At 47.7% G+C, this 142,689-nt stretch overlaps 5 protein-coding genes across 11 annotated transcripts; 4 read left to right on the forward strand and 1 right to left on the reverse strand.

Annotated features, from left to right (window-relative positions):
• Positions 1–12,318: 12,318 nt before the first annotated feature.
• On the reverse strand, positions 12,319–13,392 carry CX3CR1 (C-X3-C motif chemokine receptor 1; the record flags this gene model as incomplete). The annotated part of the gene is made up of 1 exon (XM_080934554.1): positions 12,319–13,392. The coding sequence occupies exon 1, from the start codon at positions 13,384–13,386 to the stop codon at positions 12,319–12,321; it is 1,068 nt and encodes a 355-aa protein (XP_080790680.1). The 5' UTR covers positions 13,387–13,392.
• A 37,751-nt stretch (positions 13,393–51,143) lies between these two features.
• CCR8 (C-C motif chemokine receptor 8) lies at positions 51,144–52,208 on the forward strand (the record flags this gene model as incomplete). Its single annotated transcript, XM_080934858.1, has 1 exon — positions 51,144–52,208. Exon 1 carries the CDS (start codon positions 51,147–51,149, stop codon positions 52,206–52,208), a length of 1,062 nt encoding a protein of 353 aa, XP_080790984.1. The 5' UTR covers positions 51,144–51,146.
• A 6,647-nt stretch (positions 52,209–58,855) lies between these two features.
• On the forward strand, positions 58,856–73,087 carry SLC25A38 (solute carrier family 25 member 38). 5 transcript variants are annotated; one of them, XM_080934902.1, is made up of 8 exons: positions 58,943–59,039; positions 62,508–62,575; positions 63,799–63,920; positions 64,737–64,821; positions 67,113–67,292; positions 67,528–67,702; positions 69,786–69,952; positions 71,007–73,087. In XM_080934902.1, the coding sequence occupies exons 2-8, from the start codon at positions 62,519–62,521 to the stop codon at positions 71,127–71,129; spliced, it is 909 nt and encodes a 302-aa protein (XP_080791028.1). In that variant the 5' UTR covers positions 58,943–59,039; positions 62,508–62,518; the 3' UTR covers positions 71,130–73,087. The 5 variants fall into 5 exon arrangements, 4 of the variants coding, with proteins under 4 accessions (XP_080791027.1, XP_080791028.1, XP_080791029.1 ...); XM_080934903.1 differs by lacking the exon at positions 58,943–59,039 and adding an exon at positions 62,236–62,279; XR_013975485.1 differs by lacking the exon at positions 62,508–62,575 and having other exon boundaries at positions 58,856–59,039; positions 69,826–69,952; positions 71,007–71,135.
• A 499-nt stretch (positions 73,088–73,586) lies between these two features.
• On the forward strand, positions 73,587–77,179 carry RPSA (ribosomal protein SA). The gene is made up of 7 exons (XM_080934231.1): positions 73,587–73,626; positions 74,230–74,396; positions 74,906–75,024; positions 75,836–76,081; positions 76,490–76,618; positions 76,719–76,884; positions 77,027–77,179. The coding sequence occupies exons 2-7, from the start codon at positions 74,264–74,266 to the stop codon at positions 77,119–77,121; spliced, it is 888 nt and encodes a 295-aa protein (XP_080790357.1). The 5' UTR covers positions 73,587–73,626; positions 74,230–74,263; the 3' UTR covers positions 77,122–77,179.
• Positions 77,180–108,023: 30,844 nt separating this feature from the next.
• Positions 108,024–113,127, forward strand: MOBP (myelin associated oligodendrocyte basic protein; the record flags this gene model as incomplete). 3 transcript variants are annotated; one of them, XM_080934115.1, is made up of 3 exons in its annotated part: positions 108,024–108,229; positions 108,441–108,737; positions 113,088–113,127. In XM_080934115.1, 3 exons carry the CDS (start codon positions 108,024–108,026, stop codon positions 113,125–113,127), a joined length of 543 nt encoding a protein of 180 aa, XP_080790241.1. The 3 variants fall into 3 exon arrangements, with proteins under 3 accessions (XP_080790241.1, XP_080790242.1, XP_080790240.1); XM_080934116.1 differs by lacking the exon at positions 108,441–108,737; XM_080934114.1 differs by lacking the exon at positions 113,088–113,127 and having other exon boundaries at positions 108,363–108,747.
• Positions 113,128–142,689: the final 29,562 nt, after the last annotated feature.

Raw genomic sequence — 142,689 nt, forward strand, 5'->3', positions numbered from 1 at the left:
TTACTGGTTGTAGTCTGGATAAGGACAGAGGTCAAGCACATAAGGGTGTGTTCATGCTTCTTGTTGTCCCCAGTGTGGGAAAACCAGGAACTGAGGGCACTCTCCGACCTCTCAAGAACTTTCAAGTAATTGTTCAGTTTGTGTGGGACACAGAACTCGGACTCCTCCTACATTAACAAGATTTTCTGTCCATCGCTGTGAGCTGTGGTTCCTCTGCAAGGCCCACATGGCGGTAGGAGTCATCTGCTTCACGAAGACTACAGACTGGATCGTCCTGGGGCTGGACGATCCTTCTCCTCAGGTCACTTCTAGCCACGAAAGGGAGTGAAGGTACGGAACCTCTCTGGAGTAGAGTGGGTGAGTTCAAATAGTTTTTATAATTTTATGTGCATGATGGTTTCACCTGCATGTGTGTATAGCAGTGTGTGCATGCCTGGTGTCCATGGAGGTCAGAGAGGATGCGGCTCCCCTGGAACGGGACTTACAGTTGTGAGCTACCATATGGGTGCTGGGAATTGGACTCAGGTCTTCTGAAGGTCTAGGCGGAGCTCCTAACCACTGAACCATCTCTGCAGCCCCTGGCAGTGTCTTGATGAAGGTCACATGGGGGTCACTGAGCACATCCTCTGTCATTTCTCCCTTCAGTCATGTGGGTTCCAGGGATTGAACTCTCTCCCTTCTTCCCTCCCCCTCCCTCCCCCCTCTTTCCCTCCTCCCTCCCTCCCTCCTTCCCTTCCCTTGGTTTTGTTTGAAGGAATAGTTACACCTGCGTACTTGCTTCTTCTCAGCCTGTTTCCAGTGAAGAACACACTCGGGTGACCACAGTCCAACTGGAACGAGGTAGCACACCCAGGCACTGGGTCTCAGCCCGAAACTCACATTCTTCTCCTGTCTCTGCCTCCCAGTTGCTGGGGGCTATAGGCATACACTTCCGTGTCCAGGCAGGACTTGATTTCCTCCATGAATAAACAGAGGCTCAGAGAGGCCAAAGGACTCTTGTCTATCTGCAGGGCTTGTGAGTGGCAGAGCTGGGGTTAGACCCTGGGTTTTCAGTAGGGTGAGACAATAAAGACAGTAAAGACGACCACCTTCAGGAGACTCACTCTTGGCTCACACAGGCGCCCTCTGCAATTCTGTTGGCCCAGCCTGGAGAACACTCAAGGTTCCTTCTTACCAGGAGAGAGAGATGATTAAAGTGTGTAGGTTCTGGATAAGGAGGTCCTATGAGGACTTTTCCCATATGGCCGCCTTTGGGAGAAGCAAGGTCCAGGGGAAAGCTGGATGCTGCTTAGCCTGGAGTATCTGGAGTTACCCTCTGTCCCAAGCCCAGGCTCCTCACTTGGGTGCGGGGCCTCTCAACTGCTCATCTCCAGCTGGTTGCTGAGACTTGCAGCATTTCTGAGTCTTGGCAATGGATACTTCCCGATTCCCTCACATAAATAGGTCAGTCTGTCTAGCTAGTTCTGTACTTGCAGACACAGGACATGTGTGGTTCCTATTTTTCTAGCTCCCAGGCTTCTGTCTGCTTCCTTTGTGGAGAACTGCTTGCTAAGAATTTTAGTACAGGGGGAGCTGAAGAAACAGCAACAGCTTAAAAATAATTCTCTAAGATGGCCAGCAACACTGGACTCTCCACTGTCTGCATTCCAGCCAGCACGTGAGAGGCAGAGGCAAGAGGGCCAAGGAGGGAGAATGACTTAGTTAGGGTCACTGTTGCTGATGAAACACTATGACCAAAAGCAATGAGGAGCAGAAAGGGTTGATTTCACTCACAGTTCCATGGAGCAGTTCATGTCAAAAGCGGTGGGGACTGGAACTCAAGCAGGGCAGGAACCTGGAGGCAGGAGCTGATTCAGAGGCCGTGGAGGGGTGCTGCTTACTGGCTTGTTCCCCTGGCTTGCTCAGCCTGCTTTCTTATAGAACCCAGGTCTACCAGCCCAGGGATGGCTCCGCCCACAATGGGCTGTGCCCTCCCCCATCAATCACTAATTAAGAAAATGCTGGGGCTGGAGAGATGGCTCAGTTGTTAAGAGCACTGACTGCTCTTCCAGAGGTCCTGAGTTCAAATCCCAGCAACCACATGGGGGCTCACAACCATTTGTAATGGGATCTGGCGCCCTCTTCTGGTGTGTCTGAGGACAGCGACAGTGCACTCACATATAATAAACAAATCTTTAAAGAAATGCTTACAGGCTTGCCTACTGCCCAGTCTCTCTGTTCCAGCTGTGTCTCCTGCTCTCAGATGCCTCTAGCTTGTGTCAGGTTGACACAAAACTAGCCAGGACACAGAGGTCCAGGACAGCTTGACCTACATAAAAAGACAACGTTCCCTGCTCAGAGAGGGAGGGAAGGAGGGAAAGGACCGGAGACAGAGATGGAGGAATAGAAAGAGAGATAGGGATCTAGATAGACAGAGAATGCACACCGACACAGAGATGAAGAACAAAGCAAATCTTGTGTTTTTGGTGGTGTTTTCACATGGGCCCCATTATGTAGCCCAGGCTGCCCTGAGACTTGATGTGTGGACCAGGCTGGACTTGAGCTCATAACGGTTCACCTGCCTCTGCCTTCCAAGTGCTGGGATTAAATGTGTATGCCACTGAGCCTGGCCAACAGAGTGAGCCTTCAGTACAAAACACTTTTCAGGTCATCCAAACAGCTCAGAGCTGCAATCTGGCCGCTGTCCTCTGACATTCAGACCTGGTTGGCTTTTGGCATGACGGGCGACCTTCTGTTGGAACTTGGATATGGGGATCTCTGGTGTGAGGCTCTGATCTGACCTGGACCTTTTGTTTCAACTGTCATCAGCTGACAGCAGCCCAGAAGGGAGTGTGAGGGCAGAAGTCCAGGATCCCTCTTGGACTTGGTGATTCCTGGGACCAGAAGTTTCTGTTACTATTGTGTGACTGTGTGGTTGTGGCTTCCACTAGGTCTTAGATGGCTCCTCCTTGGCTGGAAGTAGTAGAAACCACTTCTTATGGCTCTAAAAGCCTTCTGTCTGGCTATGGTGCCCCTTTCTTGGTCTTATAACTAGAGGCAATATTTTTGGTCCATCCCTTTTTCTTTCCTTCCTTCCTCTCTGTCTAGATTAGAATAGTGACCCATGGCAGGTAGGTGATAGACCCCCCCAAAAAAAGGCAATGGGCAAACCAACCAACTAATTAACTAACTTAACAATCAACCAACCAACTTAACAACCAATCAACCAACCAACCAACTAACCAATCAACTTAACAACCAACCAACCAAACAACTAACCAACCAACCAACTAACCAACCAACCAACCAACCAACCAACCAGCCAACCAACTTAACAACCAACCAACAAAACAAACAAACAAAAACAACATAAAAAGGCTGGCCTTGGTCACATTTTTAAATCCCAGGACACGAGAAGCAGGGGCAGGCAGATCTCTGTGAGTTTGAGGCCAGCCTGGTCTACACAGCAAGTTCCAGATTAGCCAGGGCTACATGATGAGACCCTGTCTCAAAAACAAGCAAGCAAACAAACCAGTGGAAAAGCTTTGGAGGGCACTAAGTAACAGTGCAGCAAGCCTGAAGGGTAGGCCTGTGCCTTGACTTAGGAGGGTTTGCACATCTCTGAAAGAGAGCTAAGGCAGGGAGTGGCTCTATTTTTTGAGAAAGGCTACAAGCTTAAGTACATCTGAACAGCCATGGGTGTGAGGAGCTGCGGAGAGGTGAGAGGAACACACCCTGGGTGGGTGGGGCCGGTGGTGGGGTTCATGGGCTGTGTGGGGTGCTTCAGGGGGCCATTCATCCTTCAGTACCGGTGAGCTCTGTGGGGATTTGAAGACCCCCACCTGCAGGGTTTATCTGCTGCTCTGGTGTTGGGGGTCAGTCTTCCCAGTTGACCTTTCATGATTCAGGGAAAACAAAGTATCAATAGTGACTGATGGCCTAGGGCAGACCTAAGGGCTGAAGGCATCTCAGCTCTCCTAGGGCTTCTGGGAGATGTCTTAGTCAGTAAAGTTCTTGCCTTGTAAGAGTGAGGACATGAGCTTGATACCAGTACCAACATAAACAAGCCAGTGATTCAGAGCACTGGCTGCTCTTCCGGAGGTCCTGAGTTCAATTCTCAGCAACCACATGGTGGCTCACAACCATCTGTAATGTGATCTGATGCCCTCTTCTGGTGTCTGAAGATAGCTACAGTGTACTCACATACATAAAAATAAAAATTATGGTGGAAAGAGGCTGAAGAAGATACAGCTTTTGACATGCACACGTGAATATACACTTAAACATACATACCCACATACACATATACACACATACCTATGCATGCACATATATACATATACTCACATACATACCTATACACACATACGTACACACACATACATACACGCATATACATATACATACATGCACATGCATACACACATATATACATATATACATACATACATGCATATACACATATATACATATACATACACTCACATACATTCCTATACACACATATATACATACATACATACGTATATACATATAAACACACATACATACATGTATATATACACACATACACATGTATACACAAACATATACACATACATATCCCCCCCACACACACACACATGTTGGAGTGGGTAGCTGGAGAGGTGGCTCAGCAGTTAAGAGCACTTACTTGCTGCTCTTACAGAGTTTGATTCCCAGAACTCATATGAGCAGCTCACAGCTGTTGGAATTCCAGCTCTAATTCTGGCCTCTGAAGGTATCACTTTTGCACACACACACATACACACACACACTCACATGGGCACCCACCCACACCTACACATAAAATAATAAATAAAAACTTTGTTTTTACAGTGAAAGAAATGAGTGTGAACCTGGAAGGCAAAGGCCTCTGTGGGTACGAGGTGTGGATAAACAATTTGTTAACTGAGGAAGGATGGAGGGACCACTCCGGTGTCTGAAGAGGCTATCCGAGAGCAAGGGTACGTTTTCTAGGCCTCACTGATCAGTGCTTCAAACCGCAATGATAGAAACTCAAGCAAAACCAATGTAAATCAAGAGGGTGTTTTCTGGGTTACACAACGAAAAGGTCAGGAGCCTGGGTGTGATGGGTCTGTAAGCTGCACCCAGGCTCTCTGTGCCACACCATCTTTGGGTTCTGCTTTTCCCTGCACCCCTTTTATTCTCTAGAGCATCCCTCCTTAATTACAGCCAGACAGTGAGGAACTCCAGCAGGGGTCTCGAACTACTGGAAGATGGCTGTGAACTCCTGGTCTAACCTCCACCTCCGAGGTGTCTGCATCCCAGACATGCACTGCAGTGCCTGGTTTAGGAGGTGTTGGGGCAGGAACTCTGGCCCTTGTGTATTCTGGGAAGCTCTCTGACAACTGAGCTGTGACCCAGCTGTCCTTTGTAACTTTACAGTCCAGTTTTCTTTCTGTGGAACAGTCTCTACCACTCTTCACATTTGTCTTCATTTTGCATGTACACACACGCGCACGCATGTGTGTGTGTGTGTGTGTGTGTGTTGTGTGTGTATGCAGGTAAGTGAGATATATGAACACACAGATGTACAGTTTTCAGACAGGACTGCTTATTGGGTTAAATCACTGGCTTGTCAGTGATTTCGGGGGTATCAGCCTGCCTCAGTTTCCCCAGCAGGGATTTTATGTGGGCGCTGCGTATATGGGCTCAGGCCTTTGTTTTTGTGCAGTAATGTACTCAAGTACATGCTGCGTCCCCACTGAGTCACCTCTTCAAGCCTGCAGGAATCTTCCCCTTGTTTATGTGTGCTGGGGGTTGAACTTGGGGTCTGTGGACGTTAGGCAAAAATTCTACCAACTGAGCTACAGTCTTAGCTCCAAGGACAACTTTTGAAGAAAACATCCTCAATCCACAATCTCGAGATCTTTTATAAGAAATGAAACAAGTGATCTCATGATCTCACGTTGAGGTGTGAACAGAGGGTGAGCCCACTAGTGGGTTCTAGAGGGATGACCCTTTTTCTTTGAGGCTGGGTTTCTGGAACCCTCCCTCTTCTCTGATGCTTCCTCTCATTCCCACTCCTTCCTAGCCTCCTCCATCAATAGGAGGGGACCAGAGTAGACACCAGGGGAGCCCAGCCAACGACCCTCCCTGCTAGACAGCCTGTCGTGACATGCCACCACAGTAGTGTGTTCCTAACTCAGAAAGACTGACTGCTTCCTTAAAAACTGTAGGGCACTACTCAGACTAAAGGCCGTGGCTGAGGTTACTTTATTACAGTACAGGGTCTGCGTGACAGACACTCATGGCTATTCTCCTCCCTCCCTCCCTCTCTCTCTCTCTCTCTCTCTCTCTCTCTCTCTCTCTCTCTCTCTGTCTGTCTTTGAGACAGAGTATCACTATGTTATCTTGGCTGTCCTGGAACTTGCTATATAGTCAAGGCTGGCCTCAAACTCACAGAGATCACCCCTCACATGATTAAAGGCATGTGCTACGTACCACACATGGCTATTATTCCTTTAGTGTCTGTGTGTGCATAGGAATGTATGTGCACATGTAGTTGTCTGTTTGTAGGTCTGTGTGTACTGTGTGCATAGGGGGTCTATGTATGTATAAGGGTCTATGTATAGTTTATGTGTATAGGAGTCTATGTGTATGTGTGCCCATTACTGTGTGGAGGGCAGAGGTCGGTATTGAGAATCTTCCTTCCTTTATGGCTCTTTTTTTAACAATTATTTTTATGCGTAAGTGTGTTTTGCCTGCACATAAGTCTATGCATCACGTTCCTGCAGTGCCCACAGAGGCCGGAAGCGTATGTCCGATTCATCTGGCGTGCGTTACTGATAGTAGCGGACTGCCACGTACTAGCTGGACTCGAACCCAGCTCCTCTAACGGCTGAGCCATTTCTCCAGCCCCCATCACGGCCCTTCACTTTATTTTCTGAGACAGGGTCTCTCGCTGAATCTGGTGCTCGCCAGTTTGGCTAGCCTGGTTGGCTACCAAGCCCCCGGTGTCCATCTGTCCCTGCCCCTTCATCTCTGGGGCTGCAGATTCTTGCCACCACACCCAGCTTTTATGCGAATGCTGGAAAGCTGAATTTAGGTCATTAACATTCTTACACAGCAAGCCCTTTGCCCACCGAGTCATCTCCTCAGCCCTGGTCACTCTGTTCTTTGGCTCAGTCTGTGGGGTACTGACATCACCCCGCAGTACCAGTTCCCGGGTGTACATTTCCTAGGCTGCAGCACCCTGAGGCACGGTCCCCTCAGTTAGAAACACGGGAGGCTGGGGGATCAGCTGTCCCGAAGAGCAATGGTTCTTTGTAGTCCCAGCCTGCAGAGCAGAGCGCATGCGCACTGGGCCAGACCCCCCCACCCCCAGCCTCTCTCTGGCCATTTCGCGGGTGAGACATAGCTTCTTCAGTGGTCCATTTTTAGAAAGATGCAGATTGGGATTTGGAGTGTAGCCATGGGGGTAAAAACAGGACTCGATGCTCGGAGAGAGGGAGAGTTTTGCAACACAAACCCCAAAGAAGAAGTGTGAGCCTCCTCAGCTTCCTCCTGACAGGGAGGGTCGGTGTCACCACAGCTGCTGAATAGTGATGGAGGAGTTGCTTTTCCCTTTTGGGTGCAAGAGCGACTCCAGTACAGGTTCTGCTCTTCCAAGTACAGGGGTGGGGGTAGGGTGAGGGGGGCTGGGTTCTGAAGGAAACTCCTGCTTGGACCACATTGCTGAAGGTCCAGGGTAGGAAGGCAGGAGGTGTGGGAGCCAGAATGTGAAAAGTCATGTCTCTAGGATTGTCCAAGCCAGGGCACCATCCCTCTCCCATCCCCCACCATCCTACACAGCCCTTTCCCTCCCCTCCTTCAGCCTGTTGAGGGAGGGAGGCATGGCTTCTGGGCCGGTGTGGGGGAAGGACTAACAGAGAAGGAGAAAGGGGTCCAGGGAGAGTGGGATTGTACAGAGTTTTGTTATGAAAGCTCCTGTTTCTCCCAGCTGCCCAACTCCCTAAGAAGTGTGTTTCCTGACACTCACCCTCAGGAGCTCAGCCTCTTGTGTGGTGTTTTGGGGGAAGCCGGAGTGAAGGAGGGATATCAAGGAAGCACGGGAAACAGCAGGAAAACTGGAGGCCCCTTCAGTCCTGCTGTTCATACCCACTTTGTGCAGCCAACCCTCTGGGTTACCCTCTCCCTGTTCTTCACCCACACATGACCCTTCCCAACCCTCAGGCCACAAAACTGTCTCCAGCAGCCCCACTGTGAGCTTCAGGCTCCCAACACCACCTGACAAACTCCTGAAAGGTGCTGTTCCTGGGCTGGAGATGGCTCAGTCGAAGGCCAGGCTCACGAACAAAATAGAAGTTAGGTTTTCCTGCCCCGGCTTCTCCAGTCCTCACCTCAGGCCTTCTCCACCAAGTCTAAGAGAGGCAAGGTGGGCTCTTTTCTCTTTGTCCTTTTTTCAAAGGGCCTGTTGCGCCATGTATAGCAGATGGACACTCTGTTCTGGATGTTGTTCAGTCAGGGGCAGAGGAGTGCCTAGGTGTGTGCTTGTGTGTACCATCCATGTACATCACACGCACTCACACACATACACACACACACACACACACACACACACACACACACGAACATGCACACACAGATTATAAACTTGTGCCATCACATCTAGCTTTTCCTCCTCTTCTACATTATCTGTTTACTTACGGTACATACATGTGTGTACATGTGTGTACATGTAAGGTCAGAAGACAACTTGTGGGAGTCAGTTGTTTTCCTCCCTGCATATGGGTATCAGGGATCGAACTCGGATCATCAGGCTTGGCAGCAAGCACCTTGACTTGCTGTTCCTCTCCCCTGCCCTGAACCCAGCTCCTTTACACAGGATTTGAGAACTGAACTCAGGTCTTCCTGCTTTACCAGCAAGCACTTTACCAAGAGATGTGGAGACATGGTGCCTCCAGGCTCTAGAAAACAACCAGGGGGCCTCATTGGGTTTCAGAGGCTCCTGTATAGGGAAGTTCGCTATTTCTAAATGTGCTGAGACCACCTTCGGTACCCCAGTATTGGGATCACCCGGAATGAGGCTGCCTCTCCAGCCAGTTATACAAATGATATCTTCCAGTCAAGTTGTAGCCACAGTGGTCCCCATGGGGTGCAGTGGAAAAGAAAACCAGGTTCTGAGTCAGGAGAGACTCCCCTGGTGTTTGTGAGGGCGGGAGTGGAGTCTCATCTAGGGTTTGGTGTTCCCATGATGCACCTCTCAATCAAGCTGCTGTGCATATGTCCATGTGTCATTGTCATTTATGGGGCCAGGAGTAGACTCTCCATGGACACGCAGGATCATGCTCCAGAGATGACGGATGGAAAGTCAGGAAACCCTGTACAGGCCTCAACTGCAATGCACAATAGAACCAAAAGTTCCTCCCAGGGATGGAAAGTACACATGGACTGTCTTTCTCAGCTGCAAGGTCCTGGGGCGGGGCTGGGGAGTCAACCTGTAGAGCCTCCCTGAGGGAGGTTGGACTAAGGCAGAAGTGGGGAGACTTGGCATTGGGCAGTACCTGAGCATAGCTCTCCCCAACATCTACCGTGTCAGTGTGGGCCCTTCCCAAGGATGCTGATTGCGTTTGCCTCTGGGCATCCTGTTCCTTTGCTGACGACTCTTTTTGTGTATAGTGACGTCACAGAAGGCTACAGCATAACCTACACCTGTGGGCAAGACTTACTCCATTAACCTGTAGCTTAGGTCACGTGCCTCAGCCTCTCCGTGGCTGCACACCTGCACACCCACACACCTGTGCACCTGCACACCCGCACACCTGCAGCCCTTCTCCAGGTTTTTCTCTTAACCGCCTGTGGTCTCTGCTCCTAGATGCTGGACGATGTGTACTGTGATTAAGATGGAGGCAGGCAGGGCCTTCCTCATAGAGCTTTAGAGCTTTTGTTTGTTTTGTTTTTCTGGTTATTTTTTTTTTCACAGATTCACAGTATGACCAGGCTGGTCTTGAACTCGAAGAGACACCTCCCTTTGCCTTGTGAATGCTGTCACTAAGGATGTAGGCTAGCACACCTGGCTAGGCTCTGCTTTTTGATAAAACTGTAAATACATGGAGGATGAAGCTGAAACATTCCCCTGCCCTTTGACCCAGTTACCCCGGTGGCAAGGAGTTTATCTGAGCAGGGAGAAGAAACTTCCAAAGACTTCAGTGCTGTGAGACTGGAGGAAAACCTGATGTTTATTGACAGATTTACAGGTGAAGCAGACATACTGCAGGCGCCTTTAACCATGTGACACGGGACAGCGGTTAATACAGACCAACATCAAAGCATACACTTACTTAGAACATTATACTATACTCTTGAAAATAAGCTTAAGCCTGCTGTGGTGGCCACACCTTTCATCTCAGCACGCAGGAGGCTGAGGCAGGTCTTTGAGTTCTAGGCCAGCCTGATCTGGTTTCAGGACAGCCAAGGCTACATAGAGAGAACCAATCTTGAAAAGCCGTTTTTAAAAACTTATTCTATATGTATGGGTGTTTGTCTGCATATACATCTCTTTACAATGTACATGTCTGGGGACCTCGGAAATTAGAAGAGGGTGTTGGGCCATCTGGAACTGGCATTACAGACCACTGTGAGCCACCATGTGGTTGCTCGGAATCCAATCCCAGACCTCTGGAAGAGCAGGCCGTGTTCTTAACCACTGAGACATCTCTCCAGGACTCCACTTTGGTAACTCAATTTTGAGGTTCTCAGTTGTGCTAGACGATAACATCATGTCGCAATGACAAAAGGCAGGACATGCCTGTGGGGGGACATGACTCAGTCTGTCTGTCATCCTTGACACAAACATACAGACTGCCAAGCAGATATCAGACATGCTGCAATGAGCAACAGGCCACAGCTTCCTCAGTGGGGCCACCATCTGGGAGAGACTTCTGAAATGGTTTTTATGATCAACACAGGGAACGAGAGCTAATCAAACTCCAGTGCTTTAAAAAAAAAGCAGGCTAGAGAAGTGCCGCTCTCAGTGGAAGCCTATAAACAAGACCTGTGTCAGTGAATGTGTGAAAACATTCCAGTGGTTAGATCCTACGAGATGCTTTCAGGGTTGAGGGAGGAGGCAAGCTGCTCTTGTGGCCAGGGTCTTGCTCTGAGAGAGGGGAGATGGGAATGGCTGTGTAGAGCTGGACACATGTCTGGCTGTGTCCTGCGCAAAGCCTGCAGGTTCCTTCCACTTCACCTGCTCCATTTCTTAGAGGCAGGAACCTCCCAAGTCTGGGCTGATGTGCCACACTAGAATAGATGAAGGGACCATGGTCCCCTTTCTATACTGAGGGGACTGAAGTTCCTTTGGCTCCAGTCTCCCCGGTGTGCAAACAACAGGGTTGGGATAGACATCTGTCCCTTCACTCTGGGGCATGGCTCTTTCTATTTCTCCCCCGTGCTGAGAGAAGTGGAGGGATGTAGGTGAAGACAAATGGAAGGGAGCTGACGGACAGTGTGGGCGGAGTCCCTTGGGAATGAGGAGTCAGCTTGGAGTCTCTTCTTAGAACTGCATCCCACCTCCTACTCTTGGAGGCCAGGCCCTTAAGATTGCATTTGATGCCGAGGGATGTAACCCTTGGAGAGTTCAGGAAATTCTCAATGGAGGCTTAATGAAGAAGCTGGCAGGAGACACTGCTAGTCACTGAGGGAGACCCTGCGTGAGCTCCACGGTAAGGCAGATGAGCCGTTCTTGCTCTGTCTCATCAGAGCAGCTCCCACCCTCCGACTTCTTAGAGATATGTGTCACTCAACCTCTGACCTTGAGATTCCAACGACATCTTAGGCATCCATTTTGTTTCAATAACACCACCTAGTCAAGGGACAGGCACCAAGCACAGTTGACATCCTTAGGAAATCAGAGGGGTGGGGGAGATGTGAGGTCCTTCTCTGATGATAAAGTCTGGATAATCTGTCAGTATGAATGATCTGGAGTTCAGAGAGGGGACATTGGATCCAAACCTTGGTTCCCACTCAGTTTGAGGACTTAGTCACCCATTACCACAAGATCTTGCAAGCAGCAAGCACCAACCCCTTCATAATTTCACTAATCTGGTTAGAATTTTTTTTTTTATTATCACCGATAAGCTCCAATGTCTAACATTTGTAGTAAAAGATACTTGTGGTTTTCATACTTTGATCATAAATTTCTCAAAAACACTGTGGGGTTGGTTGATTTGCGGGCATCTGGTCCATATTTCTTGTACATTACCCGCAGGGGGACCAGTGGGGGGAATCTATTTTCACTACACAGAGTCAGATGCAAGAACTCTGGGTTCTTAGTGGAGTTAGGGTCGGGAAGACCCCTCAGAGCAGGAGAGACCCCTCTCCCTCACTTGTATAGTGAGTAAAGCTACTCAGAATGCTGTCCTGCCTGCTCCTCTGGGACTCGGGCGGCGGGAAGCTGACGTGGACAGAATGACCGCAGAGGACGGCCAGGCACTTCCTGTACAGGTGTCTCAGGTACCTTCTGAACTTTTCCCCAGCAAAGGCGTAGATAAAGGGGTTGAGGCAACAGTGGCTGAATGCCACTGTCTCCGTCACACTGAGGGCCAACCTCAGGTCCCTCCTCAGGTCACAACTAGGGAAGAAGTTGTAGAATTTGAGGGTCTCCAGGAAAATCATGATGTTGTAAGGAGTCCAGAAGAGGAAGAAGACAACGACCACCAGGAGGATGAGTTTGATTGCTCTGGCCTTCTTACGATTCTTGCAGGAAAACAGTGTCTGGATGATGCGGAAGTAGCAAAAGCTCATGATGAGCAGGGGCAGGGTGAAGCCCAGGATGTTGATTTCCGAGTTGCGGAGCACGGGCCAGATCTCCTGCAGGACCTCGGGGTAGTCACCCAGACATTCGTTGTCCTTTCTCTTTGTGAACATGAACTGGGGTGATGCCACTAAGATGGCCGCCGCCCAGACGCCCAGACTGATGGTGACGCCATGCTGCACGGTCCGGTTGTTCATGGAGTTGGCGGCCAGGACGATGGCGAGGTACCGGTCGATGCTGATGACGGTGATGAAGAATATGCCCCCGAAGAAGCCGATGAAGAAGAAAGCAGTGGTAAGCTTGCACATGGCATTGTGGAGGCCCTCGTGGCTGATGACGTAGTGAGTCCAGAAGGGCAAAGTGGCCACAAAGAGCAGGTCGCTCAAGGCCAGGTTCAGGAGGTAGATGTCAGTGATGCTCTTGGGCTTCCGGCTGTTGGTGAGGGCGAGGACCACCAACAGATTTCCCACCAGACCGAACGTGAAGACAAGGGAGTAGAAAATGGACAGGAAGATGGTCCCAAAGGCCACAATGTCGCCCAAATAACAGGCCTCAGCGGAATCATCGTACTCAAAGTTCTCTAGATCTAATTCGGGGGAGAAGGTGGGCATAGTGAGGTCCTGGAGCAGAAGGAGAAACGTGACTGTGTGAGCCTTAGAGGATCGAGGTTCTCCCTGGCTGTATGTAGCAAGCAGGAAAAAGCACTGAACAGATTAGCAACCTGAGCTAGAGTTTGTGTTCACTCATCCTATCTTTTAAAACATTTATTTGCTTATTTTTATATTTGCAACAGGGTCTCCCTATGCAACCCTGGCTTGCTTGGAGCTAAATAGGTAGACCCTGTTGACCTGCAACTCATGGGGAACTGTCTGTCTCTGCCTCCTGAATGCTGGGGTCGGGTCAAAGACGTGTGCCCACACTATGCTGGTTCCTTTTTTTAAAAACAATATAATTTTATTTAGCATTATGTGCATGTGTGCTTGTGTGTGGGAAGGCACATAAAGAACAGGTGTTTGTTGAGTCCTAAAAGGGACAATGGATCCCCTGGGGTTGGACTTATAGGTGGTTATGGGCCACCCTGACAAAGTCCTCTTCGAGAGTAGTGCTTGCGTCTCTGCAACTCTTTGATGGAATTTAGAGTCCCCACGAGAATGCATATCTCAGCACATCTTCGAGGGGTTTAATCCATAATTTTTTAAAAAAGATTTCTTTATTATGGATAAGTACACTGTAGCTGTCCTCAGACACAACAGACGAGGGCATCAGATCCCATTACAGATGGTTGGGAGCCACCATGTGGTTGCTGGGATTTGAACTCAGGACCTCTGGAAGAACAGTCAGTGCTCTAACCACTGAGCCATGTCTCCAGCCCTAATCTATAATTTCTTATAAGGATTTATATCTATATGTGTGCATGTCTTATATGCACCATGTGTGTGCCTGGTGCCCAGACCAGAAGAAGGTGTTGGAACCCCTGAAACAGATGGTTGAGAGCCACCATGTAGGTGCTGGGAATTGAACCCTTGACCTCTGGAAGAGCAGCAGCAAATGCTCTAAACTCCTGAGCCATCTTTCCAGCCTCATATGAGGGATTTTAAATACTGAGTTAATAAGGAATAGAGAGCCCCACTATCGTCAGGGGACTGGTGGTTCACGCCTTTCGTCTCAGCACTTGGGAGGCAAAGGCTGGCAGATTTCTGAGTCTGAGGCCAGCCTGGTCTACAGAACGAGGTCCAGGAAAGCGAGGGCTCCACAACAAAACCCTGCCTCGGAAAAACAAAAAGACAGAGACAAAAACAAAATATTCTAGATGTGGCTGAAGCCATGGCATAGGTTAGGGTCCCAACCCTGCTAGAAAAGGGGACAGTGAACTTTCCCACTTACAGGTGCCTCACACGCCCGCCAGGACTTCACACCACATCACACCGGCTACCAGAATGATCCCACTGGTCGGCAAGCCCCCTCCTTTTGGGGAGGAAGGACACACCAGCTGTGACCAGCTTATTGACCAGCTTGAGCACTACTAACAAACAGCAGAGATGCTCAGAGAAAAAGGCCCTGCGGCCTGAGGCGAAGACGGTCTGTGTTTGTCCTGCGGCCTGCACTCCATCACAGCCTGAGGTGGTCCAGAGCAGACAGCCTCAGCCCGGTCTATTATAGAAAAAGCTATAACCTCTTCCTCCCTTAGTTGCTTCTTGTTTGGTATTTGGTCACTGGTATGAAGACAATAACCAGCGTCCTTCCACACTCTTGTCTCATGGTACCCGGGGTTTTGCCAGGGTTAATTCTGTGTGGAAAACTTCGCCAACCCAATCGCGCTGGGTTGGTCATCTTGCAGCTCTAGGTGAAGAGGAATCATTGTTGTAACGTGGGCTCTGCATCCACAGAAGTGTCAGCTGAGGTCAGGCAGAGGATGGCCTCAGCCAGCCCGCTGCTCTTGGTTTGGGTGGCTCATCTAATGGAATATTTCCAACCCCAGCCTATCTCTTATCTCTCTCCTGTTTTCTTAGGGGCAAGAATTGGAAAAGAGGACATTTCTCCGCATGTTGGGTAATAACACCTGTCCCCTTCCCCTCACTTCCCAGCGAGGATGTGCTGGTCGGTCACTCTATACTGCTCCTCTGGACCTTCTCTGCCTCTTGAAACCACAGACAGACCCTTCAGAAATCTCAAGTTATCTCAGAGTGCACTTCCTGGCTGCCATTGCCTCCTTCCCCACTGAAACGGAAAGCAAAGCTCATGGTTTTTAACTGAGGGAGTTTCCACACCCAGTGCACCCTGCTCACAATTGTCTCACCACAGCCCACCCACCCAGTCATGGCTTCTTCCTGAATGGCCTGTCTGTGAATTCTCACGTTAACCAGCCAGCCCGCCTCTGTCCTGGTGGACCGGGCTGAGGCTGTGTCCTCTGGACCGCCTTGGGCTGTGATGGGGTCCAGGCTGCAGGAAGAGGCAGTCCTTTGCTTCAGGCTTTTTCTCTGAGGAGAACTTTATGCTACAGTCTTAGCAGCATTTAAGCTGATCAGTACCAGACTGCTGGACCACAGCACTCTCTGGACCCAACAGGTGTCACTTCGGGGCTGAGGGTGTAGCCATGGTGTGAGCACCTGTGTAGGGAGCACAAAGCCTTGGGGTCAGACCTCGGCATCCCATGAACTAGGCATGTTAGTATACGTGTGTAATCCCAGCCCTCGGGAACTGAAGACGGGAGAACCAGAGTTCGAGGTCACCTCATCCTTGGCTGCATAGCAAGCTTCAGTCCAATTTGGGATATTTGAGACTTGGTCTCACAAATAAATGAGTAAACAAATAAATACCCCCTAAAATGTGGTATTTCGTATACCACATATAGGTCACTATAGTTGACGGAGGAGCAAGCAAGAATTGTTGCTTACCTAAGAGGCCTGTTGTGTAGAGAGGGTTATTGTTCTAGGTATGGAAAGACGTCCCATGTGGTGATATGACCTGTGGAGGTCATAAGAGGGGGACCCCAGGACAGACACATTCTTCCTCCTTCTTTCAGTGTAAAAAGTTAGCAGTGCTGACCCCCCAAAAGGAGGTCAAAGCCAGCTAAAACTCTTTGACCTGGGATCTGCCTTCCAGTTCAACAGCTTCTGTGGACTCAGAGGATGGACCCCTCTGGCCAGAGGATGAGCTAAGAGCCTTTGGGCTGGCGGGGTCTCTCTGCAAGTCCCAAGTTCAGTCTCATGATTGAGCACAAGCTATTCTAAAGAGAGAGCCTGTTCCAGTGTGTTACAGCAGACACTCGCAGAGACCTTCTGACTGTCTGACAGCCGGAGGCACTCTTGTTTTACCGAACCTCGAGCATTGTGGAAATTTGGCATGGTAAAGATGGTATTTTTTTCCACTGATGTAAGAAATGTATCTTTTTCTGCTTATTTTGAAAGTGGGGGAGAGTATGATGCCCTTTATCGAGCTCTGAGCAGTCCTGACAGACCTGAATGACAGAACACTAGACGCTGCCCCAAGACAAAACCACGAGGACCATGTGAGGTCCCACGGACACAGAATGCTTCTATTTGGGTTGCATTTCCAAAAGGTTGTGGTGTGTGTGTGTGTGTGTGTGTGTGTGTGTGTGTGAATTCCTGGGAGCAACAGTTCCCGGAGGGCAATTCTGGAGACCAAAGGGTCTGGAAAAGATTTAGTTTTCACTATATTTGCTTGGGTTCTTTTCTTAACCATGTAATTATTCTCCATTTAGAAACTGTTTTAACTGATGGATTTTCCAATTTTAAAAATCAAGAAGAAAAAAAAGCCCATGAATTTTAATAAAATAAAGATCAATACAACCACAGTTCTGAGAAAGTGATATCCCCTCCCTGGAGAACTACATGGGGCACGCACGTTTCCTGTGACTACAGGCCCGGACAGCTCTATAACCATCTAGTATGCTGAATGAATGAGTGAGCAAATGTCAGACCTTACAGGGTCAGATAAATTTATGATGTGGGGTATCAGTAGGGGCTCACTGTGGCTTCACAGCCAGCAAAGATTCTTTGTAGTCTCAACACACACTCTCGCCTATCACACTGGCCAGAGCTACTGGTGGACAGACAGACACCTGTGCCAGCTGGTCATGGCTAATGGTGGATGGACAGACACCTGTGCCAGCTGGCCATGGCTAATGGTGGACAGACAGACACCTGTACCAGCTGGCCATGGCTAATGGTGGACAGACAGACACCTGTGCCAGCTGGCCATGGCTAATGGTGGATGGACAGACACCTGTGCCAGCTGGCCATGGCTAATGGTGGACAGACAGACACCTGTACCAGCTGGCCATGGCTAATGGTGGACAGACAGACACCTGTGCCAGCTGGCCATGGCTAATGGTGGACAGACAGACACCTGTGCCAGCTGGTCATGGCTAACGGTGGACAGACAGACACCTGTGCCAGCTGGCCATGGCTAATGGTAAATAGACAGACACCTGTGCCAGAAATTTCTGCTGAATCTTCTAGCCCAATGCTGAGAAACCACACTGCCTCAGCTTCGTGAGTCAGAGTGACACAGGGTATATGAATCTCATTTATCTACCCAGAAGGTTCTGTCATGCTGTGTCTGGTTGAACTCAGTGTCATCGATGAGCTCCAGAGTACTAGGAGTCCACTAGATTTGGAAACCTCAAGTCAGCAAAGAACGCTCCCTCTCAGTCATCTGATAAACCCGATAAACCCAGCAAACAAACTTTCTGGTCTAACCTGAGCAAGCCTTTATGTCTGGGTTCTCTGAGATATTTAGATTGGGGAATGAACCTATAGAAAGGGCTTCCTTCCTGGCAGTAGACAGAGGAGAGCCAGGACTCCAGGGTAATCTTTAGTTTGAGGCCAGCCTGGGCTACATAGCAAGGCGGTCTGAGATCAGACACATGGCCAATGCTGGCATTCCTTGGAAGCAGAGGATGCTAGAAAAGGGCGGGCAAAAATCTGACAAGGAATCTCTCAGCTGGCTTTCACTCCTAGGAGGGTTCTGGGAAGCATACCTGGGGGCGTGTTTGAATTAGCATCAATGAATATACCATCAGCCAACCTCTGGGGCTGGGCATTACATTACTCAGTTGAGTACACAAATGTCCTGGGGCCAGTCAGGGAAATGCCTGCTGTGAAAACATGAAGATATCCAGAACCACATGGGAGAAAAAGACAAGTGTGGCAGGTCATGCTTGCAACCCCAGCCTTGGGGAGACACATCCCTGAGGCTCACTGGCCGGGCAACTGAATCGTAAGCCACAGATGTCATTGAGAGACAGTCTAAAAACAAGGGGAGAACAGCTGAGGAGTGACATAAGGTTGACCTCTGATCTCCACATGCAAGCACATACATGTGTGCACAGATGTACCTGCACACACACATACATGCATGCAAAAATATGTGCATAAATACCCTCCCTACCCCCACCCAACCATATCCACTGAAAACTCCCACAAATCTCCATAAGCTGCCCTCAGGACTCCATTCTCCGGCATTAGCTTGTGGTTTCACTGAGACTCAGCTGGGGCATCTGAGTTAATCCAAGAAGCAGAGATTGGAATGTGCTACACCGGTGGTTCTCAACCTGTGGGTCACAACCCTTTCGCAGGGGTCATCTAAGACCATCAGAAAACACACACAGGTACATTATGATTTGTAACAGTCACAAGATTACAGTTATGAAGTAGTTTTATGGTTGGGGTCACCACGACAGGAGGAACTGTATTTAAGGGTTGCAGCATCAGGAAGGTTGAGAAACACTTGTTCTAAATCCAAACAGAAATGACTCCTGCGTGACCCACTTTATAAAACTCCCTCCTCTCTCACTGCCTATCCTGGTCCACTTCCTCTGGCCACTTCCTTTTATTGGGCTCGTTCCTTTACTTGTCTCGGTCCCTGTACGCGGGAAGGGGCACCCTTACCCACAACTTCCAGCCAGCTTCCTGTTTCTTTACTTCCCTTTTCCTAAGATGGCTATGTTCTTTTCTTGCTGGCATCCTTTCCATGATGTTTCCCCCTCTCTTTGGGCTCCAGATTCTGCTTACTGATTTCTAGACATAGTGTCTCCTGTAGGTTTTCCTTCTCCTGAGTCCCTAACGCAGCCTTTAGTTAGTTCTGAGGACTGAGCTCTGGTCCCCAAGCATTGCAAGCACTTTACTGACAGAGCTTTGTCTCCAGTCTCTCACAGTTCTATCTATTATCTATCTATCTATCTATCTATCTATCTATCTATCTATCTATCTATCAATCTATCTATCTATCTATCATCTATCTATCTATCATCTATCTATCTATCTATCTATCTATCATCTATCTATCTATCTATCTATCTATTATCTATCTACCTACCTATCATCTATTATATATCTATCTGTCTGTCTGTCTGTCTATCTATCTATCTATCATCTATCTATCATATATCTGTCTATCTATCTATCTACCTACCTATCATCTATCCATCTATCTTACAATTTCCACCTTGTTTCCTGTGCAAGTTAGCTGGCCTCTGTTCCTATAGCTACGAACTCACATAAAGCAGCATGACAGTTTTGCCCAGCAAGGTTTAGCCCAGACCAAAGGTGCATCACCAAGCCAAAAAACAATAAATGCTAAGGGAAGCCCAAACCCTCCCTGTGGGACCCTCCCTGTGGGTAAAGGCGTTGCCTCCTTTTTAAAGCACACCATCATTTGAGGTTTGACACCCTTCCTCCCTTTTCCTCTTTAAAGCACTTTGTGGTGTTTGTTTATTTCTATCCAAATATACTGTGAACAAGCAAATGTTTTATTATTATTATTTTAAGTAACAGAGAAACAGATGGACTTTTTAGCAATAGATTCTAATAGCTGTAGGAATTTTTGGAATTGAGAGGAGGTCTTCTCACACCATCACTCATCACTAACCCAGAATTTTTTATTTAGCCTAGGTTAGCCTCAAACTCACTGCAATCCCCCTCAGTCCTCCTGAGAACTGCGATTAAAGATATGAGTCACCAAGCCCACTCGTCTAAACAAGTCACGTAGAAGGAGGTCCTCCTCCTGACCGTAGATAGCACGAGGGAACCAGGGATGTGACGCCCACGTGTATCTCTTCAAAGGAACCGATGGGTACCCATTTCCACCCGGAAGGTTGGGAGTGGATGTCGTCAGTAGCCTGGTGACCTGGTGCTATCTGTACAGCCAGGCTTCACGCGAATCCTCCAGACTCTTCCTCCCTGACCTTTAGCTTTGTTTCTCAGCCAGTGGATCCCATTCTTATGTGAGGTGTCACATGGACTTTGTAGTGCCAGGTCCCAAGTCCTTGAGCTACAGAAGCCATCTTTATGGAAGAAGTCACATGTACTTTGTAAAAGAGTTTCGATGTCATGCTTTAAGATTTACTATACAAAGGGGTTGAAGTAATTGTTACCAGGGTTCCCCCCCAAATCATACTGTACTCAAATATGCTTACAATAAACTACTCAGGGTCAGACTCCTGATGCTTGCACCAGTATAGGATAACTAAGTCATGCTGAGCCATGTTTCCTTCTTGCCTCTCAAGAATTATTACTCTGCTGACTATGGTGGAGTTTGCAGGGACCCAGCAAAGCCAGCCATATGTTTAAGTACAATTAAAAATTAAGACCAAGAGGCTAAATTCAGCTTGTTGAAAACAAGAGAAGGCCCTTTCTCTCCAGTCCCCTTTACTCTTAAAACTGTTACTTCAGAAAGTTTGTAAGTAATTACTCTCTGAATTTGTGTGAGTCCTTTTGAAACCTGCTGGGCCTTTGGTCCACTGTGTCTTGTAGGCAATGACTTTCTCCAGGACCTGGGCACTGTGGCTTGGAAATGTGAGCACATCTTCCATCTCTGTAGGGATGCAGGAATTTTCAGAGCTCTGCTCCAAGTTACCTCCTGCCTCTAGGTACCTAGTGGAACACAACCGAGGCTCCCAACCAAAAATATCAGAAGTTAAGTGTGATGCATTTATAACCCCAGCAGTGGGGAAATAGTGACAGAAGGATCCTTGGCCAGTCGGCCTAACCAAATGGATGAGTTCTAGGTAAAAAGGAGACATCCTGTCTGAAGAGACAAGGTAGATATGACTGAGAAGGGCACTGGACATTGGCTTTACACAAACACACACAGACACACACACAATGACATGCACACACGCTCATGCACATGCACACATGTTCATACACACATGCACACATACATATATTCATGCACCTATGCACACATATACATGTGCACATATTTGGGAATGTGTTCCAGGAGGTCCCACACAGAGATCTCTGGTCAGGGAGGGGGAATGGCTTCCACTGCCTCAGCTGCTGGTCTGGCTAGGTATGTGGGTTCAGGTGAGGGGGAGGACTCTGTGGGGTACCGGTTCCCCCACCTCTGCTGCTGGTGCTGTCCCATCTCTGTTTTTACCGCTGCTGTGAGATGCCAGGCTTGGTGCCAGCGGGGGACTAGCTAAGTGGCAAGGGACACAGGAGAGCTTCCAGTGGTGATTTCAGGAGAGCAGATCTCTTCCCCCACATCCACATATGCTCACATGCACACACACGCATGCATGCATACACATATGTATGTATACACTGTCAGATCCTCTTGGTTCATGATCAGTTGACAATCACTTTAAGGACAGGGATGCATTTGAGTGTGTCTGTTGGGCCATGGGAAAGGAGGAAGGATCGCTGTCTCGAAGTTTCCTAGTAGACTGTCAAGGATAACGCACTCTGGTTTACTGAACTGGTAAAGGGAGGGCTTCCTTTCTCTTTGACCTCTGTGGGGGAAGATTCTGTGCTGCAAGAAGCATCTGATTGTCATCCTACTCCCAGAGTACAGTAGTAGACGAGAAAGAAACACAGAAGCAGCACTGTAAATGTTCACTACAGACTCTAGGGAAGGTTAAATGACTCCTCAGGCCTGGGCCTCGGTATCTGTCTTCTTTAGGACTGAAGGAGGGGCATAAATGGGTGTCATAAGAAGTCACTTTTAGGGTTGAAGAGATGGCTCAGCAATTAAGAACACTAAATGCTAACACTTCCAGAGGACCTGGGTTCAAGTCCCAGCACCCGTATGGAAGCTCACAACTGTCTATGACTCCAGTCTCAGGGAAACTGAAACCCTCACACAGACAGACATGCAGACAAAAAAAAAAAAAAAAAAAAAAAAAAAAATCAATGCATATAAAATAATAAATAAATATCTTAAAAGTCACTTTTAAAGGTGGGAGGAAGCTTGCAAACACAGGGAGGTGGCAGGGAATGAGGTGGGGTGGGCTTAGAGAGGCTGAGCTTGGGGTTCCCTGGTGTCAAGTAGAGAGGATGCAAAGGAATGTACCCAAAAGAACAGACAAGAGGGGTGGGGGGGCTGGGGAGGAGCCTCTCTGTTTGGGAGATTTTGGGACAGCTTAGTTTACGGAGAGCCAAGCCGACGGAGGAGCAGAAGAGGGGACAGGAGAGCCACAGAGCAGAAGAGGGGACAGGAGAGCCACAGACCTCACCCCAGAGAGCTGGAGGAAACCCAAATGCCCATTCTATATGTTTCATATGGTGCACTGATGTCAGATCTGATTGATTTTGACAGGAGAGTTTTAAAAGTTGTTTGCAAGGTCTTGTATAAGAAAAGCTTACTCAGCCACCAGAAACAATGACTTAACCAAATTCTTAAGAAAATGGCTGCATCTAGAGAATGTCATCCTGAGTGAGATAACCCAGTCACAAAAGAACAGACATAATATGCAGTCACTGATAGTGGGATGCTAACCCCAGAGGCTCGCACTGCCCCAGAAACAACTCACAGACTGTGTGAAGTCCAAGAAATAAAGAAAACAAAAAAATATATATATTTACAAAACAAGAAGACTTTGACTATTTCCATGTTGCGTTTTGTTTTGCATGTACTTTACGCTCATTCTAAGTATTAGGTTTTCAATGCATACTGTCAAGCCCTTGAAAAAATCAAGTACTGACTAAAAAATATATTCACAGAGTTTTATGTAAAAATTATTTTAATATCTGAAAAAAACAGTACTGACAAAAATGTATAATTTTAAGCAAAAAAATGTTTAAAATCTGTACATTTATCTTTGTTTTGTAAAATAAAGTCGTTTTTTTAAAAAAAAAAAATTGGCTAAAAAAAAAAAAGAAAAGCTTACTTTTTGTTGTTCTGTTTTTTTTTTTTTTTTTTTTTTTTTTTTTGAGACAGGTTCTATTTATGTTGTCCAGGCTGGTGTCTTGGAGCTTCCAAGACAGACCAAGATGGCCTCAAATTCACAGCAATCCTCCTGCTTCTGCCTGTCTCCAACACGTCTGGCCGTCAGCCCACACCTCAGATTCAAGCCCTAGTTAACCGGGGTGTGGGGGGGGTTGCGGGGGGTTGCGGGGGGGCAGGGAGATGCTCTTTCAGCTCTGTCAGTGAACTGTGCCACACAATCAGTAGGTTTAGCTTAGCAATGACCGTCGGGAAAAGCATTAGAGGAAAAGCAATACAGATTTGTTTTTTTTCTATTAAGACTTGTAACTCAAAACAATATAACCAAATGAGTTGGTTGAAGGGCAGCTCTCCATTCAGAGTTCAGGGAGAGTTCCTCCTGCAGGGCAGTTTGTAGATTCTGAGCCCCTGGGAGGAAAGGCAGATTCGGTCACAAGCCTCAGCCTTCCTTTGGTTTTCCTTGGCAGGCAAGGACTGAGTCATACAAGGTCCCAGCTTCTGAAAGCTCATGAGAGTCAGTGAGGGCCTGGGCCCCTTCTCCCCTTCCCCATCCCCATCCCTATCCCCTCACCCCCTGCTCTGCAACAGCTGAGACCCCCTTCCCGCAGCTCATTCAGTCCCCAGACCACCCCTGCACAGCTGGCTTGGGAGGGAAGGAACTAGAGCTGGTTTTGAACTGGACCGGCTCCAGCTTGCAGCCTTTGCTTGGGATCCTCAGTAACCTTTGAAAGTAGGCAGCAGTTTTCAATTTCTAAAGTCAGCTTTACTTTCCCTGAAGTAGTGGGCAGGCATTGTTTCTCAAATTACACTTATTTATATGTATGTGTGCACATATTTGGACTAGCTATAATGCGTGGCCAGAGTACATCTTGATCATTTGTGTGTGTGTGTGTGTGTGTGTGTGTGCGCGCGCGCGCGCGTGCGTGCACAAGCGTGTGTGTGCACACCTGCACATGCTACAACACATGGTCAGAGTACATCCTGAGGGAGTCAGTTCTCTCCTTCCCCTGTGCATATCCCAGGGATCAAACTCAGGTGGTCAAGCTTGGCAACAGACGCCTTGACCCACTTTCCTGGTCCGTATTGTTTTAAGCACCAAAGGTGACCAATCTGTGTTTGGGACTTTTCATACCACACTCTAACCCTCAGAGTGGCAGGAGTCTAGTCTTACTGCCACTGGAGAAGCAGGAAGCTGACTTGGAGTCAGGACGTGTCCCCAGGTTGAACAATATCTCCCACCATCCTCCGGCCCTCTCTGTACAATGGGGTCAGCTGAAGGAAAGGAGGGAGGATACATTTCAAAGAGATTGGCACTGGGTAGGTTCTTCTTCCCAGAAAGCAGGGGTGTATGAAGGGTCAGGCTAGTCAGACTGCATTTGGGCTGAGAGCATTTTCTGCTCCAGAACCCTTTGATAGAAACAAGGGTAAGCACAGGACAGAGAGTAAGAGGGGGCCCATGGCCTCCTGCTGTGGGTCTCAGCAATATTCCCTCAGGACCAAGGAGGGAGGCTCACAGGAGGCTCACAGAATTCAGATAACTTGTAAGAAGCCCTCCCAGGAGGCTTCTAAGGAGCTCCAGGGACACAGCTCTCACGAGTGGGCACCCCACTGAGATGAGCTATGACTAACTCCAGGGTCTTTCCTATAAGTAACCCCCAAAGACTTACTGGCTCTCCAAACTAGACTTGGGTGTGGGGTCCTTTCTGCCTGCCCCAGGAGTCCCAGCTTCAGTGGATAACTTGGTTTTCGTCTCTCCCGGAAAAGTCACCCAACATCTTCCTGGGGCCATTTCTCTTGTCCAGGAGAGCCCCACTTCAGTTCAGCCACTGCCCCCACCCTGCTGACCCTCAGAGGTGCCCAAGGCTCAACAGAGCAGGCCCCACCACAGGTTTGTTTCCTCTCAGCCGGCTCTGGGTCCCCTCTGATGGGCCTGAGCAGGGTGGTTTCTCATGGTCCGAGTGTCTCCACATTTGACTGAATTTTTCCTACCTCAATTTCAACCAGTTAGGACAAAAAAAATGGGGGAACTTGGAAGGACAGAGCTGGGAGGGGGCGGGGGGGGGGACAGAGAAGGCAGGAGAACCCTCAAATTCCCAGCTTTGCTCCACACTTGGTTATAAGCCCACAGGCACAGAATGAGGCTGCAGGGCTCTGAGAAGGGATCTGACTACCTACATCAGGCAGAGGTGTACCTCCCCCTGGCCTGTTCTTACAATTTCCTCTCAAAGACCACGATACCTAGTAGCTCAGATGTCTGTGCCCAAGTGTCTGGGACATGGTTCTGAGGATTTATGAAACTGAAGAATGAGCTTGTGCCACGTTTATTATAAATGTAATAAATGTTCATTATGACAACTGAAGATGGTACCAAAAAAGCATTTAAAAGGGGGGAAATCCTTAAAACTCTCTAACTTTGCAGATTCAGCCTAACACTCCTTTCTTTGTTTTTTTTGCCACCTAAATTTATATTTATAGTAAAAACACTAACACCATTTCAAACATTTATCATGGTTGTCATCATCATTATTGTTTTTAGAGACAGGATCTCATAAAGTCCAGGCTGGCCTCAAAATTCCTGTGTACTGAGAAAAACCTCGCACTTCTGACCCTCCTGCCTTTACTTCCCAGGTGCTGTGACCACAGACTTGAGCCACCAAGTCTAAATTTACTATAGATGCTGAGGCTTGTACCCCAGGCTCAGGGCCCCATGCATGCTAGGCAAGCAACCATATCTGCATGACACCCTTTTCTTTATATTCTCTTAACCACTGAGCCATCTCCCCAGCCCCTTCTCTTTATATTCTCAAGCCTGTATAAAACCAGGGGAGCCAGGCAATAGGGGAGCACACCTTTAATGGCCAGCACTCAGGAGGCAGAGGGAGGTGATCTTTGTGAGGTCAAGACAAGCTTGGTCTACAGAAGGAGTTCCAGGAGAGCCAGAGCTACACAGAAAAACCCTATCTCAAGAAAAAAAAAAAAAAAAAAAAAAAAAAAAAAAGCAATGGAAACATCAGGCACCTGCTGCTCAGTTCCAGAAATTATCAGCTCCCAGTTAATATTCCATCTATGTCCTATTTTCATTGCTGAATTAGATTATTCCATTTCTATAAACATTCATGTATAGATCTCGGAAGGCAAGTGTTCCTTTTAAAGAGAAATGAAAACCGTCATCACTAGTTTAATGATTGGTGGTGTTTGTTTAAGGTAGTCTCACACAGAAGCCCAAACTGGCCTAGAGCTCACTACATAGTCTAGGCTGGTAGTGAGTAATAATTGTAGTAATTGTAGTAATCCTCCTGCTTCAGCTTCCCAAGTGCTGGGATTAGAGGCATGAACTGAAAAGTCTAACTGTCAGCCTGAATTGTGATCTTTAAGAACATCAATATTTCCAATTACCCAGATGTGATTTTATATCAACCCCCCCTTTTGGTTACGTCTAACATAAACCTTTCTTCACATCCCTAAAATGTAATTACTAACACATCAAATTGTGAGCATGCCAAAGATCTTTTACTTACTTACTTACTTTCTTTTTTTTTAAAGATTTATTTATCTCATGTATATGAATACACTGCAGCTGTCTTCAGATAGTTGTGAGCCACCATGTGGTTGCTGGGAATTGAACTCAGGACCTCTGGAAGAGCAATCAGTGCTCTTAACCACTGAGCCATCTCTCCAGCCCCGATCCTTTACTTTCTTATCTGCAATATCTTCAGGAAAATAGACACAGAAGGCAGTCAGCGTCAGAAACCGAGTGGCTGTGCCTGATTCATCTCATGCCCAGGTATGTGAGGGAGGAGTTCTCGGTACCTACCTGAGCAGATGGGACAGGAACTTCTGCAGGAAGTGCCAGCCACTCACCCAGTCCCACGAAGACTCCACCAGAGGCAAGTGCTTCCCTCTCTATGAGGGCATCTTTATTTTCGAAGTTAGCCAATAGCATCTGGTTTCCTGTGTGGTACCCTATCTTTAGATGCTGTGACAAGCCAGCTCAAAGCTCCAGGCTGGGAACCAGCTGACCGCAAGAGAGCCTGCATTTCAAATTTAGGGGACTCAAGACCTGGGGGTTGCGGGGGACTGTGGGGTGGCAGACCTGGGATTGCCGGGAGGGAGGGGGGGCTGTGTTGTGGCAGACCTGGGAATGAACTGATATTATTTTTCCCCAGCGAGATGATAGTCTGTCGCCTCAGAATCCTGCAGCAAACAAGTCAGGTCTCATTAATAGGGGTCTCAGGCAAGCTGTGAGGGACCTTCGGCTTTCCTGTCATCTTAGAAAGCATCTGGTACCACTGTGCCGTGGGGGTGGGGTCCCAGGTTTGCTGACCTTATCGCAGCTCTGGGGAGTTCTCTGGAGTCTGCTTCCTCCACTGAAGTAGGAACTAGGCTCCACTCGCTCTCCAGCTGTTTACATTTGCAGAAGTCCACTCTTGGTTCCTTTTCTCCTTCCTTCTGGGCTCCCTGCCTGCTCACCTTCCCCTGCAGAAGCCGAGAGGTTCACAGAGAGCCAGCAGATCCTCACAGGCTCCCAGACACTGGCCCTTTCCCTTTGCCCCAGCAGCTAAGTCAGAGGCTACTCCGCATGCCCCCATCTCAGCTCCTCGTCTTGACTCTGCCCTACTTCAGCTCTTGATTTCTTGGCTGTTATTTTTATGAACTCCTTGGGAACGTCACACGTATTTCCATCACAATCCTCCTCCTACCTCTCTGCGCCCCATCCCAACCCCTCCTGAGTGCCTGTCCTTATTAATTTCTGATAAATGTTTTGCTTTTGAGCGTTCCTTTTGACTATGTACGTGTGCCCATGGAGGCCAGAGAACTCAGATCCCCTGTGGCTGGAGTTATAGGCAGTTGCGAGCTGTCCGTCATTATGGGTGCTGGGAATCGAACTTGTGTACTGTGCAAGAGCAGTGTGTGAGCCTTTTCTTCATCCCCTGGCTTTGTTTTCTGTTTGTTTGTTTGTTTTGCTGTTGAGACAGGTCCCACACATCCTGGACTGGATTTTAAATAACTATGGTTAACAAAACCACGAGCTTCTCATCCTCCTGCCTCCACTTCTCAAGTCTGGTTTATGAGGTGCTGGGGGTGGAACTCAGGGCTCCACACAGGCCAATGGAACATTCTGCCACCTGAGCTGCGTCCCCAGGGTATCCATCCAAGTTCTTCTTTGTGCTCCTGTCTGGAATCTGGTCAAGGGTCTCCCACTGTTCCCGTCAAACACTCTCATCAAGGTCCCTCTCTGACACGGCTCCATCTCCAGCTGGGAACCAAGGGCATCCTGTGCCCACCTCTCCCTTCCCATCTGCCCGTTCCACCTCACCACACGCCAGAGAGTAACCCCCAAGCCACAGCCCCACAGACTTACCACTCTTGGAGGTTCCTCCCCTCGGTCTTGTGGGCATGTTCTCAGCACCAGGGCTGCTTCTTACTTCCCACTGCATTCTAACCACTTCCCCCTCTTCCAGCACACACCTACCCTGGCCTGTGCATGCTTTTTCTCCCTGCCTCACCTGCTGTGGACTGACAAGTCAACCTGTCCTGCCCATCGGTACTGCCACAGATAGAACTCTGTGACCAGTGTTCCCAGTTGCCACAGGGTAAGGACACCAGCCCAGATGGACATCTGCACACACCAAGGGACATAGTATTGGAAAGGCATTGAGCTTGTGGGACATTCCATTTTAGGATGAGGAGGCGGCAAGCCTGCCCTATGGACCTGAAGGCAACAAAATCCATCTGTGTGTGTGTGTGTGTGTGTGTGTGTGTGTGTGTGAGCATGTGTGTATGTGCCATACATGTACAGTCTATACAGGATAAAGGAAGTCCAGAATAGGGCACTGATCCCTGGATCTGGAGCTATAAGGAGGTGTGGAGCCATCTGGCGTGGGTGCTAGGACCCACACTGTGACCTCTGGAAGGCAGTAAGCACTCCTAACCACTGGGCAATCCTTCCAGCCTCTTATTAAGTTATTTCTTTAAAAAACTATTCTTATGATCTTATGTATATAATTGTTTACCTGTATGGCCACCACCGCATACATGCTTGGACTCAAAGAGGCCAGAAGAGGGCAGTGGATCCCAGATCCCGTGAGACTAGAGTTACAGATGGTTGTGAGCCACAGAGTTGGGGTGGGGAATCAAATCCCGGTCCCCTGGAAGAGCAGCCGGTGAGTGCTCTTAACTACTGAGCCCCTGATCAAAGTAATTCTAAGCACATTCTCTTTCATTCCACAATAAGCCATCAGCTGTCACCTGACTATTCTCTTGCTGCATTGCTCAGACTATCCTAGCGCTAAGTTTCACCTCAGCCCCCAAAGCTAGGACGTCTAATCTCTTCTGTCACCCCAGGACAAGCGCTTGGGACAAATGGCACACACTCAATACTCAGCTAAACCGAAAGCAACGTACACAGGAGGATTTGATGAGCTTGTGGTTTCAGAGGGTTAGGGTCCCTAGTGGTGGAGGAAAGGCATGGAGGCCGAAACAGCTGAGAACCCACATCTTGATCCAAAAGAATGAAGCAGAGAGACACACTGGGCATGGTTTTAGAAGCTCCCAGTGACACACCCCCTTCAACAAGGCCACACCTACTAATTCTTTCCAAACGGTTAACCAACTGGGTCCAAGCATTCAGGCATATGAGTTGTGGGTGGGAGGGCATTTCCATTCACACTACCACAGCCCTTAACTATTTAATGTTACTATCACCACCATTAAGCATCGTCCTCTTGTGAGACAACATGGCTCATACCTGGGACCCCAGCACTTGGGATTGCTGTGACTGGGAGGCCAGCCTGAGCTACGGATCGAGGTCTTGTAACAGCAGCAACAACCCCAAGTAATTAAGGCCAGGTTAGTTAGTTTTAGCAACGGCATATGTAAACACCTGCTGGCCAGGCAGGACAAGTAAGAGATTTACAAGGCTGGGGGCTCACGGAGGAAGGGGCAGTGTCTGCTTAGGGATCCAGGCTTCAGTCTTGCAGGGACAGCTCCAGGAGAGGGACCAGGTGGCGCAGAGCTTGCTTCAGTCATCAGGGAGCTGTGTACAGCTGTCCCCTTCCCTGGGCTTTGCTGATATCCAGGTGTATCGGTAACTATTAAAAAAGAAATTAAGTCCAACCCTCGCTATCGCTGGCTACTCTCTGCTGAGAACTCTGCTCACACTCCCTGCATCCACCCCATGTGGTTATTGTCACAATTCTCACTAGCCCCACAAAATCAAAACTCTAGAAGCTTGTAATGTATCAATCAGATTTATATCAATAAATTCTCACTCCACAAACCATCCACACAATAAACTCAGAGCCAATTGATACAAACTGCCTACCTAGATAAGACAAATTGTCCTGTAATAATCTGTCCCTTATAAGATGTTCATAGCTGGGCTGGAGAGATGGTTCAGTGGTTAGAGCACTGGCTGCTCTTCCAGAGGTCCTGAGTTCAAATCCCAGCAACCACATGGTGGCTCACAACCATCTGTAATGGGATCTGATCCCTTCTTCTGGCGTGTCTGAAGACAGCTACGGTGTACTCACATAAAATGAATAAATAAATCTTAAAAAAATATTCATAGCTACCTGTGGCTATTTAAAGCCACCCAGAGGTAGATCATCTTCTTCCCATCTCTCTTCTCCCTCCTCCTCTATCTCACAGAGGGTGGTTGTTGGGAGTGTGAGCAGAGGTCACGGCAGGGACTCGCAGGAGGGCGGCCACTGCTGGGACCAGAGAGTAGCCAGTGATAGGGTTGGACTTAATTTCTTTTTTAAGACCCAGTGAGTCCCACCTTTCAATAATTTCCTAAGTGGAAACCTTGGCGCTCCCCCTTGAGGTGATGAGGTGAACTGCTGCCTGAGTTCTGGGCCCGTCCAGAGCTGAGAACTGGACATCTAAGTCCACCCTGTGCACCTGAGGGTCAGGTCTCATCCGAGCCCCACCCATCAACTTGTGAGCTGCACGTTCTCAGGTGTGCCACACATTAGAAAGCAGAAGTGAAGTCAAGGGCCCAGGAGACCACTGCACACCTCTAGATTTGCTTGTGGACAGAGGGAGGATTTCCCATGACTTCCTACAGAACAACCGTTTATGCATTTAAGAATTTAAAATGGGAGGTGATGGCACCCGCCTTAATCCCAGCACTTTGGAGGCAGAGACAAGTGGATCTCTGAGCTCCAGACCAGCCTGGTCTCCAGAGTGAGTTCCAGGACAGCCAAGACTACACAGAAACACAGAGAAACTGTGTCTCAAAAACAGAACAAAAGAACAACAATAAAAACAAAGGAAGGGAGGAGAGAAAGAAAGTATTTTAGGGGCTATCTCCCAGGTCGGAGGATTCTGTGCTGCCTCTAGAACTGGGTCATGGGACATTCGGTGCGCACTTCAGTCTCTTGGAGCTAGAGGTTTCGAGGAAGAACAAGGCCAAACCCTCTCCCCAAGTTGTGACGTGTTACATGAGTGTTGTAGTCAGCTCTTCACACAGTTATGGGCAGGTTGGAAGAATGACCAAAGAATATTTCCAAAAATAGTTGTTAGTTTCCACTCCCCGTCAACACTTCTTACTCTGTGTGAGATAAGATACCTACATACTGTCGTATATTTTCCTTAACAAAGAGACTCACCTGAGAAAGACATCATCTAGAAACTTCTGTCATTACCATCACAGGGTGCCCTTACACAAACTGAGAGGTACCCACGTCATCAGCAGATACGACCTCTGGGAACTACCATTGAAGACTTGATGCACCGTTGACTGAAACATTTTCATTATGAGACTATGCATACGCCCACACAGGAACTCAGAATAAAGCCACCCATTAAAACCAGCAGGGCCATGTAAAAGCCAATGGAGGCTGGGAAGCCAGCCATCAGGAAGAAGGGTTGGGAGTGTCTGGAGGCGTCATGCTGCCTCTCCGAGAAAGAAGGGAGCTTTGGAAGGTCATTCTCTAACTTAGCTGCCACCTGAATCAGTCTTTCTTTCTGTGGCTGGTCATTCACAGCCTACCTTGGGGGTGGGAACTCTGGGCAAAGCCTAGATGGAAGGAACCCTTGGGATGATGAGTTTCCTCACTGTCCTGGCTGCCTTCGTCTGTACATGACAGGCCCCATAGACAATAGACATTTCTAAGAACACTATCAAGTCTGTCTGATAGACATCATGGTCTTAGACTCTTTTCTCCACCAAAGTCCTCGGTCCTTTCTACTTCTTCTTCTTCTCCTCCTCCTGCTCCTCCTCCTCCTCCTTCTTTTTTTTTTTTTTTTTTCTTTCCAGCCTAAGAAAAACACTCTGCAGTCCGGGTCCTTTATTCCTTTTTGTACATTAGGTCATGAATTCATATGGCATGGGCTCCAGCAGCTCGGGCTCTTAACCTTTAGTCCTCACAAAGTAAGCTTCTCACTTTGTTAGTCCTCACAGAGGTGGCGCGGGCTGGCGCTTCAGCCGAACCCATGTGCCTTCTCCTTGGCTTCCTTTTTCTTCTGGTCTTTCTTCACCGCTTCAGGAAGCTGTCTCTGCCCTTCCAGTGCTTGCTGTGCTCAGTCTGCGCACTGATCCTCTTGGCCAGAATCTGCCCTTAACTTGCTTGTTTACAATGATGCCCACGGCATGCTGGGTGACACTGTAGACTTCCGGTTTTCCCGTGGTAACACTTACGCCGCATTCCTTCCTGAGCTGTGCCTATTCCCTTGATGTCTACAATATCACCTCCTTGTAGGTTAGCATGTATGTGGCCAAAGGAACAACTCCATGTTTCCTAAAAGGCCTGGAGAACATATACCGAGTGCCTCTCCTTTTTCCCTTTGTGTTCCTCATGTTAGCGAGTTAACAGGAAGATGGCCGCCACGGCTGAAAGGCTCCTTTCTACTTCTGTAGCTTCTGGACAAATCTCCCCCCCCCCCATGTGTGTATGTCTGAGGTGTGTGTGTAAGTTGTGGTGTGTGTATGTGTATATATTTGTGCATGAATGCTTATGTGTCTGTTGATGTGTGTTCTCATGTGCATGTATGCCAGAGACTTGAAGACGGGGTCCTGAGGAAGGAGTGTTTGGGAGCAGCAAAAGAAGCAACTTGAAGACAATCACAGGGTACAAGCTGACAACTTTGTATTCTGCCTGAGATAGCTCCCCAGACAGCTCTGTAGCTAGCTCTTAGTTCTGTAGTCTGTTCAAGACTCCCTGCTAGAGACAGTTCTCTCCCACTAGAAAAAAAAAAAATCTTAAAACCTCTCTGGATAGCTCATGGGTTTTCCGACCAAAGTCAGAAATCTGTTAGGAAAAATTCTTAAAGAATTGTATTTGTTCCCCGAGCAGTTCTCTCTGGTACTTCTCTCCTCCAAGACCAAGGTCCAGTCTTTTATTTACATATCAGCTCAGCAATTTACTCCAAGTTCTAGTCTAATCAGCATTCCATGACCTTAGCCCCTTGACTCTTAGAAAAAAGATAGCAAATATGTATACACACACACACACACACACACACACACACACACACACACACACACACATTAGCATTGCAAATGAATTCAGAGATTTGCCTGCCTTTGTAAGCATAGACAATAAACTTAGCTGGCTGAGATCATGCCCTGAGACAACACTTTAAAATCTCTTTATCTCTTTCCTTAACATCTTTCTAACTCATAGAGCAGCTCTGTTTTTATTGTTAAGGTCCATAAAGCCCCCTCATATAATTCATATTGCATCCTTATATTTTGCATAGTTGAGAAAATCTGTTTATATATTTTGAACTCATGTCTCCAAGAGTTCTTTCCCACAGCCTTAAGGGCTGTCCTGAAGGTCACAGCATTCACAATGTTGCTAAGGACATTAGACACACCCTCACCTCCTGTATTTATGCCGTCTCTGGTTAGCATGGAGTTGTTAACCTCCACAGAGAGGACATTCTCCCAAAGGAGGAACATAAAGTAAAATATACAAAAAGCCTTACACCTAGCAACCATCAACGCTCACGGAGGCCCATGCCCGGCTGGCTTTGTTCTAGGGTTGTGAAACGTGTCACATTGAGTCCCCTCCACATAAGTCTCCACTGCCATGCAGGACTCATGTGGAGGTCAGAGCTCAGCATGAGGAATCCTTGGTTGCCCACCACCTGTTTTTGGGAGGAGAAGGGTTAACTTAGGGACTGGAGACTGGACCAGTGCTTAAGAGTGCTTAACCCTTGAATCATAAGCCACAGTAAGTCCTTCCTCCCTTAAGATGCTTCTCGCCAGTTTTTGGTCATTGTGAGGACAAAACCAGCCAATGGGTCACCTTAAGCTTAAAGGGGCAAAGGGAGCTGGAGACTCAGAACTGAAAGCAGAGAGCAGAGAACCTTGCACTCCGGAGAGTGCCCTGGGGGAGGAAGCTAGCACTTGAGAGGCAGACGCAGGTGGATCAGTCCTGAGGAACACCACCTGAAGTTGACTCCTGACCTCCATTCACACATGTGTGGGCCCGACACAAACATGCACACACAAACATGGGGGAGAAAAGACAATGTGTCTGAAGACAAGCAGGATGAAGTGTTAAGCCAACAGAATTCAAGTGCACATGCCTGTCTGCTTTCTGGTATGGAAGTCTAGTTATAACAATGTAACAAGTGGGTACCACTCCTTTATTCAGTGGCAACTGTTAATGCCATTTTTTTTTCTTTCTTTTTTTTTTTTTTTTTTTGTTATTTTTTTTGTTAATGCCATTTTTGCAAAGTGCGATTGTAGGTGAAAACAAATCTTAAAAGCCCAAACTCTTATCTCAACTCAGGAAACATCTCCAAAACGGTAGCAGGGAAATAAAAATAGTGCTGTGATTAAATGCACAGTAAACCCGATGCCTGGTCCACTACGTACAACTCCCCCTGTGGCAGATGCCGGGATGGAACTCAGTCTCACGAATGCTTGGCAAGTACTCCTCCACCAGGTGGCTACAGTCCGGCTCTTAGGTTTTGTTTTCCTACTTTATTCTTTGGTAATTTCATGCATATATAATCCATTCTGTTCACAAACATCCCTCCAACTCTCTTACTTATTTCCACTGCAGACAACCCCCATTTCTCCCACCAAGTCCCCCAGCCCACCTCCATGTCTTTTTACATTGTTTCTATTTTTGTTCCTGAACCACTTAACCAGGGCTATTCATGTGGGCATAGACATAGACCCGAAGCTACCCACTAGGGCATGGTGAGCTCACAGTGGCTTCAGAAGACAATGACTTCTGTTCCTCAAGGTCTTTCCCAGGTGGGGTGGGAATCCATGAGCCCTTTGCCCATGTATGACGATGTTCATGGGCTCAGGCTTGTGCAGACTCTTGAAGGCACCAACAGCTCCTGTGAGCTCATGAGTACAAGGCCTATGCTGTACCATAACAGTATTTTGCCGCCATCTTCCATCTCTGGCCCTTACATTCTGTTTGTCTTGCTTATGTTTTTGTTTTTTGAGGCGGGGTTTGTCCATGCAGCTCTGACTGTCCTGGAACTAACTTGTTGTCCAGGCTGACCTCAAGCTCACAGTGATCCTCCTGCCTCAGGCCTCTTGAGTGCTAGGATTAAAGGCATGCACCACCATGCCCTACAACTCTTACTTGTATTCCCTTCTTCCATGTCTCCTGAGGGGGGATCTGAATGTCCTGTTTAAGATGAACAAGAGTCCCTTGTTCCCAGCATCCCGATCATCCTTGCATCTCTCTACATTACCCTGACCATCTGTGAATCTCTACCTCACCCTGATTGTCTGATTGTCTCTACATCACCCTGCCGAGTCTCTGCATTAACTTCCCTTTGCTGCAAAGAAATGTTTCCTTGATAAGGCTGGGAGCTGCACCAGTCTGTGGGTAGAAACATAGATATTAGGAAGGCAGTTTGACAATGTTTGTTTAGCAATACAAAAGTTGTGTGCCCTCTTCTGCTTTAGACCTCCAGGGTCGTGGGCCTTTGACCGGATGTACACACCACCAAGCATGAACGTTCTTCTGTAGGGTGGGCATCAGGTCCAAGTGTAAATCGACAGGTTACTCCTAGAGCCAATGTGCTGCTATTGTATAGGTAGGCACATCTTGTCTGGTAAGTTGCTCTTGCAGCATGTAAGGTCTGGGATCTGCCATGAAGGTATACAGAAGGGACAAAGCTTTCCAGTGTGGTTCCAAATGACCTCTCTGTATTCTGCAACCAAGGTGTGTTTGTCTTCAGCCATAGGGTCTTACAATCCTGTACTTGTGGGGCTCTTGGGGTTTTTGCTGTTGTGTTGTTTTTGTTTTGTTCTGTTGTTGTTTTGAGGCTGGGTCTCACACGACAGTGTAGGCTGACCTCACAGCACAGTAGGGCAAGTTACCCTGCACTGCACCGAACAGCTTGCTTTCTGGAAGGTTCTGCTACATCTTTTATGTTAGCCAGAAAGTCCTTTCTTCGATCTTTCCTTGTTCTTCTTACTAGCTGTGTTTGGACTCCCACAGGGAGTGGTTTTAGCTGGTGTGTCAAGTGACAGTGAAGTGTATTTTGTGCAAAATGAAAATACGATATTATGAGTTTTAAGGGATCTTGACACTATGGGCTGTTGGACTTATAATGTCATACTTGATCCTTACCTGATTACTCTAAAGTTAAAAATAGACAATTTGGGGCTGGAGAGATGACTCAGCAGCTAAGAACACCGGCTCTTCCAGAGGACCTGGATTTGGCTCCCAGCACCTGCACAGTGGCTCACATCCATCTATAACTCTAGTTCCAGGGGTCAGACCTCTACAGGCATTGCATTCACATGGTACACATACATACATGTAAACACTCACACATACACACCAGCTATCACCAGCTGGAGGATTGCCCCTTAAACACCAGAGAGTGGAGTTAGCAGTTTTTGTTGGGATAGAACTAGTCATAAAAGGCTATTTGAGTTGAGCGTGTTCACCTGCAGCAGACTGCCCAGTACACTTAAGACCAGAATTCTGTCACAGTAACACTGGTGCCAGGCGAGTGGTTTTAAGCATCAATGAATTTTGTCACTTGTTAGTTTTCTTGATCACAAACATCAGGAGGAAGGAGGGAGGAAGGGAGGAAGAAGGGAAGAGGAAGGGAGGAAGTAAACCCTTAAATCTGATAAAAACACTTTTAGCAACAAATCAGGTCCAAAATCAGCATGCAAAACCCCAGCAGCTTCTCTGTGTAGCAGGGACAGCAATGCTAAGAAAGAAGTCGGAAGACAGTCTCACAGTAGACTTGGTGCAAGCAAAGAGAAAGTAGTTGGGGCTGACATTTATTAAAGCGCAGTGTATATGTGTGTAAAATTGTAAAGAGAGAGTGAATGTGGGGGGGGGGAGCTGTTGTATCTTGGGAGCCTGACTTGCTGTTAGAGGATTGTTGTTGGTTGGTTATGGAAACAGCTCCTGTTTCAAAAAACAAAACCAAACCACCAAACCAAAAAAACCAGACACAGGTAGGAGGAACCAAGGAGAAGATACAGGCACCGTGCTTCTAACTAGACACCAGAAACAGGGTGACAGTGTTGAGAACCAACAGACAGAATTACCTCCTAGCCCAAAGCTTCTGGGTAGCAAAGGTGACCACCCATGGAAGTCCCCATTGCAGCTGGGGTGTCATCCTCAGAGCCTCATGCACTGGCTTCTCAGAGGCTCCCTGCAGAGCTGTGACCCTGTCCCACATTGGCAGGCACCACAGGCTTTCCTTAAGAATCTGGATGCCGTGGCTAGAGAAATGGCTCGTTCAGCAGTCAAGAACACTTACCGCTCTTCCAGAGGACTCAACTTTCAAACCTAGCACCCAGGAAACCGCTGGCTTACAGCCACTCTTAACTCCAGCTCCAGGGCGTCTGGCGCCCTGTTTTGGCCTCTTAGGGCACATACACAGGTGGCACAGAAACCCATAAAACAAAACAAACAAATTAAAAAGAAAAGTCTGGACGCAAGCCTTCACAACCCTGCGACTTATGTTTCCTGCATGGCTGTAAAAACGTGCCATGGCAGCAAAGCTGAACCCAAGCTGTGCCACGAGCTTGTGCAGTAGCCGGGCCCTTGGGCAGAGCTGCACCGGCGAGTAATGTCTGCATGGCAGGGTCTGAGAAAATGCTTCTCCAGGAAACCTTGCTCAAGCAGCACACCCCTTGTGGAAATCCTTTAAATGAAAAGTCCTCAAATGCACATGCATCTTTATGAGCCTGTGGTAGGTGGGTGGGGGGTCTATAAATTTCTTAATGCACCGAAGGCACATTTCCTGTTGTCCCAGTTTGCTTCACCGTTCTTTTTCAAGTTCTATTTTACCTATATAGTTTGCTTTGTCTGTGTGTATGTATATGTGCCATGTGTGGAGTGTCCGCAGAGGCCAGAAGAGGGCGCCAGATACCCCCCAGTGAAGTTGCAGATGGTTGTGAGCCGCTGTGTGGGTACTGGGAGCTGACCCATCTTCTACAGTCTGTGTTCCTAACTGCTGAACTATCTCTCCTGCCCACTTGGCTCTCAAAGTTTCTTCAGTTTTTCCAGGACACAGGCAAAACAGGATGTAACCTGTGGCTCAATAAAACAAAACACAAAATAAACAAGTAAACAGGCAAGACCCCACATAAGAGGAGTACCAGCATCCATCACTTTGTGCTCTCTAGCTGTGGACACCCTGTGGCCAGCATCCATTGCTCTGTGCTCCCTGGTTGTGGACACCTCCTGACCAGCATCCATTGCTCTGTGCTCCCTAGCTGTGGACACCCTGTGGCCAGCATCCATTGCTCTGTGCTCCCTAGCTGTGGACACTCTGTGGTCAGCTGCTCCATACTCCTGCCAACTTATCTTCTTTTCCTGTTGTTGTGATAGATATTCTGACAAATGCAAGGAGAAAGGGGTGGTCCTGGCTCGAGGCTCCTGGATGATCCACCTGAGTGTTCTGAGTGCGGTCCACTGTAGCAGGGAAGTTAAGGAGCCCTTGGTCTCATCATATGGGATCCTTATGGAACCGTAATCAATGGGCACATGCTGCTGCTCAGCTCCTTTTCTGTGCTCTAACACTGCAGAATCCCAACCGGGGAATGGTGTTGCCTACAGTGAGGCTGTCTTCTCATCTTCCCATCTCTCTCTCTCTCTCTCTCTCTCTCTCTCTCTCTCTCTCTCTCTCTCTCTCTCTCTCTTAAATTTTGTAATTATATTTATGTACAGAAAACTTAGTGTACATTTAACCCAGTTTAGTGAGTTCTTTAGCCTTTGCCTTTTCCAGCTTGGCAATGGGAGCCACAGACTTAGGACCCGGAACATTGCCTCCCCAGTGGCGGCGGATCTCGTTGTATCTGTCGGTATCATTGGTTCTAATAGCTTCCACCAGCTTAGTCAGAGCACCCTTGTTTTCTGAGTTAACCTGTGTGAAGGCAACAGTGGTGCATGTCTTCCTGGGGACCAGGCACTCCAGTGGCCTTTCCCTTGATGATGCAGTAGGGCACCCCGATCTTTCAACGCAAGGCAGGGCAGGAAAACCACCAGCTCAATGGGGTCTACATCATGGGGAATCACCACCAGCTGAGCCTTCTTGTTCTCCACCAAGGGGGTGACTATATTGACTCTGGCTCAGAGGACAGGTGGTTTCTTAACTTGGGAGGTCCCCTTTGCCGGCAGCTTTCTTCTCAGCACGGGCCTGTAGCCTTTGCTTCTTCTCTTGCTTTGTCTCTGGCCTGTATTTGTGGGCAGCTTAAGCAGCTGAGCTGTTTGCCTGTCCAGGGCCTGGGTGAGCTGGTTAATGGCAGAAGGTACTCTGAGTCTCTTATAGAATATGGCTCTTTGCCTCTGCAGCCTGATGTAGCGTGGCCATTTGACGAAGTGTGTTAGATCTCTTTTGGGGTGGGTTGTCCAGCCCAATGCTGAAGTTCTTGGGCCTTTTCTCAAACAAAGGACTGACCTTCTTTTTGACCTCCTGCTTCTTGATGATGGGGGGGGGCGCCTTCTCTCGTTTGGCTTTCTTTCCTTTGGGCATCTTGCTCGGCTGGAGGAGAGAGCTGTCTTCCCATTTCAATGAACACAATCAACGTTATTAATCCCTATAGTCATGTTTGGGGTTTATCTCCCAGAAGACACCAGGTCCTGTCAATCTGACTTCGGGGGTGGGGAGCAGCCCTGTTGGGGTCTTCTTTCTTGTGGGTTCTTCTTGAAGTGGCAGAGGGACAAGAGCAGAGGGTAAGACTTTGTTTAGGGCTGCTGTATAATAAAAAGTTTACTATCTAAGTCTAAGTTACTATGCTGCTGTAGCTGACCTGCCTTCTGTGGTCCTCTGAGGTCAGAAACTGCAGGCTCTGGCACTTAGCACCTCTTCCTAAAACAAAGGATTAAGTAAACAGACTCTGTACTAACTCAGCTGGAACTGCTGGGCTCTAATTTTTGGCCTGCAAGTCAGAAGTCACAGGAAGAAAAAGGGACACTTAGAAAAGTGATTATAATGTTTATCACTAAGTAGTAAAAGGTTTCCTATTAAAGCTACCTAAAGAAAAAGCAGAAAGATCCTAAGTGAATGAGGGGGAGGAAAAAATTCTTGTAAATGGGGAAAGGGAAAAAGATTTCTACTGTAAGCAGGGAAAGATAAAAAATTCTCCCAAGGGGAAAAATTCCCCCAGGAGGGAAAAAGGAAAAATAATCTTCTAAGGTAAAATTCTTCTCTCTTCTTTTTGTCCTCAGTACTTATACATCTTTCAGAATACACAATCACATGTTATAAAGTTCATCACATGTTCACACATAAAATCAAATCATAAACTGAAATAGAAGTTTACAGCAGAGAATGTTCACATGCAGATCCATTAGGAGTGATTATCTGGCTAAACATCCATCACCTGCCTCAGCTCCACAGGCTCACTGAAGGCTTACAACCATAACTAAGTTATTAGTGAAGTTCTGTATAGATAAACCCAGTCAATATGTTATCTTCTGTACTAGCACCTGTAATAAATCATAGGTTCCCCTTTTATGACCTTTGGTTAATTGTTTTACAACCTCTTGGAATGTGCTCTGAGTAGGAGAAACTCTGGTTACTATCTAAGAGCAATTAACTGGTGACACTTGGGAGACTGGCAGAGTTGTCACTGCGGTTTTGACTGTCAGAAATGAACTTACTAGCAGTCCCACTATAAAAGAGCTTAATAATCACTGGTATAATTTTAGAAATTCTTATAGGATCATCATTAAGACTTGAGTCATCTATTTGTCTGTATAGTATCACGACAAGACAGTACATCTTCATAGATCTGTAAGTGTAGGTCTGCTCCAAAGGGGTGGGCTATTACTTTGTGATATATATACTGTCTTCAGACACACTTGAAGAGGGCATCAGATCCCATTACAGATGGTTGTGAGCCACCATGTGGTTGCTGGGAATTGAACTCGGGACCTCTGGAAGACCAGTCAGTGCTCTTAACAGGAAAAACATATTGATAGCAGAAATCTTTCCTAAAATGAATTCCCTTACAGCCTTGCCCTATAAGGGCGAATCTACAGCAGATTTTATAATAATCTAAAGCTGACCATCTCAGGAAGATCATCTGCTGGTTATTAGCTTGTCTCGTTGTGGCTCCTGACCAATCACACTGAAAACCACTCCCACTGTGATGGATTATCCTCTTAAACTTGGAGCCAAAATGAGCCCTTCCTTCCTAGCTTGCTTTATCACAGGAGCTAATCTGGAGAACTGGCCCAGTGACATTAAGACTTGGGGGGAGGAAACACCAAGGTTGGGATGTAATGTGTGAGAGAATCCATTAGGTTTTAAAAAGGGTGCTATTGATGCATTTCAGCTACCAGCTGCTGCCTGGAGCAGATGCGAAGCAGACAGGTGTCAGGTACCCGCGGAGCACGTGAGATGGCAGGAAGTGTCCCTTCTCTGCCATCCCGGATCTGGGTGCTGTGGTGGATGGCTCTCACTGCAGCATGCCTTCTCTATTTCTTGGCTCTCCCCATCTCCCGTCTAACCCAGCTCATTGAGCCTCAGGGCCTCAGTCTCCCTCCTCCAGGTTATCATCTTGCCCACAAAAACAGAGCTAGTGCTGGAACTTTAAATGATGCTGTCTCTGTGCCTTTCTCTGTTTGCAGAGGATTCTGCCCGTGGGGTGAGGTTTGCCATGGCTTTCTTGAGATGCAGGCTCCTTGAAGTCATCAGCATCAAGTCCAACCATGAACACATGTGTTCCAAGCCTTACTGTTCCTTAGGGCAATGGTGGTAGCCGGAGCAGTTTCTGAGCCGTTCCTCCCGTTGTGCAGCAGAGGAGAGAGATGGACCCAGTTATAAATACAACGGTAACCATTTGAGCTATGCCCCGGAACCCCTCGGGCTGAAAAGGAGACTGTTCAGGCCTCTGTGTCATTGCCTTGACTGAACAAAGACACTTAGTCAAAGGTCAAGACCCCTCCTGAAGCTTCTTGTACCTGGTGGCAACCCAGCACATGTGTGTGTGTGTGTGTGTGTGTGTGTGTGTGTGTGTGTGTGTGAGCATCTGGTTTCCTCTTTCCATTCAGGAGATATCTCAGAGGCAGAGTTCCCTGGGATGAGAGCCGAGAACGGCACTGAGATAACACCACAGCGTGGCTCCTCTGTGCCCACAGATCTCCATTCCCTGCTGTCCCACAGGTGTCACACTGAAGGACACACGTTCCGGCTCAGGTACTGCTCTCACACCATCCTGACCGAGCAGGTCCTTGAGTGTTCCTTACCTTACCTGCTCTGAGAGACTCTAGAACTCACTTCACTCTCCCCCCACACAGCAAGAAGGATGCTGGACATCAAGTCACAGATGTCCCACAGGGACTGAGCAGAGTCTCTTGTTTCTTATTGTGGCTCTTCTAGACCTTAGGCCATGCTAGGAGAGAGAAGTTATGAGCCCCACAGAGACTGTCCACCATGGGTAAAGGGAAGTTCAGAGGATGAGCGCAGAAGGTGCCTGGCCTCAGCAGCACCTGCGATAGAGAAAGGAACAGATCTAGAAACTGAGTTTATTGAGGGTTATTATAAATTCTTCTTCTCTGTAGCTCTTCTACCTGCTGCCTATACTGGGTGTGATAATTCACAGTGCTACCCCAGCACTGGGAAGGTTGAGAGGGAAGGGGCTCTGGGCTCACTGATGGCTCTGGGATCAGTGAGACACTCTGTCTCAAAAATAAGGTAGAGTTTGAAGAAGACACAACATCAACCTCTGGACACACACACACACACACACACACATACACAGAAGAGTTCAGAAAAACTCAGAGATCCAGGTTCCACACAGGACCTCAGCACCAACATATTTAACATCCTCCATAATCCTAGCAATGGATAAAATTGAGAACCCTTGAGAATGCATATGAATCATAATTGTTATTTACATGTAGGATATATATATATATATAAGTCGTGAACAAAGCCATCGGAGCCTCTACCCATGCAGGGAAGATAAGTCAGCAGCTTACCATCACTTCCCATCTGCAGCCTGGTACCTCACACCATCGCACAAGATGCCTTTTGATAAAAAGCATCCTTCCGCCCTAACCAACCAGCTGTGTGGGAGACCACTGAGCTAACTTAAAGCCAGGGCAGGCCTTAGAGAATGACATGTGGCTGCTTTGAAGTTTCTGTGCAGACCAGGGGAAGGCTTGTGTGCAAGGTCCATGCACAGCAGTCAGCTGTGCACTGTGATGGAGAGACGGGTAGATACCACTTCCTGACACTCACAGACAATAATCCCCTTAAGTCTTGAAGCCTCTTCCCTTTGATACAATCAATAATTGTGAGAGCTTGAGACCAGTTCCAAATTATAATTATTAATGCATATTAATTGCACAAAATAACAGTCTCCCCAAGTCTCATTCCTGTTCCTTGGCAAGCCCCTCTTCTCCTTTTGGCTCTTTCTATTTTATCTGGCTTCATTTTTATTTTATTTATTTACTTACTTACTTAATTAATTAATTAATTTAGGTTGAGACAAGGCCTCACCCCTGGCTGTCCTGGAACTCACTTCATAGACCAGGCTGGTCTTCGATTCACAGAGATCCTCCTGCCTCTGCCTCCCAAGTGTGCCACCAGTTTTGGCCCTTTTTATTTTAAAGTTTCTGTATATGACAGAAAATACACACTATGTGTAGCTCTGTGTCTGGCTTAATTTTTGGACACTTGATACATCCCCATTGCATTCAGTTCCTCCAAACGAGATAATGCCATTCTGTTCGTCTGTGTAACATTCCTATTGTGACTTGGGCCAAACGAAGCAAGAGCATCATTTCTAGCCAAAGTCCAACAGAGGTATGTCACTCTATGCATGCAGTTAGTGGCCCCAAACTGAATGCCGAGAGGAAGAAAAACATGACTGAAACCATGGCTGAAGTCAGAATACGTACTTTCCTCACGATGGTGTTTATTGTGCTGGAATAAAGTTCAAAAACTTATTTTATCTCCTGTACATGGATGGGTATTTTGTCCGACCCGAGGAGGTCAGAAGAGGGCACACAATCTCCAGGAGCTGGAGTTACCCAGTTATGGTCACCATGAGGCCACCATGAGGGTGGGGGGGTGTGGGGGGGACACAAGTTCTCTAGAAAGGCAGTCAGTCTTTCTAAACACCTTGCCGCTTTGATGATGTCACACTCCTGGTTATATATATATGTATATATATATATATGGTGTTGATAATGGTACCACCACTTCAGAAGAGGAATGGATCCTTGTTTTTACAGAATTCATTCATTTAGGGAAGAAGGAACATGGAGAAACCCATTGTTTTTCTCAAATGATTCAGAAAAATCTACGTAGCACATAGAGAAAATGAGGAAGGTGGGTCATAAGAGTGCTCATACTTGGTCTCTCTGGAAAAAGAGATCACAGATTTTTCATATGCACAGTCCACTGTCCCTTTCTGTACCATTCTAGAAGCATAAGAAAGACATTTGCCTGTAGGGAGTGGAAGGGCGTCTAGGTAAGAGATAAGGGTCGCCTCGGAGGTAGGGTCTAAAGTCTCTTAACACATACTTGATTCTAGAGAGGAGATGTTCCATCTTCTAAACAATCCCTGAATGTGGAGATTATCATATCCACCATGACTCTTGCCCATCTTACTCTAGGATGTGTACATGGGACATCTTAATTTGATTTCGCTTGTTTCTTTGTTTAGAGAGAACCTAGCAACACAGCAGATACAAACCATCACAATGGCCTTTCTGGTGGAGGTGTTGGAAGAGCCCAGCAGGCTCTGAGGTTTCAAAAGTTCAGGACGATAACAGGCTAACCTTCTGAAGCTGTAAGCAAGCCTCCAGTTACCTCTGAGGTCCCAGTGTCTCACGACAGTCTCCTAGGATGCCTTCTGTCAGCTTGTTGTGTCATGCTGAGAGAAATAAAACAGTGTTAGAAAATAACTGTTGGTAATAAGTGTCAAAAGCTCCCTTCCTCAGTTTCTATCTAATCCTCCTGAAGTAGGGGCCCCGGGTACCCCAGGAAAGCTTATTCTGCTCCACCTCAAGGGTGAGAGAGGTAATCAGTTTTTCTTGTATGCTATGTGCTGTAAATCTCTCTCTCTCTCTCTCTCTCTCTCTCTCTCTCTCTCTCTCTAAAGCACCTAAATATCAATCATTAACTGTGGTTTCACACTCAGCCTTGTCCTCTTGTGGTTGTATATTCAGTGATATGTGGCAATACCCCTGTCAACAGCCATTTCCCCGGCTGTCAGTCAGATCTTCTGTAACTTATGAGGGAAATTAATTAGATGCCAAAGACTTTCCTGATAGGTTTGGTTTACTATTGATGACAAATGAGCCTCTAGTTAAATATTATTTATTTCCCGTGTGAGCTTTTGTTAAATACAGGTTCCTGTCTGAAACCCTTGTAAGCAAATGCTAACAGATAATGGCGGGGAAGGAGCGAGTTGCTGTAAATGACAGAGAGGCTTCCTCTGAAGAGGAGTGCTGGTTTGAAGAGAATGCAGAGTTACAGCGTGCAGCAAGAGTCACAGTGACCAGTGGTTTATACACCCAGGTTAAAGCACAGGAAATCCAGAAACACATAAATAAGATTGTGTCAGACACTTTGACACAGTATCCCAAGGATTACTATCAATGGAGCCAGTCTGAGGCTGAACCCGCGGTTGACTGACAGACATCGCGGTGGATGTTTTCTGTGTAAGGTTGTGGGGGCCATTGTGTGGAGTGTGGTTTGGGCAGTGGTTTGTTGGTAAGGTTTATTTTGTGTAAGGCTACAGAGGGCGATTAAGAAGGCTGCTGCTTTTGCAGAGGCCCCAAGTTCAGTTCCCAGGACTCACATGGTGGATTATGAGTCCTTACCCTTGCTCAGTGAGCACTTTACCCATCGGGCTGCGATACTGGAGCGATTCATTTCACCTGTGTGGAACTAAACATTCAGAATAAAAGAGTTTGAGTGTGAAAAGAGAAAGACAGACTGGGGACTGAGGTCATCGCGTTCCCTATACGCCACGAGACGCGCCCGAAATGACAGCCTTTCCATTCACACTTGGGGTTGAAGGCCACCTTTGGAGTCTCATCATTTGGGAGAGAAGAGGACAATGTACTCCCTTGTATCTGCTGGGGACTCTGGAAAAAAAACACAGTGACATGCGAGGCCAGCCATGGCAGAACCATTCCATCACTGCAGCTCAGCTGAGTCTCTGGGTGACAGTGTGCCATGGAGAGGCCATTGGAGTGGGAGCTAGCCATGACTTCGCTTTTACAATCGATTCCTTAAAAGTAAAGACATTTTTTAAAAGGGGGGAAGGCACTGGAGAGATGGCTTAGTGGTTGAGGCTGTGCCCTGCTCTCCTGAGGCTCACACCTGTCTGTGTCTGCAGCTCAGGGAGAGTCTGTTCCCCTCTGCCTGGATGCATGTGTGCATATACACAGACACGTGTAAGTAAAACTAAACAAATTGCCAGGTGTGATCATTTTAATCCCAGTATTCAGGAGGCAGAGTCAGGCGGATCTCTGAGTACTTGGCTAGCCTAGTCTACACAGGGAGCTCCAGGCTAGCCTAGTCTACACAGGGAGCTCCAGGCCAGCCTAGTCTACACAGGGAGCTCCAGGCCAGCCTAGTCTACACAGGGAGCTCCAGGTTAGCCTTGTCTACACAGGGAGCTCCAGGCCAGCCTAGTCTACACAGGGAGCTCCAGGCCAGCCTAGTCTACACAGGGAGCTCCAGGCCATCCAGGGCTACATAGTAAGAGCCTGTCACAAATACATCTTTATAATCACTGATGCTTCCAACAGATGTTCAAGGACCCCTCCTTTTCCCTTTTCTCTCCTCTCTTTTTCTTTTCTTTCCTTTCCTTCTTTCGAGACAAGGCTTCATGTAGCTCAGACTGGCCTTGATCTTACTATGTAACTGAAGGTGGTCTTGAACTCCCAATTTTCCTGCTGCCACTTCCCAAGTTCCGGGACTAGGTGTGTGTGCCACGAAGGCCTCTCCGTTAGGCTTCTGCCTGCCTGTGCAGACCAGAACGCCACAGACCTAATAACCTCTCATTCCAGATTCCCGACCTCTGGAACTGATACTTGCTACATTACTTGGGGAAAATGTCTTCTACGGTGTAATTCTGTCACTGGGCTTGAGGTGAGGGGTTACTGTACATTACCTGGGTGGTCCCCAATTGTAGTCACAGTGTTTACAGATGAGAAGCAGAAAGACTGGCCACAGACACACCGAGAAGGAGGTGAGGATGGAGACCAAGAAGGAGGGATGTAGCCAAAAGCCCAAGGTCACTGGGTATCACTTGCAAGAGACAAGAAAGGGTTATCCTTAGAGTGTGCCAGGGAAGGCCATACCGGGAAATGGCAGCCATCTTGTCTCCAAGTCTGTAGGAGAACAAGTATTGTTTTAAGCCACTAGCACTGTGTCACAGACTCTGGAGGGGACACATAGGGTGGCAGCAGATGTACAGCTGTCCCTGACCTGGCACCTCACTGATGGAGCTGAGCTCATACTTTCCAGTATCACCTCGAGTCTCAGCAGCACCGGAGAGTCCAGTGGTTCCAATCAGCTCAACACTGACATTTTCTTATCTCTCTACTGTCTTAAAGGCTGGGGCTTCCCCCAAGCTCGATTAAAACCTCTTGGTGAGGAGAATTATAGACATGAACTGAGGTGTCAGAGGTGCTTCTAAACGATAAAGCCACTAGTCAGAAGCAGTTAGATTCACAGGTCACAGAACAGAAACTGAGAGAAACACACTGCCACCTGGATGGTGTCCAAGTGCTGAGGCCAAAGAGAAAGACAGACAGAGAGAGAGAGAGAGAGAGAGAGAGAGAGAGAGAGAGAGAGAGAGAAGAAGAAGAAGAAGGAGGAGGAGGAGGAGGAGGAGGAGGAGGAGAAAGAGGCGACTCACCTTGCAAGTTTGAGGAGCTGCATTCATCCCCCAAACCCATGTTCAGAAACAAAACCCAGCAGGGTAGCACATGCTTGCAGGTCTAGTTCTCAGGGAGGCAGAGTTACATGGATCCCGGGGCTCTCTGGATAGGCAGCCTAGCTTAATGTGTGAGTTCCAGGCAAGAGAGGCACCAAATGGAAACAACAGAAGCAAATGGCAAGAGACATATTAAGAGCAAGGCTTGTGTCGATCAGCCGTGGCACATGCCTTTAATCCCAGCACTCCAGAGGCCCAGGCAAGTGGATCTGAGTTTGAGACCAGCCTGGTCTACAGAGTGAGTTCTTGGACATCGAGGGCTACACAGAGAAACCTTGTCTTGAGCAACAAAACAAACAAACAAACAAACAAACAAACAAGAACCAAGAGTAGATGGACAGATTCCCTCCCATACCACAGTCCTGAGGAAAAGGGATGACCCCTGCTTGTCTCTGCCCCAGATCTGAGGTGAAAAGGCAGGAAGAATGCACTGAAGCTCGAGAGCCAAGGAGCCCCCGTTGCACAGCAGACGGCTTCATTGTTCTGGAGGCAGGGTGGGACTGTCCCAAACACCAGAGGGGCCGGGACAGTAAGTCAGAGGTAGGTCTGACTGTCTCGTTTCCATCCTTTGGATTGGCTGAAGCACGGTACATATGTAGAGCTGAAGCGCCCAGGAAGAGGAGCTGGCACAGCAGCAGACATGCGGCTGAGGAGCGGGCAGCTCTGAAACCTCAGAAGAAGGGCTCGCTCAGGTACCTGGTAGAGAGTGTCCTCGGGGTTTGGGCTCAGAGGCAGTGGCAGGGGCCACTTTCATCCCCTTACAGAGAGATCAGGAGAAGGCTGATATTTTGGGACCATAAAAATTTTGAGTGTCTCTAAAGTCTGAGCCCACAAGTGTGTGTCTCTTGGTGGCTGACAGGAGTATGTCCCTTGCTCTCCGGGATACAGAAAGGGCTGAAAACTCTCACAAGAGTGGAGAAATTAGGCAAGACAGGATCTTCTGGGGGTCAACTTCTCTATACAAAAACCGTCCATTCAGTCACATTTGTTTGTATGCCTTTCAATGGAGTTTAGAATCTGCGTGTGGAGAGTGTTGGGAATGGAACCTAGGGCTCTGTTTGTGCAGGTTAAGCATGTGTTCTACCAGTGAACTGTGCCCCTAGGCCCTGTAATGTTTTATGTTAGTTTGTCGTGTGTCTAAACATGTGCATGTACGGGAGGTCAGAGGTCAACCTTGGTGCTGTCTTTCAGGAGCTCTCCCCTGGCCTCACTGAGCAGGCCAGGCTGGCCAGAGCCACGGAGATCTCTGCCTGCCTTTGCCTCCCCAGCATGGGGATTGCAAGTACCTACCGCCACATACGGGTCTGGGGGTTTGAACTGAGGTTTCTAGGCTGGCTCAGCCGGAAGCTCCCTTACTGAGGTATCTCCTCGGTCCCAGCTTTTGACATGACAGAATCTCAGCCTTTCCTAGGCACACTTCTGCTGAACCTGGTGCTTTTCATTTTGAGACTGATTGGGATCATGTTTTTCTCTATTGCATTTTAAATCATTTTTACAATGGTTATGGAGGTAATGAATGAATGAACTAAATTTATGAATATCATGGGATACATCTAAAGCAAAAATACAAAATGAGACATCATGTGTGTAGCTTAGGAATGAGTATACAAATATTGTCTATTATATCCATTTATACTTTGTTTGAGACAGGGTTTCTCTGTATGGCCTTGGCTGTCCAGGAACTCACTCCGTAGACCAAGCTAACCTTGAACTTGGAGATCCAGCCTCTTCTGCCTCCCAAGTGCTGGGACCAAAGACGTAGATCAACACACCTGGCCTTTTTGTTTGTGGATCTATAAAATGAAAGAGAAGCCAAGTACCCACTGTGTGTGCTTCTAATACCAGCACCTGAGAAGCAGAGGCAGGTGGATCTCTGTCATTTTGAGGTCAGCTTGGTCTACATAGTAAGTTCCAGGACAACTAGGGCCATATAGTGAGAAAAATACCAAAATTAACTAATGAGAGAGAGAGAGAGAGAGAGAGAGAGAGAGAGAGAGAGAGAGAGAGCCAAGTAAGGTGGTACAGATCTGTAATACCTCCACTTGGGAGGCTGAGGCAAGAAGATTGTGAGTTTACTACCAGCCTGGGCTATGGAGCAAGTTTCAGACCAGCCCAAACCACTTAGTGAGACCCTGTAGAAAAGAAGCAAGGTCTAGGGGAATAGCTGGGTGGTAGATCACTTGCCTCACACTAACACCCTGATATTGAGCCCCAGGGGAGAGGGGAGGTGTTTAAGGGCTTCAGTGTGTGAAAATGCTCCTCAGCACCTCTCACACGCCTGTTTGACCAGGTCTTCCGGCCTCAATGGATTACACGCTGGAGCCCAATGTCACCATGACCGACTACTACCCTGACTTCTTCACCAGCCCCTGCGAGTCAGAGCTCCTCCTCAGATGCAGCACGTTGCACCTGGCCATCTTGTACTGCATCTTGTTTGTGCTAGGCCTTCTGGGAAACAGCCTGGTCATCTTAGTCCTTGTGGCCTGCAAGAAACTGAGAAGTATCACGGACGTCTACCTCCTGAACCTGGCCGCCTCTGACCTGCTCTTTGTCCTCTCTATTCCCTTCCAGACCCACAACCTGCTGGACCAGTGGGTGTTTGGGACTGCGATGTGTAAGGTGGTCTCTGGCCTTTACTACATTGGCTTTTTCAGCAGTATGTTCTTTGTCACCCTCATGAGTGTGGACCGGTACCTGGCCATCGTCCACGCTGTCTACGCCATCAAAGTGAGGACGGCCAGAGTGGGCACAGCCCTGAGCCTGGCCGTGTGGCTGGCTGCCGTCACGGCCGCCATTCCGTCGATGGTTTTTTACCAAGTGTCCTCTGAAGACGGTATGCTACAATGCTTCCAGCTTTACGACCAGCAGTCGCTGAGGTGGAAGCTCTCCACCCACTTTGAAATCAACGCCTTGGGCCTGCTGTTTCCCTTCAGCATCCTCCTGTACTGCTACGTCAGGATCCTGCAGCAGCTGCGGGGCTGCCTGAACCACAACAGGGCCAGAGCCATCAAACTGGTGCTCACCGTAGTCATCGTGTCTTTACTCTTCTGGGTCCCGTTCAACGTGGCCCTCTTTCTCACGTCCCTGCATGACATGCGCATCTTGGACGGATGTGCCACGAGGCAGAGGCTGGCTCTGGCCACCCATGTCACAGAGGTCATCTCCTTTACGCATTGCTGCATGAACCCTGTCATCTACGCTTTCGTGGGAGAGAAGTTCAAGAGGCACCTCATGGAAGTGTTTCAGAAGAGCTGCAGCCACATCTTCCTCTATGTAGGGAGACAAATGCCGGTGGGGGCGTTGGAAAGGCAGCTGTCCTCGAACCAGAGATCTTCCCACTCTTCCACCCTGGACTACATCTTGTAAGGGGGTGTGTGTGCACGGCAGGCAGCCTCCACCGGCATCGCCCCCCAATCTTCTCCCCTCCCCCCACTCACTTCTCCTTTCCCCTCCTTCTTCCACTTCTGACTTAGAGAAACAGAGTCTCACTATATAGCTCAGTTTGGCTTTGAACTCGAAACCCTTCTGCCTCAGCTGGACCAGCACCACCCTTCTTTAAAAGAGATAATATACATTTTTTTTTCTTCCTTAAAAAAAGTGACCTCTTAGTTTTGGGATTTTCTTTTTTTTTTTTTTTTTGTCTACTACAGATAATGTCTTGCAGTTTTCGAGAAGAAAAAAAAAAAAACCCGATAGGTAAACGAGCTGGTTCGGGCAGCACTAGCTGGCTACCCCTGAGCCCACTTCTTAGATGCAGACCCTGACTTTGTGCACTCGGATGGTACCATAAGTCACCAGGACTTGTATGATTATCTACACCTGAGCCTCCCGGGGAACACACCTGTCTGCCGGGCCCTGAACTCATTCCTGCTTCGTCTCCTGGCCCAAGATCAGGGCCAAGGCATCCCTCTGCCAGAGACAGCACCCTAAGCATCTTTCTGTCCTTTCCTTGACATTAAATTCTCCTCCTCCATTTCCTGCTTTAGGGTTAGTCTTGTCTGAGTCCCACCACCAGCCAGATCCCCGACCCATCGTTACTGGAGGCATTTCTGTTTGCACCTACAGCAGACAACAGCAGACATTTTGAAGTCGGTTGAAAAAAAATGTCTTACAGTTTTTCTCACTTAAGTGATTGGGTGAGGCTTGGCTCCCTAAGATGCACTGACAAATACTCCCATCCGTAGGAGCTGAAAAGATGGCTCTGCAGCCAAGACCACTTGTTCCTACTCTGAGAACTGGTCCAGTTCTCAGTATCCACATGGTGGTTCAAACCATCTGTAACTCCAGTTTCAGGGGATCTGGTGTCCCTGTCTGGTTCTGTGGACACCAGGAACTCGTGTAGTGAGCATTCGTAACTGCAGGTAAAACGCTTATAAACATAGAACAGAATAAAACCAAGTCTGTCCTCTGAAGTGGTTTGTGTAAAAAAAAAAAAAAGGGCATTACTTTCTCTTTGAAGGTTTAACACAACTTATTAAGAAAGCAACCCAGGGTAGTTCTGTACAAAGACTTGCATTTAATTTACCAGACAGAAACGTTCAGGCTTTTTATCTGCTTGTGATCTGTAAGAAATTCTGCTATTCTCTTTAAGCTCACAAATACATGAGCATGAAATCTTGACAGTTAATTTTGTTGAACAATCTTGTTTTTCAGTGTGGAGATGTCCCTTACCGGTCCTGATACTGATCATTTGTAGCTGTCTGTCTGTCTGTCTCTGTCTGTCTCACTCCCTCTCCCCCTCCCCTCCTCACTCCTCTCTCTTAGATCAGTTTCGTGGGACTTATCTGTTGCTTAAATCTTTGCGGGAGCCAGCCTTAGGCCTCGCTGACTTCCTGCCTCCTCTGCTCTAATCTGTTTTTATTTTCATTTCACAGGTTTGCTTGGGGCTCCGTCTTCTATGGGGTCCTGAAACCTTCTATTATCTAATATCCACTCAATGCTACATAGTTCTGTCTGAGCACTTTGGTTTTAAGGTGCATTTTTCACATTTTTCAGTTTGCTTTTAGGCAGAAGTCTGGGAAGTAGGCTTCTACCCTTGTCTTAGCCACTGTGCTGTTGCTATGAAGAGACACCATGGCCAAAGCAACTTATAAAAGAAAGAACCTGGGGCTTGTTTAAAGTTTTAGAGGGTTGGTCCTTTATCATCATAGTGGGGAGCAGGGCGGTAGGCAGAGACATGGTGCTAGAGAAGCCGCTAAGAACTTTGCATCCTGATCCACAGGTAGCAGGCAGGCAGACAGACAGACAGAGAATGGGTTGGGCCTGGAGTGGGCTTTTGAAACCACAGAGCCCACCTCCAGTGACAGACCTTCTTCATGGAGGGAGGCATGGTCCAGCTCTTTGCTTAGAACAAGAAAGTTGTGCTCTATCGCCACCTGCTGTTCACTGACTAGCGGTAGCACCAGCTGCCCACAGTTGCAAAGAGCTGGACGCCTCATTTCCCAGAGTGCATCTGCGTGCCCATTTGCCATCCTGTTCCTGGGGTGCCAGAAAACTACGCTCAGTCACTCTTCCCAAACAATTAAACAAGGCAAGTCACAGAGCTGGAGAGACGGTTTAGTGGCTAAAAGCACGAACTGCTCCCGCACAGGGGCTAAGTTTGGCTCCCAGTACCCAAATCTGGCAGGTTGGTTCGACAGCTGGTAACTGTCTGTAACTCCGGCTGTAGTGGATCTGATGTCTGTGCACACACCCCATGCCTCCCTCCAGCCCCACTTTTATAAAACAAAGAAAGCCATAGTAAAGTTTATTCAACGTGACGTTGTTGGGAAGAGGAATAAATAAAGTGATCTAGAGACTCCCGCGTCCATCTTGAGGGCTGGGTTTGAATAGACGGCGAGCCGTATGCAGAGCTAAGCAGTCCTGGTCAGGTGCGGTCCCACGCGTCATCGCTGTCTGGGCTCCGTCTCTCCTGCAGGGTGGTCCAGTAAGTGGCACAACTGAGTGTGATCTCTTGCTGGATACGGGTTCAAGTCTGTCTTCTTGCTGTTGTCAGGGCTCAGCCTTTCCCTTCCCCAAGCATGAGATCCCCGAGGAAGCACAAGATCTCTCCCCCCAGAGTTGCTGGGATCATCTGCCTGTCCCCTCCATTGCCACAGCCCAGATCCCAGGCTCTGTTTATTTGCTGGATGAATTGAGAAGCTAGCCCTTGAAGATCGTTAAGAACCAGGGAGAGCTGTATGTGGAGAGGCGGCAGGGCAGTTAAGATGCTTAGCACACTTTCTGGAAGACCTGGGTTCAATTCCCAGCACCCACCTGTCAGCTCAGTCACCTGTGACTCCAGCTCCAAAGGTATCTGAGGGTCTCCCTTCTTCCCAGGGTCATTGGCCACCAGCCCACGAGGATGAAGGGAACAGAGTCACGCTGGGATCAGCTTTAGGAAGACAGATCAACTTTATTTGGGGGTGAATTGAGGGCTATATAGTTTTAGGGAAGGAGGTAGGTGTGATGGTTTGTATATGCTTAGCCCAGGGAATGGCACTATTAGAAGGTGTGGCCTTGTTGGAGTAGGTGTGTCACTGTGTGTGTGGGTTTAAGACCCTCACCCTAGCTGCCTGGGAGTCAGTCTTCCAGTAGCAGCCTTCAGATGAAAATGCAGAACCATGTCTGCCTGGACGCTGCCATGTTCCTGCCTTGATGACAATGGACTGAACCTCTGAACCTGTAAGCCAGCCCCAATTAAATGTTGTCCTGATAAGACTTACCTTGGTCACGGTGTCTGCTCACAGCAGTTAAACCCTGACTGAAACAGTAGGAATATCCAAGGTTAGCACAAGTCATGTCGGAAAGGTTATGGCAAGAAAATCAGTTTTCTGGAGATGGCCCGCCATTTTGCATGGGTGTGAGGGGTGCACTTTGAGAAGTATAGATCCCAGAGACTTGGTCCCAGGACTGCTTCTCACTGCTGGTAGGACTTTCCTGTCACTATTGCATTGCCTCCTGGACATTAGCTCACTCTACTGAGCAAATTTCCTGCAGATCAACATGAAGGTGAACTTTCCCGAATTAATGCTGTTTAGATGAATTAATGACTTTATAGAATTCCTGATTTAATTTAAATAATATTAAGAAGAAAGTTTAAGGAAATGGTTTTAGTTGTTTTGCCAGAAAGATGTAATAAAAGTTAGAATTAAGAATAGAAAGTGCCCACTTCTCATTTGAATTGTGAGTAAAGGCTGTATAAAAAGAAATACTATGAGCTTTTATAAATTACACTAAGAAGAGAAATAGGCTTGGGGCAGATTTGTGATCAAAGGAAAAAGTTTCATTCTAGGTCAGGTCCAAAGATGAGGCCACAGGTGTGCACTGTGTTAAAGCAAGGCCACGTGAAACTTGCTTTGAACTTATAATGAGCTTATAGAGTGAAACACTGCTTTGAACTTACTATCAACATCCTTCTCTGACTCCCCTTTTGTGTAATATTTTATCTATGAGGTAATTTTCTAAAGAACTTTTGTCTAAGGAGTTATAAAAGGGTTAAGAGAAACAGCAAAGTGTGGCTGTTGGGGCTCTGCTCCATCCACAATATGTGTGTGTGTGTGTGTGTGTATTTGTTTGTCTGTCCAATATGTATATCTGTCTGTCTATATGTATGTACCTACTTATATATGTAGGTTGGTATATGTGTATGTATATAAGTATGCATGTTCACTTGTAAAATTGGTGAAACAGGTGGTCAGGCCCAGCCAAGTGTGTGTGTGTGTGTGTGTGTGTGTGTGCATGACTTTTTCTTTATTCTTTTTCTTTGTCTCTGGTTCATTAAGAGTTAAGGAGTAAAAGTCCCAAGTAACTAAGTTTCTTTTCTTAATCCCCGGTGCTATCAGTAGGAGTTAATTGCCAGAGGTCAGCTTCTGGCCACCAGAACAGTAAGAGAGAATTAAAGGCCTGGGTCATCAGCCTTAGGTCTTCATCCTGTGCTGTGTCCCACCTCAGTACCCGACTGTTGGGGCCGGCCCCCAGCACAGGGTGGACAAAGGTCATTAGGTGAAGGCTAAGGTACTGAGATGCCTTATGAGCATGGGAGGCATTCCAGGAATCTCAGGTGCTTTGCAGATCAGGTTCTTACAGGGAGAAAGAATGCTGAAGCTGTAATCTAACCATGGCCACATTTCTCAGTCATGATTCCATACGACTCTAGCCTTGTGTCAAGCTGAAAGAAAACCAGCCAGGCCAACAGTACCAGCTACAGCAAGGCTCCCTGACTCCCAGGTAGGAAGCAAGGGAGAAGGTTGGAGGCAGGATGCCTGGCCATTGCTATCCCTTCGATGGAAACCAATGAAAGATCCTAGGGCTCAGAGTGTTTCAGTGGGATCCCGTGTCCCCTGTGAGGGGAAGGGGCTGCTTCAGGAGCTGTGGCCTCAGTAGCACCTGGATTCTACCACTGATTTCTTTTCTTGTTCTTTAAAGATTTATTTATTGAATGTATGTGAGTACACTGTAGCTGTCTTCAGACACACCACAAGAGGGCATCTCATTACAAATGGTTGTGAGCCACTATGTGGTTGCTGGGAATCGAACTCAGGACCTCTGGAAGAGCAGTCAGTGCTCTTAGCCTCTGAGCCATCTCTCCAGCCCTAACACTGGTTTCTTATAGCCACAGGACCTCCATGATTCTGAGCAACAGCAGAATATCCAAGAGGAGTCCATGTACAGTTGAGAAAGCAGAATATAGAAGCTTTCTGTGACAACCCCTACCTCCACCTCAACACCACTCCCCAAAAATGACAGCCTAGAGAGGAAGCCATCAAGAACTAAGAAAAAGTGACGGGGATGCTGGTGGAGACTCACCTTCCCTTGGGGGGCTGGCTACCAAGAGTTTGACCATGCTCCAGTTAGTATATAGACAACCTAAAACGAACTTGGCTTTTGTTTGCTCTTTTTTTTCTTTACTTTTGTCTGTTTGCAGAGGAAAGGTCACGGGGTGGGGCAGCCATGGGCAGAGTAGGAGGTAAGCATGATCAGGGTGCATGATGTAAGAATCCCAAATAACCAATAAGTATAATATGAAAAACCTGGGGTTTTTTAATGATTCAGGAGACAGAGGCAGGACGATTGAGCAATTTCATAAATTTATTTTTCCCTCTCAAAATATAAAGCAAAGATGTCTGGGGCTAAAAGCTTAATGCTAGAATGCTCACTTGGGGTTCGAAAATCCCAGGTTCAGTTTACCTGCTATTTAAAAAAAAAAAAAAAAAAAAAAAGCAGCCAGGTGTGGTGACACTTGCCTTTAATCCCAGCACTCGGGAGACAGAGGCAGGCAGATCTCTGAGCTCGAGGCCAGCCTGGTCTACAGAGTGAGTTCCAGGACAGCCAGGGCTACACAGAAAAGGCTTGTCTTGAAACACAAAACAAAATGAACAAAAAACATAAAGACGAGGCTAGACAGCTAGCGTTTAGAGCACTCGGTGCTTTGCAGAGGACCTGAGGTTGGTTTCCAGCGCCCAGGCAGGGCAGCTCAGGACTGCCTGTGAGCTTCTGGCTTCAGCAAGCACCACACTCACACCCACACATACAAGAGCCAGGCAAGGTGCACATGCCTTTAATTCCAACATTTCGGATTAAAGAGGCAGGTGGAGCTATATGAATTCAAGGTCAGCCTGGTCTACACACTGAGAGAGACACACAGACAGTCCAGGGCAGCCAGGGTTACACAGAGAAACCCTGTCTCGGAAAAAATAATGAACAAATAGGAGAAATGTGAATTGTATTTTTAAAAATTCGTGTCTAAGAAGAAGGCAGTCCACCCTGCTTCAGTTCTTAAATATAAGTTAAATACAATTAAAGCTCAGCCAGTCAGCTATCTCAAAATGTGTTTTAGCTACCAAAAGAAAAGCGCGGAGCAGGACGCAACCCTTTAACTCGGCAACTGAGAACCGCGGACCCTGCAGTTCTGGGTGAAGCCACCAGGTGGCGATGGGATCTGTTGCCGGATGCGCTACGTCACCGGAAACGGGAATCGCACCTTTTTTGACTGGTTCCTCTTGTTTCCCCTCCCCCGGAAACATAGAGAGGCCTGTCTCGGGTACTGAGGCCTGAGGCAAGGCGAAGGGGTGGACGGGCTCGGGAGGGATGGGCGTGAGCGCAGAGTCCCGAAGCCTCTCAGTCGCCGGGGCCGGGCTCGCGTCCCCAATGATCGAGAAGGCGCGCTCGGCGCTGCTGCCGTCGCAGGATGTAGAGGACACGGTGGAGACGCTCATGGTGAGCTAGTGGGAACAGGGGGACAGGGACGACTTTGTGGAGCGGGACAGTGCTTCTATAACATTCTAGTTCTAGAACACTCTAATGGTAACTGGTAAGGGCGCCTCGGGCCGCCCGCTTCAGGACACCTTCCCTGACCCGCTTCCCCGCAGGCTGTTGCCTTGGCACTTGGAGGCTCGTCAAGGCCACGCCCCTCCCGTCGGATTGGTTGGACTGCAGGGTTACCATTGGTGGAGACGGGCAGGGCGGAGTCTCGCAGCCAACCATTGACGGAGGTGGGGCTGCGTTGGTAGGGAGGGCGGGCCTGGGCGCGATGCGCTTCATAGGGGCGAGGATGCATGGCTTTGAAGATGCTTTTTAAAAATTCTTTTTTTGTTTTGTTTTGTTTTTGAGTCGGAGTCTCTCTGGAACTCGCTATTTAGACTAGGCTATTCGAACTTCAGAGTGCTAATACTGCAGGAGTGTCCTCCCCTATGTCTGGTTCTTTTTGGAAATCTTTAAAGATAACCACTGTGGTTCCAGGACCATGTCTTTCAAAACTGCATACCTTTTCTCCCCGGCCCGCCATCTTTTCCCCTGATGTGTGTTGGACGTAGAGACTTTGTTTTTCGTTTCGCTGCGGGATGGTAGAAAGCGTGGAATTATTTGACTGTTGAAATGCTGCTCACTCCCATCGTGTTTTGCACAGTTCTATCAGCTCATTGTGCTTTTGGTTTTTATTTTTATTTATGTGTGTGCTGCGGGTAGGTACACAAGAGTGTAGATGCCCAAGAAGGCCAAAAGAGCGTTGGTATCTGCTGGAGCTGGAGTTAGCGGTGGTTGTGAGCACCCCTTTCCGTATGGGTGCTGGGAACCTTACCGTCCTTCTGGAAGAATACTGTTCACTTTTGACTATTCTCCAGGCCTTTCAGATTGTTTCGATCTGTTCTCACACGTTAAAAATTGGAATATTTAGCTTTCTTTAAGCCGTGAGTAAGGTTGAGCTGCTAAAATAAGTCAAATCTGTCTAGAGGTCAGAGGTCAGGAAAGCACTTTCATCTCCATCACTGTAAGAAAACTAAGCCCAGGACCAGCATGGTGGCTCATGAAGAGGCAGGCTGTGTGAGCATTGACTGTCTCAAAACAAGTGCAATAGACTCACAAAATCTACTCTCAAAGGATATGCTGTAAGCATACAGAGGTCACGAGGCCGTTCAAGTTACCTGCTTTTTCTTTTTATCTTCTTTCCTTTTTGTAGTTTCTGGTTTAATCTGTTAGAATTGATGGTGAGAGGCAGTGGTGGTACACACCTTTAATTCCAGAATTCACAGACCAGTGAATCTCCAGTTCCAGGCCAGCCTAGTCTACGGAGCCAGAGATTTAAAAAAAAAAAAAAATCCTGTTTTGTTTTGTTTTTAAGCTGTTGGCTTTTTGTTTCAGTGAGTATCGGGCTAGTGATGTTCTCAGTGGCTGTGCTGTGAAGATAAGACATTTAAAAAGCAATTTCTGGAGATAAAAGATGGCAGCCTTAAAATAAAGTGGGTGCAGGGCTGGAAGTACAGCTCAGTAGTTGCAAGCTTGCCCAGCAGATATGAGGCCCTAGGTTCAGCTCCCAGAGCAGATGGATAAATGGGGTCCAGTGCCTAGAACTGTCCAGAAGCTGTAAACACCGTCTCTCTTGTAGCCTCGCTACACCAAACAGCTGGGGGGAGAGCTGGGGAGCTTTTAACCTTTGCTGCGATGGGACAGTTAGGGGCTGTCGGACCTTCCCTGTGAGTCTGCTCAAGTTGTGGTGCATGCCCTCTGCAGTCCAGTTCCGTGATCAATCTTTTGTTTTGTTTTGTTTGAGAGGGTCACTGTAGTTCTGGTTGTCCTGGCGCTCCATGTGTAGATGAGGCTAGCCCCGATTCCCAGAGATTCTCCTGTCTCTTCCTCTGGAATGCTGGGATAAAATGTGTGAGCCACCATGCCTTGCTTCAATGCCAGTTCCTGATAGGATCATGAAGGACACGGTTGTGTCTGTTCTTGTTCTGCGTCCTTAGTCATAAGGGTGATGGATGGCCACTGGGACTGCTCCAGTCCGGGGACGGTCACTGGACCCTGACACAGGACTTTGTGAGCAGCAGAGGAACTGAGCCAGAAGGATGATGACTGGTGTTTGAGGTGAGAAGAAGGCAGGGAGAGCGGCATTATGGTGGTAGAGGACAGTGAGTGTGGTCAGGGAGGTCAGGCAGGCTGTGCGCTGCCTCAGGGCCTCGCAGCACAGTTGACGCTCTGTCTTGGAGAGAGATGGAGCAGCCAAATCAGCTTTTATTTACACTAGATTAATACCAATGACTAATCTGTCATGTTTAGAAGTTTCTAATACACTTACCATTACTAACAACTTTTATTACATTCTGTTTTCTTGTTTGAGTTGGTAATTTATACGTGAACGGAGAACTGTCTTGTTGGAATTGAGGCTCCAGCTTGCAGTTTTAAAGCTGACCCTGGCTGTAGGATAGGAATAGATTGGAGGGGTCAAAGGTTGAGGTAAATAGGTTGTGGGGTCAGCCGAGAAGGAAAGTGTGGACCTTTGACCTGGGATTTCTCAAGGAGGTGGGTGAGAGCCAATTAAGCAGAATGGAGAGTTTGGAGAGGCCCAGCCCAGATGGGTGCTCCCTTGGGTGGGCGTGCTAACGAGCAGCAGATGAAGTGAAGGGGAGAGATGAGCTCAGGTTTGTAGATGTCACTGAGGTGCCTGTAGGACTTCTGAGCAAGGGCAGTGTGGGTTTGTCTGGAGCCCTCTAGCGTGGTTCTGTGTGGATGGAAGGACAGAAACTGAAGCTGGCTCAGGGAGTGAGAGGACGGGCCCATCGCTGGGGCTGGCCGGGGAGGGGGACCCACACCGCCACACTTGTAACCCCTTGCTCATCCTGAATAGACTGTCTTTAGAGTCTCCCTGCTGTTCGGCAGAGGGAGGGCCGTCATCCGGAGAGGTCAGGAAGCATCAGGCAGAGCGAGTCCCCTGAGACTGAGGAGGAAATAGCTGTGGAGGGCTGTTGTCCAAGTTTCCAGTTTGGACTGTTGACTTTGAGATCGCCATGGGCAGGAGGGGACACGGGGTGGCAGAGGGGACAGGAGGGAGGGTAGAATGGGAAAGCTGTGAAGTCTGGTCATGGGTGAGGCTGCTCTGAAAGGGCTGCAGACTGAGGAGATGACGTTGATGCAGCTCTGAGGAACAGGCAGAGGGAAGAGAGACCTGTAGCCAGCTGGGGTGGGGTAGGTGGGGTGTCGGTGGAAGAGACCAGTACTTAGAGAGGTAGTCAGTGATAGCAAGTGTACTTAAGAGTTGAAGTAAGTTAAGGACAGGGCAGAGGGTGGGGCCTAGGCTGAGTCTGTGGAAGCCTTACTGGAGGTTCTGACTAGATGGGTGGAGGGTGACTGACAGGGTAGGAATGGAGATAGCACAGCGTGGCACTGGAAACAGGCTCTGGGGCTGGTTTCCAGGCAAAGGAGAGATGTCTCGGGACCTGGCGTGTGAGGAGCTTGAACTCCCCAACACTGACAAGGCTCAGGTGAGGCTGAGGTGCAGTTTGGGGAGTGTTCATCAGGGGAGGGGGCATTGGCTGCCAGTACAGCAGATGTGTTGAAGTACACACTGCCTGCTGTCCTGAGAGTCCCTGCTGGCACCCCAGGGCTGTTGTCCGGTCCAGCATTCACCCCTCAGAACGTCCTTGCTCCATGCTCTTCACACTAACTCCACTTGTACTTGGAGGTGGCTTTTCCTCTCCGAAATGATGCTGTAGATGATGTAATAGAGACGTCATAGTCATTGTAGCCCTGAGGGCAGCAGTGTGTCAGTTATTTGAACAGTCTATGACCATATCACCTCGAATGCACCCAGTCTCTGATCTCAGGAGTGGGGTCGGGGGAGTGTGCAGATGCCACTCAATGAGGGAAGAGCTGGTCTCCAGATGGGCTTGTCAAGTGTCCTGTTTGGAGGAGAGGGAGTTTCCAAGTGCCCGTTGTCATTGGGATTCTGCCGTGTTCTGGAAAGGGGACACTGTTAAGGAAGCTCCAACACCCTGCACTGAGGCTGCTGGGGCATGCCTGAGGGCGATACTTCAGTATCTGAAGGAGGGCTGCCCATCTGTGTGGAGTGGGAAGATAAGCCAGTTTTGAAGGCTGAGGGAGGGTGGTTCATAAGCCAGAAGTAACTGCTGTGTAGGGTTGGTGGTGGTCTACCCGACCCAGCCGGAGGGTGAGTGCAGCAGGGGGCAGAGGGCTTTTGCTGTTTTCCCAGACAGAGTTCCCTGTGTAGCCCAGGCTGGCCTGGAGCTCAGAGATCCGTCTCCTCCACCTCCAACCCCCAGTGCTGGGGTTAAAACCCTCACTGACCGCCTCAAAGGCAGACTTTTAAGCACAAAAATACGTGGAGTGCTATACACAGTAGGCAAGCTTATGCATTCATGGTTTGACATGTTTCTGTGAATATCTCCAGATCCTCTAGCCGGCAGCTAGAACTGTATGCAGCATTAGGAGAGGGTCAGTAGTGGTTTGCTCATGCTGGGTAAGGAAGTGTGCTCAGAAAATGGACATGCTGGCCAGGGGACCAACATTGGTAGTAGTGAATACTGAGACCAGAGGGGCTCCTTTTGCTGTGCACATTTCAGAGATGGGGAGATAGAGCAGGGCTGTGGCAGTTGGTGCCTGAAGGGTTTCAGAGGAGAAGCATATGTAGAGAGAGGAGCTGGAGGTGGTGGGCAGGTCTGCTGACGCTGTGCTCCTTGTCTTACAGTTACACCCAGTGATTAAGGCTTTCCTCTGTGGCTCCATCAGTGGGACCTGCTCCACGCTCCTCTTCCAGCCTCTGGATCTCCTCAAAACCCGCCTACAGTCCCTGCAGCCCTCAGACCTGGGGTAGGCCATTGCCCTGCTTCGTGGAGGAGCCAGGAAGGAATTACTCCATAGAGAAACACGAGCTAGGCTCGAATTCAAGAGTTTTCTTCCTGTGTATCTCATGCTGACTTTAAACATGCAATCCTCCTGCCTCAGCTTCCTGAGTACTGGGGCATGTGCTTTGTGGATACTGTTTTCAAGAAAAAAGTTATGTAGTTTTACATACATACATATTATGGTTTAATCTTGTTGATTAGAAGGACCCCTCTGAGCAGCCCCAGAGGGCCTCCCTAGGTGACATTCGTTGTTTCCTCGTGCATTGTTATAACGGTGCTGCCTGGAACTGGGTTTTGTGGAAGTAACATCCATTTTAAATGTGAGTCGTGTCTCTCAGCAATAGGGGAAATACACAAACTGTCTGAAAGTGAAATTTATCCCATTGCGTGTGGTGTGAATAGACAGGTGAATATGTATGTGCCAGACCTTGAACTCATGGAAATCAAGATAATTCTAGGGCTGGAGAGATGGGCCAGCTGGTGAAAGTGCTTGTTGACAAACCTGACAACCTAAGTTTGATCCCAGGGACCCACGTGGTAGAAGAGAACTGACTCCTTGTCAGCTGTCCTCTGACCTCCACGTGTGTGTGTCTGTACACACACACACACACACACACACACACACACACACACACACACACACACTGTAATAAGATTTTAAGAGCAATTCTAAGATGCAGTATAGAGATTGCCATGTGTTCGGGTGGTCTGTGAGTGGGAAGTTCTATGATAAACATGTCTAACATTTCTTTTCTTGCCCTGTCCGGTTTGTCTCCTTCAGGCCCGGGCGTGTTGGGATGCTGGCTGTGTTCTTGAAGGTGGTTCGCACAGAAAGTCTTCTGGGCCTTTGGAAAGGGATGTCTCCTGTAAGCTGCCTTTTGGATCTGGGCTCTCTTGTGGTACTTTCCTATTCCTCCACCTCCTCACCAGGCGCTCAGGTTTCCTGTGGCGTGGGAGCATGGGGTCCCGTTTGTGTGGATCAGTTACTTTACTCTGCCGTGACCGCATCCTGGATGGAAGCAGGTTTAGGAGAGGACACACTGATCTGGGCTGTGTGAGGAGGTAGTCCATCTTGGTGTGAGAGGCACAACAGCAAGTAGCTCTCAGCAGCCTTGTGGAGGGGCGTGAGGCAACTGGTCACACCTCAGCAGACAGGAAGCAGAGCGCCTTGGCTAGCTGTAGGCAGGACTATGACATAGCTCAGAAGCCAACTCTGACCCTGCTAGCAACCATGCCTCCCACCGCTTATGTTCTGCAGCCTTTCAGAACGGTGCCACCCAGTGGGGACAGGGTGTGTAGACATGTGGCATGTGAGGGACAGTTCCCTTTCAAACTGTGTTCTGTGGCTTTGCTCCCCCGTTGGTCCTGGTCCAGTTCTCTAATGAACAGTTGCTAGGTTTTTAATGAAGCCCTGTTCTGAGTTCGTGAAGCTGGGCAGGACTTTCTAGGCAAAAGGATGGAAGATCTTAAGAAGAAAGCCCTCCCTTCAGCAGGAAGGAATACCGTGGCCATGACACTGTGGAGAAGAAGAACCCACACTGTTTTTGTCGTCATAGTTGAGATGGGTCACAGCCTCAGCGTGTGGACAGCACAGAGCACCTGCACTTGTGAGCAGAACAGACACAGAAAATATGGTCTGATGTTGGCAGCGTGTTTGTGAGCCTGTGCGAAGACTTCAGCAAGAGAACCCTCTTGAGTGACCACTGCCATTCAGCACAAGTGAGAGATAGTGTCCTGTGTTTGGAAGCAGGCTCGGGCAGGAGAAGGCCACATTTCCAGCACAGCTGACATACTGGAGAAGGGCGACTGCAGGCGGTCAGAGGTGAAGCTGCCCCGCCAGTGGAGCTGCAGCCACCGCACGCACCGCTCCTACAGAGGGCCCATGTCAGGCAGCTCACACCTGCCTGTGACTCTGGGTCCAGGAGATCAGATGCCTTTTCTGGACACTGTTCTATCATACACACATGCAAACCCATATACCGACACACCTGTATACACATAATTTTAAAAGTAACTGTTGGTCATAATTCTAGCACTCAGGAGGCAGAGGCAGAGGCAGGGGGGACCCATGAGTTAGCGGCCAGCCAAGGTTGTATAGTGAGACTCTGTCTGAAAGAAAGCAAGGGTGGGAAGAGTTTGTTGAGTCACACATCAGAAGATGGAGAAGAACGGATCAGATCCAGCAATGTGGATATTGTTGAATTTGCTAAGACGTTCCAGACTGTACAGTAGAGGACACGTAGTGGGATCAGATTGCCTGAGGCTGCGGCTCCTGCAGCAGCTTTGATGAAGGGAAGACACCTGACGGGTGGTGTACTGAGCAGTTTCATAAGTCAACTTTCATCTGTCAGCGTCACCTGCTCCTCAGCCCAGGCATGGGATCACATGGCTTGGTCCCCATGGCAGGTCAAGGTCCGTAGGAGCCCTTCCTTAGCTCCAGATGCCAAAGAGGGAGAAGAGGACAGTGGGACGTAAGGCGAGGAGGGCTGCAGTCACATACGGTTCATTAGTTACTATGCCTTGTTTGTAAATGAGCTTATGTGTGCTTGGACAGTGGAGACAGTAGTATGCATAGGGCTCAGTGTCATCCACTGGTCTGGCCACCCCAACAGTATGAGGAGACCGTTCATTCCTCTCAAAGTGTGACTGTCAGCACAGCACCAGCTCCAGAGCTGGGCCCACTGCCTGTCCCCGTAGCCTTGCCTTTGCCACCGCTGCAAAAGTGGGCTGGGACACCCACACCCTTATTTTTTGCCCAAAGGCTTTTTCTGGCCCTCAGGACCCACCTTGCTGGAAGTACCCAGGCATTGGTTTCTACCCCGCCCCCACAGCAGCCTCCAGCCTCTAGAAGATGGAAAGTGATGTTTAAATTCCACCCTTCCCCTCAGCAGAAAGATCACAGAGGGTGGGGTGTTCTGGTTGCCAGAGCTTGGGGGTGGGGCAGGGGGCAGGGACTAACTCACCCATAGCTGTGACTGCTTTAATACACTTTGCTGGCTGCAGCCTTCCCTGTCCCTGCCCTTCTCACTGGTGCTCCCTTCACATCATGAACACCTTGCATGTGGCTCACCCCGGGATCTCCAGAGACCACTCTCCAGAGGCATCTTGCAGTTTTGAGTCTTTGATTCCTTCCTTTCTCCTCTGCCTTTTGCTGCAGTCCATTGTGAGATGTGTCCCTGGCGTAGGAATCTACTTTGGCACCCTGTATTCTTTGAAGCAGTATTTCTTTCGAGGCCATCCTCCCACCGCCCTGGAGTCCGTCATTCTGGGCATGGGCTCTCGCTCTGTGGCAGGGGTCTGCATGTCACCCATCACGGTTGTCAAGACACGCTATGAGGTGAGTCTCGCAGTTCTAGAACCTTGGGGTTCTGGGTAGAGAGCACTGGTGCTGGCCCTGGGTGTGTAGTCTGACTTAGGGTCAGGTATGTTCAGATTACTCTCTTTTGTAGGCAGGGCAAGCCATATGTGCACCAAAGTCTTGGAGCCGTGGCTGGTATGTGACACGAAGTCTGCTTAGGCTGCCGCTCAGATGCTGGCCTGTGCCAGTCACTAACTCTGCCCATCCTTTGCAGAGTGGGGCTTACAGCTATGAGAGCATCTATGCAGCCCTGAGGAGCATCTACTGCAGCGAGGGCCACCGCGGCCTCTTCAGGGGCCTAACAGCAACTCTCCTTCGTGATGCCCCCTTCTCAGGGATCTACCTGATGTTTTACAGCCAGACCAGAACCGCACTGCTTCACGGCACAGGTGAGAGTGGTGGGCAGAGGACTGGCAGAGCCCCTGGGTTTTGCCTTTTTCTTTGGTATTCTTAGCAGCTTTAGGAATGGAGCCACTCTGGGGCTGGGGGCTGGGATGCAGAGGTAGGGGTCAGACTCTGTCCCAACACGAGCCTTGTGTCTTCTAAGGGAGGAGGGAAAGCTTGGTGAGAGACAGGTATGTTTTGCCAAAGTTCTGCAAACAGCACGCCACAGACATGATCTGAGGGACCCTAGGACAGAAGGGTGCAGCCTGCGAGTCTGTTTTTCTTTTTTTTAAAGATTTTTATTTATTTTATGGGAGTACACTGTAGCTGTTTTCAGACACACCAGAAGAGGGCATCTGATCCCATTACAGATGGTTGTGAGCCACCATGTGGTTGCTGGGAATTGAACTCAGGACCTTTGGAAGAGCAGCCAGCCCTCTTAACTTCTGAGCCCCCTCACCAGCCCCCATGAGTCTGTTTTTCAATTCATACTTGGTGTGATTCCCCATCAGACCAGTTTGGGAACACTGATAGTTGTGGGCTTGAGGAAAAATATTTTCACTTCCTCCTTTCTGTATTACCTGATCTTCTGAGCCCTTCATTTGGGTGGAGGTCGAACCGTAAACTTGAGGTGTTTGTTGCAGACTTTTCTCAGCAGTAAGCTTGTGGGCCAAACATGGGCCACATCTGTGGGTTGTAACTGCTCTCCAAACAGCAGAGTTGCCTGAAACACATTCTGCTAGATGACCTGAACTCAGTAAAGTGTGTGGACAACGGTGAACGTGGACATATTACCTGAGAGAGTGTCTGAGGAGATTGGCTCCTTTTCCCAGGGAGCAGGTGTGGGCCTGCAGGCTATAGCCTCATTTTGCAATAGAAATTTAAGGCAGTAAGGAAACATAGAGGTGGTATTTTGTTTTTGTTTCGAAACCTAGCCTTATTACGTCATCCTGGTTGGCCTAGAATTCAGTATTATTATAAATCAGGCTAACCTCAAACTTTTAGAGCTCAAACTGTCTCTACCTCCAGAGCACTAGAATTAATTGTATAATTAATACACATTAAGTAAAAAAACAAAAACTTTCCCACCCATTAATTATAAAAGTCTCTTAATATTGGAATTAATCAGTAATTTTTAAATATTGGAAATATATTTAATCTTCTTGATGAGTAAAAAAAACTCAAGTTTTTCTATCTAGACTCAGTTAAAGGTAAGAGTGTCTACACCTGCACTGTCCAGTCAGGGGGTGTCCACACCTGCACTTATCAGTCAGGGGGTGTCCACACCTGCACTGTTCAGTCAGGGGGTGTCCACACCTGCACTGTCCAGTCAGGGGGTGTCCACACCTGCACTGTCCAGTCAGGGGGTGTCCACACCTGCACTTATCAGTCAGAGGGTGTCCACACCTGCACTTATCAGTCAGGGGGTGTCCACACCTGCACTGTCCAGTCAGAGGGTGTCCACACCTGCACTGTCCAGTCAGAGGGTGTCCACACCTGCACTGTCCAGTCAGAGGGTGTCCACACCTGCACTGTCCAGTCAGAGAGTGTCCACACCTGCACTCACCAGTCAGAGGGTGTCCACACCTGCACTGTCCAGTCAGAGGGTGGCCACACCTGCACTTATCAGTCAGAGGGTGTCCACACCTGCACTTATCAGTCAGGGGGTGTCCACACCTGCACTGTCCAGTCAGAGGGTGTCCACACCTGCACTGTCCAGTCAGAGGGTGTCCACACCTGCACTGTCCAGTCAGAGGGTGGCCACACCTGCACTCACCAGTCAGAGGGTGTCCACACCTGCACTGTACAGTCAGAGGGTGGCCACACCTGCACTCACCAGTCAGAGGGTGTCCACACCTGCACTGTACAGTCAGAGGGTGGCCACACCTGCACTCACCAGTCAGAGGGTGTCCACACCTGCACTCACCAGTCAGGGACTGCACAGCTTTCAGCGACAGACACCATCATCCAGACACATCACAGACCTTCGTCAGGTCTGCTCTGAGAACACTGGATAACCCTGCCTCTTCACCATGTATCTGAAGAACCTGCATTTTGTAACCTCACCCGGCCCTTGTTCTGTTTCAGACCAGCTGGATGCTGCTCTGATGCCTGTTGTTAATTTCAGCTGTGGGATATTTGCTGGCATTCTGGCTTCACTGGTGACTCAGCCTGCAGACGTGATCAAGACTCATATGCAGCTCTCCCCAGTGAAGTTTCAGTGGATTGGCCAAGTGGCCACTCTCATTTTCAAGGTAAGGCTGCAAAGTATGTGTGGCTCTTGTGGTTGGGGATGTCTTGAGCAGCTGGACATACCCTCCCAGTGTGCTAGCCATGTCGGGGAGCATGAGCATTGTGCTTTCCAGGGGCTGCAGCGGTGGCTCAGCAAAGAGTAGCTCCTGCAGAGGATGTCATCTCCAACAGCCTGATCTAGAGCCCTGGTTTGGGATCAGCCCTTGTGTGTGTGTTGTATGCTGCTTGGTGTTTGTCTGCAGCCCTGGTTGTGTGCAGCGTATAAATAGTGCAGCGGCCTGAACAGTGGTGCACATCTCAGCTCAGATCTGTGGCAGGAGAGCCATCTCACAGCAAATGAACCACAGACACACGTACCAACCAAAGCTGTGCACACAACCCTGCATAAAGATTTTCAGCCAAGCGAGTTCCCAGTTCACAGAGCTTTTTAGCTGTCTGAGTCTGGTTTAATGTTCTTTTAAAAATTCCTTTAATTTCATTTAGGTGTGGTTGTATGCATGTATGTATGTATGTATGAATGTATGAGCAAGCGTGAATGTCTGTGGAGGCTAGAAGAGGAAATTGCATTGCCTGGGACTGGAATTAAAGACAATTGTGAGCTGCCTGTGGGTGCTGGGAAGAACACTCTGGAAGAGTAGCAAGTGCTCTCAGCTCCTGATATGTCTTTATGGTTCCTAAATGTCCTTTCTTGAGACAGGGCTTCTCTATTACATAGCTCTGGCTGTTCTGGAGCTTGTTATATAAACCAGGCTGGCCTTGAACTCAGAATTTGCCTTTGCCTCAGGATTTGCGCCAGGATTAAAGGTGTGTGTCACAACTTCCAGCTCTAAATATTCATTTTTAAACTAAGAAGTTTCTGTAGGTAGTGCAGATCTAAAGGGGTGGACCTCAACAGTTACAGTAAAAGTAGTTCATTGGTTATTTCCTTGGCCCCCATAATTCATAGGTTTGGCATGATATTTAAACAACAAGATTCTAAAATAGAGTAACATCCTGTCTGGTGCTGGTGGTATTGCTGCGTTGCTTCTAAAGGTTTCTCACCTGTTTCCATCACAGAACCATGGGCTGCGTGGCTTCTTTCACGGCAGTGTTCCCCGGGCCCTCCGTAGAACTCTGATGGCTGCCATGGCGTGGACTGTCTATGAAGAGATGATGGCCAGGATGGGCCTGAAGTCCTGAGAGAAGGGCTGGGACAGGAAGACCTGCTGTCTCGCAGTTCCTGCGATGGGCTGTAGCTCACTTTTCTGGAATCAAGAGCTGAGCACTGTCTCAGAGCCAGGCACAAGTGTCGCTGCCTTTCGTCCCGCATTCAAAGAGAGCGGATGGGCGGCTGGAGCCACAGGCGTGGAGCTGCCAGTGCCCATTGCTCCGCACACACTCCCCTTCAGTGCTGCACACCAGGCTGGAAGTGGAGCTTGGCTGCCTCACAAGGCTACTTGAAAGGAAGCCTCCGGTAGGTCGCTCTGTTTCAGCCACCTGCCTACGTTACAGAGCGCCTTAGAATGTCAACGAAGGAATCCCACAGTGGAGAAGGTGTGGGTCTCCTGTCATGTCTGAGTGCAGGAGTCTCAAGTGAGGGAAGACTGGACCTAAGAGAGCTGTGGTGGACCAGTGAGATGGCTCGGCAAGGAGAGGTGCTTGGCCCACGTGGAGGAGAGAATGGCTGCAAGTTGCCCTTTGACTTCCTCAGGCACTGTGGCGAGCACCCATACCCAATAAACAAATAAATGAACACTTTCTAAAATAAAGACATCAGCAGGGTGGAGAGTTGTCTGTGACAAAAACAAAACAAGCCAGACAGACATTAGTTTGTTCTCAGGGAGCCTCCTGTGGGCCCGGAGAACAGGACGGTCCTTCCCAGGTGTACTGTTGCAGTCTGTACTATTCTCACACTTTCTTAATTAAAGCTCAGGGGCTGGAGAGGTGGCTCAGAGGTTAAGAGCAATGCCTGCTCTTCCAGAGGTCCTGGGTTCAATTCCCACCACCTACATGGTGGCTCACAACCATCTCTACTGGGATCTGGTGCCACCTTCAGGCCTGTAGGCAGAAAGAAGCTGTATACATAATGAATGTAAGAAACCAAAAGAAAAAAATCCAGCACACCGTAAGTTCAAATAGACACAGTAGAGCACTCTGATCAACAGCACTTGAAAAAGAGAAAAAAAAACCATAGCAGAGGGGGCTGGAGAGGTGGCTCAGTGGTTAGAGCACTGACTGCTCTTCCAGAGGTCCTGAGTTCAATTCCCAGCAACCACATGGTGGCTCACAACCATCTGTAATGGGATCTGAGTGTACTCACATAACATAAATAGGAACATGCCATTAATCCCAGCACTTAAGGGAGAGGTAGGTAGGACTGAGTTCAAGGTCAGCCAGGGCTACAAGATCAAATCCTGTTTGGTAAACATGAACAGTATGATGGGACCTGGGCTTGGTGGCACATGCCTTTAATCTAGCACTCAGCAGGCAGAGGGAGGAAGATCTCTGCATTCAAGGCTGAGTGAAGTGCTAATACATGCAAGGTTCTGTGTTTATCTGCATCAGCAACAAACAAGAAACTGGTCCATTGTGGGATGCAGCTTGTCATTCCCTCTGGGAGCCAGAGACAGAACTGGAAGCACAGTCATCCCACACTTGTGAGACCCTAAAAGTGCAGCCATGACTTCCATGCCATCCCTTTACCCACTCATAATCCTCATTCCCAGACCCAAGACAGGGTTTCTCCGTGTAGCTTTGGCTGTCCTGGAATTCAATTTTGTAGAGCAGGCTGGCTTCTAACTCGAGATCAGTTTGCCTCCCAAGTGCAGGCTAGGATTACAGGCATGCTACCACTCCAAATTCTCTCTAGATTGCTTGAGATATGGAATACAGTATAAACGGATTGTAAATAGATGACTCATCCAATACTTTTGTAATATCTTATTGGGTAACCACCATTTTGTTGTTCTCAAATGTAGGGAGGGCCAGCACTTTCTTCAAGGACCAAAGGGGCCGGGTATGTACTTCTGTAGTAAATTAGTCCTAACAGGCCGCTCAGGCTTGAAGCCTGCTCTTCACTGCTGTGGTGCTGATGGGGTCAAACAAATGGGCAGAGTATACCGTCCAAGTCCTAGGCTGTGAGGGGAAATAAACACCTTGTTTGCACTGGCCCCCATCTTTCATACATAGGGTGTCACTTTTGTTCGTAGTTGTCCTTACATTCCCATTCTTTTGTATCAGGCCTATTCTTAAATGGCCGCGTAGTACTCCATTATAATAAACCTACTAACTGCATTTTCTCTTTATGCGTACAGTCCTGTCCTTTATACTTTTAAGAAGACATGTAAGGAGATAAAGTCTGAACTGCCCGCCGGGAAACCGTTCCCACGCGGCAGTCCTCCATGCTCTGCCTGCTGTACATCCCTCGACCCGCCAGCTACTTCCGGCCCGCGGTCTACAGGGCAATTGCAGCAGAGCAGGCGCGGTCCACTTTAACTTCCGCTCCGGCGCGCTGCGGCGGGCCCGCTCGCTAAATCTGCGCGTGCGCCACAGACTCTTTCATGAACGGAAGCTCTGCCCTCTTTTTTTGCTTGACCTGCGTTGCTATTGGCTGGCTGTGGGCTATTTAAGAGCGTCATTTCCGGGCGCCCATCCTTTCCGCGCTACCCGGGGACGGGTCCATACGGCGTTGTTCTTGGTGAGTCTCACGTGGCGTCCTCGGGGCCTCCCGACGCCGCGCTCTCGAGCTTCCTGCCCCATGGTGCCCGGAGGGTCCAGATGCTGCGTGTGTCCGGGCGGCTTGGTTACCGGCGGCGGCGCCACGTGGTGGCCCGTGGTGAGGTGGGGCGGGCGCTTCTCCGAGGCCCTTCTGCGGCTCGTGCCAGGCCCAAGGGGCCTGTCCGCAAGATACTAGGAAAACTGCTAGTGAGGCGCATAGAGATGGGACGGGAACTGTCGGTCAGGCTTGAGATATAGAAACAGAAGCACCCCAAATATGGCTGCCTTTGCAGACCTCGCCGTGCGAGGTTAAAGCTGTTTAGTAGATATTCCTAAGAGTGCCTGCGGAAGCGCTAACTTCCAACTGGCTAGTTTTTCTGCATGATCTCTGCGCCGAAGCCACTTAATGATTAGGCGGCTAGAAAAGTTGAAAGGGACGGAGGAATGAGTATACAGTCAGCTTTACTACGAAGAACGGAGCCTGGTGGCATACTTAGGCCTTTAATTCCTCTCACGGGAGGCAGGGTAATCTTGTGGGTTCGAATCTAAGAAAAACAATGGACGAATCATTTTTTCTTTTTAGGTTTCCATCGTAACTTAAAAGGGAAACTTACACAATGTCCGGAGCCCTTGATGTTCTGCAGATGAAGGAGGAGGATGTCCTCAAATTCCTTGCTGCAGGAACCCACTTAGGTGGCACCAACCTTGACTTTCAGATGGAGCAGTACATCTACAAAAGGAAAAGTGATGGTCAGTTGCTACTTTTGATAGTTTCTGACTTGCCTAGTGGGTAGTGTTGGTACTGAATGATGCTTGGAGGAATACTACACTGGCTTGTGTTGTATTAAAGAAGGTGTGAAGGAAGGGGGCCAGGTGACATGGAGGATTAACTGAAGGGAAGAGACAGGTTGAATCTGCACACTATTAAAGCTCAGGGTGGAGGCCGGTCTCGGCCAGTGAATTTCTGAGTGTCGGAAGTGTGCTACATTGAATTGATGGCAGGATTTTCGCTAACACCAGTAGAGCTTGCCTCTATGACTGGAGTTTGGTAGTGGTCACTGCCACATGCTCTGCCTTCCTACGGTGTCTCTTTACAAAGCTGTGAGGTTAGCAAACCTGTCTGGGCACCCACTTAAAAGAGCCGATTGTGGCCTGGTGTGCACAGCTCAGGAGGCAGACAGGTAGGTCTCTGACTGCCAGGATTACCTGAAGCTTGTCTTGGAAAGACACCCCCCAATGATTGCCATTTGCTGTCCTAGGTATCTACATCATAAATCTGAAGAGGACCTGGGAGAAACTGTTGCTTGCAGCTCGCGCTATTGTTGCCATTGAGAACCCCGCCGATGTCAGTGTCATCTCTTCCAGGAACACTGGCCAGGTTTGTGGAATGGGCTTGTTTGGGGGCAGTAATCCACAGAATACATTGGGAGTGCATACCAAATTACCCAACGTGGATAACCCAGGAGGTCACTCTCCCTGGGCTCTGTCCTAGTGGCGTAGGGGAGCATAGGCATTTGCTCAGTGATGTACAGTCCCTTTCCACAACGTTGGAGATAAAGCTGGGCTTTGTGCTCGCACCTGCATATTCCTACAACTTCTCAGAGTCCTCGGACAATGACTGAGGAGGCAAACCATGCAGGAAACAGCTCAATGTCAGTCACAATAGCCAGGTTTAGAGTCTGCTAATTTGAGTGTATCAGTTGTAAAGAGTGAAATACGAAGTGTTGAAACTATTTTTGATATGTACTGGCTGTCTGGGTCTCTGAAAAGTCAGTTTCTGAGGCCCCAGGTCAGTTTGATCACTTGTGCAATCCAGTACCAGCCCTCTGTGAGTGTGTGAGATATACTATTTTGTAAACAAGCCATTTAAAAGGACTTCACTAGAGGAAAAGGAAGGATAAGCTTGCTCTGTGTTCTGATAAGTTTGTCCAAAAGTCAGGTGTTTGCTGGGTATCTGTAACTCCTGTGAGGGGTGTGGGGCATGAGAGGCTTTAAATCACCAACAGTAACTGGCTTCATAGAGGAGTGGGTGTCTGACTAGAGATGGCCACACAAGTGTTACAGTTGGCCTGGCTGCTTTAATGAAGTGCTCCCTTGCTGCTTTGGTGTTGATAGGTGACTAGAAGTGGGTATCAGCAGTTTCCTTATGAAAGCATTCGTGATAATGCTGACTCAATCTCCCTTCAAAGCGAGCTGTGCTGAAGTTTGCTGCTGCCACAGGAGCCACTCCAATTGCTGGCCGCTTCACACCTGGGACCTTCACTAACCAGATCCAAGCAGCCTTCAGGGAGCCAAGGCTTCTAGTGGTGACTGATCCCAGGGCTGACCACCAGCCCCTCACAGAGGCCTCTTATGTCAACCTGCCCACCATTGCTCTGTGTAACACAGACTCTCCCCTGCGCTATGTGGACATTGCCATCCCATGCAACAACAAGGTACTTGGTCTTAGAGAGTTGATGAAGGCACTAGGGAGGCCTTCCGTGGTCCCCTGCACATTGTTAGAGCTTGGAGTTGAGGTCACATGCTGGCCGATGAACTCACAAGTGTAGGTAGTGTGCTAAACGAGTGGCAAGGTTTTCGCTAACATCCCACGCTGGTCCAGTGAGTGGGGTTTGATAGTAACCTTTGCTACACAATTTGATGTGTGAACTCTGGGCTTGTGTATTCTAAGTAAATGTTAGTGTTGGGAGGGGTTATTTTGTGAGTATGTGCCCAGTGAGTTTCTATACCTGGGGTAGTGAGCTGTGGGTGTGTGGAATCTAAGGTTTGGTACCAAGGAATATCTAGCAGGGGTCTGGTGAGGTGAGAGTTGGCTTTGTGTTTAATGACTGTCCTACTTGCAGGGAGCTCACTCAGTGGGTCTGATGTGGTGGATGTTGGCCCGGGAGGTACTCCGCATGCGAGGTACCATTTCCCGTGAACACCCATGGGAGGTTATGCCTGATCTTTACTTCTACAGAGATCCAGAGGAGGTAAGGTTCTATTAAATGCTGGTGGCCACAAAGTGAATGGGACGCCTTGGTCTGGTTCAGCAAAGCTAAATTTGTCAGTTCTTTGCTTTTTAAAAACTAGATTGAGAAGGAGGAACAGGCTGCTGCTGAGAAGGCTGTGACCAAGGAGGAATTCCAGGGTGAATGGACCGCACCAGCTCCTGAGTTCACTGCTGCTCAGCCTGAGGTGGCTGATTGGTCTGAGGGTGTGCAGGTGCCCTCTGTGCCCATCCAGCAGTTCCCCACAGGTGCGTTTTGAGTGCCCCCAAGTGTGTTGTGTCTGACTGGGTGTGCTTGTGGATGCAGTGTGTCTTGACACATTTGGGGGTGATTTGGGAAAAGTTAAACTCTGTTCCTAGAGCTGATGACTTTTTTGTGCTTTCTTAACAGAAGACTGGAGTGCACAGCCAGCCACTGAGGACTGGTCAGCAGCTCCTACTGCGCAGGCCACTGAGTGGGTTGGAGCCACCACTGAGTGGTCCTGAGCTGCTCAGCAGACACCTGAAGAAAGGAAAAAAAGGTGGAAGGAAAATAAAGTTTCTAACAGAGCTGCCTCTTGTGGTCTTTACTGCAGACTACACCTGGATTGGTGTTTGGCTATACAACAGGCATGAACCAGGGGAAGGGACATTTCTCCCCAGGTTCGCCTGGCCTGTTATATGTTGAATGCTTAAGCTTGTGGACATGAGGGGTTTTTATGTAAAATGCAATAGCACCATATTACTGTTGTGCTATAGGAGGCTTTGATAGCCTTCAGACTGGAGGTGCTACTGCAACAGGTTTGTGCCACTGATTGAGACCAGATGGGATTTTGTGTCCCAGAACAAAGTTAATGACCAATACTGTCTGGCACGTCTGCTGTGCTGTAGGGGTCTAGTGAGTAAGTGGGATTTCGGGGTGACATTCTGTGAGCTGCAGTGAGAAGTGCAGAGGTGGCATTGCAGGGGTTAAGTACACAGGAATTGATGAGGGTGTGGAACTGAACGGGATCTGGTCTACAGTGGTGCATGTGATCCCTCGCCTCCAGTGCTGCTGAGGGCTAGGAGTGGAAGATACTCGAGATTGGGACCCAGGGTTCTTAAGGCAAAGCTGCTCTTTAGTTGCTGACAGGTCCTGTTGCCACTACAGAGCTAGTCTAAACCTGTCATGAGCAAACGGGATTGTCAGGCTCTGGATGCCTGAAGCAGCCATCTTTCTGATCTAACATGGAGCAGTGCTAGAGCTGCAGAACCTCAGTGGTACTTGTTAGTACCCCTAGTGGTGTGCTGGGCTGATTGGCCAAGATTTGCACTGGTTTTACAGGTTTGAGTAACACTAAGTGTACAGATTCTGTTTTTGTAAATCTTGCAAAAAACTGCATTTCGCACAGTATTGAAACAAATTGTGCTTTGGTGTAGGAATCCATATTGTCTTATTTTCCAGTTAGGCAGTTAAGAGGCCACATGAAGATTGGCTCAACCCCATTCAGCAGAGAAGAAAGAAACTTAGGCTTCTGGCCAAGAGAGCAAGCTTAAGATCAGCCATGCCAGATGCTTCTGCAAAGCCATTCCCACTCGGGGCTGTGTGCTTGGACTGCGGTTTGTGTAAAGACAGTTTCTTAGGACGTGGCTGAAATAAGCATTCCTGTGCTCGATGGCATTAAAAACATTTTAAGATGTTAAAATGGCAGTGGCATCAGCTCTCCAGTGTCTAGTCCGTTCTAGTTAGGTAGAGGTGGTTCGTGCTGCTTCATAAAATAGTGCAAGGTGCTTCCTTCAGGAACTGGCAAGACCTACCTACCACCTGGAGCTCTTGACAACATTTTGTGTATGAGCCCCTAAGTTGGTCCAGCTGGCCTGGTGATCCCTGTGCCCCAGACTACAGGACTGCAGCTGGCACAGGTGGGACAGAAAACTGAACAGGTGTTTCCTGTATTAGTACTGTACCTAGGCTGGGTAGTTGCTGTAGGAATACCATATTTAAAGTCACTTGTTTTCTGCGTGGGACAATGACCTTTTCTGGAAATTTTTTATTTCTTGAATGGTCAATATTCTTGGTTATTATAAACAAAGTCATTTTACTATTTAGCAATACATGCTAAGGGCCACCCCCATCCTCCCTAAGCCGAGGGGTGGGCTTGAGCAGTTAGGGACCATCCTCCAGGAAGTACTCTTAATTCAGAGAGAAAACAGGCATTGGTGTGAGGGTGTGTGTGTGTATACAACCAAACATTTAATATTGTACAAGGTTTAAGACAACATAGAGGGGCTCTAGGAGGAGACAAGTTGACCCCAGAGGGAATTCCCAGTGAGAAGTACCAAGCACTACTCCTATGTACTTATATTAAGACTATTCATAATGGCCAAGCCTTTCCCACAAGAAGCACACAATTCTGAGGGCAGGAACTAAGTCTCTTGGGTTAGAAGGATGGCTACAAGGAAGAAGTCCTAGGGCAGCACTTTGCAGCCCAGGGTAGACCTCAGACCATCTCAAGCAGGGCCACTGATGTCTAAAGCTAGTCTAAGGCCCGTCCAGGATGAACCAAACTAAGCCCCACTGCCATGTTTTCCCAGGTTTTGCATTTCATTTAGACAAACAGCAATGGTTATTTAACATTGTGCTATGACTGAAGAGGAAATAGCAGTTGTGAAACTGGCAAGATACAAAAAATGAGAACTAAGAAAAGCTGCTGAGCTTGATGCTGGATCTAGAAGGTTCTGCCCTAAGCTCTACAAAAGGACATCACTTTAGCACGACAGCCACAAGGCACATTTTGGAGCATGCACACAAAGTTGCTGGCCTTTCTTATTCCTCAGACAGCAGTGCCACCCATGTAGTTTACTTCCTGGATCTCTTCTGGGAACTTGGGACTGTCAAGTAAAATTTAAGTGGAGCAGGGAGATTCCAAATGTTGGGGAATCTTAAGGACCAAGACACTGGTAGGCTAATGATTGGCCAGGGAGAGACGTAGAACCAAAACAGTTGGGTTCTTGTGCATTGGTTGTAGACATGGAACTGGTAGATCTAGAACAAAGCTCCACCCTTGGCCGGGATGGAGAAGAACCTGTGCTGGGAGAGGAAGAGGTGGGGAAGCCCTTGGCCGAGTCGTCTACTAGGATTCACTTTCTGAAGATGGACAATGGGGCAGGGGCTGCATTTATGCTCTCCAGGGCATTAATTGCGAGCGTTTTCACGGCAGAAAGCATGCCAGGTGCTAGGACATGCACTGCAGACAGAACGCAGATGTGGGAGGGCCTCTTCCCATGGCCTTAGTTTTGCAGTGACATTCCAGGTATAGGCCCTGGGTGTGAGAGTCAGAAGGTTAGTCCTGCAGTCCTCCAGGCTCCCACGGAGATCTTAGCTAAGGGCTGGAGCAATGCCTGTGGAGGGGAAGAAGAAGGGTGAGAGTGTGGGAGGACAAAGCTTTCCCAGAGTCTCCAAGTGACACTCGTAAAGGGAGATCCATGTTGAAGAAAAAGTGTTGACTGGCTGTGTGTGGCTCAACAAGGTGTCTGCCGTGGATCCTGGGAACCTGAGTTCTGCCCTCAGGACTTTATGGTGGAAAGAAACTGGATTCCTGCAAACCTCACATGAACCCCACAACTTTTTAAAAAAAAAATGTATATATAGATATATAAAAGACTTCTTCAGAAGCCTCACTGGGCCGACTCCAGACCCACAATATGGTCAGGTGAGAAAGGTGGGGGTGGGAAGGGAGAGCAGAGATTTGAACCAGGTTTGTGGGTCATAGATCTTCATCCACCAGATCTTAGCCCCGGCTTCCCCCAGGCTTCGCGGTCCTGGGGTAGGCTGTGTGGTTGGAGGCAGAAGGCACCGAAAAGGCACTGTTAGATGATAAAAGGGAGGTTTCTGGGGTCTGGGGCTAGAAGGTAGTTCATGGTCAAGTGCACTTGCTCTTTCGGAGGGCTATAGCTCCAGGGACGCTGATGGCCTCTGCCTCCTCCCTCCCTCCCTCCCTCCCTCCCTCTCTCTCTCTCTCTTTCTCTCTCTCTCTCTCATACACACACACACACACACACACACACTCCTACCTGACACAGAGGTTCCCACTGGCCTAGGGAACAGGGCACAGAACTGGCGCACGCTACCTGGATTGCCGTTCACAGAGCGCATCAGCAGTCAGGTATTTGGCCCGACAGCGAACTCTAATACTGTAGCCTGTGTTCATACAGGTCTGGAAACATCCACAGTATGATGGGAAACTGAGTCCAACCTAAGGCCTCGTGCTTCTGTGGATGCAGCATCCCACTTGCAGGAGCCTCCTGGATCCGCGCAGGCGAGTTCTGGGACTTGGAAACTATCTCAGCCCTATGCTGGTTGAGCTTTGCTGAGTCCCAGGCCTGGTGCTCCGTGCCCCGGATGCTCTCTCCCATCAGCCCTGGCTCCACAGCTGGGTGGGCAGTTGGGTTGGTCCTCACCCTATGAGGTTCCAGGTTGGGTAAAAGCCACAGGAGCAGAACTTTCTGGTGGGTATGTGTCTCCACTGCGCCTGCTCCTTGACCCCCACCTTCTAACTTCCGTTGTTCTAGAAGATCCACCCAAGTAAGACACACCCTTGCTCTTTCTCAGGGTTCCATGCGTTTCTAGTGGCCCCAACCCAATCAGTTCCCAATGTCTTCAGATTGGTCCTAAGAGCTCCGGACCTGTCCCCAACGGTCACCTGCCAAGTCCCGCCCCCCATCAACAGCTCCCAGACTGTCCCCAAGGATTACTGGTCAGCCCATCCCCAGTAGCCACCAGTTCCCAGCCACACCTCTCTGTTCCTAACGGTTGCCAGCCTATCCCCAACGTCTGCAGTCAACTCAGACCCCAGTCAACTCCAACAGCCTCCACCCTGTTTTTTTAATTTTATCTCTTTATTTTGTTTTTTTGAGGCAGGGTTTCTCTGGCATAATCCTTGGCTGTCATTTTGTAGATCAGACTGGCCTAGAACTCACGGATCCACCTGCCTCTGCCTCCCAAGTGCTGGGATTAAAGGCATGTGCCAACAGAGCCGGCTCTATTATTTTACTTTTTTTAATTAGATAAAATTTTACTAAATTAAATTTTTACGTTATTAGAACATCAACTATTTTTAAAATTTTATTTATATGTTTATAATTCTGCTTATATTTAAATTTTAATATGTATTAAATATTTATGTATATAAAAATAAATATACATGCACACACACACACACACACACACACACACATATATATATATATATGCGCAAATGTAAGAGGCAGCTGTGGCCGCTTTCGGGTTTGTTCGTCCCCTGAGGAGAACGGAGGACTGGTCAGAGGAGTTCACCTGCGAGCCGCCACTATCTGCTACTGTGGCAGACTCGGCAATGTGGCTGAAGTCTTCCAGGCCAGGGACATGAACACTGTATCTAGGGAGGCTCTCCCAGCTCTTTCTGGATATGTCAATTAGTTGCACAAAATAATGGGTGACACTAAACATTTTTCAGTTAGATAGAAGTCTAATTTTTTTTTGTATGTTTGTGCACCACATGCATGCCTAGGGCCTGCAGAAGGCAGAAGAGGGCACTGGAGTTATAGAATGGTTGTGGGAGCTGCCTCCCATGTGAATGCTGGCAACAAAGCCTGGGCCCTCTGCAAGAACAGCCAGTGCTCTTAGCCACTGAGCCGTCTTACCAGCCCCAAATTATATAATATATCTATGTATATATGCAAAGTATTGTATAGCATGTATGTAAATTGTCTTAGGGTTTTACAGCTGTGAACAGACACCATGACCAAGGCAACTCTTACAAAAACATTTAATTGGGGCTGGCTTACAGGTTCAGAGGTTCAGTCCATTATCATCAAGGTAGGAGCATGGCAGCGTCCAGGCAGACATGGTGCAGGAGGAGCTGAAAGTCTTACATCTTCATCCGAAGGCTGCTAGCAGAATACTGACTTCCAGGCAGCTAGGGTGAGGGCGTCTTAAAGCCCATGCCCACAGTGACACACCTACTCCAACAAGGCCACTTTCCTGGGCCAAGCATATATATATAACCCATCACATAAATAAATACACATCTATATTTTAAAATTTGAAATTACTATGTTTCAGATGGTTTCTCACGACACAGCCCATGCTGGTCTGAAAGTCACTCTGTAGCTCAAGCTGGCTCTGAACTTGCAGATCTGCTGTCTCAGCCTCCTGAGTGCTGGGGTGGAGCTGAGGTTGAGTTGTCCCATCAGGTCTCATCGTTTGCATAGCAGCTTCTGGGTGGAGGTGGGCGTTAACGTGTGTGATTTTTTTTTTTTTTACCACTTAATTTAAAAAGTGTATGTTTTCCTTTTCTTTTTTAAAATCAGGGTCTCCCTGTATAGCTCCAGTTGGCCTGGAACTCAGTTCACTCTGTAGACCAGGCTGGCAGCAAATTCACAGACATCCACCTGCCTCTGCCTCCCAAGTGCTGGAATTAGAGGCAAGATGACACCTGGATTAAAAATCATGTGAACTGATTGTGTGTCTGTGTGCACAGTCAGACAACAGCCCCAGTGTCATTGCTCTGATGTCATCACTTATTTTGTGACAGAGTCTAGCAGTGGCTCTCAACCCTTTGGGGGCCAAAACCCTTTCACAGGGGTCCCCTAAAACCATCAGAAAAAACAGATATTTACATTACAATTCATAACAGTAGCAAAATCACAGTTATGCAGTAGCAACAAAGATAATTTTATGGTCGGGGTCACCACAGCATAAGGAACTGTATTAAAGGGTCACAGTGTTAGGAAGGCTGAGAACTGTTGCTCTAGGTAGTGTAGGTTTCTCTGAATTGGTTAGCTAGACTGATTGGCCATCTGTCCCATCCCTAGGGATACCCCTGTCTCTGCCTACCCAGTGCAAGGATTACAAGTGTACTACTGTGTCTAGATTTTAAAAAATGATGTGTGTGTGTGTAATATCCATTGCTCAGTTCTTGCCTCCTGGTGACATGCACACACTTGATGTGTACATGAACCCATGTAAAAAAATGTCCCCATACATAAAAATGAAATTAGTAATAAAGAGATCTTCATAGCAAATGGGAAACTGAGATGCAAATTTAAACCTACCTGGAGGGTGGCTTTAGTTTCTGGAACCACCTAGGTTTAGGGGTGACAGTGGTTTTCCCACCACTCCCAAGGGAATTATCTACCAGTCATCCAGGCTGGAAACCTTAAGAAATATGGAAGCACCAGTGAAAGGGTCTAGTCTGAATATCAAGATTAAGAGGGCTTTGGTGTTACAGACACAGGTTCTGTTGTGAGAAACTGCATTGCTCCTGGAGCAGGAGGGGCTCCTTAAGACCCAGAAGTAAACACACAAGTCTCAGCAGGCCCCTGAAATTTACAAGGTTCACAAGACACCTCCCCAAGGTTATAAAGTCAGCCATGATTGCTGGACAAGTATACTCTCAGACAGATGGCAAACTGTTCTGTGAACTTTAGGTATGCTGGTTTTGTGGGCTGTTAACGTGTACTGGAGTGGTGATCTACCTTTCCTGAAGTTATTCATGTTCCTGTAACTCCTTACCCATACCCTTGTAAATAACATTCATAAACTTGTTAGTTCACTGAACTAGACTTGAGTGGGCTGAATTGTTCTCTTTGTTGTCAGTGCTTTAGCTAAGTGAATATGTGTTTGTTTACATTTCCCAATGAAAAGTCACACAACAGCCACCCTGCTGGGTTTTATTCAGTGCATGGTTCAAACACAGGGTTTTCTGTATCCTAGGCAAGCACCATACGAACAGAGTTACATTCACAGCCCTAAACTCACAGAGACCTCCTGCCTCAGCCCCCTGCATGCTGAAACAATAGCTAAGCTCATGCCCAGCTTATCCCTGGATATTTAATACAGTGATTGGAGCAACACTGCCACAGCATGGAAATTCTTGAACAGTCAGTGGACTTGGCTCAGGTTATGTCTAGTTCCTGATATGTGGAACCTGATGAAGTCTGGGAATTGTTTTGGTTAATATCACAGCTTTAAGTGGTCACGATGAAGGAGCAACCCAGGAAGAACCAGCCTAATTCTCTTAGGAGCCAGTCGACCTCCTATGCCCTTCAACTGTTGGTACTGACTTACTTACCTTGGCCACCAGGGGGCAGTGCAGTACCATGGTTGCCGACATAGACTCCTGATCGGCATTAACTTTTGTTTCCTGTGGTACAAGCCCGTAACCACAGTTGAGGCAGGAGGAGTTTCTAGTTTGCTTTTTGTGGCTGTGATTAAAAACAAAACAAATCAAACAAAAGCCAACTAAAAGAAACACAGGAAAAAGGGTTTTACGATTCCATGTTACCGTTCCGTACTGCGGGGAAATCGCAGAGGCGGAGGCGGCCTCAGTCAAGTTTAGAGAGAAATGGACAAACCCACTCTGCACGTGGCCTGTTCACTTGATTACACTCAGCCAGACTCTGCATAATTCTGCAGCCCAGAACCCCCTCTCCAGGACCTGGGGCTGCCTCCGAAGTTTGGCTCAATTAACAGTCTGGACAGTCATCCAAAGATCTGTATGCCTACAATCTGGCCAATCTGATGTGGCCAATCCCCAGTTAAAACTCCCTTCTCAGCTGATTCTAAGTTGTATCAACTTGACAGCCCAAACTAACCAGTGCAAGCAAGGGCGGTGAACGGAGGCCATCCTGAGCATCACAACAAGACCCAGTCTTAAAAAGAAAAACAAGGCAGGTTGTGTCACACAAGACACACATTTCTAGCTCCACGGTTGGGAGAAGAGGTAGAAAGATTTCTGTGAGTTCAAAGCCAGCCTGGTCTACAGAGTGAGTTCCAACCCTCCATAAATAAAAACAAAACAAACAAAGGATCAACCCCCCCCCAAAAAAACAGAACAAGTAACAAAGAGACCAATGAATACATCACCCCTTTGTGATTTAGGGAAGTTTTGGCTGGGACAACTCTAGCTCCAGGGCTTTGACGCCATCCTCTGGCTTTTGTGGGTGTTCACGTGCACACACACACACACACACACACACCTATTTAAAAATATGGTCTTTAAAAGAGTTTTGGTTTCAGCAGCTATGACGCGATAATTAAACTATATACTTATTTGGCTGGTTTGGAGGACAAAGTAAACCAGGATGCCGGAGGCACAGGACCTTCTCTACTTATAAACAGGGCGCCTCGTCCGAGGTTAACAAAGCAAAGACTTTGAAAGTCCCCCTACCCCCGTCTTTCAGTGTGGGAGCATGCAGCTTCCCTGTGAGAGCACAGTTACCCCGCTTTCAAACAGCTTTCCCGGGGAGAAACCTGCTGTGTGACTTTGGCACCCCAACACTAGCAGTGTGTGTTACTAGAGAAGAGGCCTCATTTGATTTCTATTTGGAAGTTCCTACAGGTGTACAGTGTGTTGCTTATCCGTGTCACCTTCTACCAGTCTCCGCCCACCCCTGCAACCCTCCTCCCACTCCGCCCAACTGCTCCCCATTCAAGTGCACGTCTGAGCACTTGTGCGTGCGCTCGCACAGGCGAGCATGTATAGAGGTAGGGCAGTGTGTGGGATTCCCTTCTTGCTTTGACCACGTGGGTTGGGGGTTGGGCTTGCCCAAGCATCTTTACCCACAGGCAGACACTCACTGCTTCTTGGTAAGCCCAGGATTAGAACACAGAGAATTTTCTTTCTTCCTTTTTCCATTTGCAGGGGTCCCTCCCCGCTGCACATGCGCATCTGGACAGCTGACATCAGCAATTGAAATCCCTGCAGGAGGCTGATGTCTCGCAGGCACAGCCTTTGTCTGGGTCTCTCCTGGTGGTAGACCCTCTACCATGGCACTCCACCCTCGGGACCTTGGATTCCTCTTCACAGATGTGAAGTGGAGGGACTTCTAACAAAGCAGAACGGGAAAACACGGTCCCTTCCTTAGGGAACACGATGTCCATTTCCACACAGGCCGTGGCTGACCAGAAACAATTGTGACTGGGCCCTTGCAGAGTGTGGGGAGGCAGACGGCGCCTGGGCGTGGAGCTTGGGGACACACAGGCGCTTTGTCTGAGTGTCTGGCTGTTCAGCTGACATCTCGTCCCCTGTTTACCACAGAAAGTCAGAGACCCAAGAAGCTAGCAATCTGTGAGGCCGAGGTCAGAACTGCAGATGGGGACAGACAGCAAATGAGGAACCGCGTAGACTTGCTCGTCTCAGGTCTCGGCAGTCAAATCATTACCGTTGTTGCCCCTCTGATAAATGCTCATTCATGTTTATACCACAAAACGAATATATGAATGTCACCTGCCTTTTATCTGTTTCCATCCAAGGAGTTAGGACACAGGACGGTGCAGTGGTTGACTTGTTTCAAATCATAAGACAATTTTTAAGATTTTAAATTACAAGCCAGGCATAATCCCAGCACACAGGAGGCAGAGGCAGGAGGATCTCTGTGAGTTTCAGTCTAGCCTGGTCTACACGGCAAGTTCCAAGGCTGTCAATGCTGCGTAGCAAGACCCTGTCTCAAACAGCAAAAAAAAAAAAAAAAAAAAAAAAAAAAAAAAAAAAAAATATATATATATATATATATATATATATATATATATATATATATATATATATATATACACAGTTGAAAATAACAAACCCAACAGTATATTAATTCTTTATTATGTTTGTATGTGGGAGGTCTATGAACCTCTGACCTCCACACACACACGGCAACCCCAACTTGTCTTAGTTAGCTTTAATTATCAACTTGAGACCATCTAGAGCCATCTGAGAAGGGAGTCTCAATTGAGGAATTGCCTAGATTAGATCGGCCTGTGGGCATGTCTGCGGAGGATTTCCTTGACTGCTGCTGATATAGGGGGACCTAGCCACAGTGGGCAGCACCATTCCCTAGGTAGGTGGCCCTGAGCTTTGTAAGAAAGCTAGCGGTGCATGAGCTTGGGAGTAAGCCTGGGAGTGTCTATGGTCTCTGATTTAAATAAATAAATGAATTTATAAACCCAATCTCAAATGATTTACACAAGCTAACAAAGACAAAGAAAAACAAAAAGAAAAATTAGATAGCTCAAAGAAAGCTGGCATCTGGCAGTGAGGTGCTCGTGTGTTTTTACTTAATATTAAAATAAAGAAAAACTAGCAAAGGCACAGGTATGTGTGTTCTCCCCTGGTGAGAGGGCCGGAGCTCTGGGTGGGCTGATAACGTCAGCTATCTGTTTTCAATGGGGGCCTTTTGACAGCATTTTGTCATGGCTATTCAGGTAGATCTTGTCGGCCCTTGTGACACACAAGCTTGCTTGTGCAAAAGGCTGCTGTAGCCAGACATCCAGGGTCCCCGAGAGAGGCTAAAACAGCTGGAGATGTTGCCTTCACTCTCCCAAGTTGGAAACTGAGGTCAGGGTATCAGCAGGGCTGGCTCCAAAGCTGTCTGGAAGTCTGTTGCCGGCCTCTCCCCTCCTCTCACAGAAGCCGTCTTCTCCCTGGCTCCTCACGGTGTCTTTCCTGTCACGTGTCATGTTGAAAGCTGTTCTATTGGATGGTGTCCCGCCTCAATGGTCCATTTTTATCCTGTGCAGGGGACACATACATAGAGGGGACACAATTCAACCTTGACTGTGTCATTATTGCTGCATTGTGGATCATCTTTATGGGAATCAGGGAAGGGCACCATCTCCACAGCATGAAATAAATATTTACACGAGTCCCTGGCCTGGTTCTTCTGCTATGACTTTATTTTTTCCTAATTTTTATGTTGTTGTTGTTGTTGTTGTTGTTGTGTGTGTGTGTGTGTGTGTGTGAGTGAGTTTGTGGGCACACACATGCTATAGAGACCTTATGGTAATCAGAGGACAACCTGCAGGACTCAGTACCATATGCTCTCAGGGACTGAACTCAGGATGTCAGGCTTGGTGTCAGGGCACTTTTACCAGCTGATCCACCTCTCTGGCTTCCTGACATAATTTTAACATGTCACCATTTCCTTTGATAAGTTCCTAAGCAGAAACTTTCACTTTCCAGAATGAGTGATTTACATCTCTACTTAACTGCTGTGCTAGAACAAGAACTATCTTGTCTCTGAGTCTGCCCTCGGGAAGCCAAATACCACTTGTGAAGTGGAGTCACCCAGGGAGAGGAACAGCCTGAAAGCCACAGTTTCACGCAGTGTGAAATGACTTAGAGCAGGGCATAGCTCAATCTCACATAAGCCGCAGATCTACCAACAGGCCATACTGCAGTAAGCATGCTGCCTAGTACACTACAGCTTGCCCTACACGGTCCAAGCCACATCACAAATTCCTGTCTTCATACTCTGAGTAGTTTATTCTTCACACACACACACACACACCTCTGCATACAGTGTCTCAGCCCAGCATGTTCCCCAATGTTTGATGAGGTTCAGCCAAACTGTCGTCTGCCTGTCCATCCTCTGAACAGCAGTCTGTCCATCCATCCTTCTGACAGATCCTCACCTCCTCATGGTCCTACGCCTCAGCTGGCCTGCCCTGTAGCTCACTCACCTCCCCAGGCCTAAGGAAGCTCTTCACTTGAATTACTTATCTAACTACCTTCCCCTAGTTAGCTTGATCTGCCAACTTGACACAGCCCAGAATTACGGAGAAGGGAGCCTCAGTTGAGGGATTTCCCCTGATCAGATTTCCGTGTGTGTGTGTGTGTGTGTGTGTGTGTGTGTGTGTGTGTGTGTGTGTGTGTTTTCCTTGACTGTTATAGGAGGTCCTAGCCACTGTGGGTAGTATCATTCCCTAGGTAGTTGGTTCTGAGCTAGCGGAGCATGAGCCTGGGAAGAAGCACTAATTCTCTGTGGTCTCTGTTTCAGGTTTTTGCTTGAGTTCCCGCCCTGACTTCCCTCAATAATGTGTTGTGAGCTGGGTGTTTGAGCTAAAATAAACCCTTTGCCTTTGTCTCCCAAGTATTGAGATCAAAGGCCTAGATTTAGTTATTTATATTCATGTATTCTTCGTGAAAATGCACCAATTTGTATTTCTTCCTCCCTTCCTTGGAGATTAGTATCTCTTTGGATAAATATACTTATATCCCCATTCTCTTTATAGAAATTACATTATTTTTTACATATAACTTTATTTAAATACCCTTCTATTTACTCTATAAACATATTTTCAAGTCACCATGTATTTATTGAGTTTTTATGGCTTGGGTCATGGGTCATGTGTCATGTGTCATGTGTCAGGCCGAGCAATTGCCAAATCTCCCATGGAAGCCACGTTAGTAGAGACTGGTTGCTCGTACCAGGATGATACCCATTTTAAAGTTAGCTCTCATGAGTTGTCATAGTTTTCCTGTGAAAACCCCACATTCCAAGGAGACAGGCTGGTTTCTTAGAGTAACATGAAACTCTACCCCATTTTAACTCTCATGAACATAGCCTTTTGTTGTTGTTGTATAAAAGCAAAACAATTTTACCTCAGTCCCAACTAAGGGTCTCACATTGACTAACAAAATATGTTTTTCTAGGCAAAATGGGTTTTTTGTTGTTGTTGTTGTTGTTTTTGTATTGTTTTGTTTTTTGGCAACAAAAAGCATTATCCTTCAATTAAAATTATAACAAAAATTATAACCATACCTTCTAAATACATTCATATCCACGTCTGTATCCTGCCCAAGCCATAGGCCATAGGCTTTTTAACTGACAGGTAAAACATCCATACAATACACAGATGATCTCTCACAGCTTTGTCCACAATGAAGCCTCTTTACCTCTGTGGTTTCCTTAATTCTTTGGATTCAGTCTATAACCTGCACAGATACACTGCAGTGTGACACATGATGTTTGAAACTCGGCATGCAAAACCCCATGTTTGCCAGTGGCCCGCTATCAAAGAAAAGGAGAATTACCCAGCAAATGGTAGCCAAGGAAGCTGATGTAATTCTTGAGAGCATATAGTTAATGCATTGTAGAAAGATGGAAGTGCACTCCTCCATGTCCCTAGCACAGCGGGCTCATGGCCATTCTGTGGGACGAGCAGGCATGTGGTATGGAGGGACGTGGCTTGTGGGTAGAATGGTGGGGAATGGGTCTGGGGGTGGTGGTGAAGCTTTGCGTAGGGTGTTGATTATGTGGTGGTGGGAGGCTGCAGCAGAGCGATGGTTACGGTGTGGATGCAGGGTGGGTGCTGCAAGTGTGACGTGCTTTTAGCTTTTGTTCACATGTTTCTTTTACTCTTTGTCTTGGCCTTTGTTCCCGGCTTTGTTGGCCTTTGTTCTCTCTTTGTTTTGCTCTTTGTTTCAACTTTCTTTAGCTTTTGTTTGGTCTTTCTTTAGCCTTTTGTTAAACTTTGTGTGGCCTTTGTGCAGCCTTTGTGTAGCTTTTGTTGTAAAGTACATCTTGGCTGAGGACCCATCAAAAACACCTTCTGTAATGAAAACCCAGGCGTAGAACCTGGCCCTATATATTCCACGTGTACTGAGGTCGCCCAACTCCATCAGGGCCCGCTACCCACAGGAAGCCTTCACAGCAGCCGTTACCTGCAGGTAAGAGGATCCAGGAGGCGCTGGACCTCACGTGGGAAGGGTGCACACCCTATGGGTCACAGGGGAAGCCTGCCAGTTGGGGGTGGGAGGACAACGGAGACCGCAGAAGAAAGAAAGAACAGTTGTTTATTCTGATCCGGGCAAAGGGACCTTTGGGAACATTCCTCTTAGCGTCCCAGATTTGTCTGCTTCAGGAAAGACCTTGGATTTTCATGCTTTGATACCTTTGTTGTAGGAGAAAGATCACTGGTGTCATTGCTGTTTCCTAGTCCCAATCTTGTCTTTTGCTATTGCCATGATTTAAAAAGGCGTTTTTGTGTTTTTTTGCGCCTCCCTGAGGATTTACATAGTTAATGGTTAGTGGGGGAAAGAGATACTGTCTTTAGTCACTAACCATGTAGCACTGCAAAGTTGCCCACAGTCCTGGCCACAGAATCCCACCCATGCTCCTGTAAGCAGCCCTAATGAAGCTCACTGGATTTTATCCCTTCCCCCTGGGAAAAAAAAAACAAAACATGTAAGTAGAGGGGAGGCTAGTTGGGAAGTGGGGGGGGGTCTTCAGGAGCAGGGACAGACAGACAAAGCAAGGGTGTGACTGAAGTACATTATGTACGTGTGCAAAGATGTGGCAACAAAACCCATGGCTCCGTACAGAGTATATGCCAACAAAGAAACATTTTAAAAGGAGTAAAGTTAAAACAGAGATACAAGTGAGTTTTCCATCTCATCTGGGAACAGCTGGGGACAGCTGGGGACAGCTGTCTCCCTTACACAGTGCAGCTGTGAAGACCAAATCTTCAGAGTGGAGCCCTGTTAATGCTTCGTCTCATACAGAATCTCTCAGAAACCTTGGGGCTTTTCAGTCTTTGGGTGAGAGAAAGAGACAAGGTAAAAGAAAGATCACGTGTCGGGGAATGAAGCAATACTCTTGGCTAGAGTATCGGGGAGAACGTGGAGGAAAGGTTTTGAAGGCTGTGAACTAAACAGGGCTGCAGCCAGGTGCATTGATGTTCGGGGAGTATTTGGGATGCAGGGGATTGCTGGTGAGTGCCTCTCAAAATTGCTTCAGGTTTATAGAAAAGTTGCAAGCAGTATAAAGAATTCCAGCAGTCTAAAAAATTCCAGTTTATGCAAATGCTGCTAACATGTTAGCACATTGCCTGGTCATTCTATATGTGTAAGCACATGCACCGGCCATCTGAGATTGAACGTTCTTCCGGCCTCTCAGCAGCCAGTCCAGGCTCACACATCGCTCGTCTTGTCTTGTCTCTTTAGACTCCTTTGACCCGTGAGTGTGCCCCGGACGGCCATTCTCCAACAAGCTTGTTGGTGTGTGTGTTCAGGTGTGTTCAGATGCGTGCATTGTCAATATATACACGACTAGTCTTGTGTATCCATGTGTAGAGGTTAGAAGTCAACGTGGCGTCATTTCACCTTAGCTTCTGAGACAGGATTCCTGTTATTTGACTTAGACTTGTTTGCTGGGATCTGCCTATCTCCATCCACTGGGCACAGGTGCTCAGTGCTCATGCCGGGCTGTGGGTGCTGGGGATTTGAACTCATTTCCTTCACTTTGCACAGCGCGTGCTTTACCCACTGAGCCATCTGCCCTGTTAGGACATTGGTGGTCTTCAAGCTGTTACACTGTTGAATCTCCTTCAGTGTATGTTTGGTCTAAGCGACCTTGAGAGGAAGCTGCTTCTGGTGGGGTCTGATTGGATAATGGTTAGATCAGGCTCCTAACAAGCCCTTGATGGAGATACTTCCTCCCGTGGTTCCAGGCTTTCCATCCAGCGTAGACTCCATCCTTGCTGAGAAAATTGCTGCATCCCAAGAGTCGCCTATAGTTTGGTGGTGTGTTCTGTGCTTACAGGATTATGGGGCTGGGAGCATAGCTCGGTTGGCAGTGCCTGTTTACTGTGAGCTGAGCCCCAGGTTCAATCACTCACTAACACTGGATAAACTGAACAAGCAGGTGACACACACCTGTGATCCCAGCACCCTGGAGGTGAAGCTGGGAGCACCAGGAGTTCAAGTTTAGCCTCAGCTATACAGGGAGTAGGAGACCACTCTGGGTTAAAGATCATTAATCATTCAGGGATGGAAAATGATGGTATTAAATTTCTCCTTTTTTCCTCAGTTGAAACAATTGGGGATCAGAGTATAGAAGGCTTGGGAGGCAGGGGAGTGTGTGGATAACCCCTGCCGACATCTGCTTCTCACAACCTAGTATCCTGCCGGGCTGGGCTGGGACTAGGTTGATTGTGCCTATGGAAGTTTATGTTCGAATCTGATCATGGGAACTTTTAATTCAGGCTCTGTGGAAGAATGACCAGGATTTTAAGGGAGCACCCAAGATCTCTCTATACAAGGGGATTACAGAAAGTTATAAACATTTACAGCTGAGCCTTCCTTTGATATAAACATCATAGGTGGGCATCCTTGAACTGGATTGGTTCAGCAGGCTCATGACCGAGGAGATCCTATGTGTTCTGACACTACTCCCACCACAGACCTTTCCCAAGTTGTGTGTGTGTGTGTGGGGGGGGGGAATTAAAGCTTCAAGATGTTTCTAAGATGTGTCAAGAGTTCTTACTCTCAAAACCTGTGAAGTATGAAATACTCCTGTCCCAGGTGAGGGTATAGAAAGAGGCCATCCAGTGACCACACCTGACCACACTACTCTATGACCACACCTGGCCATACCACCCAGTGACCACACCTGGCCACACCACCCAGTGACCACACCTGGCCACACCACCCAGTGACCACACCTGGCCACACCACCCAGTGACCACACCTGGCCACACCACCCAGTGACCACACCTGGCCACACCACCCAGTGACCACACCTGGCCACACCACCCAGTGACCACACCTGGCCACACCACCCTGTGACTATACCTGATCACAATGAATAATTCTGTTTCTGCTTTTCACTCACTAGTCTCTTTAACTGGCCTGTGAAGACAGAAAGCTAAGCCCAGCCTGTCTGATCTGCTAGGGTGCAGCTCTGGTAATAGCCTTAGGTATCCTGATTGTTGTGTTTGGAACATCAAAGTTACTGTGTGGCCTGACAGAGGCTTTTATTTTATTTTATTATCTGATTTTATGTGTATGGGTGTTTTGCCTGCGTGTGTGTATGCATACCATATGCATGCCCGAGGTCCAGGGAGGTCAGGAGAGAACCTTGGGTTCCTTGGATTTGGAGTTAAGGATGGTTGTGACTATCATGGTTGTTGCTGGGAACTGAATTCACATCCTCTGCTAGAGCAGACAGTGTTCTTAATTGATACAACCCCTGACAAAGTACTTCATAATTAATTATATATCCCATCATGAGCCATCTTGGTGTGGAAAATGGAGACACAAAGTCTCCTTTTTCTCAGTTAAAAGAATTTCAGATCAGGACATGTGACGTCCCGGAGGTCAGGGGAGTTTTGTGGTAAAGGGTTAACCTGCTCTGACAACCTAGAAGGTGGCTGGGGTCCTGGGGTTAGACCCAGCAGTTGGGCTCCAGGAGGGGTTGCCTTCTGCTGGCTGAGCAGCTTATCCTGCTTCCTGCTCTTCTGGTGACCCTTAAAAGCATTTGATAAAAATGGCGCAGCTTCTGTGCATAGTGACCCAGACACCCGTCTGCTTTAAAGCAGCCTGGATTTTGTTGTTGTTCCGCTGGGAGGATGCTATGGGATAAGGAGACAGGGTTATCACAGTTCCCGGGGGCAGGAACCATGGGCCACACCCCAAGGCTCGAGAGAGGTACAAATGAAAACCAGGTATAAAAGCCCCTATTATTATTAATAACTATTAATTATTTATTAATATTATTATTGACCTACATTGAGAATCTTGCCCGGGGCCCAAGTTCACTGAAAAGACTGCATGACTTCCCTTTAGGATCCAAGTTTTTCCAAGATGACTTAGGTCCGCATGAGGCGACTAGAGTCTCACTAGAGTGCATGATAGGTTCTGGCTGAGGTGGGAACTGCAGACCACGGTTCTTTCCCTGTGTTCAGACTGTGGAGAAGCCGCTCTTCCTTCTGCCTTTGTTTACCTGCTCCCGCATGGAGCTTTTCACTAAGATTCGGGTTCCCGGTTCCCACTCCACTCCGGGAATGGTCTTGGGCCTCGCTCAGCAATATTGCTGATTAGCTGAGGCTAACCCGTCATGGCTGCGTGGTTGACTGGGTGGTCACACTCAGTGTTACCAGGAGGAAAGTAAAGCATTCTGAGACTGTGGTATGCCTGTGGCCACACGCAAAACAAATGAATAAAACACGAACAAGTAATTTAAAGAATTCTGAATTAAGCGGACGTGTACATTCAGGTGTTGTTCCTGACTTTTTGTTTGTTTTTTTTTTTGTCCCCCACTCCAACCCTTCCTTTTTGAGACAGGGTTTCCCTGTATAGCCCTGGCTGTCCTGGAACAGGTCCTGTAGGTCAGGCTTGTTTTGAACTCAGAGATCTGCCCGCCTCTGTCTCTGGCGGCCTGGGACTAAGGAGTGTGTCACCACTGCCTGACTTTTTTTTTTTTAAACAGCTTGTACCACATTTCATTTCTGCCCATTCATCCACCCACTCAATTAACAAACATTTGTTGAGTCCCTGTGGCCTGCACTGAGCCACAGTGTGACTATCAGTGTGTGCCAAGTTCAGACTTTGCATTTAGTGATAACAATACAAGAATCTCCCGGGAGAAAAGGCATGTGGTTAAAAAAGCAACTTCCTTCCTCTAAACAGCTTCCAGGAAGTTCTTCCCTGACAGAAGCCTCTGCCCAAACTCAGGCAGGCAGGCTTGCCTAGCAACTGCCTGAGCTGTCCTCTTCCCGCCCTGACTTAAGGCTGGATGGGTGTCATTTTTTTTTCCCATAGTGATGAGGTGGCATACAAATTAGCATGACACTTTACCAGTGTGTCCTTCCTCATCCCCAGTCTAGTAGACCGCGTCTTTCTAGAACCATCTCTGGGCTGTGAGAGTGAGCCTCCGGTGAAACGGCTCGGCTGGGTTGCAACTATGTAGCGAGTTCTAACTGACCAGCTGTGGCTACCACCTCATTTCCAGGGCAACGAAGAATCAAATGAGAGCAGGACAAGCTGGGAACGGAGTCCTGGTTGCCGGATGGGCGTGGATGAAAACACAGGTACGGATCTGCATCTAAGTTGTTGTGGGAATGATTGCAGGGATTCAGAATGTCACAGAAGCATGAAAAATCAGCAAGAGACTGCGTGAAGTAACCTTCCATAAGCACAGCTGTCTTACGCTCATCCCTCCCTTCCTCCGAGCCTCTCTTCCCTTTCTTATCTTTGGAGAATTGGTCTGTCTATGAAACTCTTTCTAGCCTAGAACTCACTATGTAGACCAGGCTGGCCCCTAACTCACAGAGATCCTCCTGCCTCTGTCTCCTGGGCGCCGGGACTAAAGGTGTGCGCCATCATACCCAGCAGCTTAAATACTTGTTATAACACGCCAGTTATCTCCTGGTTATCAGTTATCAGTCAGTTATCAGTCTGGAAATGGAACTACGACAACAAACTCTGTGTTGGACAGACCATGACCCAAGCCACCATTTGTCTGTTTACAAACCCCTGTACCACTCGCCAAAGTCATTCTGTGAAGAGTCTTTCTCTCTCAGACCCTCAGACTTCACTCGGGGGAATCATCCGTGCCTTTGTCTTAGCTTCATCTGGCTGTCTCTCTGTGGGGCCATTTAGTGCTTCACATCCCTCCAGAGTGAGGTCAGCGCCATCTTTCCCATCCCAGCTCCTCCCCTCTGCAGTTAAACCAGCGTTTGAAGCTTGTGCTGTCTGCAGCATGCCTCTCTCACTCACCTTTCTCCGCTGGTGGATTTTAAGCAGGACTCCCCGTTCTCCTTCCACCACAACTCCATCCATCAACTCCACTTCGGCAGTAACAGGAAAAAGGGACCCAACACTCCGGGGCATTAGCCGCCCCTTCCCTATGCCCATTGCCACACTGTGGCTCTTGTCCATACCTTACCATATCAAGGGTTAAGGGTTTTCTCCAGACCCCGAGAGCCTCTGTTCACACTGCTACCAGATCTTCATCCACTTTACCTCAGATCTTTTCCTTTCTTGTTCTCAGCTGACGCTCTGGCATCCGGCATCATGGAAGTGAGTGGATGAGAACTTCTTCCAACCCCATTTTCCTCAAGAGCTTTAAGAGCATTGCTCTCCTTCTGTCTCCCCTCATCTGACAAGGGCAGGCATTCAGCCTCCCCCTTTCTGTGTGTTCGGCATTCTAGCGCCTCATTTCCCCTCAGAAGCATATTGACTTTCTTCTGATTGTGTTCTTGGTGTCTTTCCACAAACACATTTACATATTCACATCTCATCACACCAACTAAACAAGCGACAGATTGACAATCACCAAACACCAGCCCCTCCTCCGAAAGGCCTCTGGGAACGGCACACCCTCCCAGGACCCACACTCAGCCCCTCCATTCTCCAACATCTGGCTCGTGTTGTCTTTCTCTGTCCAAATCCTTAGTTGAAATTTCTTCAACAATCTGTCAGATGTAGCTTCTGTTTCAATCACTCCAAGGAACAACCCCTGATGTGCTCACCAGACACTCCTGAGCTTCTCTTAAACTTCTCCTGGAGTTATCTAACACAGGTGACCATTTCTGAAGCTCTCCTTGCCTCTGGCTCATAAGATCTCACAGCTGAGACTCCTTTCTACTCCTGCACTTAACCTGAGAACCCGAGGCTTAGGCAGAGTTGCTTTTCACAATACCTAACAAAAGCAACTTAAGGAAAAAAAAAAATGGCTTATTTTGGCTCACAGTTGGCTCACGGTTTGAGCGTGCAGTCAGTCTATCATGGAGGAGAAGGTGTGGCAGCTGGCGCTCGAGGCAGCTGGTCCCATCATTGGCAGCAGAAAGCACAGAGACTGCTGCTGCTCAACTTGCTTTTTTCTTTTTATTAATTTTGAGCTGCCAGTCCAGGGGATGCTGCTGCCCACAAACAGGGTGGAGCTTCTCTCCTTCCTTAAACCTCATTGGCAGTGCCCTAGGAGAGGTCTCCTAGGAAGTTTTGAGTCCAGAGTAACCGTCACACTGTCTCTTCCTGCTCAACATTTAGCCACCCATGTGGCTAGTCACCACATTCGAACACTTTATCTCCAGCCATACTTTGTTGAAGTAGGAGACACATCCAGCCTTCAGATGCCTCAGCTGGCCACGGACTCAGGACAGAATTATCTGCTCACTGTAGGTCCCCATGGAGATTCCAGTATCCAGGGGCTGGAGAGTCAGCTCAACAGTTAAGAGCATTGGCTGCTCTTGCAGAGGACCCAGGTTCGGTTCTCAGCACCACATAACAGCACACAACCACCTGTAATTCCAGTTCTAGGGGATCTGAAAGTGTCCTCTGGCCTCCACAGGCACTGCATGCATATGTTGCACACACGTACACACACACACACACACACACACACACACAAGCAAAACACTTATAAAATAAAAATAAAATTTAAGAATGTTCCTGTGCTCATAGACTACATGTATAATTTCAGCTTTGAAACGCTGTATTGTTTATGTGATGTTTAGGTTACCATACTTCTTGTGTGTTTATCTTGCTCCATTGTAGTAACTGACGTTTTCACACCTAAACACTTGCCTAGTGTATTTATCTATGTGATTGAGTTGCCAACCTTGTGTCAATGAGTTCCTCTCCTTGGAGAGGCTCCAGGCAGAGAGCCTGCTCACCAAGAAGGGCTCCTGTATAGCTTGTGAGGTAGCTGTGGGAACAGCCTACACTCCTTTGTCTTCGTTGGCTAAAGTGAAGCGCTACAAGAAGATGTTTAACATGGCTTTGTGTTCTAAAATGGGAGGTTGCCTCCAGGATACTGGATACTGGAACTCTCTTTTTTTGATAGTCTCCAAATTCCTGTTGGATTTTTGGCATCTCGTGGCTGTCTGCAATAAGGCTCCCTAATTCAAAATAAATATTTATACGGCATTGTTCATTATCCGACACTGGCTTGTCACCAGTGATCAACTACTCAATTGTCATTGTATTAATGTGTAAACACATTATCAAGGAGACGCATCCATGGGGGTGGGGATCCCTAGAGGGCATGAATGACTAGTCATCTGGCTAATGGTGACATTCTTCTCTTTTCTACCTCTGTTGCTGTGACTTGACCAGCACAGAAGCTGTTGTGTTTGCTGTGAAATCTATACTCAGAGGGAAGCATTAGTTTCTAGCCCAAGAGAAGATTAGTTAGGGTTAGGAACTGCTATGGGGAGCAGGTGGGTTTATTCTGCCCCATTAATTTTTGTTTCCACAGTGGAGAGAGACACTGGCTACATATCAGCACTGGCACCCACTCCTTCCTTGCAGGGAGGCAGGGGTTCTTTGACAGCCCAGGGCTTACACTTCCTGGTGTAAGTGTAAAAAGCAGTCAGTGTCCAGCACAGTGTCTCTCCCGTAACTACCCTTGCCCTTCCCCTGAACTGCCCTGCGTCCTGCACGGGTACATTGCCCGTGCCCCTCCCCTGCACTGCCCGTGCCCCTCCCCTGCACTGCCCGTGCCCCTCCCCTGTACTGCCCGTGCCCCTCCCCATATGGCCCTCTGCCCCTCCCCTGCACTGCCCGTGCCCCTCCCCATATGGCCCTCTGCCCCTCCCCTGCACTGCCCGTGCCCCTCCCCATATGGCCCTCTGCCCCTCCCCTGCACTGCCTGTGCCCCTACACCGTCCCTGCCCTTCTCCTCTCATTGGCTATCCGCTCCTCTCTTTGCTGACGTCACTTTCTCCTTATTCGTGGGCCCATCAGGATGGTTGAGACCGGCTATCTCCTTGCTGTTGTTTCTTTTTCTTTGAGTACTACAGTCTAGCTTGTCTGGAGATAACTACCCGCTGGGCAAGGAACATGGGTTAATGGGTGAAGGGACTTGTCACTAAGCCAGGCAGCCTGAGTGTGATCTGTGGGATGCATGTAATTGGGAGGCAGAAAACCAACTCTGGCAAATTGTTCTCTGACCTCCACAATACTCATTGATGCGGACACCCCAAATAAATAGATACAATATATTTAAAAGACCATTCCTTCTCGACAATTTGCCTGCTTTAAAAGTTTTTACTCATAGAGTATTTTTGATTTTGATCATTAAACTATGATACTTTGACATTAGAACATTTTCTTCTACATCAGAACAAGATGTTGAACTTGTTATTGTAAGTCATTACAAAAATAAAGGTGGTGGGTTCACATCTCAGGGAGTGCAATGGACGGGTTCACATCTCAGGGAGTGCACTGCTGTAACAAACATGGTCAAGGCATGAAAGAGTGGAGGAAGCCACAGGCAAGGAGAGCGCAGGAGTCACATCCAAAGCCATGCTGTCCTTAAACAAAGGAAGCAAAGGGGTTTTATTCAGAGAGTCCGCAGAGCCGTACAGGGAGGTCCTGTTGCTCAGCACGCTCAGTTAAGGAACATGTTCATGAACATTGTGAGTTAAGGAGCTCACTCTTGAGCATGCTCAGTTAAGGAGTACCCTCTTAGGCATGCTCATGTTAAAGGCATGGAACACTGTTTAAAATACTAAAGGGGTGGACAGGAACACCTCTGGGCATAAACTCACGCACCATAATGTTGAGAATAAGCGATGGTTACTTTGGAGGTGCCCTCATATAGGAGTCATCTTGGGTGCCTGCCTTCCTTAGGGTGACAACACTTTACAGTGATTTTTTTTTTTTTTTTTTTTTTTTTTTTTTTTTTTTTTTTTTGGCTCATGAAGCAGCAGTCTTTATGATCTGTCTTCTTCTTCCTTCTCCTCCCCTTTCTTCTTTTCCTTTTTCTGTTTTCTGTGTTAGAAAGAATATTGTCTCAAAGTTAAGAATATATTCTAGTCTACCTTGGTTGATATCCTAACACCCCATTTCCTACTTCTCAGTTCTCAGACAACTTCTCTGTTGTCTTAGTTAGGGTTTTACTGCTGTGAAGAGGTACCACCAAGTCAACTCTTATAAGGACAGCATTTGGTTGGGGCTGGCTTACAGGTTCAGAGGTTCAGTCCCTTATCATCAAAGTGGGAGCATGGTAGCATCCAGGCAGGCATGGCGCAGGAGGAGCTGAGAGTTCTACGTCTTCATCCAAAGGCTGCTAGCAGACTGGCTGAGGAGGGTCTTAAAGCCCACACCCACAGTGACACACTTCCTCCAGCAAAGCCCCACCCACTCCAACAAGGCCATGTCTCCAAATAGTGCCGCTCTCTGGACCAAGCACATTCAAACCACCACATCTGTATCCCTCATCTGCAAACTAGAGTGCTTGAGAGACATGAGTGCAAAAGAGTTCAGTCCACGAAGCACGCACCTCTGTCTGGCTCATACTTCACACCACGTGCTTGTTTTCACCAACAAACTAGGATGTTTGCCTTGATTTTAATTAAGTATTCATCTTTCCTAGTTTTGTTTCTCATTGCTGTGATAAAACACCCTGGAAAAAGTGAATTAAGGGGGAAATTACTTACTTTAACCCCCAAATTCCAAGTTACAGTCCATCACATTGGTAAGTCACAATGGCGGTGCGTGAGACATTTAGTCACATGTTCACAGTCAAGAGCACAGAGCAATGAATTAATTCATGCCTGCTTGTGCCCCCTGCACTTTTTACTATCTCTTTCTGTCTTTCTCTCTCTCTCTGTCTCTGTTTTTCTCTCTCTCCTTTTTGAGATAGGGTCTCACTATATATAGCTCTGCTGTCTTGGAACTTTCTATGTAGACCAGGCTAGCCTCCAACTCACAGAGGTCCCCCTGCTTCTACTTCTCAAGTCCTTCCCCCACCACTGCCAGATACCTTTTCATTTCTTAAATAGTCTGTGATCTCCTGCCTAGGGAGTGGTGCTGCCTACAGTGGATGGGTCTTTCCACATTGCTTAACTTAATCGAAACAACCCCGCCACAGACAAGCTCATATGCTAAACACAATCTAGAAAAATCCCCCAATCGAGATCTCTCTCCAGTGTTCTAGTTAAATCGATGACTAAAACTAACCGCCATGCCAACCACTGAGCATTTAAAATGATCATGTTATAGATCATGTCACTGTACATACGCAGATCTGCTTCTGAACTTTCAACCCTGTTTCATTGACCCGTCTTTTTCCAAGCTAATATGCTGTTAGTGTACTTCATGGTGAGTGTCGATATTTTGTATGATGTGGGTTTTTTATTCAGTGTGTGTCTTTGTGGGGATATAAGTCTTTGGTATATTTCATAGTGAGTGTTTTTATTTGGAAGGACTTGGATCTTGAATTGAAAAGTATTTTAGTTGTTCTTGGGTCTTCATGCTTTTACCAGAACTATGGGATGGCCTTGTTGGTTACATGCAAGTCGGATACTGATGAGAATTACATTAACCATTTAGATGTACTCACTGATACTAAGCATACTATGGTATTAGGTATTTCTTTTCAGGTTTTCAAATATGTTGTAGATTAAAACCTTTAAAAATTATTTAGTGTGTCTGTGTGAGCACTTGCATGTATGCATGCATGTGCACTGTGTGAGTGTCTAGTACCTGTGGTCAGGGAGAAGAGTGTTGTCCTCTTGTATACTGAAATTACATGTTGTAAGCTGCCTGAAGTGGGTGTGGGAGTTGAACCCTGGTCCTTTGTCTTTAGTGGTTGAACCACCTCTCCATCCCTGATTATGCATGTTTCTTAAGGTTAGTTATTCCATCTGATGTATTTCAACCTGTAGACTGTCCAGTGGTCTTATGGTCAGCGTGAATTGCTCCTTTTATTGTATATGTTATATCCTTGAATTGCAAATGTTTGGATTTTGTATATCGACCTATGTCAGGAATCTTTTAAAAATACTCAAACCATTTATTTATTATTTTTGTGTGTATGGGCATTTTGTCTGCATGCATGTCATATGCATCATACACATGCCTGGTGCCTGCAGAGGTCAGAGACCACCAGATCTTACAGAGCTGTTACCAAGAGATGACTGTGAGCTGCCATGTGGGTGCTGGGAATCGAGCCTGGGTCCCCTGAGCCATCTCTGCAGTCCGGGTCAGGAACCTTGTTGGACTCTCTGTCTCTCTCTTTCTTGCTCCCTATGTTTGTTTGTAGAGTTTGACAGCCTCAGAATATTTTTGGTATGTATATACGTATACATGTTCATGTGAGTATGTGTGTGCATGTGTGTGTATGTGTTCGTGTGTGTGTGTGTGTGTGTGTGTGTGTGTGTGTAGACCTGAGGCCAACCTCAATCTCATTTCTCAGGGCAGTGTTCACATTGTTGGTGATGGAGTCTTTGCCGTTTGCCAGGAACTCACTGACTGGGCTAAATTGACTGGCCAGCAAGCTCCGGGGGTCCCCACTGTTGGGATTACAGACACATCACTACATGGTTACTTATCTTTTAAAAATGTGGGCTCTAGGGGATTAACCTTAGGTCTTCAGTTCACAAGGTGAGCACTTTTCTGACTGAGCTGACTCCTCAGCAGAGGTTTTAAAAGCAAACATTCGTATGGGATTTCAAATAACGCTGGGTGACAGTGATGGCCAGAGCCCCCTCCTCAGGGGTCTGACGTAGGGGTCATGCTTTTAAGACAGCACATTCTATTCCCACTACAGCAAGAGGGTGGCCATGAATGCATACTGAGTTTTACAGATCAATTTCTTCTCAGTTTAACTAATTTGTTAATAATTAATTTGTGTATATATGATATGTGTGTGCATGTTGTTATGCGTGAGTGTGGGCATATGTGGGGTCAGAGGGCAACCTCAGGTGGCGGTCCTCACCTTCTACCCTTTTGGAGACAGGATCTCTTTCGGGTTCTTTGCCCTACACTCCAGGCTGGCTGCCCATAGCCTCCAGGGACTCTCTTGTCTCCATTTCCTGTTTTGCTGGGTCTTGTAGCTCTGTGGGTTCTGGGATTGAACTCAGGTCCTCAGGCTGTACAGCAGGTGTCTCACCGGCTGAGCCATCACCTCGTCCCCAGTGGACACTTTCCTAATACAGCACTGGCTACATCCTCCCTTTCATCTGTTGATACAGCACATTACACTTGCAGGGTTTTCAAATTTAAACTGTTCGGAAACTTAGTTTACTTTAGCTACTTTGTATCACAAAACACTTCACCTACCAGACTGACAGAAACCTGAGAGTTTCCGTAGTTAAGAGCATCTGCTGTTCTGCCCCAGGGCTCCAGCTTGAGTCCTAGTGTGTCCACATTGTGGGTCATGGCCCTCTGTTACTCCAGTTTCAGGAAATCAGATGCACTCTCCTGCTCTAGGCATGTACATGGTACTCATACATATGTGCAGGCAAAACATCCATGCAAAAATTTAAAGAAGTGATTCTTTGGATTTTATATGTTGTATTATTCTGATATTGCTTCTCTTGACTGTGGATGTTGTGTATCTAGATGTGGAGTAGGTTTTGATTTTTTTTTTTAGTCTTGTCAATTCATACTAATTACGCACACAAGCTTTCTTCATGCAGAATCCCCTTCTGACATCGATTTAGGACATCTTTGATAGGCATCACATTTTCTGGTGTGTGTGTGTATCTGCTTTTGAATTCTTGTTTTCTACTCTGTGGTTCCATTTGCCTGGCATTAGGCCATTGGTATACTACTTCATGTTAATTTGTTTTAATTAATTAATTTGTGGACTGAGCTGGACTGTGAAGTAGCCCAGGATGACCTTAAATGTATGAGCCCATGCTTCCCTGTCCTGAGTGCTGGCATTACAGCATGTCAAATTATTCTAAACTCTGACCCTCAGGAATGCATTTCTACACATGGTATTAGAACAGTTGTTACTGGTTTTAGGCTTTAAAGCATTTTATTTCATTTTTAATGTTTTTTTAGAAGTTCACACAATATATACTTGTTTACCTCTTCCAACCCCTCCCCGCAGCCACCAGAAACTCGGAGTCTGGTTTGCGTTGGTCAGCTGCTCTGAGCGGGAGGTCTGCCCTTGAGAAAGCTCAGTATACCCGATGCCTCTTCATGCTACTCTCTCTTGCAGCCACCAATCACAAACAGCCTTCTGTCTGGAGAAGGGACTTTGTAAGCTTCTTCCGGGATTCTCCATTCTTTGTGATTTCTGGGCATTTGCTCCTGTGTGAGTGCCGTGTGGCTCTTGCACTACCCGAGTGTCTCGTCTGCTCTGTTGGTTTACACTGAAGCTCTTTGTTTAAGATCTTTGCTGATTTAGTCAGAAGTGCATGGCACTCGGGACTTTGTTTCCAAAAACCTTTGTTTCTTCATGGTGTAGATCTTTTCGATTACTGTTTTTAAAGTTTACTCATGTTATTATCTGTGCAGCTTTAACTTTTTCCTGTAGGAATTTAGACATTTTCATTTTCTCTTTATTTCTGGGTATTTCAGGATTTTTATTGCTTTTGTGAATATAATTTTTCCAGTTATTTCCCCACTAATAATTCATCTCTCTGGGTGTTTGCACACTTCCTCTGTCTTTAAATTTTCTTGAATTAGATCAGAAGTCAGGCCACACGGAGGGAGGAGGGATCCTTACTCATTAGGGGAAGGGAAGGTTCTGGAAAGACTCCATAGGGAGCCTTCCTTTTGAGCAGGATCTCATTGGGAGGTAAACTGTGCAGTTGTTGGACAGGAAGGGAACAGGCAGAAGCTATGCGATGAGGTCCAAAAGTTGGAAATAATCCTATTTCTTGGGATCTAGGGACAGGTGGATTGAGTGGGTTCACCTTTTTTGTGGGTCTGAGCCACGATCCCTAATAACTACCATACTCAAAAATAAATCGTGATTACAGTTGGTACACACACACACACACACACACACACACACACACACACACATGAACTTTACAGTGTATATAATATTTTCCTTCTTTTGCTGTGATAAAACACTCTGACTGAAAGCAACTTAAGGGAGAAAAGGTTTATTTTCACTTGCCAAGTGTCACTGAAGGAAGCCATGGCAAGAACTCAAGCACGAAGCAGACACCATGGGGGAATGCTGATTGATGGCTTGCTCTCAAGCTCATGCTTGGATAGCTTTCTTACGTAGTCCCAGAGCACATGCCTAGGGAATGGTGCTCCCCATAGTGGCTTTCCTACATAGTATCAATCAACACAACCCCCCAAGACATGCCACAGGCAAGTTGATCTGGGCTGTCCATCAGTTGAGATTCCCCTCTTAGGGACTCTAGGCCGTGTCAAGTTGGCAGCTGACAGTTGAGGCTAACTAGAACACTAGACAGTTGCAAACTGTTTCCAGAAACATGTAACAATCCACGTCTGCAATGGAACTCTAACAGATACTAGATCCACTCTAGGCTGATTTCAAAGAGTTGATCATATGGCTAATCTTCAAAGCTGATGCATTGAAATGAGGCATCAACCTAACAAAAACAGTTTTTTTTCATTTGGATATTGACAACAGGTTGAAAAAAAATATTGATAAACCCAGGAATTCACTCATATTGAAAAGGAGGTGAAGCTGAAGAACCTAAGTGGGGTACAGCTGGAGTTGTGCTTTGTAGGAAGGTTGACACGGGATGCCTCCTAGTCAAACACAAACCCAAAGAACAGCAAAAGTACACAGAAAGTCCATGTGGGAACTGGCGGACTGGGAAAAGTGGAACACAGACATTAAAGAGAGGGGCTCATTGGTGGAGAGAAGAGGTCCCTCAGGGTGGGAGATGCTCAGAGGTCCAGGTGCTTGATTCATGAGGCAGGGACCAGGGTTCAGCAGAACATGTATGAATGACAGGCAGGCGTGGAGGTCCCCTGTAATTCCATCTCTGGAAGTCAGAGGCAGTAGATCCCAGATCAAGCTGTCTAGCAACCCCATCCATCACCAGCAAGTTCTGGGTTTGACTGAATGCTCTTGCAGATCTTGTTCTTGGTTTTTATCCCCTTTCAAACAAAAGATTACCTCATAGCAACTATTGGGAACCGTCACAGCAGGATAACTGGTCACATGGTTTTCTAAACACTCTGTAAGCTCATAGCAAGTTTAAGGCGATAGTTCGTGTCATAGATTGATAAGGTTTAAGGAGGTACAGCAAAACCGTTTACATTCTTTCCATTAAGACTACACACTATTTTCTAGCTCCACGAGTTTGTTGTAAGTTTAAAGCAATAATTTTTATGTCATAATTACCAAGGTTTTGTCAGGAAGGAACTCATCTGCCTGTGTCTTATTACTTTGAAGTCTTGTATAAATTAACTTGTATAATCATTTATTTTCTGACCTTGCACCTACACTGAATTTCACATTCCCAGGTTTTGACCTTCAGTTACTGAGATAGTGGCCCCGTTCCTAACCTGGAAGGAATGTTTCCTTGATTGTAAATTTGTGCCAAGCCTGCTTTCTTTTCCTGGTGCAACTGGCCCTTGACACATGAAGGTTTACAGAGCTCTGTTTGCAGTTTTTATTCTAAAGGGGGCATGAAATTACTTGTCCTAACCCGGGAGTTCCATAAAATCATTATTGGGAATTATGAACTCATCAATTCATCGAAACTGCATTATTACTTGAAAATTCATCTTCATATTAGTTCTGTAGGAGATGTGCCCAATAGGGTAGGCGGACGCCCCGGAATCATTAGCCTATGTAATAGTGGCAGGAAAGGCATATCAGCAGCGAGAGGCAACCCTGGGATGAAGTCTCTTTGGACCTTGTATCTCAGAGCGCATCCACCGCAGCCATGCAAAACGGTGGTCCGTCTTCAGGGAACTCACTTGCTTGTCATAAAACTATGCATAGCGCGCGCGCACACACACACACACACACACACACATACACACACACACACACACACACACAGAGAGAGAGAGAGAGAGAGAGAGAGAGAGAGAGAGAGAGAGAGAGATCTGCAGAGCAGTATCTCTCGTGGGTGCTGAACAGAAGGGACTCTCCCTCACATGCTGTTTTGTGTCTCCCCTCTTCTCCCTTCATCCATGGCTTCCAGTGAGATGAGTCAGAAAATGGCCAAGGAGGGCCCCAGGCTCTCCAAGAACCAGAAGTTCTCAGAGCACTTCAGCATTCACTGTTGCCCACCCTTCACCTTTCTCAACTCCAAGCGTGAGATCGTGGACCGCAAGTACAGCATCTGCAAGAGCGGTTGCTTTTACCAGAAGAAGGAGGAGGATTGGATCTGCTGTGCTTGCCAGAAGACCAGGTGAGCACGGGCTCTGGCTCAGGTCCACACCACACCCCCCTGCTCCGTTCATGACTGTCATCTCCCTGGTAGGAAGGTTCTGGAGGGCGAGCAGAAGGCGGGCGGGAGGGTTGGGCTTTCCTGCCGTTTCCAGCTCCTGCCAGCATCCCTTAAGCGTCAGTGGAGAACCCGGGCTGCAGCCTCCAGCTTCTTTTGGCCCTCTCTGCACCAGCCGCCGTGCCACATCCCCCCAGAGGCCCAAGCACCAGCCAGCTGCATCCCCCGTGGTGGTCAGAGCGCCGCCAGCCAAGCCAAAGTCCCCTCCGAGGCCAGCCAAGCCAAGGGCCCCTCCGAGTCCAGCCAAGCCAAGGTCCCCTTCAAGGACTGAGCGCCAGCCGCGTCCCCGCCCAGAGATCCGACCACCACCAGCCAAGCAGAAGCCCCCTCAGAAGTCTAAACAGCCAGCACGAAGCAGCCCCATCAGAGGGCCAGTCACCAGCCGCGGGGGGTCTCCCACCAGAGCTTCTAGGTTCTGGTAACACCATCTCTTGCCTTTTGTCCCCCACTAGCCTAAGGTCAGTAGCTGCTCTCTTCAAGTACTAACATGGGGGACCTCTCCACAGCACCAAGCCTGTGTAATCTACTCCCTGCATTAAACCCCCTCTGTTTGAAAGACCTGGCGTGGCTTCTGTTTTTCCAGATGTTACGGGTCCTCACTTCCGATGGCTGTGTCTGTGCCAAGCCGCAGGCCCGGAAGTCACTACTTTATGAGCACAGTATTGACCACGGTGGCAGGCTGAGTGTATGAGCTTTCTTAACCTCCTTTGCCTCAGAAAGGTGCAGTGTAAATTCCGATGGGCTCGGCATGGAGGAAAGGACAGGACCGGGTGCTCTATGCTGACCCTCCTGGCATATCTCATCAGATATCTCTTGACTCATTCAGTCACTCAGCAAACCGTCCTGCCTTATAGATAATAGGGTTCTGCACTGAGGAAAGGAAGATAGATAGGTTGTGATTTCCGAGTACCAAGAAGAGACAGTACTGCCATGCTCAGAATGTAGATGCCCGTGGGAGCCCTAAATGGGGACTTTCCAGCTCTGTCACGGGAACCCGTGGATTCACAGAGAAAATTAGGCTGGAATGGGCATACAGGAGAAGGATGGCCAGACAGGCATTTACCCATTTGCTCTATCTTAACCAATTTCCTTTCTTCTTTTTGAGACAGAGACTCGGACTGTAGTTCAGGCTAGCCCAGATCTTACTCTGTCTCTAAGGTCGACTCCAAACTTATAAAAATCTTACTTCCTTAAACTCCCAAATGCTTGCATTGAAGGTGTGAACTGCGGTGCTTGTTGGTGGCTTCTTCCTCCTCCTCCCCCTCTTCTTCCTCTCTTCTTTATAGACTATTTTTTTTTGGTACAGTTTTAGACCCACAGCAGAACTGAGGGAGAGACTTCTCCGTTTCCCGCCCTGCACACGCAGCACACTGCGGTTTACTCTTTGGAGGTAGATCTGTGTGGTGGGTCCGCCGTGAGCACTGGCCCACGTTTTTTTCACTCTGTCTCTCAGCCCCTGCACAGCTTTAGAGAATGTCACTCGAGACTCTGCGGTGTCTTCATTTGCAGACACAGCAGACAACCCTGACCGCAATCCTCCTAAACAAGTGGCCACTCCCGTCGTTTGTGGCAGCCGAGTGTTTCTGACTCTCCCAATGGAAAACGTTGGTGAGATGCAAGAACAAAGGGACTGACGGGCTGCGGCCCAGGTGTATCCAGGCTGACTGGTCGGTCATTGACTAAGTCCCTCCAAGGGACTGGAGTCAAAGGTTGGCTCAGCCGTCTGACTTCTGATATGCAGAAGCGGCCAGAAAATGGCGGGGGCTGAGGATGCTCATTTTGTGCAGAGGAGAAAGCTAAGTGATGCTTTTGTGGGTGGCTGGAGTTCAACCTTGACTGGAAAGGATGTAGAAGATGACAACGAACACCTTGCATGCTGGCTGGTTTGACTCAGCCCCAGTCACTCTTTGGGTATCAGCCATGGAGCTTCCATTGGCCCCACTTTCCTGGGAACCTAGGAACAGCTTCCTAACAGCCGCCTCTCATGCACCCCCTGAGCCCAACCCAATACTTGAGCTCCCCTCCCAGAACCTCAGAGGTCCCAAGGTAAAATACTACAATAGATATTTAACCACTGCATTGTTTATTTCATTTGTCGATCTGACTATTTCAAACCAGAGGCGTAGGAGGCACATTGACAGGAGCAATCGGGTCACCAGCTCAGACATTTAAAATGGCTAAACAGCTTTCTGAAGCTGGCCTGAAGGTAGATCTGATGTTGGTCCTGAGGTATTGTGTTGACGGAGCAAACCGTCAAAGGTCTTTTTTGGATCTATAAGAACTCTTTAGAAAAGGTTCTCTCCCCAGAAAGGAGAACATCCCAGCTTTAGAAATAAATGAAAGGGCTTGGTTTGCAACATCCCCGTGGAAGGTAGAGCATCTCTGTTTTGATAAGAGGTGGTCATGGCATGTCCCTCTGAGTTTATTCCTTCCGGTGTGTTTAAGATTTGGGATTTAATGTCAGGACCCTAAGATTACGGCGCTGCCACTGTAGGTGCTCACCCTAAGAGATCAGATCCGCAGCCTGGAGAAATTAGGCCGCGTAACTAGAAAGTACCTTTTCTCAATGTCAATTTCCAGTGTTTGTTATGACTAATAAAAACAAAAGGGTAATTTACTTTCGTACCTTGACCCCGTCTATTGTGATTTTACTCAGGCTTTTTGGCAGAGTCTGGGGTTTTGCACAATGCACTCCCTCGTGTCTCTCAGTAGAGGCGGCTGTGCATTTTCTGTTTCAATCTGCTTACCTGCGTGTGTATGTTTTGAACTGCTGATCTTGCTGTAAACACATTTTGAGACACGGCTTGGTGTCTTCGGGGTTTATTGCCAAGCTAGAGGACGTCCCCAGACGTGCTTGAGAAGATTGGCGGAAGTTCCTGTTGCTTCTAGAACTTCTAAGGCATCGACAGGCTATTGTCAGATGCTGGCGTTACCCTGGTGTCCACTGAGAAATATGCACTGGAGTCCTTGGTTTCAGTTTATGTGACAAATTCAACTCTGACGTGCACGTAGAGTTCTTGGAGGGAGCCTATGTTCCCTCGGTGATCTTCTGTGAATGGATTTAGGGCGCTTGCTTCTCCAGCCTCCCATAGCCCCCGGCCGTTTGTTTCTTCTGATCTGCTACATGGGAAATCTTTGTGACTTCAAAGATTCTACATTCAAAGCTACGTAGAGTGAGATCAGGGCATTTTATAGATGATTGATCCTCAAGGGCTACCATCCTCCAATCGTCCTGTTTTGCTTGGTTGGGATAAACGGTGTCAGATAGTTCCTGGAAGCGAAGCATTCTTCTCTCTCATCTAAGGAGTTGCATTGTTACCAGTTTAGGGAGCTCTGCTGTAGCCTTAAGACCTCCCACTTCTTGCTGAGCAGATGCTGCCCTCTGCTGGGCATGGATTTATTTACCCGAGCATCTCCCTTCCAGGACCATGTGTAAATCAGGTTCAGGCAATCTTATCTCTCTAGAGCCCAGCTCAGGGTTTGGCTGATGTTGGTGACTGAGTGTGACAGAATAATTGACCTCACAGTCTGACCCAGAAGAAGGTGAATGGCTTCAGCATCAGGTTTGAGTCCAAGCTTTTCGAAACACTTGTGACCAGTGCTTGTCTGGGCCCACATATGTGTAATAAATGTAATAAGTATTGCTTATCTTTTTGAACGTAGCACAGATTAGGGACACGTCAACCTGGCCACAGTATTATAACAGAGTTCATATACATGGACGTGCCCATGGTTTCGTTTACGTCCGCGGTATCAGTCATGGCTCTCACTGTCGAGACAGGCTACCTGGGCAAGCACGTTAGGGAGGTTCATTTTGACTCACAGTTTGAAGGGACCCAGTCCTCCATGGTGAGTGAGGTGTGACAAGGAGCGGAGGTGGCAGGTCACATGATATCCACCGTCAGGAAGCAGAGAGGTGGGCACTGTGCTCCGATCTGCTTTCTCCTTCCTATTCAGTCAGTTCCCAGTCCCAGACCATGGGCTGTTGCCCCTCACATTCCAGCGGAGTCGTCTCTTCTCACTTAAACCTTTCCGGGTACTTATCTCCAAACACAGAAGTGTTTCTTTGCTGACTCTAAATCCAGGCAAGTTGACAGTGAAGAGCAAGAGAAAGCAGGCTGAGTACCAGCCTTCACCTCTCTGCTACCTGACTGTGGATGCCACGTGACCCGCAGCCTCAGGTTCTTGTCACAAGTAATAAAACGTTTCTTGTTTCTGTTCTAGGAATGGGATGTATTTATACTATCTTTGTGTTCGTCTGGGTCCTTTACCACCAGTAACCAAAAAACCAAATATTATCATTATGCATAGAAACAGGGAGACTTTATATATATATATGTATACCTTTTCTAGGCTCAGTTCAGGAAAAAAGAAAAAGAAATCAATATATCAGTTTTGACCAGAGATTACCAGAGTTGAGAAAGCAGAGAGGGATTCTAAGACTGGATTTCTGAGGAGAAAAATAATATCACAAGTGGTGTATTTGGGGCTCAGCCCTTCCTGTACTTGCCGGACCTGAATTCAGTTCCCAGCACCCACACGGTGGTTCACAACTCACTGTAACTTCTGTTTTGGCGCCCTCTTCTGGAATCTGTGAGAACTGCACGTACACGGTGCTCATACACACACACACACACATACATAAAATAAGAAGACACATCTTTTTAAAAGGCTCGTGAAGTCACCATTGTAGTAAATACTCTGCAGAAAGTGGACACCACTTACCAATTTGTGAATTTTTCTTTTTCTCTGTCTAAATCAGATTGAGAAGGAGGAGCAGGTCAACCCCAAGGAAAAAGTGACCAAGAAGGGACTTCTCGTGAATGGACAGCCTCTGCCTGTGGATTTACTGCTTCACCGCAACTCGTCTGCCCTCAGACTTATCTGGCCTCGTGTATGACGCAGGGGTGGACACCTGCTGACGTAGCAACTACAGATGCTCTCAGTCCCCATGGTGTGGGAGCCTTAGGGCAGACTGTTTGGAGGTGAGGAGGGGGCTGGAAGGACCCCTTGGGGTTGATAGGTGCACAGTTCCTCAGGGTGTTTGGCAAAGGTGTTTGCAGAGCCAACCCACACATTCCTCCTTCCTATTCCTCTGTGCCCGCACTGGGTTGACAAACATGGCTCTTGATCTTTTTCCCTCTCTTCCCAGTCCTCTGCTCAGCCTCTCTTGTTCACACGACTCCTACTTCCTGTTTACCTCCTTAATCAGTAGTGGTCAGAGCCAACGTCGACATTGGTGAAGGTTCATGCAATTTTTAGGGTAAGATACTAAGTTGTTGTATGATCGTTACTTGTGAGGATGTTCCGATAAAAATGGGATCATGTTAAGTTTTCATGCCACCCGTAGGTAACTGTGTCAGAAAAAAGAGGAAAGGGAGGCATCTCCCCCAACCCCCACGAGGCCCAGTCTCCAGTGCACAGACTCCCGGCACAGCCCTGACTGCTCTCAAATGATATAACTTAGGGAGCTCATGTGGCTCCAGCCCTGGGCCCCCACAACCCCGTGTGTCCACGTGTGTCAGTGTGTGCATGTGTGCCTTAGAAAGCAAGCACTCCAAGATTCCTTCCCCGAGTAGGAGGCCAGTCCGTGGTATGAAGGGGTCTGCGCCCAACTGTGTGGGCGGAGTTTCCGTCTCCTTGCTCCTGGGAAAGAGTGAGCTTGAGAACCGGCTGTTGCTCTAGACCATAGGAGCCCACCCTTCCCCCACCCTCCCCCGCGGCACCTGCTTGTACCGCATTTCCACTCTTGCGGTGAGGACACAGACTGGGCCAGATGCGTGTGGACTGGTGTGTGGGTGTTGGCGTTGGGATTGGCTTGGGGAAAATATTTGCCAGCTCTCTTTTTTTCTTGCCCAAGTGCAAATGCCAGAGAGCCCCTCCAAGCCCCAGGTTAATCCGTGCCTTTCTGAAGGCCTCACTGCAAAAGCTCATCATGAAAAGACCACACTGGTACATGCACCTCTGCAGAGTCCTGGCCTAAACTCAGAGAACAAATACCTTTTCAGCAGGAGCCTCATAGGCGATCAGCTTGGGCCTCTTTCCCCACATGGGTGGGGGTGGAGGGTGGAAGGAGAGGAGGTGGAGATCCATCCCTATTCAGGCTTCCTCTGGGTCTGACCCACAACTTCAGCTTGTTTTGAGCCCAAACTTACATAAGTAATAATCACAAAGCTGGAGTAGAGAGGAACATACACACACACACACTCACACATATACACACATACATACATATACACTCACACATATGCACACACAGATACACAAACATATTCACACATACATACACATATATACACATATACACACATATGCACATACACATACACAAACACACACATATATACGCATACATATACACACATATACACACATACACACATATACACTCACTCACACATATGCACACACATACATACACATATATATACACATACATATACACACATATGCACACATACACACATACACACATATACACTCACTCACACACACACACACACACACACTAACACACACACACACACACACACACACACCCTTGCCACTCCTCATCCCTCCTAACATTTCTACTTAGGAGGCCGGTGGATGGGAAGGAGGCCAGGTCTCTATTCATGAGGAAGGCAGGCTTGGGCTGGGAGATGACCAAGTGGTTAAAAATTCTTGCCTTGTGAGCATGCGGGCTAGAGTTCAGATCCCCATGACCCGTGTGAATGCTGGGTAGGCCCGGCAGTGGACCTCTAAGTCCAAACTCAGACGCTGGAGACAGGAGATCCCAGAGCAAGCACGGCTAGCCAAATCAGTGAGCTCTGGGATTGATTGAGAGGTCTGCCTCAGTGATATGGTAGAAGATATTGGATGACTCCCGATGTCAAACTCGGGGACTCCATGCACTCACACCCCTGCATGCTCCTGCACATTCACTTGCAAACACGAACACACACACATCAAACATCCACATGGAAATGGGGGGAAAAGGAAACGAGAGAGTAGCAGGCTCATGGTCCCTCTAGGATGAGCCCATCCTGCCCAGGATTTAGAAGCCCTTTCCCCACTCAGCAAGACCACACCATCTCTTCCCCCTGTTCTCTCTCTTGTTCGTGTGAACAAATGTGGCCATCTAATTTGGTGCTTCATCTCCCATGGGGCTGTGCGCACGCTTCCCAGAGCCTGTCACGCTCTGGCCTACGGTGCCCCCAGCTCAAACATTATCTCAGACATCCTTCCATGGTCACAAGACTCCATTCTTCTAGGTTGTCTTCCGGAATCATCTGCGCACTAATTTATTGTTTAATTCCGATGCTTTGCTGAATGTAAACCCCACAGCTGCCCCACTGGTTTCTCCTGTCTCCAGTTGCCTGGCACTAACGAGAAAACAATAAATACTTGCTGACTAAGAGGATGTTTATTTGTTTGTAAGAATAGTTTTAAACATAATTTTCAAAAGTGTGGATCGTTTTGAGGTCTGAGAGGCAGCGATGGCAGTTCGCAGGGGATTGCTGGTGACATGGGCAGGAAACGGAGGTGAGGAGCGGGAATCTGAGGATGTAAATTTGAGTGTCGAGTTGCAATGCCCTTGGGACAGAGATGGCAGAGTCTCTGATGACAGGACAATTAGCTGACGGAGCTAAGAACCTAGGAGGTGGGCAGGGAGCTTGGGGACAAAACTGAGGGAGACATATCCATGACTCAAAGGGACTTCTCTCTGGAACAGGAAGGAAGAAGGGAGAACTGTAGATTGCAGTGAGTTTTCACGTTTGGTGGTGAGGTTTGGGGCATAAGCCTGAAGCCTCAGTTTCCTGTTTACCTTTACGATGGACACAAGGCAGCCAGCTCACGCTGGGGTGGGGGTGAGCGCAGCGAAGGCAGAAGGGGAGGAGTCACTCCAAATCACCTCTGTGAAGTGAACTGACCACCCGCTCCCTCATTTTGAATGAATTTGGATTTTTTAAAAAAACTGATCATTTACTGTGTGGGCACATGCCACGTGGAGGTCAGAGGGGAACTGAAGGAGTCGGTGTCCTCCTCCCGTGTAGGTTCTGGGGACAGAAAGAAGGCTAACGTTCACTTTATTGTCGCCTCTCCTCCAATTCTGCCCGACTGGGCTTGCGGTGTGACCAGCCGTCCCTAGCTCCTGAAGTGAGAGTTGTGAATAAACACTTTCCCCTCTAAGGCTTTTTCTTAAATTACTTTTTTTCAATTTATTTGTTTTATGTATGTGAGCACACCGTTGCTGTCTTCAGACACACCAGAAGAGGGCATCAGATCCCATTACAGATGGTTGTGAGCCACCGTGTGGTTGCTGGGAATTGAACTCGGGACCTCTGGAAGATCAGCCAGTGCTCTAACCACTGAGCCATCTCTCCAGCACAGCCCCCAACCCAAGGTTTTAATTGTTTGTCTTTATTTTTAACATCAGGATATGTTATCACATCTACAGAAATGAAACAAGGACGGAAGCCACTGGACTTTGAACATATCTTTTAATCCATCCCTTTCTTGACTGGCAGAAGCAAACTAGTTGTGGCTGCCTTGTCCATCCCACAGAGGTGTTATGTAGATCAAGAGAGAACGTAGAGTCTAAAGGTTGAGTGCTCCAGATGGTGACTAGCCTTTGGAGGACTATTTGGGGTGCTCAGTCAAGAGAAGTCAATGTGACTTCAAAGGTGGCAGGTGCGGGCTTTTCCCTACACCTGACACTAACCCGTGTGTCATGCCAACAGCTCAGCCTGTGGCTTTTGAGTCATTCACCTCAGTGAAGAGCTCAGAGAACCTTCCAGAAACTCCCCAGTCCTGCAGTTCTGTGATTTCAGTGGACTGTGTTGTCTTTCAGTGCAATCAATAGAGCATACATATGCAAGACCTGGACTTACGGATGGTTGTGAGCCACCATAGGGGTGCTGGGAACTGAACCAGGTCCTCTAGAAGAGCAGCCAGTGCTCTAACAACTGAGCCGTCTCTCCAGCCCATGTCTTTGTGTATTAAACTCTGCTTGCATAGAGGCCCACAGGTAAGTAGCTTACAGTGTCTGTGATTGGGATGGGGACACTTCTGTTTCCTGGGTGGGACAGTTACTTGTGGGTGGGTCTACCAGACTCGTCCCCTGAGGAACAAGACTGTGGTCTACTGTCCTTTGGTGGCTGTTCTTCTTTTATTTCTCACAGAAGCTGAGCTACCACCACATCTGCTCTCTAGCACATCTACAACTTCAGTCAGTAAATTAAAAATGTGTGGCTAGCTGGAACCTATGTGTGCATGTGTGTGTGTGTGTGTGTGTGTGTGTGTGTGTGTGTGTGTGCACATGTGCATATGTGTGTGCATGCGTGTGTGTGTGTGTGTGTGTGTGTGTGTGTGTGTGTGTCAGAGGACAACTTTTGGGAGCCAGTTCTCTCCTATCAAACTCAGACCGACAGACGTGGTAGCAAGTGCCTTTACCCTCAAAACCATTTGCCAGCTTTATCCATAACTGCTTAGATTGTACGATTTTTCTCTTGCTTTCCAAGCCCATTTGGCGCCTCTTCTGTTTATATCTTAGAATAGACTTCTTCTTAGGAAGCAACAAGCTACCTCCCCAAGGCAGAGGGAGCAGGGTTGAGCTGGTTTCAGGGATATGGCTTTCTACAGGTCCTGTTCCTCTCACTGAGCTCCCTAGCCTCTCGGTCAATTGTGTGACCAAAGGCTGTGGAGCTCAGGTGTCTGCCTCGCGTCCCAGATATGTCCATCCTTTTCATGAATTCTGAAGAATGTAAGAGGGCAGTGGGAAAGGCAGAGGTGAAACCACCAGGAGAATGGGGGGCGGGGTCGAGCAGCCCCATTTAGTTCTGACCTTTTCTCTCCCCTCAGCGCTTGGATGAAACCATTACATCACCTCCTTCTATAACCGCCCACGGACATCTGTCAGCCTTCTTGACCCTCCACAGTAAGATTCTGTTTTACCTTCGGTTATTTAACAAGACCTTTTCTCTTTGTCACTGTCATTCTGAACGTTGGCTGTGATGTCACTAAACATAGACTATCTGTGCCCTTTCTGCCCAGGACTCAGGTTCTTCAGTCTGAAGATTCTCCTGTCTTCAGGGATGTGCAAAACAAGGTCACGGTGTACGACTATCCAAAGGGCAAATACAAAAAAGAAATTCTCATGTTTTGGTGGTGATGTGAGAAAAATCATCGAAGCTACGGATGGGAGTTCATGCATTGTCTTGATACCACTGAGCTGTGCTCTGGGGACTCCGTCAAGGCAAAGTATCTTAAAACTCTAACCAAGCAACTGTAATTTTAGGAATCCACCCTGGAGAAAACCTACACCCTTTTAGAGAAAGGATAAATGCCCACATCTGTTTAGAATGAAATTAGCCAACACTTCTGTCCACAGGGAACGAGAGAATCAATTTGAGATGTTTACAAGGTCCTAACAGCAGTTAAAAGCCAATTTATCGGATAGATTCATGCCAAGCAGGTAAATCTAGAAAGCAAACCGAGGACTATAAAAATCAAGTATCAGGCAGTAAATCCAGTATAACATCCTGTGCATAGATATCGACAGCCCACAACTTTATACTGGTCATCGCTTAGTAAGGAGAAGCCACAGATCTCATAGAATTTTAAAATGATAGCAAACAAAAAGACACTAGAAACTCTCCTGTCAGAAACAAAAGTATAAGCAATAATTCCTGGCTTGAGGACATAACCCAGGCTAAGAGCACACAGGATCAGTTCTGGGCCAGAGACTGGCTTGTGATGGCTCCTGACACGGGAGAAGGGGGAATAAACTGAAATAAGGCTCTGGAATTTTCCTCTAAGGAACAGGTAGGTAGGAAAGGACAAAAGCATGTTGGGGAATGTGGAGGGATGTGTTAAGGTGGGGAAAACTCGGTGCAGGATGGGAAGAACTCCAGAATAGCTTCGCACTCGGAGCCGGGGTGGCCAAGCCCAGGCAGATGCTTGAAGGCCCCAAAGGCCACCATTGCGTTCTCACAGCCAGACCCGGCAAAGTCGGATCAAGTGCCGGGATGGGGGCCGTGTCCGTGGAAGCTGTCCAGGGCGTGGAGCAGGGGTGAGGAAGACAGCCAGGAGGAAGCAAGAAATGGCTCAGAGTATTGTAACACAGCAAGAAGAATCAGGCCAAATACTGTTCCAAGGCAGCCGAAGGGTGTGGCTTGTTCTCCGAGGACACCGTGGCACCGGGGAAGTTCCAAGGCAGAGAAAGGGGAATTTAACTGCACAAAAAGTACATGCAGAAACTCAGGTGCTAAATGAACATCTACGTGACAACCTTTCTGAGGCCCAGGTTCGGGTGAGCTGCCCAGGGACAACCTTCTCGACGGTGACCGAGCTGAGAAGAACGAGAACCAGATGGGAGCACACAGTAGTCCACTGGTGAGACAAATTCCCAGGCTCGCCCCATCCAACCCATTAAGGAAAAGTCGTGCTTTTCCATCTTGTTTTCATCTTGGCAAAGCAAAGCCCATCCCGAGCGTTCACTTGTCTCCATCCTCCACGACATCCCCACCCCCACCCCCACCCCCACCCTAGACACAGAGCATGCGCATTAACCCGGAGCCAGCTAACCCTGCGCCGCGTTGGACGCTAGTCCATTAATGTGAATAACCAGAAACGACTAAATTTTGTTTGTTGTAGAAATAAAACCTGGGGATGGATCAAACCTATCCGGAGATTGCTTGAAGCTGGTGGGGTCACTAAACATAACGTGCCTTGGGATTTGTCACTGAATTGTGTCTTATTTATCGTGTCCTGTTTTTCTACTTAACATTGGTTCTGAGGAACGCTCCCCAGTAAATACTGGAGAAACATCGTACAACTCCAAAAGCTGTTCATAAATTTCTTGAATAGGAACTCAAAACCACAATGTCTGGCGTTCTGGATGTTAATTAATCTTATGTTTTGGGAGAAACTGAGGCATGTGCCTGGAGTTGTCGGGGTCTCCAGGTAGAAAGCATCACAGCATTCACTAATTACCATAATGAAAATAGTCCCATTGTGACGACACTCACGGTACGAATGGGAAGAGATGGCCGCGCTGGCTCTCATGCATAATTCATCGCTCTCTCTCATGTCCAACCCTTCACTATCTTCCTCCACATGCACCGGTTGGTGCATGGCGGATAGCTATTTACCTGTGGGCCTCTATGCCAGCAGAGTTTAATGTGCAATCGGGGGCTGGAGAGACGGCTCAGTGGTTAGAGCACTGGCTGCTCTTCCAAAGACCTGGGTTCGGTTCCCAGCAACCACGTGGTGGCTCACAATCATCCTTAAGTTCAGGTCCTTGACATATGATGCCCCCTTCTGGCCTCCATGGGCATTGTGCAGACATGGTGGACACACGGATGTGTAGATAAAGCACTCATACACATAAAATAAAATGAAACGTGTGTCTAATACATAGTGTCACCACCAAAGAAAAGACATATAGGATATATACGATAAACTTAGTGTTTGAAACTTTAATGGAGAAATGACAGGATTAAATAATTGTTTTTATTGACAAGGTCTCACTATGTAGTGCCGGCTAGCCCAGAATTCCCCATATAGACTTGGTTGGCCTCCAACTCACAGGCATCCTCCTGCCTCGACACGGGTTTTTTTTTTTTTTTATTGGAGAAATGGAGTTTGCTTCTGTTTTACATTTGATCACCATTGTTCTTTTGTTTTACCTTTTTATTGTTTTTAAAGTCAGCACACAAGGTAATGAATTTCCTGGTGATTTCTTTCATGTATGTATGAAATACAACAAGTGTTCTGGCACTTTGTCCTTCCCCCCCTCCCCACACCGTACCAGTTCCTTCCCTGTGCCCACTCTCAGCCTCCTGTTGTCACATGTGTCACACACAGCTCACCACTGGCTGCTGTCCTCGTCACTATCTTTCTCATTAGTCACGAAGCCACTGATCATCCTGCTCTGGCTCGAGCACTTAGCTTTAAGTTATTAAATACGTTTGTTTGTACACTGCGTTTGTATGTGCGTGTGTGAGTGTGTGATAGTGTGTGTGTGTGAATGCTAGTGTGCTTGTGTGTATGTTTGTGAGTGTGTATGTTAGTATGTATGTTAGTGTGCTTGTGTGTGTGAGTGTGTGGTAGTGTGTGTGGAATGCTAGTGTGCTTGTGTGTATGTTTGTGAGTGTGTATGTTAGTATGTATGTTAGTGTGCTTGTGTGTGTGTGTTAGTATGTTTGTGTGTAAATACAAATGTGTTTGTGTGTGTAAGTGTTTTGGTATGTGTATGTGAGAGTCTGAGTGTGTTTGTATGGGTAAGTGTGGGTGTGCATGTTTATTTATGTGTGAATGTGAGTGTTAGTACGTTTGTGTATCTGTGTGAATATTGTGTTAGTGTGTGTGTGTGTGTGTGTGTGTGTGTGTGTGTGTGTATACATTCATGTAGCAGTCAGAGGACTTGCAGGAGCTGATTCCTTCTCCCTTGTGAGTCCTGGTCATCGAACTCAGGTCATTTGACTTGGCAGCAAGTACTTTACCCACAGAACCGTCTCTCCAGCCCTGAGTTCTTAGCATTTGGGGGATTCCCCAAGAAACTGGCTTCTTTCCTTTCAGAAATTGGTGTTGAAGTGACAGGACTTAAGAATTGTAGACCTGAATGTTGTGGAGCAAGGTTAGGGATGGCTGAGCCAGGAAGTGTTAGGAGCTGTGAGTGGGGTGGGGCAGTGGTCAGTGCTGAGTCGTAGACTTGAGGTTTGGTAGGGTGGCAGCAGCTTTTTGTGGTCCTTAACAATTGATAAAATGAGATAAAAATGTTGCTTAGAAGCTGAAAAGGTGGATTAATAAACTTCTACACTAAAGTTGAGGCCAAGGAACTAAAACAGAGATGAAGATGGAATGCCCAGAGGTCTGAGCCGGGATCTCAATAAACAGTCTAGGCTGGCTTTGAACTCATGATCTTCCTTGTCTCGTCCTCCCGAGTGCTGGGAAGACAGGCCCACACTTCTGACTCAGCGCTGCCATGGACGCCGTTTTAGAGGTTGGATGGCTCTGTCCCTACAGCACCTTTCACCACTGTGTACTTTTGCAGTATCTGTTTGGAATGTGGACCTACAACATTTGTGCCTCTGGATTCTAAAGTGAGATTCTCTAACAGGAGGGACCAGGACCCATGGGGACAGTTGTCATACCTCAGGGCAGGGAAAGGAACCAGAATCAGCCTGTGATGCTGGAATAGGACAAAGCTGGTTAGAGCATCAGAGCGGGAAGTCTGTGATGTGAAAAGTGACAACCCAGCAGCGTTGCCCAGAAAGCTCACAGCCCTCAGTTGTTTACCGAGAAGCCTATGTAGCCATGAATCCGGCTAGGTGAGGTTTTCTAATGGTCAACTGTTTACAAACGCAGAATCTTATTGTTCTGATGAAGCAACAACAAGCCTGGCCCGAAGGGGGCATCGTGGGACCTTAGCTTGGTCCTGGAGATGTCTGTGAGATGTGGCTTATTTCCTGGGACAGAGCACGACTGGATTGGAGGACCCCGGGGGTCTTCAGTCATTCTGGAGATACTCTGTAAGAGCCGTTTCTCTTATTTCCACGGTTGGTCAAGCCCTTCCTGAGTCCCCCAGCCCAGGAGTCAGGGTGAGTTTTATCAGTGGCATTAGGATTTCCTTGTATAGTCTGGGATGGCGGCCCATTGTGCCTAAGACACCAGCCCACGGTTCCTACACAGGGCTGAATACCTACTTCCAACAGATGGTTGTGAGCCACCATGTGGGTGCTGGGAATTGAACTCAGGACCTCAGGAAGAGCAGCCAGTGCTCTAACCACTGAGCCATCTCTCCAGCCACAAGATTATTTCATTTTATGCATATGAGAACTTGCCAGCATGTGTGGATGTCTGTGCTTCCCTTGTGTGCAGTGCCCATGGAGGTCAGAAGGGGGCATTAGATGGCCTGCAGCTCTAATTACAGATGGCTGTGAGCCACCATGTGGCTGCTGGGAATCAAACCAATGTCCCCTGGAAGAGCATCTGGTGATCTTCACCACTGAGCCAGCGCTCCAGTCCCAGTTCTTCTGTGGAAGGCGCGTGAGAGAAGGAAGGCAGACGAAGTCAACAGCAATCGCAACACAGTGGAAAGCAGAGCAGCTGCCATCTCTTCAGCTCAGGAAGAAGAAGAACTCCAGGCTGTTTCACCTTTAGGAAAGGACACACATTTGAGCGGCATTTGCCAACAATGCACAGGCCATAAATCTCCCCCGGGATATTGTTCACTGTTGCATGTTGACTCTGGGAATGAAGTGACATCCTTGTTGCTTTTGGACACATATCTCTATCTGGGGAATATTGATATGCATGCTTGTTGGAGCTCCAGCCTGCATGGCTTTTCCTGGAGACAGGACAAAAGAAGCCCAGGGCATTTACAAACATATCAGATACTTAAAAATTTAATGCAGGGTCTTTGATTTACTTTCAAACGTTGTTAGTCACCAATGAATGTAGCCCGCGCTATCTTCAGACATGAGTAAAGAATTTTGCCTGCAAGTTCATGAATAAAACTGGCTAAGTTGCCGGCAATCACTCCGATGGGGGGTGGGGGGACCTTGGTGTCTGAAGAAGCAAATGAAAATGTTGTTGATACTGAATAATCTTCATGTGTGAGGGAAGCAAGGCCCAGGGAGCTGAGGATTATGGAATTCTAGTTTAAAGGAAAGAGCAGTGGCCGGCCATTTTCTCATGATGGGAGGGGGTGTGGGTGGCAGATGTGTATTGTCTTTAATGCCTTTTAGACATAAAGCCATCTCTTTTATGAGAACCTTGTAATTGAGTCTCAACCCAAGGGTTTCTGGGGAAGAACACATCTAGAATTATAAGATAAAAATGTTTTTCTAAGAAAAAATTTATCTCACTCTGTATGTCATAAGAAATAAATGCATGAGGGGAAATAAATCTATTAAACGCCATTTTAGGGAGACAAAAGACAGATAGGGATCCAGGCTTCCAAACAAAACAAAACAAACCCAACCCCATATGATGGCTTGCCAAAGCAGATAAAATAAGGTCAGAAACCACTGGGGTGGGCCGGGGTATGAGGAGAAAGGTGGCTTCCAGGCAGTGGTGTGCAGAGATAGTTCTGAAGAGACCTGCTCAGTGATAAGCAGGCTGAATCCCCAGCATTTATCAGGAGCTGAAGGCTGCCCCCTGCTGGGGTTTTCATCACTTACGGGAAGGAACGAGTCTCCCTGCCCTGATTCTTTTGTTCTTTCCCACTCCTTAGACTTTGGTTATACAACATATTTTGATCACATCTTCCTCCCTACTGACTCTTTGCGCATCCTCCCCACCACCCCACCCACCCAATTTTCCCTCTCTTTCTTAAAACACTTCACAAAATGAAAATGAAAACCAACAAGCCAAAGAGCAACAAAACCCAAAAGTTTCAAGAGCACTGCTGAGCCTGCTCTGTGGAGGCCAGCTCCCGGGCATGGAGTCTCCTCTGCAGTGTGGTGGACAAGCCAGTGACACTCGTGGGTAGAGCTGGTGGGTGGGACATTTACAGAATGGAATATTATTCAGCTGTTAAGAAAAATATAATTAGGGGGCTGTAGAGATGGCGCAGCGGTTAAGAGCACCGGCTGCTCTTCCAGACGTCCTAAGTTCAGTTCCCAGCAACCACATGGTGGCTCGAAACCTTGTCATGAGATTCAATGCCCTCTTCTGGTGTGTCTGAAGACAGCTACAGTGCACTCGTGTAAATAAAATAAATAAAACTTTAAAAGATATTAAAATTATGATGGATCCAGAAAAGAAAGCACCCCGAGTGAGGTAACCTAGACCCAAAAGGACATTTTGTTGAATTGTTAGCCAAAGAGTCCCACGGAGATTCTAAACATCACACGCTACTGCCAAGACTATTGGCAGCCTTTCACAACCTGATGGAAAGGTTCTGTAGCTGAACACAGAGCCTTACCATCATGGAACACAGAGCCTTACCATCATGGAACACAGAGAAATCGAGCTGGTGCCCAACTGTAGGAGCTTCATCCCTGCACAGTGGCTAGCATTCTTGGTGCTGGGAGACACTCTGCAGACTACCAGAGGAGAAAGGTAGTCATCCCATGTCACCTGGGCTGTGACCAGCCTGTAGGATATACTTGCTCAGTGCTGACACAACGGTTACAGGAGTAACCAATCACTTTTTCTGATTGGCTTTAAGGCCCACTCCATGAGAAGAAACCCATTCCTGACACTGCTAAAGGGCTCAGGAACCAGAGAGGAGGCTTTCCCCTCGGCCAGTGACCTACTGTAATTCTGCTAAAGGAACACGGCGATAACTTGATTCTTAATTACATACCAGCCTGCTCATAGATCAGAAAGCCCAACCGACACCAGACAAGCTTCTCCTTAAAGAAGACGGGAATTAACAAGGAGACCCATGTGGCTGAAATTAAAAGAGGGCAGCAGACACAAGGCCTGTCATTGGACAAGAAGAAAGGGTAGGCAGGAACAAAGTTTTAGAAAGAAGGGAGAAGACAAGGGAGAGGCAAGATGGAGGAAGAGGAGGATGACCACCGTGTCTCTGAATATCTACAGGTTGTTATGAATATTCTATAAGGGATGGATTTGTATAGGATAATTTGTCTTGTCAAGGTGGCAAATTATATCAATTGGATCAGAGTTTATGGCATGGTGTTTTCCTTCACGTTGCAACTCAGTTGAGTTCAAGAGAAGGTACAGTGGCAGGACCCACCAAGCCTGCCACAGAATTGGGATATGTGGGTCCGGTGTGGTAGCTACCCACCAAAGGAATTGTGAGAGGGTAGCCACCACTAGGACCAGGGGGGCAGCTTCGGGGAATATGAACCGAGTTTTCCCAGCAAGCCAGAGAGGCAGCCGGGAGAGAGAGACTAACCAGAGAGCAGCCACCGATGAGATAAATATAATGTTAATTCCATATAGCCAGCCGGTGCTGGAACTAATGTGGGAGAGGCCGCCGGGGTCAGAGAGTACCTGGGGGCAGTGTGGCAAGGCGCCACGCTGGAAACAGTTGCCGCTCTTTTTAAAAAATATTTACTGCAACAGACCCACAACTGGACAATGTGCAGAGAGCAAGAGACTTTGGAGCCTACAGTCCCAATGTGACGTCTCCATCTAGCCCCTCCTACCAGGCTCAGGGAGCTATGCAGAGGGGCTGGAAAGATTGTTAGAGCCAGAGGTGGGGTGATTCCAAAGAAACAGTGACTTCCAAACACAACAGGGCTGATATAAACTCACAGGCTGTGGCAGCCTCCCTAAGACTTGCACAGGTTCAAGACAGATGGTCCCAGCACAAAGAGAAGGAAAGAGATGTGGAGTTCTGCTTCTAACCAAGAAGCTATCTGCGCTCGATCTCCACTGGAAAAGGGAAAATCTAAATGTAAGGGAAAATATGCAATATTTGTCCTTTGACTCTAGATCACCTTCCTCGGGATGACTTCTTTTCTGACTCCATCATAATTTCATTTTTAACATCTAAATAATATCCCATTGTATCAATTCATTATCTATTCATCAGCTAATGCCCATCAAGGCTGTTTCCAGTTTCTTGCAATTATCAATAGAGCAGCTATAAACATAGTTGGCTGAGTGTTTCTGGAGTAAGCTGTAGGTTCTTTGGGTAGATGCCCAAGACTGATCAGGCTGGATCTTAAGATAGATCTATTCTCAGTTTCCTGAGGAACTACCATACTGATTTCCAAAGTGGCCACACAGGTACACTTCCTCCAGTAATAAAGGAGTGTCCCCCTTACCCTTCACTCTAGCCTGGAGTATCCCCTTACTCCACATCATCCTGGCCTGGAGTGTCCCCCTACCCCACATCCTCACCTGGAGTGTCCCCTTACCCCACATCCTGTCCTGGAGTGTCCCCTTACCCCACATCCTCACCTGGAGTGTCCCCCTACCCCACATCCTGGCCTGGAGTGTCCCCTTACCCCACATCCTCACCTGGAGTGTCCCCCTACCCCACATCCTCACCTGGAGTGTCCCCCTACCCCACATCCTGTCCTGCACATGTTGTCACTTTTTGTATTGATCTAAATCATTCTGACTCTTCAAAATGACAGTGTCCGTTGCCAATCGGAAGCTGTTCATCTTCATAAGGCTTCACTATTCACTGTTGTCTGCGTGTCAGTTCATTGATGTTCATTCAGAAAGTCTCCTGTGTCGGTGAGTTCAAGCCTATCCCAACTTTCTCTTTAATCTGGTTCAGGGTATCTGGTCTTATGTTGAGGTCCTTGATCCATTTGGAGTTGAGTTTTGTGCGGGGTGATAGATGTGGAAGATATATATTCTTCCACAGTGTGGCTGCCTAGGTTGACTACCAGCACAATGCATTGAAGATGCTGTGTTTTCTCCAGTGTATACTTTTGGCTTTTTTAAACCTAGGTGTCCATAGGTGTGTAGAATTACGTCTGTGTCTTCACTTCACTACCACAGATCAATGTGTCTGCTTTTATGCCAATGCTGTGCCTTTATTACTATGACTCTGTAGTACAGCTTGAAATTGAGGATGGTTATACCTCAACCAGTTCTCTTATTATTCAGGATTTTTTTTTTAGCAGTTGTGGGTGTTTTGTGTTTCCATATGAGGCTTAGAATTGGCCTTTCAGGTTCTGTGAAGAATTATGTTGGAATCTTGAGGGGGATTGCATGTAATTTGTAGGTTGCTTTTCATAGATGGCCGTTTTCACAATCTTAGTCCTACCGACCCAAGAGCATGGGTTCTATCTACTGGTGTCTTCTTCAGTTTCTTTCTTTGAGGTCCATAGTTTTTGTCGTACAAGTCTTTCACTTGTCTGGTTATCCCCTGAATTCTTTCGAGGCCTTTGGAAGGTATTGTTTCCTTGACTTCTCTCTGTACTCTGTCCTACTTTGTCCCACTGTGTTAGCTGGAGTCAGTGTCTCCAGATGACCACTTTTTTGTTGTTGGTTGTTTTTTCCTCCAAATTCCTTGAAGTCAAGTGTGTTTGTCAAACTTCTCGGGAAAAAGAACAATTCATGTATGTATAGGGATCAGGAACTGGCTTGTGAGCCCAAAGGCAGAGAAGTTTAACATCTGTACTTGCAAACTGAAGACCCAGAATGGGAGAGCTGATGGAGCAGTCTGAGGAAACCCAAGAGTCTGAGGCCAGAGAGATCTACCTGTTGTTGTCTGTACTGGCTGGTTTTGTGTCAACTTGACACAAGCAGGAGTTATCACAGAGAAAGGAGTCTCAGTTGAGGAAATGCTTCCATGAGATCCAGGTGTAAGGCATTTTCTCAACTAGTGATCAAGGGGGAGGGCCCAGCCCATTGTGGGTGGAGCCATCCCTGGCCCAGGACAATGTGGGTGGAGCCATCCCTGGCCCAGCCCATTGTGGGTGGTGCCATCCCTGGGCTGGTAGACCTGGGTTCTATAAAAAAGCAGGCTGAGCAAGCCAGTAACATCCCTCCATAGCCTCTGCATCAGCTCCTGTTTCCTGACCTGCTTGAGTTCCAGTCCTAACTTCCTTTGGTGATGGATAGCAATGTGGAAGTGTAAACTGAATAAACCCTTTCCTCCCCAACTTGCTTCTTGGTCATGATGTTTTGTGCAGGAATAGAAACCCTGACTAAGACAAAGGCTGTGAACTTGTGAACATAAACAGGTTCAGGTCCAGTGGCAGCCGGTGTCACAGTTCTTACACTGACTGGATGAGGCCTGTGCTCTGTCTACTTTTTACTCTTTACCCCACCACATCAGTCTACTTAGATTTTCACATTACCCAGAAACTGACCCAGTCAAACTGCTGCTCATCCAGTATCACTGCAAACAAGTCTGGTTTCCACTGAAAAAATTATTTTCAGAAGCGGGACTTCAGAATTTCTAGAACTTATACAATAAGGGGGATTAAAATTGTCTAGTTATACAAATGATGGCTCATTAAGCAATAATAAAAGTAGGACTTTCTCTTTCCCCCTCGTTTCTTCTTAGTTCTCAGAATTTTGTCCAAAAGTACTCCCTTTTATCTGCCCATCCGCCAGCATCTTCCATTTTCTCCATCCCCCTCTTCCCTCTCCCCACCCAATTTTTGCGCCCCCCCCTTTTTAGTCCACTGAGTACAATTGGTACACCCACATACTCTGGTGTGTGCCCACTGGAGTGTGGTCCTTTTACTTAGCAGGGCCCACATCCTGAAAGAAAACGGACTCTTATGCTCCCAGTGGCCTGTAGACACCCGTAGCTCCTCCTCGAGGTGTGGGGTGCGTGCTTATTCCCCTTGGGTTTGTGCGATATTTGAGAACTCTAACAGGGTGAGCTCATATGTGAGCTGTCCCGTTGTGTTAGGGTGGGCCCGTTCCCCTGTCATTATCCACTGCCTCTGGCTCTTTCAATCCTTCTGCCCTTTCTCCAGGGGGCTCCAGAGGTGTCACTCAACCAGCCAATCACTCTTGGCTCTCCTCACCTGGAGGCTCTGTAGGTCTTGGTGTTAATCGCCGCCTTCTACTGTGAAGGAAGCTTCTCTGATGAGGGCTGACAGACACACTGCTCTGTGAGTATAAGTCACTGGGAGCTGGTTTAGTACTGTGACATTTCGCATTGCCTGCTCCTCCCCATCCCCAGTAACTGACCCTCCATAGCTTTTCTCAATTTCAAGCCTATTTCCCAGACACCTGAGTGAACGGCCACTAGAGGGCAGCGCTGGCTGCAGTTTCTCCTGAACCCTCAGAACTTTCAGGTGTTGCCGTGGCTGACAAAGGTTGACTTGTAATTACCACCAAACTCATGCTATTCAGAGAGATTTTTCTCTTCTTCAGGAGTGGTATGCAATTGGGAGCTTCGTCACAGAGGCAGCCTTTGAATCAGATTTTGTCTTGTCTGATTTGATGAAAATGTCCGCAGAAGGGGAACAGATGCACTTACTGCTTTCCTTTCTTGGCTGATGAGACAGAGTGGCCGGCTGCTGGGAAAGCAAGCTGCATGCCAGTGTAGGTGTGGCCAGGACGCTGAGGGCTGAGGTCACCGCAGACAGAAACACAGCCAGACGAAGCCAAGGCTCAGGCAGATCCTGAATAGCGGCAGGAGCTGGGATGTTCACGTTAATTTGGACCTTGAAGTCTCATTGTTTGGTGCCTGGTAACGACAGTCACGGTAAGAGAAGAAAATATTTGTGATACCCGTGACTCAGCATGTTGTTAAATATTGACTGTGGCCAACAAGCAAACAGTACAAACAAAACCCCCACAAATACACCTCCTAGGATAAAGCCAGCGTTGACACATTAGGGCTGATGGGTAAAGGGGTTGGCATGCAAGTGAGAGACCCTCAGTTTGGCTTTCGAGGACCCCATGCAAAGCCCAGCATGGTAAGAGGATCCAGTAATTCCTCTGCTCCTGTAGATGGGAGGCAGATGTGGGTGAATCCTCAGAAACTTACAGGCCAGCTAGCCTGTTGTGTGTAGCGGTGAACAACATGAGACCTAGATTCAGTCAAGGTGGAAGGTGAGAACAGTTACCTGAGGCTCTCTTCTGATCTTCACATGTGCACTGGGACACAAATGTGCTTGCACTCATCCATGAGCACACACACAGATAAAAGCTCACAAAAATCTTTGTGTGTCTGCCTTAGGGAATCAGTGTCATTACTACATTGGATATGTTCCCTTCTGTGGCAGGTTCCCTCCTGCCTGGGATTGGACAGAGCACAATTACCAAGGGGAGCAGAGGGGGTTACCCAATGTTTTCAAGCCCTCGTCTCTTTGTAGACCATCCAGAATCCACTTGGTACGGCATCCACAGCCTCACTCTGTGCTTTCAGCATCCTGCCAGCTTTTTCTCGAGCCCTGGAACCTGCTAGGCAGAAAGACAAAAGGAAATCCTGAGGTCATCAGAACAGGCCTGCAGGGTGGTTTATCCACTTTCAGAACACGTAGATGGGTGCTGTACTAACTCCATACTCTGTAATTTCCTGCCAAAGCCCAGGATTGCAGATGAGGGTGTTTTGCAGGCAAATATAGCTCTGAGCTCTTTTTCGGGCTTGGCTCTGACTTCAGGAGGTCTTGATGTACATGAAGATATGAAAAAGAGCATATGCCAGGAGGTGTTATGCAAACCTTTTGCAAAAAGTGAAACTTCCCACCCAGAGAGTAAAAGGGAGAGGAAGCACAGTAGGACTACAGTTTCCAGGAACTCCCCTGGGAGTGGCCATTTTAGGAAGAAAGAGCCTCTATCTCCACTACTTTTATTTTTCTCCATAAAAAATATTCCATGCATGTAAGTCTATATGTACATATGCAGGTATGTATATACGTGCATGTCTATATGCATGTATGCAGGTATGCATGCATGCGTGTATATAGGTATGTAGATATGTTTGCATGCATGTATGAACGTATGCATGCATGTGTATATGTATGCATGTATTTGGAGGTAGCAGTTTGTGGAGGTGTGGGGGTCTGAGGATAACTTCGGGGAGTCATTCTTTCACTGTTTTGAGTCTGAAATAGTGGTTCTCCTTGGGCTTCTAGAGTTTTGTTTGGATGGTAGCAGACCCCTTTGTCAAGTAAATCAAAGATTTTAATTTGTCCCCCTCTCTCCATTTAGACTGAAATTGGAGAGGAAAGCAAGAATCATGTGTGGTTCCTGTCTTGATTTCCCACAGAGGCATACACATGGTTGGACATACTCTGTTGCAGTATGGCCAGATGAAATCTGATTCCTCAGTAAGTGGTACTTAGCCAGGTGCAACTCCTCAAGGTCACATTAGGGAAATCAGCAGCTCCCTGGTCCTCCAACATGGAAGAAATCAGCAGATGTGATTATCCTACATGGAAGCACAGCCCATTTGGGATGTTTTTGAGGCTTGTCTTGATTTTACCTGCTGGCTTCATGTTTGTTTGTGTGGGTTGAGCACGACTCTTGCTCAGAGCTTCCTCCAGGGGCACAAATCCCACTTGCAGGATGGTGGCCTTGGCCTGCGAGCCCAGCACTCAGGAGATGATGACAGGAAGATCCAGAGTTTATGGTTATCCTTGGCCACACTGAGAGTTCAAAATAAGCCTGAGTTACCTGAACCATATCTCAAAACAAACAAACAAAAAGGAGCTATGCATACAGCTCAGTGGTAGAACACTTGTCCTAGCACACAAGGGGCCAGAGGCTCAACCCCCAGCACCACAAAACCACAAACAAAACAAAACAAAGTAAAACAAAAGGCCCTTCCTCTTTTCCATTAGACTTCTCTACTCAAACATATATGCACGTGTGTGTGTGTGTGTGTGTGTGTGTGTGTGTGTGTGTGTGTGTGTAATATCCATTTTTAATTTCCTAGGGATTATTTCTTCTTATGCATGAATTCACTGATCAATATATATAATTCTAGCTTAATTTACCTAAGTTTCTACATTGACTAGAAGAAAAAAAGAATAAAAATTTTAACTGTCTTTTTTTTTTTTTTTTTTTTTGAGACAGCATCTTGTGTAGCTCAGGCTTGTCTCAAACTCATGATATAATTGAGGATAACCTTGAACTCTGTTGCTTCTTCCTACTGAGTCCTGTGACACTACACCCTGTTTTTTGTAGTGTTGCGGGATTCATACATGACACGTAACTATTCTACCCATGGTGTTAGGCCTTCAGTCTCTAGAGTGTCTATTTGTGTTGCTAGGGTTGGGTTGTCTTCAGCTGAATAATTTGTACTGGAAATATGCAAGTGTGGGAAATATCTGTCAATTCTTGTGCATCTGTGTGCAAATGCAATTGCAGGTGAGCATGTGTGCTTGGCTGGAGGCCATGAGCCAGCCTCAGGCACTGTCCCTTAGCAGTCCAAGGGGCTAGCCTCAGGCATTGTTCCTTAGGAAGCCAGGGGTCAACCTCAGGTGTGGTTCCTTAGGCATCACCTCCCATGTTTCTTGAGACAGAGTTTCTCACAGGAACTTGAAGCTCATCAGCTTGACTAAACTAACTTTTAGTCAACCCAGGGATGCTCCTGTCTCTACAGTCCAGTTTTAGGATTATAAGCATACCCCACCACACTTTTTATGTGGGTACTAGCAATTGAATTCTGGCCCTCATTCTTGAGTAGCAAGCACTTTACTGAGCAGGCTCTGACTCCATAGCCCAGACCAGCTTTGACTTTGTGGCAGTCCTTCTGTCTGCATCTTTGTCTTAGTCTTCAGGTTACTCCTGAACTTGTGTAGTCATAGCTGTGATCTTGTTCCCTTAGGCCCTCAGGAAGCTGAGGCAACAGACATAACTTTCAGAATGTCGCCATACTGTCAGATAAACAAGCCAGTTTTAGTGACTTTTTTTGGCCAAACTTGCATGTACATGACCCGGTCCCATGGGTGAGGGTCTTGGCCTTAACACAAAGGAGGGAGCAAGCTTGGGACCAGCATCCTCTCTCTGCCGGCAAGAATGTGAGCAGTTGGTTCATACTCCTGATGCTGTGTCTTCCCTCCCTCCCTGGACCCTCAAGCCAAGATTCTTTCCTTGAGTCTCTATAGCCGGGTATTTAGGGTGTTTAGTCATCGCAAAGGGAGAAATAACTAGAGCAGGGTCTGAGTTTTACCCAGAGTTACGAGGTGTTAAGGAAGGGAGGCACAACTCAGATTAAGTCGAGCCGAGCTGACTAACTTTGGCTCCATAGCCAATGGAGTGGCTTGTTCAGTTGCTCAGTCGGGAGTTCACCCTTCTTAAAGGAGCTTTGGCTAAGGGCACTGCAGGCCATCCGAGCTGAAAGCCAGCCTCCAAGCTCCATCCTCAAAGACCGAGGAACCCAGGACTTGTCCTGGCCTCGCAGCTCTCCGTAGTCATGGCTGCCTCTTCCAGAGTGCTGTAGGGAATGAGAAGCCATCTGTGCTGTGTCCCCAGTCTTCTGCAAGTGCGAACTGCTAGGGATGCAAAAACACAATTGCCAAGAACCACTTGGCCACGGCAGAAAAATTTAGAATTGTGAGCAATTACCAGAAGCAGAGGAAGAATTGCTGCGGTCAGCACTAATGCTGGGAAATGGGGCTGAGAATGCTCCTGCACAGTGGGAGGAGCAAGTGGGACCACGTGACCTGAGCACTGGCTCTAGTCTCCTTCGTTAACCTTGAGTACCAGCTCTGAGGGAGGACAGGAAGGCTTTCATCACCTACCAGCCTCTGTGAATGTAACAGAAGACCTGGGATTGGATCTTTTATAAAGAACAGGGGGATGGTTGTGTAGTGATTTCCTTGAAACCGAAGAGCTGCTCTCAGAAGAATGATGCGTTCCTTTGAGACCTGAGAAGCTACCCACGTTCAAGGAAGGTGAAACAAAATTCTCTAGCGCACTGCCCACAGAATGAGAGCAGCAGCAACTGCCCTCAAGACAAGTAGTGAACTCGGGGTTCCTGTCTTCAAGAGTCATGACGGATGCTGGGGTGGGTATTCTGCAATGTAGCTCTCTGTGAGTAGAGCATGTTCCTGGGGGTGACCTCATACCTCCACTCCTGTTCCATGGCCATGATAAAGCACCATGACTAAGGCAACATATATATAGATGGAAGAGTTTATTTGAGGTTTATGATTCTAGAGGGTGAGTCTGTCACCATCACGGCAGGAGCATGGCAGAAGGCAGGTTGGCATGGCGTTGGAGCAGGAGCTGAGAGTTTATGTCTTGAGACACAGACATGAGGCAGAGAGAGCTAACTTCGAAGGGTGCTATTGTTTTAAAACCTCAACAGGTTATCTCTTATGATATGCCTCCTCCAACAAGGCTGCACCTGACCCTTCAGGGTGTGTGCCGTGAGAATAGAGACCTATGTTTGCTGAATGATGCTTTCCACACTGTAGGGCGAAGCAGAAAGGCCAAGAGCAAGCTTTCTAGACCCCTCACCCTCTGGGGCTGTGACAAAGAAATGCCTGCCCATTTCACCAACCGGGGGACAAATATATGAATAAGCCCAAGGGAGCTGCTCTCCTTTAAACCTCTGCATGGCTACCTGGAGTAAATAGACAGGAAAATGTCACTCAGCAGGGATGGAGAGAGAGCTCAGCCAGTTCAGAGCACAGAACTCACGCACAAAACCTAAGAGCAGTGTTGTAATCCCAGCTCTGGGAGGCAGAATTAGGTGCTTCCTTGATGCTCACAGGTCAGCTGGTCGGGTTGGTAAGTTCTAGACCAGAGAGAGAACTTGCTTAAAAAATAACAAACAAACAAACACAAACAAACAAGCAAACAGGGTGGATGGTACACTGAGGAGCAATACCAGAGTTTGACTTCAGGCCTGTGACTTCAGATACACACACACACCTCATACACTCATGCACACACATGTACACAAACACACATCACACACATGCACACACACATACACATGCACACACATACATCTTACAAACATACAAAAATGCACACACACACACCTCACACACATGCACACATGTATTCATACTTCTCACACTCACACATACACACTTGTGTATACACAGTGGAGGAGGGGAGAAAAGCTTGTTCTTTGAGAGACACTTTTAAGGCAGAGTTCATCACGATATAAAGTGTCGCTTCTTCCCGACATTTCTTCAACGGATTTGCCCCATTACCGAGTAAATCACCTGGTTTTCACAGTGATTGCCTGTCAAATTCTGGTTTCTTTGCAGCCATGTTTCTTAGACTGGGGACTGTTGACAATGGGAGAGTCCTGAGTGTTTATAACTAGACTTCTTCACTAATGGAAATACCAGGAAATAGCACAGTCTCAATTGTAGCCCCACGTCCAACCCAAGGACCACAGGATACACGTGTTCTGGCTTCTTGTCACATGACTCAGGCGAGTGAAGTTCGGACACACGACCCCAGTTGCTTGAGACCATGTCACAAAAAGTGCTCTTGACATGTCCATTGTACTGGTGACTTTCAAATATTTGGTGACTGTCAAGTTAACTGTTATAATTCCAGAAACAGTCATTTGGTATTGGTGATTCTAAGTCAAGCTGTTTTACAGAAAGCAAAGGATGAAACATTAAAGGCGAATGTTTGCTGACAGCCCCTTGGGAGGGCAACAGTTTGGCTGGATTTTGTCCTCTGGGCTCTCTCAGTGCAGTTTGAGAGATACTGGGCAGTGGCTTAGAGCTGGTTGGATCCGGTCCGGGGAGGCTGGCAAACTGATTTTCCTTCTCTTTGACTGTCATGTTGTTTACTGGAAAGATGTTTGTGGTGACGTCAGGACTGAAGGCTTGATGTAAGAAAATTGTCAGCAAATGTTTAGTCTCTCTTTCAAAATCTCTGTCTGCTTTCATCCTGACTCACACTCCATGCTCAAGCTTCGGTCTTTGACCTGTAGCAGGATGCATTTGCCGTCGACTCAGGAGCCCCAGCACCAGAGGTTTCTTTATGAGAGGACAGCTGATCACTGGTATCACTGTATCAACGACTTTCAAATTTTTTTAGTTTGGTAAAGAAACAGCGGGCATTTAAGGATCTTTATTGTATAGGCTGAAGCATTTACCCTTCCAGTAACCCCCTTCTGTGGGAATCAGGGGACAATTGTGAGTGTTGGTTGGTTTTTTCCTTCCCCTTTGTGGGTCCCAGGGATGGAACTGAAGTCATCAGTCTTGGTGGCTCTCACCTTTATCCACAGAGCCATTTTATGGGACCTATCTTAGATTTTGGGGCAGGGTGCCTCAGTGTACCTGGGGATGACCATTTTGGCCATATTGGCTGGCCACTGAGTTCCAGGGTCTGTTTGTCTCCAATCTCAGTGCTGGGGTTCCAGGTGTGCTAGGTCCTGTTCAAATTTTTATGTACGTGCTGGGGACACCCCTCCCCCACAATGCTCATGTATCGATCCATGTCCCCAAATGCATGACATGTGACTCTTCAATGTCCTCTGTGTACACCTCTCATCCTGTCATTTGACTTAACACCACCCTTGACATCATTCTGGCTATGATTTTATCTCTTAAATTTTATTTTAAATTAATGTCTGTCTGTCTGACTGGGTGTACAAGCACATGCCATGGCTTGCAAGTGGAGGCCAGAGGACAGTTTTCATAGTCGGCTTTCTCCTTTGTGAGTCTCGGGATTGAACTCAGTGGTGAGGTTTGAGAGCAAGTGCCTTCACCACCGAGCCACCTGACAGCTCCTCCTTGAGGAAACTGAGTCACACAGGACATACAGCACAGGACAGTGTCTTACCTGAAGAATGTTCTAGAACTGAACAGGGCTTTCTCCTCTTCAGAGGAGTGGGTACTGGTGAAGGGTTCTGCTACTTTTAATAAATGCTAATGCATGCTTCTGTGGGACTCTCTGCACAGCGTGGTGGAACACCACAACAGTCTGCCCACCCACATGTGTTAATTTCCTTTTGTATTTTTAAAAATCGGTTCACAATTTAACCATTTCACTGCAAGTGGCCTAGAGACCCTGTTAGAATCATTTTTACCCACACTCACTGAATTCTCTAGGAATCCTTTATGCTCAGCCCTTTTTGAAAGACTGCAGACTACTGTTGTACATTGTGAATGAAACAGGATTAAAGATGGTGACTGTTACAAGCTAACAACTCTCAGTCGCAAGTGTATACTTCAGAACTTAGACATCCTTTGAATGTTACTATGTATTCATGACATATATACGCATTTCATCAATCAAGCCTCAAAACCAAGGGAATCTACTCAACTTACCTTACACAAATTCATAAACTACAAACCAACATAAAGAAGTGACCTGGGGCTCAGTGGTTAAGAGTACTGGATGCTCACGCAGGACTGGGGTTTGTACCCAGCAGCCATTTCGTGGCTCAGTCTGTAACTTCCGTCCCAGGAATCTGGCGCCATCTTCTGGCCTCTGTGGATACTGCATGCATGTGTTATATATGCACACAGGCAAAACACTCCTCTGCATAAAATAAAAATGAATATATTTTAGAAAAAAGGAGAATTGACTTAAAGTTTTCCTACTGGTGTTGAGTGTAAATGATCTTGGGACATCACAGCAGATCCCAAAGGAGAAGACATTCTAAGAATTAGGAACAAACCCATTATGTTCAAACACGCACGAAACATTTTTCCCAGTAGCTGAAGGATATAAGTGAGTCCCTGTCTTCGGATTTCTCTTTAGGTTTCTGTCAGACAACAGCAGAAGAGAGCATATTAAATACCTGTAGCTCACAGCAAAGGAGGTGGAATGTTGTTAAACTTACATGCAACTGCTGTTCCCAGCCTTTACATGGATCCTAGGGACCCAGACTCTATGGCAGGTGCTTTATGGACCAACCCACCTTCCAAGTCTCCACATTATGACTTTTTGTCCCATTGCTAAATCATGAGAATTAGCAACTCCCATGGAGAGTTCCCTGAAGTTAGTCTCGATATACTGTGGTTTGACAATGCATACAGCCCAGTCGATGTGACGGCATTATGGACGGCCATGGCTGAGTTTCCTAATGAGACTTTAGTAATTTTGATTGTCTAACAGTGACTGTCATGCATTGTGACTTCCACAGCGCTGTGAAGGAGTGTGTTCAAATCAAGGAAATAAACCGACCCATTTTTACCACTGTTGCTTCCTTTTGTGACCATACTCTGCTGCAGCAGTGCCCGCCACAACAGCCCATCTCCAGCCTCACCCTGTGCACCTGTTTCTCTGTGTGCCCCATCCCTGTGTGTGCCCCATCCCTGTGTGTGCCCCATCCCTGTGTGTGCCCCCCATCCCTGTGTGTGCCCCATCCCTGTGTGTGCCTCACCCCTGTGTGTGACTCCACCCACTTGTGTGTCTGTATTTCTGTGTCCCAGGGATGCAGCGTTAAGTCCTTGGTCAGTGATTGTGCAGGCAGCCTTCTGTTCTCATGAGCTGCACGGCTGTCTTGTCTCCATTTTGCCGCATTTGCATGTTCACACTGAGGACAAGGCGTGTCTGCCTCAGGGTACCATGTGCAGCAGGAGGTAGAATGAGTTATGTGCAGATTGAAGAACAGGGTCATGCCTGGCAGGCACTCACACAGGAAGGAAAGTCTGGCTGGGCATCTGGTGGAGCCTTCCCATCAGGATCTAAGGTCTCTAATTCTTATTCATCATTTCCGATCCTCCATGTTATCTACAGAAGAGGTCTTTGATAGCCTCAGGATGGCAAAACTCTGGTCCTTTTACAGGTAACTACCTATCCCAGGATGTAAACATAGGCTCATATTCTGAGCCAGGTTCTCTCTATGTAGCCCACATTGATCGTGAATTCACAGTTGTACTACCTTTAACCCTGAGCCCTGGGGGTCATATGGGAGCACCACCAGGACTGGCTTCTGAGACCTTGGCTTTATAAATCACATTCGAAGTGGAGAAGGCTCCCAGGCTCGCCAACACAGGTTGTCTTCCCACCCTGCCCAACGCCTGGGTTCTAAGGTCTATCTTCATTCAGCTGGGTTAAGAACAAGCCATCCAGAGAACTAGGGATGGAGTCATGCTCCCCACCTACAGTGAGAAGAATAACTGGTCTACCCAGGAATAGTGTGGCTTGAATCCTCAGTAGAATGTCTGAAAGATGCTGCCTGATCTTGGCTTAGTAGTCTGCCAAGTGATCCCAAGGTAGGGGGTTGACTTCCTTTGGAATCTAGCTAAGCACAGGGCCAGCACTGAGTCCTGACCAGTCATGCAGACAAAGATGGAAGGAAGGATATGGGTCTAATTTCATTTCTACTTCTAACACTGTCATTTTCCTTGGTTGTCTTACACAAGCCTGACACTCCTAGGACAAATTGCCTGTGAACCACAAAGGCACTGAAGGCAGGCAGCTCTTGGTAATGCCAGCCTGCTAGCCCTTCCTTGAGAACTCTTTGAAGGGATAAGCAGTAGCAGATTCAGAGTGTGTTAGCTGTGAGAAGGTGCTGCGGGTGGCTGCTGCGGATGTCTGCATGAGTGGGAGCAGGCCACTTGACCAGAAGGATGAAGCAGGTGTAGTGTAAAACCTGCAATTCCAGCGCTTGGGGAAGTGGAGGCAGGAGGATTGGGATTCGAATAGTGTAGCTAGGACTACACTAGACCCTGTCTCCAAAGAAACAGAAACAACAGAAGTTTAATTAAAAGGTTTCTTTAATTTTTTTAAAATTTTTTTTCAAAATTCTCTGTCTCTCTGTCTCTCTGTCTCTCTGTCTCTCTGTCTCTCTGTCTCTCTGTCTCTCTCTCTCTCTCTCTCTCTCTCTCTCTCTCTCTCTCTCTCTCTCTGTGTGTTTTATGTGTGAATTTTGTGAGGCCAGGGGCATCAAATCTTCCAGGAGTTGGAGTTAGAGGTGTCTGTGAGTCCCATGATATGGGCTTTGGCGACCAAACTCAGTCCAACTCAGGACTCTTGGAAGAATAGTGCTCTTAATTCTTTCTGAGAATCCCTTTAAGTTAGAGCATTTCTTTCTTTCTTTCTTTCTTTCTTTCTTTCTTTCTTTCTTTCCTTCCTTCCTTCCTTCCTTCCTTCCTTCTTTCCTTCCTTCCTTCCTTCCTTCCTTCTTTCTTTCTTTTTTTTTGTAGTGAACCATATCACAAGCTAAGTGAGCCATGGCTTTGCAAACCTGTCTCCGTGTGGCACCTGTACTGACCAAAGGCAGCTGTTGTAAATAGGACACTAGCCTTAAGGTCTATTGTAGACAATGGTATGACCTTGGTTAGAGCCCTGAACGCATCTGCATGCCAAACTCCCTCCCCTGTGTAAGTTGTTGTGGTGTGGCATGTGGCCAAGCTGGCAGGCTCCCTGCTTACAGAGAGCTGCATAGGAGGAACAAAAAATGCTGCACTGTTATCAACACCTCCAGTGTATCCTGGCCAAGAGCCTGGGTCATCTTAACATTTCTACACCAGCTACACAAGGCAGTCTCTGCCCAAAGACCATTTTGTACTGACAGCACATTTTGCTGTTGGCAGAGGCAGAGAGGACCTGGCCAGCTGTCTTTGGCCACACAGACAAAACAGCCACGTGTTTTCATCCTGCGTGGAAGTGTGCCAGTGTGCTTAGAGAGGCCCCTGAGTCACAGTCAGCCTTCTGATGTTCTCCTGTTGAGATTAGGTGGTGAGAATTGGACAGTCGAGGGCTGGTGAGATTGTTCAGTGGGTAAAGACATCTGCTGCCAAGATTGATGGTCTGAGTTTGATTACTGGGACACACATAGAAGGAAAAAGTTGTCCCAAGAACATATGTGCCAGAGCCTGCCAGTCCCCCAGGAAAGAGCTTAGAAGATGCTGAGAGTCTAGGAATCACCCACATCCTGAAACTTGTTTATTTGGTAGAAAAATTTGGCCGCAATTAGAGACACATATGTAGACTACATGGAAGAATGAAAAGAAAGCTCCTTAGAGAAGAAGAAATAAAAGCAAAAGAGATAGCCTAAGAGGCCATGCGACCCAGGAGACTCCTGTTCCCTGGGGCTTTGCGGGCGCTGTCCGTGGTCTGCCCATGGTTTGACTCTGCGGTGGGTCACAGCTTCTCTCACCGACCCCAGGGACTGACAGAGCGCCGTTCTCTGTTGCATGTGTAGCTGTTTCTCCGCTCTCCCTGATGCCAGTGGGTAACTGGGTAACCGCCTACCAGCAGAAGTAGATCAGGCTCAGAATGATGCCTGAGCTGGGTTCAGATTCCAGCGTCCGCATTGAGCAGCGCACAAACTGCCTGTGATTCCAGCTCCCAGGGAAGCCGGTGCCCTCTTCTGGTCTCCACGGGCACTGCACCACTCCCACGATTAAAATAAATCTTTAAAAAAAAAAAAAAGACAGTTTTTGTCGTTAAGCTATTGTAATTGGCTAGTGGTGTCAGGGCTGTGGTTGAATGAAGGTAGAGGGGTGTTTTAGGATGAGGTATGTTCAGGATGGATGTTGCCATTTCTCATATCAACGAAAACGAACAAATATCTGTGACAAACGTGGGTAAAAGTAGAAAAGAATTTCAGCAGCCTAGCAGAAAGCAAGAGAGACTGAGGAATTCAATGCATACAATTCACATAAAAATACATAAAAATATAAACCATGTTTCCATTTACATGTTAAGTAAGAATTAACTTAAAAGAGAAACAGATCCTCAGACTGGCTACTCCCTAGCCATGTGTCCCTCAATTAAGCACAAGTTTCCTCAAATGTCAAGTGGGACTGGGAGATAGCCCAGTGGTTAAAGTCTTGCCTTGACCAGCAAGGCTAAGAGGTGGCCTGCAGGCTATGCTAGAGTCGGATGGCAGAGACAGGGATTCAGAGCCACTGTGAGCTAGCTGTATTGATGAGCTCTGGGTTTGATTGAGAGATCCTGGGTGAATAAGGTAGAAAGCCAAGGAGGATGATTCCTGAATTGAACCTTGTTCTCTACATGGTTCCGTGCTCACACGTGAGTGCAGCTGCACACATGCAAAGGCCATGCACAAGCACACATGCAACAGGCACATGCAAATGGAATGCATTGACGTGGGGAGAGTATTTGAAGCCAATTTTTGC

The sequence above is a fragment of the Micromys minutus genome (assembly GCF_963924665.1).
Source record: "Micromys minutus genome assembly, chromosome: 21".
Lineage (NCBI taxonomy): Eukaryota > Metazoa > Chordata > Mammalia > Rodentia > Muridae > Micromys > Micromys minutus.

Coding starts and splice junctions, on each gene's coding strand:
- SLC25A38 (XM_080934901.1), top strand. CDS start 58,911: ATGGGCGTGAGCGCAGAGTCCCGAAGCCTCTCAGTCGCCGGGGCCGGG. Junction 63,921..64,736: donor CTGCAGCCCTCAGACCTGGG/GTAGGCCATTGC, acceptor TGTCTCCTTCAG/GCCCGGGCGTGTTGGGATGC. Junction 69,953..71,006: donor TGGCCACTCTCATTTTCAAG/GTAAGGCTGCAA, acceptor TTTCCATCACAG/AACCATGGGCTGCGTGGCTT.
- RPSA (XM_080934231.1), top strand. CDS start 74,264: ATGTCCGGAGCCCTTGATGTTCTGCAGATGAAGGAGGAGGATGTCCTC. Junction 74,397..74,905: donor CTACAAAAGGAAAAGTGATG/GTCAGTTGCTAC, acceptor TTGCTGTCCTAG/GTATCTACATCATAAATCTG. Junction 76,619..76,718: donor TCTACAGAGATCCAGAGGAG/GTAAGGTTCTAT, acceptor TTTAAAAACTAG/ATTGAGAAGGAGGAACAGGC.